At 40.3% G+C, this 115,860-nt stretch overlaps 5 protein-coding genes across 7 annotated transcripts; 3 read left to right on the forward strand and 2 right to left on the reverse strand.

Annotated features, from left to right (window-relative positions):
* Window positions 1-1,021: 1,021 nt before the first annotated feature.
* evi5l (ecotropic viral integration site 5 like) lies at window positions 1,022-50,106 on the reverse strand. Of its 3 annotated transcripts, XM_072656615.1 has the most exons (20): window positions 49,857-50,106; window positions 31,732-32,109; window positions 29,043-29,232; window positions 27,028-27,252; window positions 26,499-26,573; window positions 26,207-26,332; window positions 25,413-25,556; window positions 25,146-25,235; window positions 23,921-24,018; window positions 23,731-23,791; window positions 23,576-23,629; window positions 23,149-23,181; window positions 22,465-22,605; window positions 16,154-16,270; window positions 15,470-15,610; window positions 14,772-14,930; window positions 14,327-14,473; window positions 13,205-13,300; window positions 12,940-13,035; window positions 1,022-6,771 (listed from the first exon to the last, which is right to left on the reverse strand). In XM_072656615.1, exons 2-20 carry the CDS (start codon window positions 31,971-31,973, stop codon window positions 6,463-6,465), a joined length of 2,544 nt encoding a protein of 847 aa, XP_072512716.1. In that variant the 5' UTR covers window positions 31,974-32,109; window positions 49,857-50,106; the 3' UTR covers window positions 1,022-6,462. The 3 variants fall into 3 exon arrangements, with proteins under 3 accessions (XP_072512716.1, XP_072512717.1, XP_072512718.1); XM_072656616.1 differs by lacking the exon at window positions 23,149-23,181; XM_072656617.1 differs by lacking the exon at window positions 49,857-50,106 and having other exon boundaries at window positions 29,043-31,293; window positions 31,732-31,817.
* Window positions 50,107-51,701: 1,595 nt separating this feature from the next.
* ddx39aa (DEAD (Asp-Glu-Ala-Asp) box polypeptide 39Aa) lies at window positions 51,702-58,403 on the forward strand. Its single transcript, XM_072656619.1, has 10 exons — window positions 51,702-51,768; window positions 52,871-53,085; window positions 54,630-54,757; window positions 55,561-55,837; window positions 55,939-56,057; window positions 56,188-56,319; window positions 56,596-56,705; window positions 56,833-56,977; window positions 57,752-57,899; window positions 58,137-58,403. The coding sequence occupies exons 2-10, from the start codon at window positions 52,878-52,880 to the stop codon at window positions 58,151-58,153; spliced, it is 1,284 nt and encodes a 427-aa protein (XP_072512720.1). The 5' UTR covers window positions 51,702-51,768; window positions 52,871-52,877; the 3' UTR covers window positions 58,154-58,403.
* A 2,289-nt stretch (window positions 58,404-60,692) lies between these two features.
* On the reverse strand, window positions 60,693-71,974 carry LOC140535332 (CCN family member 1-like). The gene is made up of 5 exons (XM_072656620.1): window positions 71,924-71,974; window positions 68,849-69,062; window positions 63,181-63,543; window positions 62,288-62,466; window positions 60,693-61,098 (listed from the first exon to the last, which is right to left on the reverse strand). Exons 1-5 carry the CDS (start codon window positions 71,972-71,974, stop codon window positions 60,793-60,795), a joined length of 1,113 nt encoding a protein of 370 aa, XP_072512721.1. The 3' UTR covers window positions 60,693-60,792.
* Window positions 71,975-89,272: 17,298 nt separating this feature from the next.
* LOC140535330 (cytolytic toxin-alpha-like) lies at window positions 89,273-102,244 on the forward strand. Its single transcript, XM_072656618.1, has 8 exons — window positions 89,273-89,416; window positions 93,673-93,765; window positions 95,018-96,741; window positions 97,650-97,769; window positions 98,476-98,564; window positions 100,095-100,296; window positions 100,386-100,499; window positions 100,812-102,244. The coding sequence occupies exons 2-8, from the start codon at window positions 93,675-93,677 to the stop codon at window positions 100,875-100,877; spliced, it is 2,406 nt and encodes an 801-aa protein (XP_072512719.1). The 5' UTR covers window positions 89,273-89,416; window positions 93,673-93,674; the 3' UTR covers window positions 100,878-102,244.
* Window positions 102,245-103,665: 1,421 nt separating this feature from the next.
* Window positions 103,666-110,905, forward strand: LOC140535511 (cytolytic toxin-alpha-like). The gene is made up of 7 exons (XM_072656908.1): window positions 103,666-103,762; window positions 104,850-106,579; window positions 106,766-106,885; window positions 108,958-109,046; window positions 110,064-110,259; window positions 110,349-110,462; window positions 110,831-110,905. Exons 1-7 carry the CDS (start codon window positions 103,666-103,668, stop codon window positions 110,903-110,905), a joined length of 2,421 nt encoding a protein of 806 aa, XP_072513009.1.
* The last annotated feature ends 4,955 nt before the right edge of the window (window positions 110,906-115,860 follow it).

Raw genomic sequence — 115,860 nt, forward strand, 5'->3', positions numbered from 1 at the left:
TTGCCATTTCCATTTCTGTCATATTTTAACGGTATTGGTCATGTGCTGTTCCTTTGAACATTTTAGTGTTTCTCCTAAACCGGCACACCTGTTTCACCTACTCAGCTAATATTCACATGCTGTGGGCTGCTTGTACGATTACTGAGATCATTTTGACCTGTTTACCTGTATTTAGAACTGCTGAAAACCACTTGACTAGAAACAGAAGCCAGGCAGCGTCTGAAGCCAAATTCTCGTCTGCGGTAATCGCCTGAATGCCACAGATGCAGCAGATAGACAGAGCTTTTGGATAGTGATGGAAAACTGCCTAAACTTGTGACTGAACTGTACATAGTAAATAGTTATGCTCTTTAGTTTATAAGATATTTTCTTTGGAATTCTTGAAAAATGAAGATCAGGTATATATGAATGTTACATAAAGTGAACCATAAACACTGTTGTGTGCACCTTCCAAAGAAAATCCAGCCTAATCAAACCAGAACTGGAAAATGAGACAATTCCAAAACCCCCAGAACTGTTGCATTAGTCTTCACTCAGCATATTTACACCCCCCACATCTACATTAACCCCACCCACTAGCGAAGCTTTAATCAAAGTTGGCAACACATCAAGACAAAAGCTGCAGGTGAGCAGACGGGGATCTGTGCTAGGCTAAAAGCTACTACACTAGCTGCATGGCTTTTTACGACTCTTCCATCCATTATTGGCTCCCACAAAAACAAGCCGGACCTCAGCTGACTTCCAAACTGAAACTAAACACACATCAGAGGGGAAATAACTGCCCCCCTCTCCCCCCTCCCCCCTCCCCCCTCTTTTTCCTGGTAAGACTCAAGAAATCCAAACTTGAGAAAGTAAGAGTGGGCAAGGCTAAAAGCTACCTGGCTATGATCTTTTCAGCATGCTAACAGCACATCGTGCTGAGAGGACCCAATGAGAGGACAACCTTAAAAGTGCGTTCATTGGCTCCTGATCTCTATATTGTGAACTATATAAAAACAAACACAACATCCAGCATGTGGTCTTTGAGAATAGTGTAAATGTTTATTCATTTTTCTTGCTATCATTCATTAAGTACAGAACACAGAATCATCATTTAATAATATTTTAATTAATATTATCTTTATTACTGTCATTTATATTATACGTGACAACACATCAGTAGAACTGCGAGAGAGAGAGAGAGAGAGAGAAAGAGAGAGTTTGGAGGGCATACTGGAGGACCAAACCATTTTTTTAAATAGTGTTATAGTGAAATCAGTAAGCAGGGCAGTTAGCAAGGGACGGGACTCAGACTGGATCCGTTCCAAAGAACTCTTGACAGCCTCTGTACTGTGGCACTTTCCTAGTCGACTACTAGTGAGACACAGTAGGCAAAAAAGTGGGAAAACAAGGGTAAGAAACAAATGGCCAGAGTTGTGGGAGTGTATGGGATGCCACCATTCCTTATTGATATACCATTTTATGAAGGTAAGATAACACAAATGACATTCAGAAACAAGGGACCTAGTGAAGTGCACTAGTTTGCATTAGTTAGCACTAGTTAGTGAACAGGGACAAGGTTCTTTAAGGTTCGTCTTTCTTGCTTATATCACGTCTTCGTTAACAGCATTAGCTGCAGTCTTTGGTGGCGTTTGTGTTTGAAACATTTCAAATGATAAAAGATGGAACTTGAATGTTGTAAAATGTATGCAAATATGTAGTAAATGTGTTATAATAATAATAATAAGTCTCTTACTGACACTTGTTATGGCACCAAATCAGGGTCACTTCCAATGAAAACCCCACTTGAGTTCAACCATGATCTACTATTGATTTCATCGATCACAACGAATAAAGGCAAGTGTAAGACGATGACACCAACATAAACGTATGTAAACAACACTGGAGAGATTGTTCCGTTCCAATTTCACAGTGATGGACATAGCAGGTGAAACCAAGCTGAAGATACAGAGAAACTCCGAGCACCATGGTATTATAATAAAACTGACACTGTGAATCAAGATACAAGTACCTGGCCTCTATATGTTTACTGTTCTAAAGGGTTTTGTGGAGTAAACCAGCAGCTTTCTTGTGTAGGAACATCTCAAGAACATCCCAGCAGAGCAATTTTCTTCACTTGCACTTGCTGGACAACACCGCAGTTACGAAGTGTGACAACAGCGACCTCAGTTCAGATTAACTGAGAGTAACTGCAGTGACCAAAACGGCGCTCTTACGGCTCAGCAACAGGCATTTGCCAATTGGTCAGTGTTCTCTGGAAGTCCCAACGTCGACCACAAAGCAGTTACATATGAAGTAAGAACACCAAGGTATGAGCACAACTTCCTCTGAAAACGTCAAGATAATGCTACATTGATCCCTTACGCCAACACTGTGGGATTCAGTTGATATGTAACCTTGGCCTCAGTCCTACCATCTAAGCCCACATGTCTGGTTGGTGTGTGTGTGTGTGTGTGTTTAGTAATACTGGGATTTTTTTTGCTGTTTTTAAATCTGCTCTATTCTTTTTTGATGCTGAACAGGTTAATCTTTTCTTTTGTAGTGCAAAATACAGTCGAAGCATTCTGTCCAGCACCCACATGACTGTGAGCTATAGTTCTAGGACACAAAAGTTCACCTAGCGTTTTCTTATGATGTGAATATTAGTGTTTGATAAAGGATGTGATAAGGGTGTGAAGCAGCTGTTAGGTAAAATAACTGAAACTCCCAATCTCAACGACCCCAGCGCTGTTTAACAACTGCACATATTACCAGCACATCAAATGAAGTCACCGCAAGCTGTGGCCACCCCGTACCATTCTCAGTCAACATCCATCAGATGTGAACAGATATGCTAACATTTGACCACACACTCAACGTTTTGTCGCTGTCATAAGAAAACCCTGTAGTCAGGATGATCGATAATATTGGAATAATATTGGTATCTAGCCATCGCGGTTTGCTTCTTGTTGAAGTAGCTCAGATTCTTATACTCGCCCGGTTTTCCTGCTTTTACCAAACCACCTTGAAGAACTGACTCTTCACTTGCTGCCTAATATATCCAGCCAATTGACCGATACATGTGGACATTTTTTCTGTGACAGTGACACTGCATTTTTAACTAAAATAAATTAGATAAATACTACATCTCAAAAATACTGAAGGTGATTCTAGACTGACATCAACTGATGTAATGTCAGACATCAGGATAAGCCCAGAATTCCCATATTGGTGCATCCTACTCCTACTGTTTTTTTTTTTCAAGGGGTCCGCTGTTTGACAAGGACAGCGGACCCCTTGACATTACAGTCTACAGCAAACTGTACGTCAAAAAATGTTAAAAGGATCATCTACTGGCAAATATAAAAAAATACCCCAAAGATGCTAAAAGTATGTGACTTTATCAGCCACCCACTTCATATTTGAACAAAATCTTCACAACTTAGAAGCTCAGCAGGCTGTATCTCTTTTCTGCCTGATCAGGTCTGTGTGAGTATTATAAACCACATGGCGAGTCATAGTTTTGTAGCGTAGCTATGGCAACCTAAACAACCCTATGCAACAACACATTATGCAAACGCCTTTAGCATTCGTTGTGGTCGTCACTCTAGTAATGTTAGACTAGAAGAAACAGAACAGCGCTGTTCTGAGTACTAAACAAACGGCCAGAATCATCTGGACTCTTCAAAGTCAAATCAAAAGAAAGAGTAATCAGACAGAATGACACTGAAAATTACGTAGCCTGTCATTTACATAAACAAAAAATTGGACTGTTACAAAGACAAATGTGACGTCAGTTTACGCCCGAAAAGGTGCTAGAATCTCTCTTCATCAAAATGACCAATGTTGTTTTTACTGGAAAATAAATTCTTGCTGGGCATACAGCTATCAGCAAAAAAAATTATTAAGGGAATAAGTAGGACTGACCTAAACAGAATTTAGCATCTAAAGCTTTATAATACTGTTTCAAAAAATACAAAAAACTTCAAATTCAAAAAAAATCTCAAAACTACCCTTACAACAGGACTAGTTACTTTATTTCTTTTATTTTCATACAAAATTAGAGGATAGTCTCACTTGTGTCGGTTCAGGGACAGATTCGTTCACATTAAAGACAGGTACTTTTATTTACATTTATAAACGTGTATTGCAAGGTAACACAATCTGAGCAAATTTGAATTGATTAATGAAGCTTTAAATTTAGGAAAGTTTTAGTTTGGGCACTCCCATAGTTACTGTCTCCGAGACATGAGGTTTTCTTATGACAACGACTTCATACTTTAAATAGTATACATTAAATACATCTCTCACATTACTCTACACATAATGTACTATACATGGATATGAAAAAAATCAGGGTTTTGTTCATATAAGTCACTTTTTCATCTGTCCTTAAATATTCACCCTGTACATAAACAGCCCATAGAGAAATGGTGGACAGCTGAACGTTTGTTTCAACACCTGAAAAGTCCAAGATCTGACTCTAAAAGAGTATGGATAAGGCAGTGATAGAATGAAGGGACACGTCTTATCAAGAGTCCAAAAAATGGTATAAAAATGAAAACTTCAGGAATGCATCTAGAAGCAACAAGATGGAGAACCCAACTGCAGTGGCCTGATTTGACTTAAATAAACAAACAAAAATTATAAATACAAACAAAACAAGATATGTACTCCTGCTTTTCAATCATGGCATTTTTTACGTCAGTCAAAGAAATTTCGAATGTACACAGACTCTCCACTTTCTGCTACTGCTTATGAGATTCAGTACTGGAGAATTGACACTTGACATATGGCAGCCACTTGGTGTTAATCAGCTTACCCAAAACCCCCAATGCTGAACTGTGAATAGCTAGGACCTGTGGTTTGCATGTTTTTGAACAGCTAATAGAAACATAAATCTCACTAAAAACAATTATTCATGAGTAAATACGGAATTCAAGTAACCCTGCAGTCCTCAATATACCCCCTTTCAAGTCATATTTCTTCACAGTATGTCTTGCTTTGACCTAGTCTACAGGGAATGATGGGCTATTAGTTAATGTGCATTTAAGAAAACGTATGGGATTTCTCAAAAATGGGAAAAAAACTTATAGTAGCAGCACGGTAAAAACTTTTTAGCTCATTTTGAACATGGCATCATCTTGGAGAGCCTATGTTTTGCTGTTTTCATGGTTTGGCACAGAGGAGGAAAATTTAAAAACAATAAAAAATTTGGCTGCCGTTTTTATGAAGTATTTATATCGGTCTTAATATATATATATATAAAAATAAAAAAATATCAAAATAAATAAGAACATATAAATAACAGCAAAACAACTGAAGATTTGGCAATTTTGAGATACTGCGTTGTTTTCCTGTGATGGACCTTCACTGTCCAGCACGTTTGATCGCCTTTCCTTGTTTTTGCAAGGCATCGAGACACACACACAAACACATGGATTAGCTACTGTAAATTGTTACGATTTTGAGCTATGCATCTATTAACATCCCTATAATATCATATTTGTTAAAGTCCATGCTCTCCTTCCACCCGCCTCTCTTTTTCATCCACCCTCTTTTCCCTCCTTCTGTCTGATAAAGTGATTGTAGTGTCTTGCGGGATTTGAGATTTGTCTGGGAAGGTGCCTTCTGGAAGCAAAGAGAGAAAGAGACAAACTACTGCTACGGAACAGCAACAGCATACGGGGGCACGGGTGCCTCCTGCCCTTTCATTCTGCACTGTGTGGTGTGGATGGGCCTTCTTCCACATTCAATGGACGGAGTTCCACCATCCATCTACCAGAGCTGTGATGCTACAGATTCAGAACGGTGTCCCCCGAGGAGTCAAAAGTGAAGAGTCAAAGCCTCAGGAAGCTTTTGCCGAACCAGCGAAGGTTCTTGAGGGCGTCTCAGGCTATCCAAAGGAAAGAACGACCAGCGTCTGGACCTCCAACTCTCTAATTCATGGTGGCGATGGGAGAATGCATTTATGTGTTGAAAGCTGGACATACTTGTGCATGAGTATCTTATTGTAAGTCCCGGGTTTCAGGCTCAGTGAAAGAGAGCGCAAGGGATGACGAGAGGGAGGGAGAGGGAGGATCTCCGTCTTGCACTCTTAAAAATAAAGGTTCTGTCAGGATTCTGGACTTGGATATGTGGTTCTAACATTTAAAGACTCTTCACATTATTTGCTTTCCATGGCCAGGTTCTTAGATGTGGTTCTTCTATGGCATCCCCCCAAAAAAACATCCCGACCTCTCTTATTTTTAAGAGTGTTGTCTGTGCTTCTGTACTTCTGCCACATATCTCTATACATAAAGTCCTTCATCTGCACTCGTAGTTCATACTTACAGTTTCGTCCATTGTTTTCGCTCATACCAGTTCATTCTTCGTGGGTGTGTATAAGCGTGTGTGTGTGTATGTGTGTGTGTATGCAGTGTTTCTCTCCTCTCCCATGTTCTCTGTATGTATCTGCATCGCATCTCTGCTCCAGCAGTTCCATCAGTTCTCCAGGGCCTCGGAGCAAACCATACCAGGATAAAGCTGCTGCTGATTGGGCAGCACGTCCTGCCTCAGGTCCTGGTGCTGGTTCCTCTCTTCGCCGTCGCTGTCGGTGCTGCCCTCGCTGTCCAGCCGCGGAGATGGGTGGTGAGCGTACAGAGCAGTTGCCGGCAGGGGGCTCTGCAAGAGGTCCTCGTCCGAACTAAGATAATCCCCTTCTGCGGAAGCTGGGCTGGCCAAGCACAGGTCCTGATAGGCCCCGCTTCCAGAGTTCTGGAATTTGGAGGGCTGGCCACGTAGCTGCCTGATCTACAAGTGAAAGATGGATGATAAAGAAGTAAAAGCAGAAAAACATGAACATCACAAAATACCTACATGTATCTGATACATGAAGATAGTATGTGATACAAGGTTATTGTGTGACAGCAACAGGTCACAAATATACAGTAAAATAAACGTCTGCAAATGCATAGTCAAATACACTTTATGTCCCAATGTTTGTGGACACCTCTTCTAATGAATGCATTCTACTGCCAATATGCTGAATGCAATCAGATCCTCACACCAATGCTCCAAAAAATGTGGAAAGCCTTCTTCCCTGCACAGTACAGACAGTTGCTCCACCAAAAGCAGGATAAACTCTTTTTTAATACCCTTAATAATGAGCAGGTGTCCCTAAACGCTTGTCCATTTAGCGTATCAGTTCCATTTTTTCTAAATGTAATTATCAGCCAAGCAAGCAAAAACAAAGTGAATTTTTCAAATTATTTTTTCTCTAACTAATTTCTCTAAACACATTATTTTAACGGCCTAAACCCAGAGTAGCAACATGGAAAAGCGATACACACAAAGCAAGACGGCTATGAACTGATTTTATATAAATTTAACTACATCCAAACGATGCACACACTACAATAATGTAACAATGGTTGTTCACTGAAAATCCTTTCCCAATTTTTAATCCTCAAACTTATTACTGTAGTAATTCTCTCCTCCTAAACAGTTCAAAACTCACTTCAGTGCAAACTTAACAAAATCACTCCTGTTCAAAATCTACAACCTGCAGGTAAATTAATCTCTGAGCGGCTTAGCGCACGTATAAAGCAACCAAGCGCTTGAAAGTTCATTGAAGCGTATTACAGATTTCCTTTTCTGTACTTGTGACATTTTGTAAACCCTTTTGTTCAAGCCGGGGCTCGGGAGAGTCTGTTAGATTGCTGGCTTCAGGCTTGTGGTCTGCTGCCATAGCAACACGTGTGGTTTGATACATACGCGGTGGTCTAATACGTGACATGAAGAGGAATTTAGGTAGCACTGCCGATAAGAGTGAGGTTAGAGCAGAACACATACGTTCGTATACACTTCAATACACACGTAGACGCCGGTTATAATGGAACTGGTTGATTGGCTTCTGTGTAAATCAGGGGGACTGAGGCTGTGACGTGGATTCATTGGAAATTAAGTCACAGCTAACTGGTAGCGTGTATTCAGTGTCCGTGTCCAGTTTAAACTACATTTACTGACAGCATGATCTGAACTCAGTTTTACTCCATATTCAATACTTTTATTGTTCTGTTTGTTCAAGTTTACATTTTTTATATTTAGGTTTTTGTATCTGAATTATATAAATGTAACTATTTTTGACTGTGTTCTGTACTTTGTTTATGAAATAGTTGCATACCGTTGGTAAACAGCTTTAAATGTAGCGACTTCATTTGGGCTGAACTTAGTTTGACTCCATGTTCTGTACTTTATTTGCAACATTTTCCACATTTTCAAAGATTTTGGTTCACATTTAAACCGGTTTAAATTTAGTGACTTCCAGTGATCTGAACTCAATTTGACTCCATGTTCTGTACTTTGTTTATGAAAAATACTTGTTGGTTTCCATTTAAGCCGGTTTTAATTTGTGACTTATAATGGAAATCAATCTGACTCACTGTTGTTTTATGTTTATGAAAAATGTGATGCTTGTTGGTTTCCATTTAAGCCTGGTTTAAATATAGCAACGTTCTATGACCTGAACTCAGTTTGACCTTACATTCAACGTTATTTAATGAAATGCTTTATGTTAGCACTAAAAACACTAATTTGCATTTTATTCAGTGCCTATTGGTTTAAATTTAAAACTGGTTTAACATTTAGTGACTACATGATGTGAACCTCATTTTCTGTACTTTTCATGGAATGTTTGACGCAGCTTGTTACTCTGTAGTTCACTGTGTTACTCTGTTGTTCGGTGTTTAGGTGCGTGTGAATCCACTTAGTCAGTGGATACCCTTGCGTGACTGAAGTGGACCACATTTCTGTGTCTCATTTCAAATCTCTCACTCTGACTCAGTGAACACAGTGTGTGAGTGTGTCTGTGTTTAATTTGTAGGCATGAGAGAATGTCACAGGTAGGGTGTACAAAATCTCAGACTTGACATCATGGATTTCCCAACAAGCAAATGGGGGAGGGGCGGTGGTTAACCAATGGAAAAGCTTCCTGAGACAGTGATCGGTACAGACTCCGCCTCTCACTTCCTCTGTCTCGGGTTTCAGTGAAAACCACAAAGCAAAAGTCTCTGCGCCACCCGCACGAAACAGGCCACCACCGAGATTTACCTGCGTATCTGAGCTACAAAACGAACACCAATCAGAGACTAAATTTTAGGGCTCATTTTTTCCTCATAATAAATATGAACACATTTTAACAACCACCTATTTACTTCAGTTTTAAAATGTTGCTTAACCAATCATTTAACACATAAACTTTTAGTGCTTTAATATAATTACATTTATAAACCTAAAATAAAAAGGAAATAGATCATTATATCATTACTATATTATTAGCAGTTTGTAAACGGACACTATAAATAGAGTAAAAAAACAGCAAAACATGAATATATAATTAATTATATATTAATAACATAATTCCAACATAGAGAAATGAGTTGTTTCCGTCTTTTTAACTAAACTCTCAACTAAAATGATGTACTAGGTTTTTTTGAATTCTACATTGCTGATTACATCTGAAATAAATGTACAAGATGCAGCTGAAGCTGAGGTTGCGTTCTCTGGTACTAGCTGTAAAGATAATCTTTATCAAGATATCTGACTTTTGCTGCTGATTTTATGTTTGGGGCCTGTAGATGCCAGGCACACTATAAAAGCTCAAAAAGCTTACTGTACATTGTTTTATCAGCTTGATACTTTATGAGCACTAATAAGCATCAATTGAAGCCCTCTACGCAAAATTAGCAGCTATGAAATACTGCCAAAAGAAAACTGTACAAATTAAGGTGTGTAACGATTCACTGATTCTAGAATAAATTCAATACAATACAGTCTTCTGATACAGCAAACGAAATAAGGAGTTACTGACTTAGAAGAATATTGTTGCTGTCATGCAAAAACCTTGAATCTCCATTTTTGAAAGTTCTTCACTTTTTGGCATACTTTAAATAATTCGAATCTGGCAGTTTACGTTGTTTCCAGATTTTATAATAAATGGACCAATGGAAATGCGCCCAAAATTATTTCACATTAACTTCCACTGAAGGCTAATAAGGTTCGTTCTTGCGATATGACGATATACTATATTTATCACAATATTTAAAGTATGGCAGTGGTGGCTCAGTGGTTAGAGCACCGGGATCGATTGTGAGTTGTGGGTTTGATTCCCGGGCTCGGCAAGCTGCCACTGTTGGGTCCTTGAGCAAGGCCCTTTACCCTCTCTGCTCCCCGGGCGCTGGAGTTGGCTGACCACCACTCTGGGTGTGTGTGTACTTACTGCTCCTAACACGTGTGTGTGTGTGTGTGTGTGTGTGTGTGTGTGTGTGTGTGTGTTCACTACCAGATGGGTTAAATGCAGAGGACACATTTCGCTGTACAGTGACAAATACGTGCACCTTTACCTTTTATATTTTGTCATGTAGACAAAATGCACCAACAGCGTAATATATTTTTTAAATGACTAACTAAATACTCTCCCATATGAATACTGTGATGCTCAAAATATGCTACACTCAAATAAATAGGAATAACTGCACATTTCATCACAAAAATTATCTCAGTATTCTTTAAGCACTGAAGAAATTCACAATATACTCATAATAGGATATTGTGTACCACAACAACAAAATTTATCACAATACGATAAAATATTGTTATATTGCCCAGAGTATAAACTAATGTTGTGGAACCTTTAGTTTTTTATAGGACAATTTTGTTTTTCATAAACTGAATTATTTACATTGTATCACAATTCAACACTAGGTTAACACATGATATACTGATACAACACAATTTGCTGTATTGATACATACCTTGTACCTGTTAACAAAGTGTAAATGATTATAATTAGTTTTACACTAACAGCACTGGGGAATTTGTGAGTAAAAACAATTTCAACATAGCCTGAGAGTTAAATTATACTACAATGCCTCAGGACTTAAAGCAATAAGTTCCATAACATCCTTACAGTAAAGTGCTTTGAATGACAGAAAACATTAGTAACAAAACACTACATCAGAAAGTATAATACATAATATATAAAACAGCCACAGCCTATTTCTGGGATTATAATTATAAGCAGTGTAGATTATAAGCAAAGTTTGTTTTTTCATTAATGCCTTTTAAACTGCTGCTAACTAAACATCAGTGAAGCAGCTAACAGACGCCTGCATTGACTACCATCACAATTATGATCTTATGGACTCCCAGCAACGGCTGTGGCATAGTGTTTTTTAATAGCATGGTTTAATGCAGAATTCAACTGATCTGTGGTGTATCATGAGTGCTCACCAAACGTTTCAGTTGCTTAGACCGTGGCTCGGTCAGCCAGATTGTAAAACCAGAACTATCCATTTTATGACGTTCCATTTTTGACCACGCGTCACTGCTACATTAAGACAGAGCAGCTAAACGCTGCCAATTTCACTTTGCATAGATCTGTATGTAAACACTAGATAAGGGGCATGAGTAGGGTGAGTGAAAGAAAGAACAAGAGAGCGGTGAGTGGTAAAACCAAAAAGGAAGATGACAAGGACTCAAGACAGAGAGCAATACACAGAGAGAGTGAGAGAGAGACAGAAAATGGAGAATGTCAACATACTCTCACACCCCCATGTCACGAAAGGCTTGTCTCTGGATGAGCAAGCGCTGTTCTGATCGACAAAATGTGTCTGTGTGTGTGTGTGTGTGTGTGTGTGTGTATAAATGTCTCATCAGCATCACACAAACATCAAAAGCTCACTGTGTGCATCTAGGTGTGTGGTTCATTTGGGAAATTGGAGAAATAGGTTGTAGTGTGGTCTATACTGTGGTTTTTTGATAGCATTTTTACATCGCACAATTTTGACGTTGAGTGATGATTTCCAGTGTTAATCTTATAAAGGCTTGCGAATGCTATTTGTTTGCTGACTTGGGAATAACCGACATGCTGAATACTAGAAATGACTGCAGACTGTTTTCCGGCTCAAAAGGTAGCGTTACTGTCAGCAAAGTAAGCTGAAAAACTGATCATTTACTTTACTTCACAAACAAAAAATTCTTCAGCATAAAGAAGTAAGTCTGTAAGTAGAAAATTGCTTTTAAACTTATATAGACCAGGTTTCTTCTGGATTTACTTATTAAACTATACAGACTGAATTTCTATAGATTTACTTATTAAACTATGCAGACCGAATTACTTATTAAACTATACAGACTGAATTACTTATTAAACTATACAGACTGAATTTCGTATAGATTTACTTATTAAACTATACAGACTGAATTACTTATTAAACTATGCAGACCGATTTACTTATTAAACTATACAGACCGAATTTCGTATAGATTTACTTATTAAACTATACAGACTGAATTTCGTATAGATTTACTTATTAAACTATACAGACTGAATTACTTATTAAACTATGCAGACCGATTTACTTATTAAACTATACAGACCGAATTTCGTATAGATTTACTTATTAAACTATACAGACCGAATTTCGTATAGATTTACTTATTAAACTATGCAGACCGATTTACTTATTAAACTATACAGACCGAATTTCGTATAGATTTACTTATTAAACTATACAGACTGAATTTCGTATAGATTTACTAATTAAACTATACAGACTGAATTTCGTATAGATTTACTAATTAAACTATACAGACTGAATTTCGTATAGATTTACTTATTACACTATACAGACCGATTTACTTATTAAACTATACAGACCGAATTTCGTATAGATTTACTTATTAAACTATACAGACTGAATTTCGTATAGATTTACTTATTAAACTATACAGACCGAATTACTTAGAGATGAACTTATTAAACTATACAGACAGAATTTCATTAAGATTTACATATTACACCTAGATATACAGACCGAATTTCATTATGACCTTAACAAACTATAAACTTACTAAACAGGGAGAACTTTTGAGTGCTTATGCATATAAATATGTTGTGTGCATGAGTGTGTGTGTCACCTCATTCTTCAGCTCAGCGATCTGTTCCCTTAATTGAGTGATGTACTGCCTGGAATCAGAGTGGTTCAGCTGACCCTGTATCAACCCTTCCTCTTTCTGCAACACAGCATACAACACACATACACACACACACACACACACACAAACAATCACACATAATCACACGCATACACTCTGATTTAGAGACAGTACATCAAACCATCTCCAGTATAATAAACCTCTAAACCACATTTCCAAACCAACACACACACGACTGTGCCCTTACTTGTATTTCTAGCTCAGCTATTTTCTGTCGAAGTTCAGCCATGGCCGCCATACTGTCTGCCTCCCTCAGACGCACCGCCATCACCTCCTCCTTACTCTGAGAGACAATGAGAGAACGAGCAAGTCAGAGACAGACAGAGTGAAAGACAGAAACTGTGATTAATTAATTTCATGAATTGTTTACATTTTTCAATTACTGATGGAAATTACTGCAAAAATACTAATATAACGTGTTCTGATCATTATCTAAGTCACAACTACAAACAAAAAAACAAAACACAAACAGCTGTACTGATCATGTCTTTTACTGAGCACACTGAGTAAACAGCCACAGGGCATGACAGAAAAAGTGAACCCTTTGGAAGTACCTACGTTTCTGCATGTTTTGCTAATAAAATGTGGTCTGATCATTATCAAGTCACAGTTATAGATGAACACAATCTAATTAAATACCACACAAACAGTTGTACTGTCTTTTATTGAGCACACTGAGTAAAAAATCAGACCATATATTACTCATCATTTTCTTACAGCCTAATGTGAAAGCAAAGAAGGCCAGTCAGTTATCATAAGCATGAAGAATAAATACAATTACAAATGTAGCGGAAAAAAATACTGTAAATCATTCTTGAATTTTTCTCCCCCTAAAAAAACACAAAACTAAAAGCGCCTCGATAGTTAACACTGTAGAGTATGCCATATGCAGTCTTAAGTGTTAGAGACCGTGTATTCATTTTGTTAACAGATTAGTTTTAATCAAAAATATTTTTTTAATCAACATTAATGTAATTTGCTTAATTTAATTTAATTGTACTGATCATTTCATCAACCAAAAAAATTTAAAGTGAACTAAAAGACAAAACTGTGTTGATGTAATATTCAAGTGGAAATAAAATGAATTAAATTCAGTACATCAGTGTAGGCTTTTTATTACACCTTACTACACCGTATTTATTACACATTTTTTTAAGTCAAGTCAAGTCAAGGACCATGGTGCAACACAGACACAGTGCATACAAAACACAAGTGCAACACAAGTGAGTCTTTTGAGGCCTGGCCCTAGTATATTTCTGACCCCTAAAGAGTGTGTTTATGTGTATGGGATAAAGAAGGATTGCAGTACCTTGCAGTCAAACTCGGCCTGTTTCCGCTTCATTTCGTTGAGCTGGCTCTGTAGAGTCTTGTTGTGAGATAAGGCATTCTGTAGTCTTTCCTGCAGGGCGGCGCTCTCCTGCTCGTGACGGCCTGCCGCTTTACTGTAAATCTGATTCTACACCACATAACACACACAGAGTGTGTGATCAGTGTGGGATCACCATAATCAGTGATGCATATTCTAAGCAGTGTGTGGGTCTTTTCACATGCCCACTCATCACAGTGCCCACTCAGTAATTCACATGAACACTGAAGGCTGATATCTAATATGAGGAATATGAACTTTAAAAATAAATTGGTAAGTGTGCAATAATCTTTACACTTCATAAATGATATCAGATTGACCAATTGATACAAACAAATTGATATATTTATTTCTTTTTTTTCTGTGGTGGGCAGAGGCATTGTCTAACCTGGCTGTCCAGCTGCAGGTTTTTAAGTTTGACCTCTTTGAGCTCGGCCTGGGTCTGAGCCTCTCTCAGTCTGAGGCTCATTAACTTGTCCTGCAGCTCGTTCAGAGCGTTCTTCTTAGGAGACTCCTTCCAGTGGCCTCCTGCACGGGATGTGTGGTGCTGAGAGATAGAGAGAGAGAGAGCGGGAGACCACTTAATTTATAGGAAGAAGATAATAAATTACATACTGTTCAGTATGAATTATTAAGTATACATTTATAAAAACATTTATTCTATTCTGGTGTCTAGTTTATAATATTATTTACAACAATTATTGATCATTAATGATAAATGATTCAAATTTTGTTCAGTGTATTAATTAGTGGTTCTAAAACCCTGGGAACCCTCTGCATTACAGAGTTTGAACTACTCTTTAGCTGGACATACGCTTTTCATGAAATCCTTGATAATTACCATAAGAGTTGAATCAGGTGTTTTGAGGCAGGAAAGAATTGAAACTTGATTTATTCAAATCAGCACTATTTCAGTTCAATGTATTTTTTTATTTTCAAGTTCAATGTATTTTACATTTATTTATTTTTTTTTATTTTTTATTTTTAACAATCCATTCTGCTATCTTAACCCTCAGTGTCCCTACCATGTATTATATGGGATCTGAGGGACTGGAGTTGGTGTACTGTAAATAAATGCAGTGTTACCTGCCAGCGCTGGTTGAGTTCAGTGACTGTTTCCTGCATTTCTCTGAAGCAGCGCAGCGTCTCCAGCTCCCTCAGCTTTACCTGCTTGAGCTCCTCTTGCAGCTGCGCCACATTAGTCTCATCAGGCAGGGAACTGCTCCGCTACACACACACACACATTACATGTTAGCAGATGCCAGACAAAAAGCCCACCAACTACGCACCAGTGTATGTGAATGGCTTGTGTTTATGTTGTAACTGCAGCTACACTTTTAGAAATGAAGGTGTTACAAACAACTTTGTCACCAAGATAACAATCACTATATTCTGTCCTTTAATATTTCAATACACACTGGTTGATACAAGGTAATAAAATAATATGTATTTATTACATTAAAAAAGGGAAGATAATTGATAAAAAATAGGAAAATGAATTAATGCAGATTACTGGGAAGCTTCACCTCTACACTACAAAACTTTCATGGTTGAAGACTTTGTGAATTTCTGGTCATTTCACAGTTGAGAACCATCAGTCACATCAGTCAGTAGAATAATTAATAATTACAACTCTTTTTACAACTACAACTATTGTGACCATATCAAATAAAATTAGCTGATATTTTCAGCTTATTAAAATCAGTATTGGTGGCAAATTCCCCAGTGGTTGGGCCCAGGAGAGCACATCACATACACTGAGGTTCTCACCTTCTCAAGGTCCAGAACCTTGTCCTGCATCTCCTTCAGTGCACTGAGGAGCTCAGCCTCCTGAAGGCGAGACTGCTCCAGCTTAGTCTGCAGTCCGTGCACAAACTGCTCTGTGTACTACAGAAGAAAGAGAGAGAACAGAAGGTTAGCGAGAAAGAAACAAGCAGACACACTAATAGCAGAGCCCAGCTAATTAATGTCTTCTGATTACAGGGATAGTGCAGTATGTGTAAACAACAGCATGTGCATACCACTATCATTTAAGTGATGGGGGAAAAAAATCAGTCAACATGCTGACAAGGTAACCCAAACCAGTTCAGTGTTTCTGACCTTATTTCTGGAATATTTACAGTAGAGTCACTATATGAAACATGTGCTGTTGCTCAATGTGCCAAATTGTGTTTACATTAAAGCTAATAATTCAAGGGTTCTTGTCAACATTTTTCATTTTTATATCTCATTTCATATTCCATTTACACTGACCTACATGACATTTGCATCTAAAATATCAAACAAATAAATATTTCTTATTCAACCCTTTGTATTTTCAGGTTTATATGTGTGTTCTTGTGTGCATAGATATGCTTGGAGTTTGACAGTGTTTTAAATATGGCTGATTCAACATTTTATCTTGAGAAACAATGCACAGAACATTACAAAATCCCTGCACGATTACCAAACTCGTTTAAAAAGGGCACCCAGGGTCATCCCCGATCAGTATCTGCAATTGGCCCATCGAGCTGTAAGAACACTGGCGATGATCACCCCCCAAAACGCTGCGTCTGTAGTTCTGATATTCTTACACATAGTTTATTCATTGCTTTTTCATGTTAGAAAGGTTCTGTCAAGCTCAACGCAACATTTTAATAAACATATTACAGTATTAATGAATATATATGATATTTTAAAATGACTGGCACAGGCCCTAGGTCTGTAACTTGAAATGAAAAATTACGGCTATTTTAGGATGCAATTCACCACCGCGTGACAGACCTCCCACTCATGTTTTGGAATAAGGCTCATATGTCGGAATGAAAAGAATAATAAATATTTACGTTATGCCTTTAGATGGGAAAATATGTTTTTGGAGGATTGACATCTTTTTCACATTTTAACATTTGTCTCTTCCGATACATGCAAAGCCAGCCACCGCCTCAAACCTTTTCAAACTGTCAACACGCTCTGAGGAAAGCACTGGGTCCCCTGCTCCATTACACCAGCTAAAAGGCACCTGTGCTGAACGACATCACTTTTAAAATTAATGAGGGGAGAGAGAGCGCCCTCTACCCACTCTGACTCCAGCTGCTGATGGCAAAGCGACAGGGTTTAAACTCATGAACCCCGGGCCATAAAGACACTGCATTATACTGCTGAGCCACTCAGAGTCTGGGCCTTAACATATATTTCATGTTATGGATTTAAAAAAGTGTTAATGAATTTTTTTTATTGCATTGTGCAAAAGGCACCTGTTTCGTAGGATGACTCCGTTAGTCTTTAAGGGAAAATATGTAGATCACACTTTCAGAAACGTAACTTTTTTTTAATTAAATGTTTTTGCTTACACTTACGCAAACTTACACTAAACCATGAACCTCTCAAATCCTATCACTTTGAGCACTATCTGACTGTCTGAAGCTTTAAAGGTTTTGCTTTTGGGAAATCCACCCCTGACTGAAAACTAGTCCCTGTTGGCCCAACCCCGATTTCCCAAAAGCATCTTCGTGTGAAGTTCAACACCGCTGTCTGTGAGGGTGTTCAAAGTGATACTTGCTTCACTGCCTCACTGCGAGCTTCGCTCTGAAGGCTTTTGGGAAACCAGACCCCTTTGCTAGCAGTAGTATGATCAGCAGTGTGTTTGTGTGTGTATGTGTTCGTGCTTGCGAGTTTGTGTGTGTGGCCTGTCACACTGCGCATGTTGTAAGGCTGTGGCCTGGTGGGAAAGCTGTGGCCTAGCACTAGAGTCGTGTTCTCACGGACCTAGACTTCTCTTTCTTTACCTCCCTCCATCTTTTCCACTCACCTCGCCATCCCAATTTCAGTCATCTTTCTCTTTCTCACACACACACATACATACACGCACATGCACACACTCTGCCCTCTCTTTCTGTGTAGGCCTGCCTGTCAGCGCAGTGTCAAAAGGTTAGCACTACAATAGAGTCACTGGAATGAACGCTCCACTTGAAAGAAGAATGACAAACCCCCGCCTCCGAGCATGAGACACCAATGAAAGTCCGTATTCGCTGTCTACCAGAAGGGCTTCTATGAAAGCTTGACTCAGTATTGGGATCTGATGGGGACTAGAATTCACACATGCAACTGTATAGGTGTCATTTCATTCCAACCACCGTGGCCCCCTTTGCTCAGAGTGAAAACCCACGATGAACTGATTTAGATCAAATATACGGGTACAGAAACCTATTTACTCAGAATCAGTAGCTTTTTACTGCAATGTACATGTAAACGTATTATCTGATGCTCAGTGAACTTCAGATCTGTAGGTCAGCCCTCTAAAAAACATGCTCAGTGTTTTTGCAGCAGGTTTTCCAAATGGAGCAACCATCCTTTCTTCAAGAGCTTACGAGTTTGAACACCTAACAATGCTGCAGCCGCTCAAAACTAGAAGACAAAGAGGAAGAACTGTCTGAAAGCACAGCGTGCCGGAAAGTCCCAGAAATACCTTTTGGGAATTACAGCATTTTTTTTACACTGTCCCTCCATTTCCACACACTCAAAGGCAACTGGACAAATAAACATGATTCTATATATAAGGAATACTTTTAACTCTGGGATGTTAATCCTTTGCCGTCAATGACTGCCTGAAGTCTGGAACCCATTCACATTAATTGCCTTGAGATGCTTTGCCAGGCCTTTACCTCAGTCGTCTTCAGCTGCTGCTTGATTATGGATCTTTCTGTCTTTAGGTAAGTGACTGCTATTTAAGAAAAAGTTCTTTATCCATCTGTATTGTGCCATGCCATCAGTTTGAGCAGACAGTACAGCTCTATACACTTCAGAAATCATCCTATTATATTTACTTTTATCAGCAATATTTATTTGCATGTGCATATAATTACAGCTGTGGCTGAAATGTCATGAAATTAAAAAAAACTGCAGAGGGCTTTCCATTTGAATCGACAGATACACAAAGTCAGGAGTAAGGTAGATTAAACATTCACAATGTGACGTAAACCATGGCATCACGAGACGCTTCATGACTCCAAGTGCTGTTTACTGTTCAAACTTCTAATCAGTAGACTGTCATATTACTTTTGAGCCTGTAAAAAACACTGATGTTACGTAAATAACACAGTGTGTCTTGTTACAGTGGCAGGAAAGATCATATTTGAGCAGGTGCTGCTGCACAGTAGAACAGTGCACCACCACTCGAGAGTCTGCTACATTTTTTTGCCGTCAAACAGGTTTTTTTTTCTCCAAGCAATGCTACAGGCTACCTCTGACAGTTTTCTTGGTCCTCCATACAACAACGTGACTTCTAATGTTCTAGTTAACGCTTTGCGATCTACAATCAGTCAGTGGGCCTATGAATAGGGCTACAGGTAGTCACTGTGCTGTTTGGTGACATGGTGTGTACAACACTCAACATGGACCAGAGGAAGCAAAGGAAATAGTTGTCTCAGGAGATTAGAAAGAAAATGATATACAAGCATGTTATATGTAAAGGTTATAAGACTCTCCAAGCAGCTTGAGGTTCCTGTGACTACAGTTGCACATATTATTCTGAAATTTAAGATCCATGGGACTGTAGCCAACCTGCCTGGACGTGGCCGCAGGAGGAAAATTGATGACAAATCAAAGAGACGGATAATAGGAATGGTAACAAAAGAGCCCAGAAAAACTTAGAGAGATTAAAGGTGACTTCAAGCTCAAGGAACATCAGTGTCAGATCGCACCATCCGTTGTTGTTTGAGTCCAAGTGGACTTCATGGAAGACGACCAAGAAAATTTGTTGAAAACAAATCATAAAAAAGCCCGACTGTAATTTGCCAAACTACATGTGAAGCTTCTGGGAGAATGTCCTATGGACAGATGAGACAAAAATGGAACTTTTTGCCAAGGCACATCAGCTCTATGTTCACTGACGGAAAAATTAAACATATCAAGAAAAGAACACTGTCCCTACTGTGAAACATGGAGGAGGCTCTGTTATGTTCTGGGGCTGCTTTGCTGCATCTGGCACAGGGTGTCTTGAATCTGTGCAGGGTACAATGAAATCTCAAGACTATCAAGGGATTCTAGAGAGAATGTGCTGCCTAGTGTCAAAAAGCTTGGTCTCAGTCGCAGGTCATGGGTCTTTCAACAGGATAATGACCCAAAACACACAGCTAAAAACACCCAAGAATGGCTAAGAGGAAAACATTGGACTATTTTGAAGTGGCCTTCTATGAGCCCTGACCTAAATCCTATTGAGCATCTTTGGAAGGAGCAGAAACATGCCGTCTGGAAAAGGCACCCTTCAAACCTGAGACAACTGTAGCAGTTTGCTCATGACGAGTGGACCAAAATACCTGCTGAGAGGTGCAGAAGTCTCACTGACAGTTACAGGAATCATTTGTTTGCAGTAATTGCCTCAAAAGGCTGTGCAACAAAATATTAAGTTAAGGGAACCATCATTTCTGTCCAGGCCATGTTTCATGAGTTAATTTTTTAAAATAGTTCTGTTGAAGCATGATTGAAAAGCAATGTCTAACTTTTATTGGTTAATTTTTATAGCATTTTTATTTATTATTACTTTTGTCAGATAGTTATTTTTGTCAAGTTATTTCTGTGACCATTGTGGGTTTTTCTTTCATTAACCAAGAGGTACCAACAATTTTGTCCACTTGTGTATTCACATCTACTAAAAAAGTAATGCTTCTACAACAGACAATAACTGCTCCCAACAACTGCTGACTGGACTGAGGTCAATATATCCTGCTTACATATGCTCTCGAGGTGACGGAGAGGGTCAGGAGGTCAGTTTTTCACAGTGTAAAGCAACACCCAACTGCTGAGCCAATGTGACTGACAGAGTAATACACTCAGTCTTTCTCTCCCTCTTTCTTTCACACATCCAACCACACCTGTACAAGTGAAATCCCCCAAGCTCATAAAGTGCTAAAAAGATGCGTTAACTGAAACAAGTTATAACGAGCTGTGAACTTATGCAAAATGCAAAAAAAAAGACTGCAAAATATGAGAAAATGCCGCAATCTAGAGCTTCAACCTTGAAACTTGTTTGCAGAACTGCTCTTAGTTTGTGTGTCGTGGCCTACATTACCAGTGCCTTATCTCAAATCAAGTCTCCATGATGTGGTTTTACTGCCTACCTGCATTCAGTAATCTGCACTTTGTTTTTTGCATGGACTTTTACTCAATGTTACCACCTGATTGTACTGTGATTAAAGCAATAACGTGGGATAATACACCAAACAAAAGCCAGTTCTCTTACTTGCAATGCAACACGTGAACTGACTGTTTGATCTGGTCAGGCTTTAGAACTTGAAAACGGGTTGGAGGAACCAAGCCAGGTTTAGCATGTGGGCATAGCCTTTCACGTGAAGGAATTTACCCAATTCAGTAGCAACAAAGATGCTGTTATGAGTAACTAAAACTAAAACTAAATATTTTCTGATCTGCCGTTCTTCTGCTACATTATTTCTCTCATTATTGGCTCTCATTCACTGCTCTTGTTTGGCACATGAGATGCTAGCTGCCGCTTCATCAATGATGGCACAGCTATCCTTAGTGTTCATCTTCAGTGATTCTATGACTTTGGTTTTGGTCCCACTGAAGAGTTTGAGAATCCTTGTGTCAGTAAAATATCTTTGAGACGGTACGTTGCTGTATCAGCTGCTCTAAAGTGTGCAAGATAGCACAAAAGCTCTGGTTCTGAATACGGAAGCAAATCCATGGCAATGAAAGTATTGATTTGTTTGTAATTTGTTTCGCCCTTTCTGAGCTGGGTGGAAGCTCGGACATCACTTGCTTGATGATCCTTTGGTTGGCAGCAACGGAAAACCCCCGGCTGTTGTTGCTGCCAACCACAGCCAAAGTGCTTCCACATGCCAGCTTTTAATGCAGAGGGTGCTGGTCGGATTTCTCACTCATCCATCTTGTGTCTCTGTTATGTGCCCGCCACAGACTGTCCGGCGCTGTATTCCCGCACTTCCGGGTTTGTGAATTGATTCAGAATTCAGAATTATAATCCCACACCACTAACAGCCATAATATGGTACTGTGGATATAATGTGGATGAAGGCTGAAAAGGACAGTAGCCCAGTGCAAAAACAATGACCATTCAAGGGCCTCACCGTGTGTTGCTGAAGTTCCCGTATAGTGTCCTGTGCTTTCTCCAGGCTTTCGCTAGCTGTTGTGCACTGCTGCCGCACCACTGCTAATTCCCGTTTGATCACGTAATTCTCCTCTGCTTCCTGTGCCCGTGTTACTTGACCCTGCAATAGCAGCAAGAGAGGATTCTTTAGTGTATGTTTTTGAATGTTTCTACCATTAAAGAAAGGAAACACAGGGTGTTCTGCATGCTAATGACCTTAGGAAATGCATTTCCAAGCATTAACATCATTATCAAACAGATCATCCATTTAACAATGTACAAACCTAGGAAATATTAGTGGACCAACAATGGAAACTTGAGGCGCACCTGCACTTCCACATTCTGCATGCAAGCCTAGCCTGTAAAATGCTAGTGTTAACTTAATTATTATTTTTCCCCCCACAAGACCCATTTCTGCCATCATTCTAGCAATGTGCAATGCGTGCATCCACAGGTGTGAGGCTCGATGGATCAAATCAGACAAAGCGGCAAAATAAATGGACATTCTCTCATGCACTGGGCCCATTCTCAGGAACAATGTAAGAGGCAGTGTGAGAGGGAGATAGAAAATAAACTGAGGGTCAACGAGTAAGAGGGGAAGTGAGTTATGAGAGAAGAAGAAGGAGGTAAGTAAGCTTCTGGTTTAACAATGACAGTACGTTACCTGGATCAACCTGTCTGCCAGTGCTGCACTCTCCTACGACACACCAACAATGGAAGAAAAGGAGGAAGGAAGAAGAAAAAAAGGAAAAGAAGGAAAAGCAGAGGATAGAAGCAGAAAAACACACATGGAGAGCGAGTGGGAAGGTGGAAAACAAATGCAGAAAAAAAAATATATATATATATAGAGAGAGAGCGAGAGAGAGAGACAGAGAGAGAGAGACATAATAGAATAGGAAGAAGGGAAACAATACCCCAAAGAGAAAGTTAAGGACAGATAAAAGCAAGGAACAGGAATAAGACTTTAAAAGTCCCTGTAACACTAGATATTCTCACTGATAAAACATCCCCTTTTTGCCCACAGAATACACTGATGTACACCACATACACAAACAAGATGTACCCATGTACCCAAGCAAGAAAGATCTCACCTTCTCCAGTGTCTCAATTCTCTGTTTCAGCAGTCTGTTCTCTGTCCGAAGTCTCTATAACAGTGAGAGAGGTACAAGGATATTTTCAGCACTTTATCAGCGCTTGTGTTTGCTCTCCATTTTGTTTCACACATCCCCCACAGACATTATCATACCTTAATTTCAATCTGCTCTTCCATCTCTTTGTTCTTTATTGTGGTGTATTCCTTCTCCAGTCTGTAGGCAACAATGTGGCAGTTATAAAAACACAGCAGTAAATTACATGGCACACAGAGCAGTAATGCAGATTGTTTACTGCTTGTTGGGCTGTACTGTGTTGTTATGAATCCCCTCCAGACCACTCACTTTTTCATCTTCTTGGGGTTGTATTTAACTTGGTAGGCTCGAAGGACGAGCTTATCGGGACAGCTGTCAAACTGGTGAGGGATCACCTTCTGGAAGTGCTGCGAGACGACAGTGACACATTATGTAAATGGTGTAATTACTTTTAATTTTGTTGTGGACATTTTTTTACAATTGTACAGTGTAGTACAGTGGCTAAACACAGTGTAGTGATAAAGGCTATTGGTCTTTTCTATTGGTCTATTTTAGTACTGTAAAAAAAAAAATCCAGATCACATTAGAACAGATGCAGGTAAACATAAATACAGTAAAAAAGAACAAGAATGTCTCATTCTGAATTAAGTAGTAGAGATCTTGTAAGCTAGCTTGAAGAGGAAAGCTTCCAGGTTTCTGACACACATAACACTAAATATAAAATTATTGTGACACCTGTGCATTCATTGCTTCTTCCAATATCAAGGGTATTAAAAAAAAAAAAAAGCTTGCGTTTATCCCGCTTTTGTTGGAGTAACTGTCTCTACTGTCCAGGAAAGTCTGTGAGGATCTGATTGCATTCAGCAATCTCCATTATATGCCAAAGGTATTGGAGAGCGCACCATCATTCCACAGCTCCACAGCTCAATACTGCGGCCTTTATACCCCTCTAGCCCACACCTGGCAATAGGCCAACAGGTGCATGTGTTACCGAGAGTTCTATTTTGATGGCAATGCTTCTCTACAAAGACTAGACAATCTGAATGTGTGCATCTGCACACCCGTGTCAGCAATGAGTCCAACTTAAAGCTGAATGCATTCATTAGAAGGGGTGTCCACAAACATTGAGACATATCGTGTACAATCATTTCCTTTTGCTCCTTTCTTTACTCTTTATCTCTCCCAGTTCTGTGAGAATACTGTGAGAGACACACCACAGACCAAACCAACTACCTAGGTAGAACAGCCTGTAACTTACACAGCTATCTGTTCAACAACAATACATGGTAATCTAGGTTTTTCTTGCTTTTATCTGCTGTACTGAATTCGTTCTGAACCGTGACATTCGACTACAAGGTGAACTGAATCGTGACCTTTGTACAGCGTTACACCTGTCCTAATCACTAGTAACATACGAGAGAAGCAGACGGAAAGTGTGTGTTTGAATGTGTGTGTGGGGTTGAGTGAGAGACGATGATAAAAAGATAAAGAGAAAGAAGAAAAGAGAGACACACAGATGTTTTTTTTTTCTAACCTGCGACATGCCTTCCATGTCCAGCTGTATGAGGTCTGTCTGGTTGTACTGTAAAATGGCTATTCCCACTCGGAATATGATCTCCAAACCCTGAGAACACAACAACATTTTACTCACATTTATCCACAATCAATGGATACACACACACCCACACACCCACAGACTCCACATTTACACTCCTGCAAAACCTTCACAGTTTCATTTTAGCAACAGGCAATTACAGACTTCTACACAATCTCCTTCAGTCACACACTTGTCTGTATGTACCTCATACATGAAGATATCAAAGATGCGTGTTGCTATGGGCAGAGGCAAGAAGGTGAGGAAGAGTGTGAGGAACCACGATGAAGCATACATGGAGGTATGGAAACTCTGCGAGCGGAAATGGACGTTCAACTCCGGCAACTGCTCCTGGATTATGGGGCAGATATAAAGAGAGGGAGAGAGAAGGTGAGTAGGTCAGGAAAACAGACCAAAAGTGTCCACAACACTTTTGGTCTGTTCACAACACTAAAATACGCTCCGTCACAGAGAAATTGGTTTGATTTGGCCGTCACGGCATAGCTGCACTGAATGTCTGCTGACACCTAGTGGACAAATATCATCAATTAGTGTTCCCATGAAACACATCTACAATGAAATGGTTCTTTCTTATTATTATAACTAATCTAGGTATAAAGTGTTGTGATCAATATGCTGTGACTCAATTCAGAAAAATGCCAGGTTGGGAAAGCTGAGTATATATTCAGCTGAAAGGACATCAGTGTCACTGCAGTGCTGAGAATGACCCACCACCCAAATAATAGCTGGTCTGTGGTGGTCCTGTGGGGTCCTGACCACTGAAGAACGGGGTGAAAGGAGGCTAACAAAGTATACCTACAAAGTGCTCCTATATGGGAAATGGAGCTATATAACAGGCTGAGTTCATTTTCAAGCCAGGGGTGGTCATAATATTCTGAAAAGACTGTGTATATATAACATATATAATACAGAGCAGAACTGAACCAGGTAAAGTCCGAAATTTACACATCTGATCTGCAGTGAATGTGTGTGTGTGTTACCTGTAGCAGGTATTCAAACTGATATATGCAGAGGCCCAGCTCTGCCATGCTGGGTTTGAAGAGCTCTCTGAGCCTGTACTCCTGCATGAGCCGCACAAACACACAGAACGCCTCCTCTTCCGGCATCTGAGTACATAAGCACACACACACACAAACACACACACAAAGAAAAGGGAACAACAGTTTAAGACACACAATGGGCACATTGAGTTTTATTGAAGCAGACATTATTAAATGTTTAGTTAAAATATATATAAATGTATTGTAGATTACAGGCAATGGTTAAATTCACCTGCATTAGAAGTAGTCCAACAATGAAGGCACTGCCCTGGCAGTATCCCACCTCACGATCCACTAGAGAGTACGCCTGTGAGACACAGACACACACACATTTAGTACCAAAGCCCCATGCAGAAAGTATAACTCCTTTACTATTACTGTCCACTACTTCCACTACTGTATAAATACTGTAAAAATGGAATAACTGAATTATTGGTCTGATTATGCCAAATTAACTAATTAACTCAATTGGAAAATATACTAGTATTAGTAAATTTTGAGATTTCAAACAATTTGCTTAATAAATTGTAGACAGAGAACTCTGTACATGTTTATTGAGGATATGGTCGCTGTCCAGCAAAATCCTCAGACATGTTGGATCATGTCTATTGGTCCATTCATCATAAAATGTAAAGAAAACAATGCAAAGAACAAATGCCAGATTTAGATTATATCAAAAAGTCAAACACTACAAGGTTTTTGCATGACAGTGACGATATACCTGTTCAACCATTCATCAAATCTCTCTTCCTGTCTCCCACCTTCATGACGTTGAAGAGGACCTCCTGGCCCAGGCTGTCCTGGCCCTTAAAGAAGTCGTGCTCGGGGTAGGTGCGGGCAATGTCTCTGCGGATGAGCTTCTCACATGGCGAGGACATCTTCAGTAACTCAGAGTATTGGTTCTTCACTGGCATGTCTGTGGCATTTCCCAGCAACTGCCACACAATTGCCCGGAAATGATGCGGGATGCCCTTCCTGATCAGCTCCTGGGAGAAGAGAATGACAGCAAAAGGGAGGTTAAGGTTTTGTGATGGTTTCTGAATGTTTGTGCTCAACTATTAGATCCTACTATTATTTTGTTGTTGTTTTTTTAATGTCTTCTAAAAGCAGCCTTTAAATGATGTAATTATTATCATATACTTTAAAGAACAGTTCACCAAAAAATAATGACAAGGCTAGGAAGCTACTGGTAACCAACAAGCTCACAATTTCATGTGCATTGAGGGGCAATTTAACTATATTCATTAACATCAACACATGTAAACTGGCATTTTATTAAAAAATGCATTTATCAGCTCACCAAATATCCCCTCAAAACTGTGTTTTTTCGTAGCAACTGAGAGGAGATGTGGAGTTAGGGCAGTTGGGGTTGGGGTGGTGATCATCCAACATCCTGACCTCACTGATATAATTTTGTAGCTAAATGTAATTAAATCCTCACAGCAATGCTGTGTAAAACCTAGTAGAAAGCCTTCCCAGGTCAGTAGATACAGCTGTTTAAACCAAAACAGGCTAAACTCTTTAATACCCTCCATTTTGGAAGAACCAATAGTTAAGCAGGTGTCCCAATACATTTAAGTTTCTACTAAATTGACTAACGTGTAAATTGTCTTTTTGCGCAGCACTGGTAAATAGTCAAGTAACACAGCAGTTCATAAACCCTGCCATTAATCAATTTTACTTTCCCAATCTCCACCAACAACTGGGTTCTTCTACATCAGAGAGATGTTACTCCAACAAAAGCAACTCTTATTTTTAATACTACAGATTTCAGAAAAAAACAAAAACAATGAATGTGCAGATGTCCCAATACTTTTGTCCATATAGTGTATGTAGGTTTCTTCTGAACTGACTGACATGCCCAATAGAACAATGCACCACCTGGCTCACTCTTAACAACACAGCCATTCTCCATTAGGAAAATCATGCTCGGATTTCATCGGACCACACGGAAAGCAAGGCGTAAACACCCAGAACGCCCAGAACTACATTTAATACAAGTGTAAGCGGAATCTGTTTTCCATATCCAGATACAGCTAGGCAAGCGCAAATACGCGAGCTGGAAAAAATTAAATATGAGTAATTATTACTGTGGATATTTTCTTGCTCAGTATGGTGTGCGCACAAGTATGTGTGTGCTTGTGCGCACTCGCGCTCATGCTTATTTACTGGTAGATGATGCCAGTACCCTTGTGGTTCAAATATTCCTTCACATTTTCTTATAGATCTGTTGCAAAAACGTGAGAACCATCTGTTGTTCCACCATGTTGAAGAACCACATCTTCGCATCTTATCTGGTCACACTGGAGACACATTTAGCGAAATAGTGTAGACAGAATCCAGTCAGAGTATTTCCAGATACTATCTTCATACAAAATGCATGTTATGACAGCAGCAAGTCTATTTGTTTATATTACACACGCTCGTCTTACCTGTCCTCTAAAGCAAAAGCTGTGGAGCGATACCACTGAAGCCAGTCTGGCTGCTTTCAATTAGATACAACAGCATAGTCCTGCTCTGTAACATAGCATCTTATACTGGAAACCCAACCTAATGTAGCAGCACTATACAGAGATCACTACAACTACACATCAGGTTAAATTAGACAATTAGACAAAGATCAGTAAAGCTTGTCCAACTTGTTATGACATAATCCATTTGTAGGCTGAGTTAGGTCAATTAGGTCAACTAAAGGCAAAACCCAGCCAACAGCAAGGCTTAATCCAGGTCATGCGCCGTATATGCAGATCATAAACGACGGCCTTCATATCCTCACCTTGAGCAGTTTGTCTTTCTTGCGCCTCCACTCGTCCCACTCGTTGACAATGCGCCCCCACAGGATCCAGGTGTCCTCCTCCAGGTGGGAGAGGTTGGAGGAGGCGGAGGAGCTGGACACCAGTGAGGAGCCGCTGTTTCTGCGGGAACCGCTCATGGAGCGCATGGACTTTGAGTCGGCCTCTAATAGCCTGGAGATTGGCACAAAAAAGGCTTAGGCTTGGTGTATATGTTTGTAATTATTTTTGGTGACATTTGGGAAGAGTTATTTAATGGCAAGAATATAGAGCCCATTGTGTTGTAACAGCAATGCACCGGATCACAAAACTCACACGACCAGATCATGAATTTTGAGTCACGATTTGGATAATTTTTTCAGATCAGCAAAAAAGAAAAAAGAGAGGCAAATGTGAGACAGTCATTTTTGCTTTCAGTCTCAAAGTGTTACTGCTTTGTTTGTGTTAATGACTTTTTTGACTTTTTTTTGATGCTGTTTACTTATTTTTATTAGTGAGTTGTATTCTGACACTGTTGGTCATTTGTGACTTATTTTTAAATGCTTTGTTCATTTTTACTAGTGACTTTAATTTTGACACAGTATGTTTGTCCAACAAACTGAAAAGAAAAAACAATGAGTGGAAAACAGTTGAATTTGTTGGTCTATGTAAGGAGCTGGAGAAGGAACCAACAGAAATCAACTGACGTATCAACAAGCTGATTGTTAAGGATTTACAATTTGGTGGAAGGAAATGCTATCATTAAAACATATTAATTGCTAAACTGCCCAAAAAACCTCATCAGTATAAACCTAATTAGAATGTCTGTAAACATACAGGTTTGGCTGTAGCCCTGGTTGGGTAGCTCACATTCGATCAGCAGCTAAGAAGCTTATTTAGTGGTAAATATGAACAAAACAGAGTTTCAGTTCCCTGCTATGTCCCATAGGGTGTTAGTACTGTCAGAAGTACAGATGAACCCAGTCTGAGAAGCAAAACACACAGTACAAGCCATGGCATCATGTATGTAAACAGATACCACTGGTGAAAATAGTTCAATCTTGATGTATTTAGGACTTTAATGGCAAGTGTACTCCAGTACTGGATTGATCAGGTCAAGTTTTTTACTGCTTTCCAGCTTCCAAATGTAGCACAGAACTATGTGAGGGAAGGTAAAAGCACTAGTTTCACCAATACCAACAACATTGTTGTGTTTAGAGGATCTCAGTATTTATTTATTTATTTATTTATTTACTCACAAAATTACTGAAAACATTCTGTTTTTACAATCTCACACTCTTTAGTGTAAATAACACTAAAATATTGTCCATGGTTGGTACAGTTCTTACCTATAGTATCAATGAGGCACTAAGGCATGAACCATTCAGAATTAAGGATATTGTTATTGTGGCGTAATGCTGATTTGGTCTATTGGACCGATGTTTAGATTTGACTGATATTTGAACCTGATGATTTTTTTTTGTGAATTTGTATCTCTGTACAAATAAAGGTCCCAATTATTTTACTGGAAATGGCGCACAATATCTGCATCAGTGCATCCCTAATAATAACAAATGGCTAACACTACAAAAGCAATGCCACTGAATCACAACCCTAAGCTAAACATCGGTCATGATGCACTAATCTTAATAACAAAGTTATGCTTCACAATATAAACTATATATTGAAATCACAGGGACTGGAAATCTCTGTTATTTCTCCGTAGCATCTACTCAAAATGTGCCAATTCCTGCATCCTGGGCTGAGATTCCCAAAAAGAATCCAGTGATCATGTTGTGTCTCACATGGAGGTCTCTGTGCATTCTGCATATTTGCATAATATTCACACACATGTTCACAGAAGTATATGAGAGTGTGAAAGAATCAGATAGTTTGAGCACAAGTGAAAGCTTATTAATCTCTAAACACCATATGGTAGAAGTTGCTATTCCAGGTGCCAGTCAATACACGTACACATTCCATAAAGTTTTTATCAGGAGAATTTGAACCCCTTAAAAGCCTATGGGCTTTTTTAAAAATCTGTACATAGCTAAGCTGGCATTTATTCTTTCCTCCACCTATGCAATGTTGCTAATGCCACTGGCAGCAACACAACCTTAACACATTTTAGATCCCCTCCCTTGCTTCACAGTTGGCAATGTGTCCTTTTCATGAAATGCAGTTCATGCAGTTCTGTTTTAACTTCATCAGCCCACAGCACTCATTTCCAACACTCATCTGGCTTGTCTTGGGGTTCTGCAGCATAATTAAAACATCAAACAAAGTCACACATCAAATTTTCCTACTTGACAACAGTGCATCACCAAGTTTGACTTGTCATTTGAGTATTTGGTCCTTCTGTGATTGGTCTTTCTCACCAGCATATGAACAGTTCTCTCTGGGAGTTATCCTTTTTTCAGATCTCATCTTCGCTACCGGGCTTGTCCAGCATCGCTTGACCAATATTGCTACCATGGCATTTGCACGGCTTGGCTCGTTAGTGGAAGCTAGTATTTCATTTTGCTGATCTATAGTAAAAGTTAATGTGAACTTCGTGGTCTGGTTTTAGCGACACAGCAAATGGAAAAAGAAACCAGCATCGAAAGGTACAGAACTGCCTTAGTAACCATTTGGCCCTGCAGCTGCTACTGTGTGATGAGAACATTTGAGTTGTGCACAGTTTAACACACATACCTATTCTGCTCCTCCAGCTTAGCCAACAGCTCCAGCTCGTCCGGGCTGAGATTTTCGGAGTCAGCCGGTGAGGCTGCTGGTGCAGAGAGTGCGGCATCATGGGAACTGGAGTCCGGACTGAGCACAGGGCTGCCTACAGAGGGGGGGTCCGTCTCAAGACCTGCAGGAGAGGAGAGATTCTCCAGCTGCACTGAACCCACCTCCCCACCATCTCTCTCTGGACTACTGCCGGGGCTAGACATGGCCACCAAGCCCAAGTTAAGGCTCCAGGTTCGAGGTCAGAGGTCAGTCAGGATTGCTGGTGGCTTACACACGCTCAGTCCAGAAGCAGAAGCAGGCCAGTTTGAGGGGAGGAGTGTGTATCAAGGGCAGTTCAGTCTGTACAGGAGAGAAGAGAGTGAAATTTTAGATTAGATATAACATGAGTTAGTTGTCAAAAGATGGATTGACTACACTTGCCTTAAATTTAAGCCCTTAAACTCCAGGATAATCATTTTTTAGTTGTTCAGTTATTAGTATTAGTAGTACTTACTTATTTGTGTGATTATTAATTTATTTGCCCTCACATTTAGACTTTAGATCGGTAACTACTGTAACATAATAATATGTAAACTATGTAATTAGATCACTGTACTCAGTTGGGAGAATATTTGAATGGTAGTTTTTAAGGCATTTTGCCCGCATGTCAAAATATTGCACTAAATATTTTAACTGTCTTTAAATATTATTTTTACCATATTGCCCACCCAATCTAAAAGTATAACTATACACAATATACACAATAAATTTAATTCTGCTTCCTCTAGAAGTGGTTACATTATTAACAAACACCAGTGACCCAGTTTCACTGGCAGCCATACATGTCCTTGCCATAACAGTGCCTTCACCATGTTTGACAGATGATGTTATCAAAGGCTATAAGCCCTTCCTTTAATTCTTCACTGGCCGACAGTTTGTTTGGAGCCAAATAAATTGGCCAATTATTATTTTTAAAAAAGGTGTAAAAACAGATTAAGATTAAGAAGGAAAAATCTAAGAATTGAAGTAAATGAATATAGTAAAATAATTTTTTACTACCAGCCGTTGTTTAGATAATGCGACAACAGGGTCGTTTTAATGATACATTGCAGTTGCTCAAAAATGGCCAATTTGCTTTTTAAAAACAGGTGTAAGAAAACTGATGTGTTAAAAAGAAGGAAACTCAAAAAGGAGACTCACTGAAGACAAACACAAACACAGTTAGAAACTATTAAACCTCAGTCTTTGAAGCTGAATGAAGAAAGGCAAGAAAACTACAACACATCTTAACAGATGAACCCACACATTCAGTGTAACAAGCTCTCAGGAGAGCTTTTATTTGAGCTACTGGACCCAAATTCCCTCACCTCTTCTAACAGAGTCAAGCGACTGAGTGTAGATGTTTTATTCATTATTGGTTTGTTTTTGCTCCAGAAAGCACCTGCAATCTCACTGCTACAAAGGGAGAGAGAGGGGGAAAAGTACCCATACCTCAAACCATGAAAGCTAATTTTCTGATAAGTGAGGCACTGCAGAGATCATGTGTATGCCCAATTGCTCACTGAAATAGCACATTGAATTGAACAATTGTGCACAGACAAACATGTACTTTAAAAATATCTGATTTTTAGGCCCAATTCCCAAACCAGTGCACCCTAATGATACTGCCATGGGTTGCAATATGTAAAGTCAGGTGCACTGTAAATATAAGTATTTTTAATTCTAGGATGCAAATCCTCAAACCAGGAACCCATCGCTTCATGATACGTTTTCTCACTTGAGATGCTTTGCCAGGCCTTTACTGCGGCCACCTTCAGTTGCTGAATGTCTTTCTGCTGCTCAGCTGTCATATTGTTGTAAAATCTCAAAATAATACTGCAGTATTTGGTGTTCTTGGGTTAATTCAAATGATAAAATGTCAACCTAACAATTACAGATGTTAGACTGCTCTAATTTAGGAGAGAGAAGATCGATCGAGCGACTGCTGCCGATTGAAGTTTTTCTCCACCGAGTATCAGACAGATCAGTGCAGCTGCTGTTGACTAACTGCGTTGTTCACCAGTGTTCACCATAAAAACACGTATCTCAGAGAGAATAGTAGAGCGACTGGTGTTGGGAGTGACAGAAAGGCGAACTGAGAGACTGCTTCTGCTGTGTTTGGACTGGCAGCTGGCTATTAAGGCTTAGATAAGTTAGCTAGCAGACTACGCACCGCAGCACAAACCATGTTCTAGCTAACTCAGGCTCAAAACACACACGTCTAGAGGATAAAGCCTCATATCTAAGAGCACAAAGCTAAGTTAATGATCTTAGGAGTGATTTCAACTGTTTTCAGGAACACTGAGCAGACGGCTTATTCTTATTATCTTATTCTTATAGTGTTGAGATCAAGTGACAGACTCTGCTACTTAGGGACATTTCCTTTATTTGTCTTAAGAAGCCCTTGGGTTGCTTTTTGCATTATACATCTGTACTGTGAAGTGTCGTCCTATCAGTTTTGTGACATTTCACTAAATCTGAGCAGTAGGTAAAGCTCTATACCCTTCAAAATACATCCTGCAACATCTGTCCAGTAGTAGCAGCACCAATAAACACCAGTTCCACTGGCAGCCATTTTTGCCCATGCCATGCTTGTTATTATTTGATTATGAGCCCTATGAGCCCAGTGATTTTTGTTCCAGAAACAGGTGGGCTTCTTATCAGTGTTGTCAGTGGTTTTCATCTTGAAGTAAACTTTCTGTATTCACACTCATGAAGGCATCGCTTGATTGTACACTTTGATGATAATATGATATGCCAACCTCCTCTAGAGTGTTCTTGACTTGACTAGTTACTTGTAAAGGGTTTTTCTTCAGCAATCAAAGATTTCGACAATCATCTGCTTGTCTTCCAGGCCTTTTGTTGTTGCTGAGCTTGTCAGGGCGTTCCTTCTTTATAAGAATATACCAAATTGTTGATTTGGCCTCTCCTAAAGATCTGCTTTCTCTCTGATAGGCTTATTCATCAGCCTAATGATAAAATTAAAAAAGTCAAATACAAGCATTTACTGGCTAACGGAAATGGATTTCATATCACAATCTCAAAACAGCAGAAGTTAAATGTCCACATTGTGTTGCTTTAGGACACACACACACACACACACAGCTGCAGAGTGCTGCATTATGCATGCAGAGAGCTGTGCATGTTGAGCGTGCCTTGTCAAGGGGGACTGTTTGACTCACAGAGTGCCAACTCCAATGTGGGTTTACTCAGCACTGCACTGTACTCAGGAACCCTTAATTGAACTTTTTATTGCGGCACTTGGTTCACCTGGGAGCATTAAAAAAAGAACACTTTTCTATTCATATGCAAGAATAAGCAACGCATAAATGGGGCAGGGTAATAGTAAACACACTAGGATGGCACTATGTATGGTTTGATAAATTATTGCTAATCTGAATACTGGAATTTAATAAAATGATACTGCATGAGACTGCAGTGACCAATCACAGTTCCAAACTCACAGTGTTTAGATGAATGGAGGTATTCATGTCATTTAATAAGCGTCAATTATTCCGGCAACACCAATGCAGGCCAATTGATAACATGACATTACTGATTTAACAACAATTTAATTTAAGCATACCACAATTGTAATAAATTACATGTCTAAAAATGTCTGGATACTTCTGCTTATTAGAGAATTCAACTTTATTAAGGTACACCCACACTCTTAAAAAAAGGTTCATTGAGCAACGCCATTGAAGAACCGTTTTTGTTCTTGTAATGTGGATGTAAAGTTTAGTTACCAATTTAATGACTAGAGAAGGTAAGCACTGACACATCCCCTTTAGACAGACTGAGTGGCAAAACATTCTGCAACATGGCTGCGTTTATTAGGCAAAACAGCCAAACTAGGACTGAAACAAGCGATTATCTGCTGAAGTTAAAGGCAGTCTGACTTGACAGCAATCCATCCAAATGACTAAACAACCAAATGTCCATGGACTGCGGTGTGTAGCCAGGAATGTCCAGCTAACTGAGTTTCAAATGGATGGATGCTGTGAGCTTCTACATGTTTTGGTGCCTGGAATGCAATAGTTTCTGTGAATTGCAGCAATCCATTAGTTTCTCTTTTCTTCCATTAATTTGTGACTAACTGCCCAGCCTTAAGTCACACACACCCCTTTCTTTTACAAGAATGGTTCTTTATGAAATCAAAAATGTTCCTTCTATGGCATCGCTCAAAGAACCCTTTGTATCACCTCCATTTTTAAGAGTGTACTGCGCACACAGCTTGTATGATCTCCATGGAAAAAACATTGTCAATACAATGGGATGCTGTGGAGCCTTACGATGCCCAATGCCAAGCATTGACTAGAGGACTATAAAGCCCAGCAGCATTGGGCTGTGGAGCAGTGGAACTGGGTTCTCTACATAATTGAACTCCATCCCAATACCTCTGGAATGAGCTGGACTTGCATTTGTGATCTAGAACATCTAACCTCAATGCCTGAACTCACTGATGCTCTTGGGACTGAAAGCAATCAAATCATGAAGAAATTCCAATCAAATTCCAGAAGATAAGATAAGATAAGATAGTCCTTTATTAGTCCCGCAGTGGGGACATTCCCAGTGTAACAGCAGAAAGGGATAGCAAGACACTCAGTTACAAATATTTGGATAAATAATTTACACTATAAGAGACAGTTGCAGCAGCAAAGAAGGACTAGGAGAACTCTTTAATATGAATATAATATAACATAATCAATATTTTTCTTTTCTTTTTTTTTTTAAAACATTGGATGAGCAAAACTTTTTGGCCACAAAAAAGTATATGTAGCACAACAATAAGTACTAGTACTAGTATTGCATTCATAGGCACATTTTTTTCACTTGATATTGGGGGGTTTAACTGTAACTTAAGGTTCTTTATGATTTTAATTAAGGTCTAGACTGACTTTTGACAGCCCAAATAATCCCCAAAAATTGCAACCCCTAAGATGTACAAAGAACATCAGAAAAATGATTGATTTTGCTTTTCAATTGTGATACAGTATTGAAATATTAACATACAGGGACACAGTAGCCGTAAATAGGGCTGTATAGCTTGTGATAATGCTCACACACCTCATCTTGCACATATGGCACATTTGCGTTCTGTACCAGAGAAGGGCAGTAAGGTAATCACACAACAAAGCAGAATTCATAGAGAGCACAAAACAAAGCAAGGTAAGAATGCATGCATTTGCAAAATGTCTTGTACACAAACACACACCACAGAGACACCACCACAGAGGGAGGTCACAGTGAGCAGAACATATCTAAAAAAAAAAAAATAACCACAGGGATACAAACTGTTTGAACAGGCAAAATGCTGAACTAAGACAAGGCTTGCATTCAGCCAGAGAAGGCAGCCCAATCAAAAGAACCATTAACAAGCACATGAGTCCAATCCCTCTGGACTGAAAGGACACACACACACGCTAGCACAACCTTGGCCAAGCTGTGCACTGCAACAAGCCAGCACAATGAAATTAGCTGTAATCTCTACAGAGAATACACTCTGAGAATACAGAGAGAGTGCAAAACAGTGGCAACAATCTAACCGTGGATCCAATCCACTACCCTTCATTTTTACTTGCATGGTTAAATAAATGGCCAGGTACATATATATATATATATGTATGTCCCGATCTGATCCAGTGGCTCAGGATTTGGGGGCGATCCAGGCATTTTTAATGGATTGGAAAGGGGGTTTTAAGGTTCCGATCTACTTCTGATCCTTAGGTTTGCTGTAGCAGAGTGCCATCTGGCATCCTCTAAGTGCCATTAATAAACATGATCCTCAGCTGCTGCAGACAAACATTTCCTTTTTTTCTTTTTTACTACCCTCCATGGAGTTCATCTGTGACCTTGTTTCAGTGAGCAAAACAAAACAGAGCTTTATTTCAACTGATATGTGCAGCAACGTTACCAGTTTCGGAAGAATGATGAATGAATGAGCAGATGTCCCAATACTTTTGTCTATACACTGTGCACATATATATGTGTGGTTTAGAATGGGAGATTCTAGGCTGAGGTTGCTAGCAAACACTGGAATTAGACTGTCACCAAACTCATCTTAGTAAATACAAGTCAAAATCTTCATTTATTTGCTTCAATAATCAAGTTAAAACTTAGTAAAAACATATGGCTATACATTGTTTAAACCTTTAAGCTAAAATATAAACTACATTATCGTCTGCATAACCTACGGCTTCGTGTGACTATTCCACCTTCCACCTAGCTCATTTTTGTGTTTATGGGCAGATATTTATGGAGAGGATATTAGTGACAGTCTATGCCCAGTGCTTATTAGCAACTTTAGCTTAGCATCTCCCGTTCTAAACTAAAGAAGCTTCATATATCAACTATGTTTCAGATTGATCGACTTCATTGGGGATAAGAAATCAATCATGTAGATTAGAGTTTTCACCTGTACAGGTATTTTATTGTTGTATAAAATAAAAAATAAATAAAAAACTATTATTTACACAGCAAATACTTTCCAGCTACAATTCTGCAAGCATGACAAGCTTATCTCAAACTTTGCTGCAGGTGGTAAATGGCTTTTTGTCAGCAGACTGCGCCAGATTTTTAAGGTCAGTCTAACACCACACTATTGAATGTCATCCAAACACACCAACAAGCCTGCGAGGTATGACCTCCAGTGACTCAGCTCAAGCACCCTGAGCTTTATCTTTGGACTCTGTAGTATAATTACAGATAACAGTAATACTGATATTGGCACTACTCCTCTATTTGTAGTTGATTTTTTTCTGTCGTGGGAAGAGCATTTCAGCTGACCTTGAGCCAGCAGTGGTCTAACAATCCAGTTATGAGTCATGAGTCATGAGTAATTCCCACTGAATGCAAATGATCTGGGACGTTCTTTTTCACCGTCTCTGTGTACAGCTGGTGCAAAATCTGTTTTTCCAAGTGCTTCCTCGTTCAAGAAGCATTTAAAGCTGTCCGACAGCCATCTAGTAAATGATACAAGAGTCAGGTAATATGACCTGAATGCAAATGACTGCAGGTTTCTCTTTTTTAAAGGTAATAAAAGAAAGAAATGCTCACATGGAAAGATAATGGGGGACACAGAGAGAGAAAGAGAGGAGATGTCAGAGGCAGACTGTTGTGAGGCTGGGAGCCTAGAGCATTAGGAGATGGCACAGAGAGTGTGTATGTGTGAGTCAAAGTGTACCTCAGTTTCTAGTCACAATAATGGCATTGTGTATATGCCTGGTTGCATCTCTTCCTCTCCCTTTCTCTCTAATGTGCGCAGCTTAACAGCATAGGCACAGCTATTGCAGCTTTCAGCACACTGTCAAACACAGAAATCATCCCATTTAGCTTTTTTTGCTTAACGCTCTACATTTAGACCCCTCTATATTTAGTAGCTCTTCCTTTACTGGTATTATTATTATTATTATTATTATTAGTTTACTCTGTAGTTTCTGCTAACACTATTACTAATTAAAATTCTCATTTCATTTGTCCAAGAAAACCAAGACAATTTAAGCTCGAGTTTGACAATAGCATTGTAAATCACTCTTATATAGATAAATACATAAATAGGTAGTATGGGTGCACAGAAATGACATTTTTTGGCTAAAATTGAGCTAAACAATAACAAACACTGACGATTTTCTGCAGGTTTTCATAAATTTTGCAACTTTTTTCACCATTGCATGAATAAAAACGCCCATCCTAGGTCATTCTCAGACACTTGCTTCCACACAGCCGACATGCTTTCTGCATTTACAAAGAGCGCCTCACTCCATGCTGGTTGCATTTTGAGCGTGTCCCTAAAAATGCCACAGTTCTTTTGTGCCATTTTTGGCCAAATCATTTTGGTTGCCAAATATTCTGTGCATCTCCAATAAATACATAGACAGACAGACAGACAGGCAGACAGAGAGACAGACACAGACAGGTAAACAGACATATAAATAGACAGAAGCAGACAAAGATAGACAGACATGAAGAAAGTGGGGTCCATGCTACAAAGGGTCAGAGCTGGGAGGCCGACAGAGTATTAGGCAGGTGGTTTTAATGTTTTGACTGATCTATACATCAGAACACTAGTTTTCGAGATACTTTGAGTTATGTTCTGATTTTGGAACCTACTTTCTAAGCAAAAACAGGTTTTATATAGCACTGAAAATTGGCTGGGTATGGGCAAGAACCAGGTGATATGATATGTATCTTGATTCAGGGGTTTCAATTCCATACATTGTGATCATCTGCATAAAATCTAAAAAAGAGAGTAAAAGAAAAGTTAACTTCTTATCCAATCAAAAGAGTGGGATCTGAAAACGTACCCTGCTCTAGTGGTTGGGGTTTAAACACAACACTAAAGAAACTACTGTCTGTCACCAATCTTTACATGTAAACTATTCATGAAAATCAATACTGTGTTTGGATAATCAACAGTGCTGCAAAACACAATATCGTGATCATCTGATATATAATCTTTTCTTGAACACTTAATACATAGATACATAGACAATAATGGAGCCCTTTTTGTTGCTAAAGAGAACCTGCACCAATTAGAAGAACCCTAGTAGCTTGTGACAAAAAGGCCTATGGAAGATGGAGCCTATGAAGAATACACTGACGTGTCCCAAGACTTTGGACAAATAAAGGGAGGCCATGCTGCATCCTAAGGATCCTCTGGGTCGTTTTTAAATGAGGAATCCTTGGAGTTCACTGTGTTTTAATGCCAAAAGCCAATGACTCAACTGTTTCAGTTGTGACTTCCAAGGACACTTAAATGTGCTGCATCCATTAATGACATCTGATGACATCATGCATCTCAGCATGTCTGAGCTCATTCTCGAATGATTCACCACTGCCTCTGACTGCACAGCCTCTTCTGAACCAGACACCAACATAAAAACACTGTAGACTGAATGTACATGCTTATAAACAATTATAGAAATCACAGTTTACAGTTTGGTCATGAATTCCATGTGTACTGGGAGCGAGTTCGGGAGTGTTATCCATTCGGAAGCAAGCGTGTTATCGATGTGATGTCAAGTGAATTTGAAGCTATTTACTATTTTTATCCTCCTATAACCATGAACACAGACCATTTCCTGTGTGCTGTGTATCCACTCACACAAGCTTGTCGACAAACCTCACCCTCACACACAAACACACATTCAAATCACGGTTAATTGCTGCACTGTCCTGCCTGAACAGAATACAACCCTTACTGACTACATTAATCTATAATAGCTTCAATGAAGGCTAAGCAGATCTGAAGGCCTTCACCACTAAATGGGCTGCATTAAGCACAACACCAAAAGCCCATTGAATGGGGAAGTGTGTTTTAATAGGCTGTATTATGTGTGCAGTGTTAAGAGCATGAAAGAGCAGATAAGTGAATAATTACCAATACATTAATGATGGAAGGAAGGACCAGTCCTGCTGATAGGTTTACTCTAAGATTTGGCTGCATATCATGGGTTAATCAGTATTGTGATGCTGGCCTTTGCAATATGGCTACAATATGCCAAAGACCCTTATAACCAAACACTATATCTTTTTAACTGTGTGCTGTGAGCATCCTGTCCGATAATATCTCCAGATTAGTAAAAAAAGGTATTCAATAGTGGAGGGGGGAAAAACATTTCTTAAATGAAAAACAGATTTTCTAAATGTCAAATGATAACTAAAATTTTATTTTCTCATTTAGGTTGGACAGCGGCTTCTAAAGCCAGATCAAGTGTGCCTTCTAGCGTCCTCTCGGAGCCATTAACAGACATAGGGCCCTATTTCAGACCCTGCGAAAGGCATGTTGTGATGCTCATTGCTATCTTACACCCCACCAACAGTCCATTTCTATGCCTTCGGCCTGTGTCGTTCAAATAGCAACAGTGCTTGCGGATATATCTGTGCCGATGGCCGCGGTGGTCTCAAAATGAGGTTGTGTTCAGGTAAATTTCTGGTGTATTGCTATCTTGGCAACGGAAAACACAGGTGCACTGCTGACTGAAAACTACCTAGGCAGATGTCAACAGACGTTCATTGCAATCTTGGCAGTGAATTGTCAACACAGGTGTGTGCCCGACGCGCACAGGGGTGCTTTGCACCACTGAAACAGCAATCCACCAAAGTCAGATCTGGCACCTGGCTCTTAAAGGGAATGGCAAGCGACACGCTGATTGGTTCATTGCCTGTTATTCACAAAACACACCCATGATTAATTAAGAAACTTAGTACAGGCCTTTTGCGCAAGGCATACTTTTTCTGTCATTACGATAGCAACGACACACTGAGCCCATAATTTCTGCTACCGTCTGCCAAAAGAAAGAAACTCAAAAACTACCTTAGACATTAACCTGTTTATTTATGATCTTATTATAAAGAGCTTTATTTAAGTGCACTGAAGCAACCAGTTAGGAATAAAACAAGGCTGAAGTTGTCCTCTTACTCCAACTTTCCATTCCACCTTAAATGATGCAGCAGTTACCATTCTGCTATTGTGATGCCCACAATAAGTGCTGCACTATTAAGGTGGAATGGATAGTTAGAATTAGAAGCCTTGTTTTGGCTGGTAACTGATAGTGTCACAGCACCTATTACTTAAAATAAAGCTCTTTTTGTTTTGTTCACCAAAATAGGCTCACAGCTGCACACAGCTGCACACAGCTGAACACAGCTGAACACAGCTGAACACAGCTGAACACAGCTGAACTCTGTAATTCGCTTTACCCTTTCTGAGTTAGGTGTGATGGCTAGAAGACTGGGTCTGAACTTCTCCAAACATCAGGCAGGTCTTGTGGGGTGTTCAGGTTATGGTTTGTATTTGGAACCTACAATCTAGGCTCTAAGCCAAATGGGTTCCATTCCTTAAAGGAGTTCGTAGACTCAATAGTGCAATGGTTTCTGGTGCTATACAGAACCAGGCAAAGAACCAGTTAAACATCCAAAGTGTTATTTAAGACTGTACAGAACCATTGTCTTTACTAAAGAAGCTTGGTTTATGAGTGTGTATTTATAGCAGGGTGCTAAGAGTGTGTGAACCATGCAAGGAATTTTCAATTATACATTTAGAATTAATATATTAATAGTAACATAATATGGAATTATAAAGTATTGAATGACGCAAAAACCTCAGTGACTCAACATGCTTCCAAACTCCGCTGATACATGAAGCTCTGGGATTGGGGACTAAATTTAGCTCAAAAGGACTCAGTGAGGCCATGTTTACAGCTTAGATTTCACTTGTCTGCATGAAAGGCCAAGTGTAAACACACCCAGGACTCATTGTGATCCAAATATGATCTCTGAAACCACATTCAGAAGTGGTCAGAGACCGCATTCAATACAAGTATAAATGTGATAAAGGTTTTTTTATATACAGTTCTATATTCACATAGTCATTAGGAGTGTACAAAAATACTGATATATCAGAGTACAGTAACTACTGGTTAACTGCTGGTTATCTACCTACTTAATCACTCAGTAACTACCATGCAAACTATGCAGTAACTACTGGTTAATTGCTGGTTTGCTAGTTAATTAATTCCTCAAGAACTGCTGGCTACTGTTGGGTAGTTCTCTAGTTAATTATCTAGTAGCTATCATCCAAACTTTGCATTAACTACTGGTTAATTGCTGGTTAACTAGCTAGTTAGTTACCCAGTAACTATAATATCACCTACACCGTAACTACTATAATTGCTATAGCTAGTTACCACAACAGATTTAGCTCATGAAAAGTTCTCATCAGATACTGCTGTTCTGCTTTGTCATTCAGGAGACGGCAGCTGCATGGCCCGATGGCCAGTCCACCCTGGGCCTCCAGTCTACAACTAGGCTTAATCTTTCAGCCTTGGGTGTTACAGCCTTGAGCACGGGTAGACAACACAAATATTTTTAGACTCACACACATCCATTCAAAAACAGCTTGTGTAATGCAGTAGGCCTATATCAGCTCAAATGTGTGTCAACTACTGTACAGAACACAAAGCCACACCTAGAGATCATCACACGATAGTCCCCGATACAGCATGCTCAGCCTGCTAGGGCATTTCCCATGTGTTATGTTTCATAAAGAAGTAAGTGTAATCTCCCAGAGGAGCTCCAACTCAAGCCAAGCCTTTCTCCACCCTGTGTCTTAAATTATGGACCTGCCCTTCTCTCACATAATCACAACATGGATGAATGAGTCACTGCAGAGCAACCTGATACGTCTGAAGGTATGACACATTACCCAGTCATCTGGAAAAGACAGGTGTGCCGATACTACTCAGCTGCTACTGCTGTTAGGCTTACACAGCACTCATGCTAAATCTAAAAAGTAATTATAAAAGAGCATGATTACATATGCATAATGCTACTCTTTTACTCTTTTTGACTTTTACTCTTTTTGACTTTTACCAAATCCAATTAATCGGATCACCAAATCTGATGTTTTAGGCTGCTCACACTATTTATTTTTTTATTGTTAACTATGTCCAATATTTGCCTGAACAGTTCACACTCCTAAACTGATGCCCATGTGCTAAAAAGCAGTGCTTCCGTTTCAGTTTCATCTTTGCCAGAACGCTTTAGAAAATGTGTAGGAAAGGTTCTTCCCATTCTTACAATTACGATATTCTTCTCCTATAAGAGTCTTCAGGGAAGCAAAAATTATTCCTCACTCCAAAGAAGCCCTTTTTTCACACTATCTGGATTCGACCTGATCCTACAATTTTCTCCATAACTCTCCATAATGTCAGTGTGACAAAGAGGACAAAGACCACTCAACCGAAATTAAAATGACAACAAACTATCCCAAGAGCATAAAAAAGAAAAGCAAGACATCTGGCCTAACTGGGAACACATCTGTGGTATGCTTAAATGTGACTCAGCTCAGTAAAAATGCCAAAAATAGCAGCGGCCAGACTTTGGATGGAAAGTGGAAAACATAAGTAAGTACTTTGCAGCGGCTGGACAGAAAAAACACTGCAGCAAAAAAAAAAAAAGAGTAGTACACTGGTTTAGACAAGACTGGGGATGATGGTATGAAACCATCCTATTAAAATACCAGCCGTTTGAGTTATTGATAAATAGACTAACCATTTAAAATATTAATACACACACAAATCATATTAGTTAAATAGACATATTTGTTTTATGTCTTGTTTTTCTCTCTACAAACTAAATTAATATGATTTAAATAAACACAAAGTTATCACACACTCACACAAAAACGATATTCAGAACCTCCAACTGACTTAATCTTGCCCATGTAAGTATTTTTTTTTTATTGTTAATACTTTAAAAATTCTGTTAGTACTTTCCCCACTGTGTTCATGGACTGCCCCCTTAAAAACATACTACATCATGCGTTGTTACATGCCTCCATGAGTCAAGTCAGCAACATGGTGACCTAAACACAGAGCCAACTGAATAAATAATATAAATAAATATAATTAAATAAATAAATAAATAAAAATGCTGTCCATTGTTCATTAAAATAATTGTTAATTAAATGTAACCAAGATAAAATGTTTCATTAATTGTGATCTTGATTTTAGGTCACACACATATCCATCTAACCATGTGCAAAACTTAAAGCAACATTATGTAAAAATGATACCATAAAATAACTGCTTAAAAATAGTTGTGATTCTCCCCTGACTTTGCATAAGAAGAATAGCATTACTGTAGTTGCTACACTGGGATCTGTACGCTGCTAGCTATACTATGTAACTTTGGAGCAGGGGCAGGACAGTGCTCATGAGAACTGCGTAACACTGCGTAACCATATTTGTGTAAAATACGGCGTAACTAGCTGACTGCCTCGGTCCACATGCTTCTTTCACTTTCAGTGATAGTTCAGTATCTTTCAGCTTGTCCAGACATGCATGTTCTTTAGGGGTGAATTACACTTGACTGTACACTGACTGTAGGGGGAGCCCAGGAGCAAGAAATGTAAATTTTCCTTAGTGTTCTGAAACATGTCTTGGCTGTTCGACTACATACGGAGTCCTGGGGATTTTTTTTTCTCTTTTATTTAAAACAGCAGTTCAAACTAAATCCTTCTGACCCACTATTTAACATTACGCAAAATACATCAAGCTACAGTCTTATTTAAGTGCTGACAACCCTTTGTCAAACATTTTGTAGAAAAGTGAACATAGGTTCATAGCTACATAGATACTTTTTTTTTTTTTTTACATAGACACACTTTTTAAATGCCATTTTATTTTGCACAATTAGAGATGTTAAAGATTAACACAAGCTGTTACCATTTTATGAATGTGGACCTTCAATTTTTTATTACATTAAGTCCAGCACATACAATAAAGCATGTAAATATGAAAGTGCTGAGATTTGCTCTCAATAGAGGATTTCTTCAATTATTTAAAATTCAAGCGAATAAGGCATGAGGTGTCCAATACATTTCAAATGGTTGTATAATGAGCTACAACTTTTCTAAATCTTTGAAAACAGCTTTTCAATTTCAAGGTTTTCAAACAGGTTTCAGGGAGAGACAACAGGGGAACTCAGTAGAGCATGAGCTACAAGGTCACCCATGCAGTGCTTGCACTGTCTCACTGTCGAAATGGTAAAGTGCAGCAGTTAGCCAGAGGCGTGTGACGGTGCACTGGTGTGGATCGCACATGCACAGAAAAAGAAAGAAACACTATATCCTCTCGCTACGGGGAAGTTACAGCTTGACGTCACGAGGCCGAGGGAGAATAGAATGGGACAGCTACACAACGAACGTTAGAAAGAGAGCTGCAACGATTCTCCTTTTTCATACTGAATCCCTCAGCACTGTAGCAGTGACGGGAGCTGGCTCGAGAGTCACACACAGGGCCTTGTTTTAGCCTGACCCACTGCAGCATGCCGGTAATATCAGCGTTTATTTTACTACTCGGAGAGTTCCACTGCAGGATTACCAAACCATCAGAATTCTCTCCTTGTGTGTCTGTATAAAAGACTTTAGCTGCATATAATGGAGGTCTACTTTTGGGCCCAATGATCTTTTTATGCATTGCCCACAAACACATACTGGTATACACTTTATGGACAAAAGTATTGGGACATCTGTTCATTCATTTTTTCAAAATCAAGGATAAAAGAGTTGAACCTGCTTTTGTTGGAGCAAGTGTCTCTTTACTATAGTTCACTATATTAGAATGGGGACATTGCTGTGAGGATTTAATTGCATTCAGCGACAGGACTGTTAGAGAGTACTGGATGGACCCGCATTCCAGAGAACACAGTTCCACAGCTCCACAGCTCAATCCTGGGGGCTTTATACCCCTCTAACCCAGGCCTGGTATTAGGCATGTTGCCAATAGGTTCATGTTTATCTGCTCCAGAGAGTCCTAATCTATGGGCAATACTTCTCCACAGGGACTCAACAAGCTGTGTGTGGGCATTTGCACATCTGTGTCAGCAATTGGTGCAACTTCAAGTGGCTGAACGCATTCATTATAAGGGGTGTCCACTAGCTTCGACCTTCCTAATCTCAACCTGCCAAACTGTAACCTTCCTAGCCTCAACCTGTCTAACCATAATCTTCCTAATCTCAACCTGCCTAACCGTAACCTTCCTAATCTCAACCTGCCTAACCGTAACGTGCCTAATCTCAACCTGCCTAACCGTAACCTTCCTAATCTTAACCTGCCTAACCGTAACCTTCCTAATCTCAACCTGCCTAACCGTAACCTTCCTAATCTTAACCTGCCTAACCGTAACCTTCCTAATCTCAACCTGCCTAACCGTAACCTTCCTAATCTCAACCTGCCTAACCGTAACCTTCCTAATCTCAACCTGCCTAACCGTAACCTGCCTAATCTCAACCTGTCTAACCGTAACCTGCCTAATCTCAACCTGCCTAACCGTAACCTTCCTAATCTCAACCTGCCTAACCGTAACCTGCCTAACCGTAACGTGCGTAATCGTAACCTTCCTAATCTCATCCTGCCTAACCGTAACCTGCCTAATCTCAACCTGCCTAACCATAACCTTCCTAATCTCAACCTGCCTAACCATAACCTTCCTAATCTCAACCTGCCTAACCGTAACCTTCCTAATCTCAACCTGCCTAATCTCAACCGTGCCTAACCGTAACCTGTCTAACCGTAACCTTCCTGATCTCAACCTGCCTAACCGTAACCTGCCTAACCGTAACGCGCCTAACCGTAACGTGCCAAATCTCAACCTGCCTAACCGTAACCTGCCTAATCTCAACCGTGCCTAACCGTAACCTGCCTAATCTCAACCTGCCTAACCGTAACCTTCCTAATCTCAACCTGCCTAACCGTAACCTGCCTAACCGTAACGTGCCTAACCGTAACGTGCGTAATCGTAACCTTCCTAATCTCAACCTGCCTAACCGTAACCTGCCTAATCTCAACCTGCCTAACCATAACCTTCCTAATCCCAACCTTAACTAATAAATCTAAATTTCCAGGTTGTCTAGATTGTGATCACTTTAGTGCTTTAGTGCTTTTCTCTGTAGCTGACACACCTCTTGGTTGTGTACTGAACAGCAGACTAGGGATTTGCTTCCCTGGCCTTGTAAGCACACCACGCTACACCAATATGAGTCATTGGGCAAGACTCTGGAAGATGTCTTGGAAGATGTTAATTTAGATTACTTAACAACAGAATATCACAATCAGCTATCGTCACAATCCATTAACTATCATTCATTAGACCTTGTCCTGACACGACGTCATGGCCTACATTTAACCAGATGTCAATGTCTACCTGTGGTTGGTGTGGTGCAAAAGATAATACCACTACCAGCCAGTGAGTTATTACACCTTGTGGAAGACTGGGGTTCAATTCCCTAAGGCAAGGCAAGACTCCGAACTCCTAGCTCTGGATAAGAGCATCAGCTAAATGCCATTAATGTAAATGTCTAGGGTCATCTAGGACTATACCCCCCTCACTTACACAGACCATGGTCACAAGAGACCAACCCACAACCAAATGGTCAATGGTCTGCTTTGTGAAACATCACCCATGCAATAAAGGCAAGGCCTGCTTGGGCAAGCTGTGTTGAGCAATGGGATTTTCCTCACCTGCAGAGACAAGGAATTCCGTTTATCAGCTGCTGGCAGACAGAAAACCCAATCACAGCCTTTTCATCCCTTTTATTCAGCACTGTTGGCCCAAAACAAGGGAGGCCTCCCCACCAGCAAAGAGAGTGATTAGATTGTCTGTCAGTCTAATCGCAAGCAGAGGAGCTGGATAATTAATCCATTTAACTGGGAGCCAAAACGAGCCTTAAATATGGAGGGAGGGAAGGAAGGAAGGAGGGGGGGGGAGAAGCCCTTTAGACCAGGGCAGAGGGTCTCTTTGGGCTGATCAGCAAAAAAAGGGAAGACAGCCAATTCTCCCTCTCTCTCCCTCTCCCTCTCCCTCTCTCTGTCTATCTAAAGATGTAGACTGCAGATGAAACGGAGCACAGCAGCCATTGCTGCACATCAGCACAACAGACAGTGAAGAGAAGCCAGTCTCAACCCTCGGAGGCTGCCTTAGGAGTATTTAAGGGGGCAATTTTTGAGGGGAAGCTCCTCCTAATCACATCACAGCAGGCTAGTTTCACCCCCAAACCACAGGGGAAAGGCGTATGAGCATTAGGAGTGTGTCTAAAACCGCTGAAGGAAACGTTAACCGGGGACGGTTCCTTAGGAGGCTGCGTTAACGTCAGTGGATGATCACTTCGTTGCTCGGCCTGGGTAACGCTAGGAGAATTAGGCCGAATTCATTATGTATGGCGTGTACGCCTCCTCCTTCGTTATGTTGGAGGGCATTCCGTAGCCTGTACGTTAGTTACAGCCAAGCTATCCTATATAAAAAAAAATACCGTGACATTGTCGCCAGCTTTCGCAAATCTGTAAGCTATGTCCAAGCGAGTCCCGCCGTTGTGTGATTTTACCCCGACTGCAGCTGCTGCTGCTGCTGCTGCTGTGAACGTGGATGCGCAGGAATGTGAACGGAGGCCACATTCTCCAACATGCTGCCTTCTACAGCACCAAAACAGGTCGCTTTCAGCGTCTGCGGACACAATGTGAGGTTACAGTGATATAAGGGTCAGTAATAAGCGAATATTAACCCACCTGGAGTGAAGAAGAGGGCGCGTGGCTCGCGCCATTACCGTGACAACGGACCAGCGACCGACACCGAGAAACCCTCCTCACACGAAACCGAGCGGACCTTACGGTAGAAAACAGCATATAAAATCCATCGTGGCCATCCTGGACTTAAATAAAGAGAACAGGTGAAAATGGGAGCTGTCAAAGCGGCGAGCTTCCTCCAAGGATGGTTCTTCATGGGCGCCGCCCAAGTCCCGCCTACCGGGACCACCTCCCTGCAACTGTACGATGACCGGGCTGCTAATGTTAGCACACAGCCCACACCGCTGCCGTTGTTGTTATTAAACACAACCTATTTTTATGTCTAGAAGCTTTGTTTGTTTTAACTGAGTCGTCTAGGTGCTTTAATTCGTGATTTAGTGTAAGAAAAGCCGAAAGCAGTGTGCGCCCCCACGTACATGGCACCGCGTTGATTGACAGGAGTTTTAGCCAATGGGAGAGGAGAACTCAGAACCGCACTCAGACTGACGGTTCGGTCCTCCAGTCCCCTGCTTCAGCTGGGTCTGAGAGGTTAAAGTGGACAGGTGCTTTCGGTTGATTTCTTATCAGTCTGCTGATACGATGCTTTTTTATGAAATAATAAGGCAGATAATTCACGAGTATGCTTCGTAATGGTGCACATACGTGTAAATTGAGCCTACATGTGGTCTCAGAACTGGTTTACTCACCAAGTAAGACATAATTTATGAGACCTTGTCTTGGCCTAGGTCCTGTTATGACAATCAGAAGGAAATTCAGTCATGGAATTGATTTAAGGGCCCATGTCTTATGTTTTCATTAGATTTTATTTATGCAGTGGCATGCAAAAGCCTGGACACCCCTTGGCAAAATATCTGTTAAAAAAACTATACCAGTAAACATGACAAAATTTTCAAAAGGCAGAAATGTAAAGGTGCTGGTATTTGATTAAATCCATTCTTTCCTCTACCAGTGAAATGTTTCCCTCGCCACTGGCTGCAACACAAGCCCAAAACATGCTCGATCTACCCTTGTGCTTAACAGTTGGAGGGGTGTTCTTTTCATGAAAATCTGCACCCATTTTTTTGCTCATTGCAGATGAAATGTTGTTTCTAAAATGCACCAGACTTGTTTAGATGTTCCTATGAAAACTAGGTACTGAAGTTTGTGGCGAAAAGGTGAAAGGTTTTCTTCTGATGACCCAGAAAGCTCCTGTTTGCTGGTGTTGCTGCACAGTCGAACGGTGCACCACCACGCCAGAGTCTGCTAAATCTTCCTGAAGGCCTTTTGTAGTCAGGGGATCTGATCAGCCTTTCTAGCAATCCATGACCCTCTTGGAAAGTTTCTTTGGTTTCTTTTAGACCACAACTGGCATTTTGCTACAGCAAAGATTGTGAATAAGCCACAGCTCTAACAAGCTAATGAAGGTCTGAGATATTGGTATAAGTCTAGGTCTCTCTCTCTCTCTCTCTCTCTCTCTCTCTCTCCTTGTTTTGTCTATGTCTCTCTCTCTTTTTCTCTCGCTCAAGATTCAAAGTACCTTCATTAACATGTATATGTACAGTGACAATAATTGCAACACTAATCACATAAACGTGACAACAATAATAGTAAATAAAGATTAAAATAATTAAAAATAAAGGTCTACAGCTTGTCTATAGCGACCCCTCTCGGACAGAGATTCAAGAGCAATCGACCGGGTAACATGGGAGGGCTCACACCGCCGTGCCCGCCCTCTCATTGACTGTCATTTAAATCATCGAATCACAGTCGAGTCTGGCTTTGATTGGCGTTGAACTCGCCCAATAGCGTTGGAGAGCACTGTTGGCTTCGAACGTCCGGGAAATATCAGACGGTTTGAGGCCTAAACACGCGAAGCGCGACACAGCAAGCTCAACTCCGAGAACAGACCTGAACGGTAAAATACCAGTTTACATGACATTTATTCACGTTTAAGACGCTGTTTTAAGGGCAGACTCAAATAATATGTCTACTTTTGTCCCTCCGTCCATTAATACGAATTAATAATCCATCAATTCTGTAGAAGAGACACCACAGATTTCCAGCTAGCTAGCGCGGTTAGTTGGCATTGTGCGGCTGCTACTGAGGTTTGCTCTGTTTGTTACTCACTGTGTTGCTTGAACACGTCTGCGGCTTCTTAGCTAGCTATCTAACTGTCCTGTAGTTTACCCTTTAGATCCATATAGGGTCTATACCGCAGATATGAGCCGTTTAAGTGGAGCTAGCCGGTGTGCTAAGCTATCAAAGTTTGAATGGCGAGGCGGGTCGACCCATTCATTGTCCAGGGCAGCGGAGTTTCGGCGAGTTTGGGACTTTTGTGCCTTTTCTAGATAAACGAACAAATTCAGATAAGCTATTAACGATATTTATGGCATTTTGGCCTTTTTTAATAAGTTTACTCACTTTAAAACCTGACTTTCATGACTTATACATGTGCGGGAGGTAGAGAGCCAGCTAGCCTTACAGCTAGCTAACGTTAGCTACTCCCTTACTAGCAGCGTGAATGAACGCCGTTCAAGCCTTGGTTGTAGTTTAAGGGCTGATTATTTAAGAGGGTTTCCTCTTTGGGCAGGCATGTGCAGTACGAGGTTAGAGGACCATCCAAGTTTCTTGAGAACATCATCTTAATGGAGGAGTTTGGATGTAGTAGATAGTTAGCTAGCTAGTTCCTAGGACCTTAGACCTTCTAGTGTCAGTTTATGCTGGGTGTATGTAGCCAGTATGCTTCTGTAGGTTTAGTATATTTTAGTTCTGGTATTTTCTGTAATATTCCTGTGTATAATATACTGTCCTGCTGATTTGCTGCCCAAAGTATTTCGGGGGGGGGGGGGGGGGGGGTCTACACAGGTTCATTGGGTTCACTGGGTTCACTGTCAAGCTTGTCTTGACACTTTATGCTCCCACAGGTATGTTTGTGGTAAGGTCTAGATGTAATCTTGGCTAAAACTGGTAATGAGATGTTCACATCCTTCCTGATTTTGTCTGACTTTTGCTTTCAGAGCAAGCATGGCTGAGAACGATGTTGACAACGAGCTGCTGGACTACGAGGAGGATGAGGAGCCACAGGGAGCCCCGGAGAGCGCAGTCCCGGCGGTGAAGAAGGAGGTGAAAGGCTCGTACGTCTCCATCCACAGCTCTGGTTTCCGAGACTTCTTGCTCAAACCCGAACTGCTCCGTGCCATTGTTGACTGTGGCTTTGAGCATCCGTCTGAAGGTCAGAATCTGCACAGTTTTTAACTCTACACTAGTTTGCAGGAAATATTAGCTTATGGATCTCATTCTGGTTTGGGGTGTCTAACATTTAGACACTGAGATGAATCCAATCATGTGCTAGATTTATGTTACAATGCGAATGCTGTGTGGTCCAGGACTAGACCAGAAAAGTTCTTCCTATCGTTTAGTATTGTGTAATTTATTGAATCACTTGATTATGGAATGATTTCCTTTTAATTAGAGGTGGAGTTTTGGTGGTGTTGACTGTCAGAATCGGTTAAGATCGGACATCAGCGGGTAGAAGAAATGAATCTGATCCACTGCTCTTACAAAACTACCCAGAAAAAGCACACTTAAACTCGTTTTTGTTTCTTTTCCTGTAAGGTAGTAGTTTGAGTAGGTTGAGCATGATGAAAGTGCTTCAGTAAAAAAAATGCTTGGTGTTTGTTTGTCTTTTCAATCTGTATTTGTTGAAATTTGCAACTGTGTTTTGTGGGGGTGAGGTGTGGTATTGTACCATCTCACCCTTAGGTCTAATAGTCCTTTGTACTGGCATATCTTTAGCAGTAACGTTCAGCATTAGCGTCATTCACACTTACAGCCATTAACTGATGCTTTGCAGAGGTGATGTTTTGAAATGTATGTGATGTCTTCAGTGTGAAAGACCAACAGCTCATTCCTATCTGAATCATCCACTAAATATATAGACTTTTTTTGTTTGTTTAAAATACTAATTTTTAATAATGTCTTAATCTTTATCAGCAGTGCTGTGTCCCACTTGCACAGTAGCAACAACTCACCCAAAAAAGCTTTTGCCTCTCATCTTGGATGCTGTGCTACTAGAGTTGAGATTTTATACATATCTTTATACATGTATGCAGAAAATTTACACAACCTTCCCATCTCATGTTTGCACACAAGCCTTCCTAATAATTCTGTGCTGGTAGATTAATTCTACAGCCTTTATTTATCTGACTAACCCTGTTTTAATTAGAGAAGAGATTTTACTGTCGGCTAATTAACTGAAATAATACAAATATACTTAAAGCTCCCCCTTTTTTAAACCCTCTTCTTGCTTATCACCATGTACAAAACTGCATGTTAACCAATGCATTATTTATTTTTACAGTTTAAGGTTTCTCATGTCCTCTAACTGTTTATTTACAGTTTCTGTTTAAAAGTGCATGTGAAACGAAGGCAAGTGTTGAATGTAATGCATGTTTGCTGTATGCATAGCGTAGATAGATGGGTACTTGATTGATCCCGAAGGAAATTTAGCGTCCAGCAGCATAACGCAATTGGTACAATTAAGATTACAACGATTTTAATTCATTGCATTTTAATTCATTGTCTTTCATGAAATAATTTACACTACAGTCTACACTACAATCATTGGTGATGTCTGCAACTGCTTAGTGTTGCACTTCTCATGATTTGTGAATCTCAGCTTTCCTGAATTGTAACTGTTTTTTTTCACAGTATACAGCTGAACTAGAATAAGCACACCACACACAGTGATCCTAATTGGTTTCTTTGTTTCATCAGTCCAACACGAGTGTATTCCACAAGCCATTCTGGGCATGGACATCTTATGCCAGGCCAAATCTGGTATGGGGAAGACGGCAGTGTTTGTGCTCGCCACACTACAGCAGATTGAGCCTGTGGATGGACAGGTGAGTGACAAACAGCAGGGACAGAGCAGTTCAGAGTCTCAGATTGTGTTGTGTGGTATGTATTAATGCTTGGTAGCATTTCTGCAACTAGGGCTCAGTGCAGTGCAAAACTCTGTCTTAAGGTGTCAGAGTTTGTTTGTCCAGGGTCATGTTTTGTAAACATGCAGTTCATGCTCCTGTTAAACCAGTTTCTGTGCCTTCTGTGACCTTAAATGTAATTTTAATTATTCAAAGCAGTAACAGAGTACAGTAATCTTCAATTTTTTGAAAATCCAGCATTATGAAAGTGGCACACGGGTTTCCTAGCTTTGGCTGAAATGCAGCGATCAAGTCTGATTAATTGGTGACTTCACTTTTTAGTTTTCTGTGCACCAGACAGGTTTGTGTGTAGTTTTAGTCTTGTGAATTAGGTAGGGATATTCGGAAGACATTGTTGATGGACGATAGTTTACGTGCATATCATAGACTATATTGCCATTTCAGGGTATTAACGCCTGCTATAATGTTAACACTAAATTATCTCTATAATGAAAAATCTTGTTTCTTCATTTTTGGTGTCTTGCACACTTTGACATCTGAATCTGGCAGTTTTCAATAGAAATGTTCCAAAATGATCTTGAGGCTTTTGCGTGACGGCGACAATGTTCAAGTGCTGCTCACAGTCTGATAAATTTTTTTAAAAGCCTTTTTTTAGCGTTTATTTTTATAAATCTAAAAATATATAATGTAAAAGCTTATTTTTTTGGGTGACAAATTTTGCCTGTTGGGAAAGACCATCTTAATTGACTCACTACTGTCCTCAGGTGTCTGTGCTAGTGATGTGTCACACACGTGAGCTGGCCTTCCAGATCAGCAAAGAGTACGAGCGCTTCTCCAAGTACATGTCCACAGTGAAGTGCTCGGTGTTCTTTGGAGGCCTGTCCATTAAGAAGGACGAAGAGGTGCTGAAGAAGAGCTGTCCGCACATTGTCGTCGGCACGCCGGGCCGCATCCTCGCGCTTATCCGCAACAAGACCCTCAACCTCAAAAACATTAAGCACTTTGTCCTGGACGAGTGTGACAAGATGTTGGAGCAGCTAGGTGAGTAGTATTCCTGTGATCAGTTAATCCCTTGAAGATTCGGTAAAGCTGTCGTGGGCTTGATATCGAAACTGATTATTGATGCCCAAATTGTATTTCAGATATGAGACGAGATGTGCAAGACATATTCCGGCTGACGCCTCACGAGAAGCAGGTTATGATGTTCAGCGCCACACTCAGCAAAGAGATCCGGCCAGTCTGTCGCAAATTCATGCAAGATGTAAGTCCCCAGATGTATTTGTTTTTTGCTTATTTGCTTTTGTATATATGGTACATTTACAATATATAAATAGAGAAGCTGTCTTTACATTAGAAGATTGTATAATAATGTCTCTGTTTTGGCTCTTCAGCCAATGGAGGTGTTTGTGGATGATGAGACAAAGCTGACTCTGCACGGCCTACAGCAGTACTACTGCAAACTGAAGGACAGCGAGAAGAACCGCAAACTCTTCGACCTGCTTGATGTACTAGAGTTCAACCAGGTATGTTGTATGCTTTCTTTTGGCAGCTGATTTATGATGTTCTCAGATAAACTGAGAAATGTAGCCATTCTCACTAGACTACTATTGGAATTAAAGCTGATATGGTTTATACCTTTTGGTTTATAGTGCAAGTTTGGTCTGGTTTTCTGCATTAGAGCCGTACTGGTTACATAGTGCAACCTAGTGGTCATTTAGCAGTAGCATACACATGACATCGTTGAAACAGTTGAGAATGTAAGAGTAACATCTTTTTTTATGATTTGACTGTGTATTCAGGTGGTGATCTTTGTAAAGTCTGTACCACGCTGCGTAGCTCTGTCTCAGCTTCTGGTGGAGCAGAACTTCCCAGCTATTGCCATTCACAGGGGCATGGCCCAGGAAGAGAGGTAAGACATTTTTCTGTTTTTTTGGAAACAGGTCTGCATGGCTATCTGACACAACTGCTATTTTATGTAGTGTCCAGTGTGGTTTGGTGAGTTAGACTTGATTGAGTAAACCTCCTTTTTCAAACAGGTTGTCACGTTATCAGCAGTTTAAGGATTTCCAGAGGAGGATTCTGGTGGCTACAAACCTCTTTGGCAGGGGGATGGACATTGAGCGTGTCAACATCGTCTTCAACTACGACATGCCAGAGGACTCAGACACGTACCTGCACAGGGTAAATATATTTACAAGCACCTTTTAGATGTAGAAGATTTTAATTACTCATTGGATGTAATTGGGTAAATAGTTACCAAAATGTGGCTAAAATAGCATAATATTACTTTCTGCTAAACACTATAGTAGGATATTTTCAGTTCCAAATAGGTTTACAACAGTATAAAACTCTTCACTCATGGTACACATTTTAAAAAATAAGTTCAGCATCCTTAAACTTACTGCTGTTTGCCAGTGCACCATGAGAAAAATGGAATGTATTCAGTGATCTTATAGCTCTATGCTTTTTAGCACTTACAAATGGGGGGTGGGTGACTGGACCAGTAGCGACAGATTCCTAAAAACTGCTTTTGAAATACTCTACCATACTTAGTACAGTGAGTTCTATTCAAAATCTGCTGCAACTTCATCTAATAAAATGGCACTAATTACACTCTCTGTAATTTAATGTGCATTTGATGTGTTCTTTAAGCACTGACTGTATCCACGATATGCTTACTTATCAAAATCAAAATTTAATTTTTCAAAAGAAAATATGGTCCTTGCCCACCTCAGCTCCAAAATTGAGAACCCTTTAAGGGTTAATTTCTTTACAATATGGCAAATACTGCAATGCAGCAAAAGTAGCAGGCTGTTGGCACCCCCCCAACTCTAGACTACAATAGTGTAGAAGACTAAAACTGCCCAGATGGTGAAGGTTTCTTTTTCTAGTGAATGCTTCTCAGTGTCCCTGAGGTACGTGTTCATAATTGGTCCTTTTTCCACTTCCTTCTAGGTGGCTCGTGCTGGTCGTTTTGGGACCAAGGGTTTGGCAGTCACTTTTGTATCTGACGAGACAGATGCCAAGACCCTCAACGATGTCCAGGACAGATTCGAAGTCAATGTGGCTGAACTGCCAGATGAAATCGACATCTCTTCCTACAGTAAGGGCCCAGACATTATAATAAAATACATGTGTTCAGACTTAAATCAATTTCAACCTGTTTTGCTAACAGTGACCCTGTGTGGCCATCAGTTGGCCTGTTGGAAATTTAGCTACTACCTTTTACTAATTATTGGAAACCTCATTACATTCTTGCAGTAGAGATTTGACATGCTAAATAGTTGACACTGGCCTTAATGAGGGATTTCTAATGCCATCTTTCTACTCTCTTTTCCAGTTGAGCAGTCCAGATGAATCGTTCCAGTAATCCAGCAGTGATCGTGGTCCATTAGGCTTTTTTTGTGCGTGAGGGACAGCGGAAGAGAGCCCTGTGTATTTTATTTTGATACCTGCTCACACCCTCACTTCACCTTCCCATAGACTCCTCTTTCCGTTGACCTATACCTTGTTTATTTTATTGTGGTCTGGGGGAAATCCTTTTTTAATTTCTTGTTAATCGTGGTTGTTTATTGGTTTTGAAAATTAAAACACTTTTTTTATACAATGGATGTTTCCTGGTTTTGCTTGCTCAGCCAGACCTTATAGGTACATATGAACAAAAAACACCTGCAGCTGCTGGCTTAGTTTTGGGGACTGTGAACTTACCCAGTGTGGTCTTAACTGTACCTGTAGAGGGAGCAGTGAACAAAACGTTAATAGCTTCTGATGTTGAGCTACGCTACACTGCCAAAATCGATCATAGTAGAACATTTTAGGGGAGGATTAGTTGCATTCAGACTGCAGTGTTTCAAGCTTGTGCCAGACTCCTGTGTTCATAAGTGACACAAACTCTTTAATTCACTTGGGGCTTTAAACAAAGTGCATTAATATTGGCTCATTCACTGTAGTAAAAATCAATACAAGTTCAAATCAGATTTCATAAATATTGCTGCAATAAAACACTTTGTAAACATTGGCTGTTTCAGACTGGACGTTGCGGACCACAGCCAAACCCATTAGGAGATGTTCAATTCCATTTAAAGGTTTTATAGAGCATAAATAATACATTAGAATACCTTCAAAACTTTTATTGTCCAGTACTGCCAATGTATAACTAATACATCAGTGCAAATGATCACATGAGCAATGACTTCTCAAACTGATACAAAGCTTAAGAGCTATTCAGTATTCGAGTAATAAATGATGTGTGCAGGTCATAGGAGGCACTTTGTCTTTAGTATTAACAATGCATGCAAGGAGCACTCTTGTGAAACAGGCCTATGCTTTGCCACTAACACTTGCTCAGTTTATAGATTTCACCTCTCATATTAAACTCTGTTTACTTTGAACTGCGTTGAGAACAATTTGTCTCCTCTACCCTGCCGTGTCTCGTTTTAGTAACCTGGTATCTGAGCTAAAGGAGACTGGCTCTATCTATAACCTACGCCACATAAATCTATAGCTTCAGAGAGCTTGCGTGAATCTGCTCACACAAACACTTTCTCAGGGTTTACAAACTCCACGATTATAAAAGTACCAATGTCCAGAAAGGCCTTGAGTTTTACATATTTCTCATGATAAATATATATAAAAAAACTTATCTTGAGGTCACAAGAAAACCAAACAAGTTGTGATCCCAAGATAACAGTATAGAAAAATACAATACACTCATTTCCTTTCTGGACTTCCACATAAAAAACGTCTACATAAAACACTTCTCTTTAAAAGGGAATTTATAATAAATAACTGACCTATCTGTGCTCCACCCACAAATGTGTTCTTTCATTGCAACTCTTCTCGGGTTGGACAACTGTCGAAAAATCCCCATTTAACGTAAATTCCAAAGTCCATTTTTTTACTCAAAAAAAGTGCATAACCCACTTAATACAATACAGTATGTCAGAAACGCAGAGATGCTTTCTCAAAGGAATTTACATTAGAATTGGTGTATCCATCCTGCACCCACAATGCATTCTTTTGTTACAACTGTTGTAAGGTTGGACAAGCCTTAGAAAATGAACAAGAATCCTATTTATCCTAATAGAAAACTACAGCATGTAGTTCTTAGGAGTAATTGTGAAATGTTGTTATTATTATTTTGATAATATCTTATCTTTTTATGACTATATAAATGCAGATATGTAAGAATCCTTTGTACACTAAGATTTCACTGTGGCTTAACCCCTTGTACCCTGGTTTTCCTTTTCAACTATTAATCCTAATGCAGAAACACATTAATGCAGTGAATTATTAGGTAATCGTTTGGTTTAGCTTTTTTTTGTTTCGTTTTTTTTTGTTTTTGCTTTCATCAGCAGTCCAAATTTTCAGATCGGAACTCAATTGCTAAACAGACTTCAGCTGAGCTCACGAGGCTGAAGGGAAATTTGCAAACATCTGTCAAGCCTGTCCAGCATGGCTACAGTTGCTACGGAAGAACGCAGTTACGAGGGGAGTGTGGACAGGTCAATTGTGTCCTTTCCAGTATAGCAGGTTTGTGATTCTTTTACATTTTTGTTTCCATAGCAATCAGTGATTAGCCTGGGCTTTTTAATAGATTTGCTTGCTAATTTTGTCTTTTGCGATGTTTCTCCATGAACATTTGGCACATGGCTACAAGTCACAATATTAGAGTTACACAATATTCAGCATAACTAAAAGAGATCAAAGTGTCTGTTCATATCTGCTGTCCTCAGCAGAACTGTCAGCCAAAGCTGTGAAGCAAAGAAAGGCGACTTCCCATGCATGTCCATAGACTTCCAGATGTCCTTCAGGCCATATGGTTTTCTTGTACATCCCTACATGTTGGAGTCAGCATTGCTTCTCTTTTGGAAACATGTGAATCTCATGCTCTCAGTGCAATTGCGTTGTGCACTCTCGTCACAAAACAAACAAAAAACAAAACAGTCAACTCATGCCAACATTAAGCGGCATGTCGAAGGTCTTTGCAGCCCAAACTAGTCGATAAACTTGTGCGTGTCTCCATAGAGCCACTTCTGTGGGGGCATGGCTGCTTCGTTCAGGTGCCCGCAGTCTTGTCCGCACTTGCAGGACCGGATCAACATGACGTCTTTGTCTATGCGGCCTCCTCCAGGGCACTGGAAGGGTACAGAGATGGTGCGGGTATGCCTTGGCGCGCAACACCGCCCGTCAGTGCACACGCCACAGTAGTTTGGCTGGTAGGTGCGAATGCTACGGCAGCCAGCGTAGGTCAAGTGGATGGGTTCTGGAGACTTGTGGGTGCGTGTGCACTTCTTTCCTTTCTGTAGCGAAACACAGAACAGAACGGGCGAAGAAATGGAGAACAGTCATTAGTGAACCGTCCAGGATAAATGGCTTGAATTCCTTTTAACCCTTTCACAGACTGCTGAAGCCCAAACTTACACACATTACATGTTGTAATTAGAAGCACTAAGGGATTACAAACCCATATCCACCTGTACATTTTAGGTCATGCTATTTAACATACATCCACAAGGGGGCATCTCTACAGTTTAAACATGACTTTGTAGATGACATAAAATACAAAGGTGGACATCACTTAGAAACCGAGTTATAAGGTCAGTATGAAATAAACACACTTTGTCACAGAAATTCTTTTCTTCTCTTGATAAGGGTCCGATAACATCACCATCATCATCATCATCATCATCATCATTATCATCATCATTATCCGCGTCAATGAGTATTCTCAGTATTCCTAAAAATGTGATCCTAAATGGGCAGCTCAACCAGCTGGTAAACAAAAGAAATTCAGCACAGAAAATACACCATATGTCCAAATGTTTGTGGACACCCCTTCTAATGAATGCATTCAGCTACTTTTAAGTTGCACCCATTGCTGACACTCATGTGCAAAAGCGTACACACACATCTTGCCTAGTCCCTGTGGAGAAGTGATGCCATTAGAATAGGACTCTCTGGAGCAGGTAACCATAAACCTATTGGCACCATGCTGCCTAATGTCAGACATGGGCTACAGGGGTTTAAATCCCCCAGCACTGAGCTGTGGAGCAGTGGAACTGTGTTCTTTAGAATGAGGGTGCCTCCCTTTATCCTATACTTTTAGGATGAGTTGGGGATGAGATGGGATGTAGGTGATCATCCAGCGTTCTGACCTCCCTAACGCTCTAAATGCAATCAAAAATTCTCAGCAGTGCTCCAGAATCTAGCAGAAAGCTTTTGCTGAACAGTAGAGACAGTTACTCCAACAAAAGAAGGATACACTTTTTTTAATTCCCTTGATTTGTGGAAGAAATAATGAATGAGCAGGTGTCCCAATACTTTTCTCCATATAGAGTATTTTGTTTCTCTGTGCTTGGGTTAAAGAGACCATGTTCTACATGTTTCTTGTTTTCATTATTTGACCTTTATTATCATCGTCTGCCCTGTATTGTTTTCAATGCTATAGTCTCTTTAATTCATACATATTGTTAAGATGTTATTATATACCTTAGAAGGAAGAGCCAGTGAGGCGCAGGGACGTATGTTGCAGAGACGGCTCTCCTTTTCCAGCTTGCACTGAGCATTATTGTTGGTTATTCGGGAGGACACACCCATTCCACAGCTGCTGGAACACGGCGACCAATCAGTGGTTTGGACCACACACTGCTTCTGGACTCGGCTCCAGTCTGAGAGAGAAAGAGACGAGGTTGCAGGGTGGAAATTATATGTGGAGTCTACTTATGTGGAGTGAGAACCCTCATGGTCTTCTCGCATATCTAGGTGGGTGAGATGGATGTAACTATAGAAGTTTTTACACAAGGCAGTGATTATCATATTATTGTATATTGATGTTAGCCCACAATTCCCATATCGGTGTACTCCCATTATCATGGTGTTGAAAATATAAAGCTTTCTAAATGGTTCCTGCTCTGGACTTGTGGTTCTGTGGAAAACCTTCAACTGGTGGAGTTTCCTTAAAGTTTACAAGGGGTCTTATATCATATATCACACATATTATTCATTTCCTTTTATGGCATCGTTCTAGTAAAAGATTTATGGGATCTTAATTTTTAAAAGTGCTGACTGACCATCCTAAAAGGCAGGGAGAGAAATGTACAAAGCAAGAATTTTCAGACTTTGACCTGCAGCCAGTGGTCAAACTGGCAAACGGTCGGTTATGCACTGTAGACATGGCTGTTTGACTTTTTTTTAGCACAGGAAGGATCTCTTAAGCACATAAAAATGAACCCATATTGACATTAACTGCAAGTCCATATATTTGCAGTAGTGTATTTTATGAAATAGTGTACTTTATGATGTAATTAAAGTCAATAAAGGTCCTGGAATTAAAATGTTAATAATAGAGATACTAAGCGATCAGATTTAGACCATTCCCTTACCTGGTAAGTGCTTATAGCCCTGCTCGTCCTCCCAGCCTTTCCTTCGTTCCAACAGCCCATTCCACAGCCTGTTCTCCCCCTTATCCAGCCGTCCATTAGCTTGCTGCTTTCTTTTCCATCTTGGCTCAACTGGCCCTATCTCCCCCTTGTGGCAGTCCACGCTAAAGCAGCACTGGCCGGGGATGCGCACTAGTCGGGGATATGGGCACGAGGGTGATGCCAGGGGCAGGCTGGTGGTACAGAGAGGTGCACAACCCACTGCTCCATCAATACAAGTACAGTGGTGTTTACAGCCCACACGGAAGCTCTCGCCGTTCTGGTAGATTCTGCCGTTGTACTCGCAGGTGCGGCCTTCCAGTTTGGCTGAAGAGAGACAAAGATTAATCGAGATTAAAACCTGGTTACATGGATACTTTGCATATTAATGAGCATTTACCCTCCAACACTAGTGTGTCACAGTTATTGTGAGACTTTATCAGGCTAAAGGTAGCATTAGCTTTATTTGTAAAACATTTGTAAAAAAAAAAAAATGCTTGTTGAAAGTGGCACAGGGTGTAAACCTGCTACTGCTACTTCAATACATCAGAAGTCAGAGTACTGAAGTGGTTGTTACATTCTGGCATTGAAAAGGTATTGATCTTTGAGATCAACTCTACTCTGTCCACACCCTATGCATTACATAACGAGCTAAACAACTGCCTCCTGCCTTAACATGCCAATAGCACTGTAGGCAATGCTGCAGAACTAGCACCAGGCAGCTGCCCAGTCAAAAGTCACCCTGTTTTATCATCTTGGATGATCTTTGATAAAGGAGGGACTGCAGTGTTAGTCATTCTAGATGCATGCACATGTTAAATGACCCTGCAATTAAATGTAATTGCAAGTTTTAATGGGTGTGTTCTAGGGCTTGGCGATACGGTAAAAAAAACCCGATATCACGATATTTAAAGACATTTTCATGATACACAATATTTATCACATAAGACTTAATACATCAGTAGAGTTTTAAAAACTACAATTCAGATACTCTCCTGTACTGAGTACAGATTCTACTTAAACCAGTCTAATTACCAGTTTAATTACACTGTTGCAGTTGATCAGTATTAATTAAGCACTAATAATATATAATAATATCGTCGATATGCTTAGAAAAATCATAATCATAAAATCACTATAACAACTTTTATCACGATACGATAAAATATCATCATATTGCCCAGCTCTACTGTCTCTTCCCTGTCTCTGCAGACCCACAGGGCCTCCCCCATGGTGCCGTGTAAGTGTGTGAAAGCAACCCAGCCTGACACGGCTTAAGATATAAACAACAGACTTCCAGCTGTCCGGCTCTTTCAGGCCAGTGAGGAAAAGAAGCTATTTAGGACTTGACACCATCAAAACACCAAAGGAGGCCCTCAAGGGACAGGGAGCACGTTCCCATAATAACAAACATGTCTGAGTTTCTTTTTGCACGCAGTAAAACCAGATTTTTCTCCCCGTCGGCCTCTCACATACAGTACATGTATACACGCCAAGCCTTCCTGCTCTCAGATGTGGTCTAGAGTGTGACCGAGGGACCGCTTAACATACAACAGAACTCCTTGACAATTCCGAGTATTCCGAAACACTCCAGAACTTTCCGAAGATTCTGATCAGAACAGTTGGCTTTTGCTTTTTCCACCGGAAACATGCAAACCATGCAAGTCACAGTCACTACACTCTGAAAAGATAAAGGTTCCCAAATGGCTCCTTCACTTAGACGTACAGTTCTAGGAAAAACCTTTAGGTGGTAAAGCACAGAGCAGCCAACATCGATCTGTGAGGCCTAGAGCAGACAACTGACAGATGTTTAGGATTAGATTTAGATGTTGGTGTTTTCAAATAATTTGTTTATTGAATTTTTCCTTTTTCTCATAATTTGGTACTGCTAATTAACCCATTTGTAGATTCCCCAGCACTAGCAATGCTTCTGACACCACAATGACAATGGTCAAAAGCTTCAAGTATGGCTCGACTTGACCCGACATCCTTTAAGATCCATGGAAGACAAGCATCCAGGCTTATTTCGGTCCTGGCACTGATGGAACTAATTTCCATAGGGTGTTTGAACTGGAGTTGCTCGCTGTCTTCAAATGCCAACTGAAGACCCACCTCTTCCAAGAGTACTTGGGCGAAGTGCAGTGTCGAGTATTGTATTGTGTTTGTGGTCTCCATACTGACTTTTGTATTTAAGTAGTATTTAAGCTTAGTGGTATCTGTTGGATCCAAGTCGATCCAGACTAGCTAAGGGTATTTTCTGAGTAAACAGTGAAGCACTTTTATAAGTTGCTCTGGATAATCTGTAAATAATATTGTGTTTTCCTCAGATTTCTTTTTACTTCTATTATTTATATTGTGTATATATTGGTAATTTATCTATGTTTTGCTTCTGAGTGTCTTGCTATCCCTTTTCTGCTGTGGCACTGTGAATTTCCCCACTGTGGGACTAATAAAGGATTATCTTATCTGATCTTCTCTTATCTTAAGAATGTCTGCTAAATGATTTAAATATAAATGTAAATGTATGAGAGTAAGGACTTACACCCACTGCCTCATTTTGAACTGCCCCAATGCGGCACTGCCGGGCTCCCAGCTCCACTGCACCAGCTCTTTTAAGAGTGACGAGGGGAGAAAGCACTGCCAGTTGTGCTTTCTCTGACTCCGGCCACTGATGGCAAAGTGACCCACAGGTCACAGTAGTAGCGCATTACAACCATATTCACCATCTGTGTTGGAATTTGGCCTCCGCCTTTAACCCATTTGTGCAGTGAACATACACACAAGTGTCCTGAGGCAGCCATCACCGTGAGGACAGAAGGTTAAGGGTCTTGCTCAAGGGCCCAACAGTGGCAGCTTACCAAGCCTGGATATAAAATCCACAGCCCTGTCATCCATAGCCCCATGATCTAACCGCTGAGCCATTACTTCCCCACAAAAGCTGCATATGCGTTTGTGGACTGTACCTCCTGCTATCTCCAATCATCATGAACAGTATTTTTGAGTTGAGTCTTCTAATTCAGTCCTATGTTATTGTAATGGTGGCTGTACAATACACCTGTCAGTCATAACATTAACAGCACTGTCAGGTGAAGTGAAAAACATAGAGTATCTTCATTTACAGTGGCTCCTGTCGAGGGGTGGATGTTTTAGGCAGCAAGTGAACAGTCAGTTCAAAAGCAGGAGAAATGGGCAAGCAGATGAAGATGAAACTGTTGCTTATATGTGTAATATATAAGCAACAGTTTCATTATTGCTTTATTATGTTAACAATGCACTCTGTGTAAACAAGATTGGAGTAAAATAAACAATATTGAGGAGATAAAACCTGCCTCTGCTAGATAATTGAAAATGACACCGATGTGAATCTTCCTTTTGTATTACACATGTTGTAGCAAAGATTTGCCTCACGAGACGCTTGCCTTATTGCGCATTCACACATTGTAATACCGATGCTGAAACAATATATTGGGCAGCCCTAAGTGTAATGTTATAAAATACATTTTAATAACCCTGATTTCAAACCTACCTAATATTTATAAATCATGTCTTTTTGACCCTTGGCCCACCACATGCTCTGGCCCCTCAAGTCAAAAGTCTTGGGCATGTTTAGGTTCTTTAAAGTGTACTTTCACATCTTTAAAGAATCATCCACTGAAAGCTTCTTCAGCCAATCAAAAATGGTTCATCTGTGGGACTGTTTCAAAGACCTGTTTCTAGTAGCTGTATTTTTAAGAGTGTACAGCAACCCTGGCAAAACACAAAGCAGGCCAATAACGGGGGTCTGGGGGTTAATGAAAGGTCAAAGGCCATGGAAAACCTGGGCAGGGGTAAAGAGAGGTGATGAGAGGGAGCGATATTCTATCCACTCTGTGATGCAAAAAGCATCTATTCATAGAGCAGACTGGCATCCCCAACTTGTGTAGAATGCTGTTCCATTTCCGTCTGTCTCTGCTGGGACTCGACAAAAAAAGACCATCAGCGCCATCCAAATACCTCCCCGTGGACTAATAGACTCGTCCACAGATCTCCATGTGGGCAAACAGAGTTGCGTTTGTATCCTCTTGGACTGATTTTCCCCATTAGCAGATGCTGTTCCTTTGATCCCAGAGTTGGCATGTAGGAATAGGAACGTAATTGAGGTATTCAGGCTCCGCCCACAGACATGTCCTTTCCTAGCAACAGTTGTATGTGCTTTAAAGAGCACTGGAAAAAACAAACATTCAACCTACATCCATCAAACTGAGCTTCCAGTTTAAAATCCTAGTTTTCCGACTGACAAGGATGAATTATCCACTAAAGTTTGATTTCCAACACTCTCTAAAATAAAGGCACTACAGTCTTTAAAAGGCTCTTTGCACTCCAACATCTATATTACAAAAGTGGTTCTTTATGGAATAGAGATGTTGGAGTATGAAAAACCTTTTAATTGATAAAGAACCTTAAGGTTCTTCACACTCTAGCTGCCACTGTTGGGCCCTTGAGCAAGGCCCTTCACCCTCTCTGCTCCCTGTGCGCTGGATTGGCTGCCCACCGCTCTGATTGTGTGTGCTCACTGCCCCTAGTTCACTAGTGTGTGTGTGTGTGTGTGTGTGTGTGTTCACTACCACAGATGGATAAAATGCAGAGGACACATTTTGCTGTACAGTGACAATTACGTGCACCTTTAGCTTTTACCTTTAACATCTGTTTTACAAAAGTGGTGCTTTATGGAACAGAGATGTTGGGAGTGTGAAGATCCTTTAAATTGCTAAAGAACCTAAACATCAAGTGAAGGTTCTTTAAATATTTAAAGATTCTTGGGACTCCAACATCAGTATTACAAAAGTGGTGCTTTATGGAATACAGGTATTGAAGTGTGAAGAACCAACTGGTAAAGAACCTTAACATCGGGTGGAGGTTCTTTAAAGGTTCTTCACATTCATCACACATCTGTTCTTTTTGAAATAGAGATGTGTGACTTTGAAGAATCTATACATAAAAAACTTTCACATTAAGTGAAGGTACTGTATTTCTTAAAAGTTCAGCACACTCTAACATCTTTATTCTAAAAAACGGTTCTTTATGAAAGCGATGTGCGCGAAGAACCTTAAAACGTAAAGTACATTTTTAAAAGGTCCAACCCCAACACTTTTTATGGCCTCATTAAAAGAACCTTTTGTGGCACCTTCATTTTTGAGAGTGTAGCATTTACTGTAGATTGAACTCACTGATTTAACAACCACAGAATGGTTGAAAGACCTGCCGGAATCTGAGCACCACTACACTGTGGTGGTCACTAAATTGTGCTCTATTTTTGCAATAGGGATTTATTCAGCCCCAGAGTTTAAAGTGTTCATGCAGCGTTTCCTATGAAAGACCTATGGAGCAATGCGCTTGTGGGTTGAGCATGGACTGGTCAGTTTTCATAAGAAGTGTACTGAGCTGTGAGTATGTAGCTGAAAATAAGTCCTATTGGTGTTGCCTATTCGAAGCACGATATACTGCTGCACATAAAAATAACCCAGCTCTAAATAACGTCTCAAAGCAGCTCACTTCCTTGTCACTACACCTCATGGCCCCGGCCCAACCTGCTTCACACATGCTGGCACACACGCACACCAACCTCCACACCTTCACTCCAGCCTTCACTCACCTCGACAGACACCTGCTCCGAACATCACGTCGTTGCCATAGTTACATTCCAGTCCTTTATGGTGATCGCAGGGCTTGTGGGCGCTGCAGTCTTGGTTGAGCTGAGCTGCACACACCTTACAGCAGCCGCAGTCGTCCGCCACCAGGCTCACGCCCGCTGGGCACACCGGGTGACCTGGAGGGCACTTGCACACAGCGGGGCATGAGGCATGAACCTGGAATACACACAGAGGGGGTTTGGTTTTGGTGGACAAGTAGACAGATGGATTGATAAGAATACAGAATGAGATCTAGAATTATACTGCCATCAGCACTATGATCAGCACTGGATAATGTTTAGTTTTGGATGATATTGTAAACTGAAACGTGGTGGTGTGTTTATTATACTCTGGAAGAGCAGTGTGTTTCGGTGACTGTGGAGTACTGTGCAAAAATATCTGCATTTTTTTCTTTTGACTGGATTTGTAGCCAAACAGAACTAAATAAAGCCCAGCCTAGAATTCACATCAGTTTTGGCATATGGCCAAAATGTCAAAATCCCACCCTCTTCAGTAGGACCAGCATGTTTTTTTTATCTATTTATCTACCTATCTAGCCTATCTTGTCACTGTCCAAGATTTTTTTCAAACAATAGAAGAAATGTGGAGAAACATATTTTTCATTGGACAGTAGTGCTATCTATCTATCTATCTATCTATCTATCTATATACGTATCTATCTGTTTATCAATCTATCCATATAGGTAGCAATTTGTCTATCGATCTATCTATCTATATGTATGTCTATCTATCTATGTATCTATCTATGTATCTATCTATCTATGTATCTATCTATCTATCTATCAATATATCTACATATCTATCTATCTATGTATCTATCTATCGATATATCTAGGTATCTCTATCTATCTGTCTATATAGGTATCTATCTGCCAAGATTCAAGATTTAAAGAAGCTTTATTGGCATGACTGTAATGACAATAATATTGCCAAAACATTACAAAAATAACAATAATAACAACAAAATTACAGTAAAATAAAACAATAATTACAGAATAGGTGACAATATCTATCTATCTATCTATCTATCTATCTATATATGTATCTATCTGTCTATCAATCTATCCATATAGGTAGCAATTTGTCTATCGATCTATCTATCTATATGTATGTCTATATATCTATATATGTATCTATCTATCAATATATCTACATATCTATGTATTTATCTATCTATATGTATGTCTATCTATCTATGTATCTATCTATCTATGTATCTATCTATCTATCAATATATCTACATATCTATCTATGTATCTATCTATCTATCTATCTATATATCTATCTATCTATCTATCCATCTATCTATCTATCAATATATCTACATATCTATCTATCTATCTATCTATCTATCAATATATATCTAGGTATCTCTATCTATCTGTCTAAATAATTACAGAATAGGTGACAATATCTATCTATCTATCTATCTATCTATCTATCTATCTGTCTATATGTCTATATGTCTGTCTGTCTGTCTGTCTATCTGTCTATCTATCTATCTATCTATCTATATAGGTACCTATATAGTAATATATCTAGAAATCTACCTTCAGTGCTCCTTTAGACGCTCTGCACCCTAACCCACTGCATGTTGTGGGTTATCAAACTGTTGCTACAATTGCTGTTGCTAAGCAAACCAGTTGCAATTATCTATCACAAATATTTGCAAACAGGACTGACCTATTTCTGTAACACAGCAAAAATAAGTAAAACCGAGCAGAAATAGAACAACATCCTCATCCCTTTTTATGCCTTTCAACATTCTAAAGCCTCTCCACCATGTGAACACCTCATCAATGTTTACTCATACTGTTCACCCCTGTTGCTGACTGGCTAGAATAGTGTTGTGTTTCTCGGTCCGAGCCACTATGTTTGTTTCCAATTTACAGAGCCAAGGCTAAGAACGAAGCTGCGGACCTTTTTCCTGCCTGTAAACAGACCATGAGGAAACATTCGCTGAATTTTACCAAAAAATTAATCAGATTAAAATCATATGCAGCCCCTTTAAGTGCCATAAACTTTGTATTATGTGGAGATTATTTAAATGTCAGTAAGGTACCTCTTTAAAGAACCATGTACCTGGTTTCTTTCGTTGCACCCCCTTATGTTAACTCTTTCTGGCACCTTTAATTATCTCAGTAGTGTGCCATCAGAAATGTAAAAAGTAAAAAAGAAAGTTCATGTATTGATCTGAAACACACCACTGTGGTAATGTCCATCAGCTTCATCAAAGGTCACCAGTGCAGTCTGCAGTTTGATTCTACACCAGCTCCAGGAAGACATCAGGTAATCACAGTCTGCAGAACTATGATTAGCTGGATGAGGTGTTTTTGGAGCTCAGAATAGAAGAGAAATGTGGACAGGCTGGGGTTCCTTTACGACTGGACCGGAAACCCCTGTATAGCACATGAATCACCAAATAGGAACCCACCTGACCTGACCCACCAACAACTGCCATGAAGCAAGAAATGAAGCAGATGGATCATTTGTGCTGATGGCTGTTTTGGACGGAATGAAAGCTTGGAAACTTTTTTTCTGTGGATAAAACGAGACCTCCTTTATTTTGTCAGTCTAGATCAGATATGGTGCTGATTAGAGTTCACTGCAGTTGGCTGAAGCCTCTGTCTCTCCCTCACCCGTGATTAGAGTCACAGTACATCAGGGCGCCAGGAGCCAATTACACACTAACATTACTATCTTTGTGGGACATTTACACAGCCCTCTGTATTACTGTGGCTAAACGATGCATTGCTTAGATACCTAACCTTGACCTAACATAACAAAAACCTCAGCACTTCATTTTTTTTTTAGCATAGAAATATAATTTCAAATAGCCAAATACAATATACAATACAGAATAACAAAACATGCAACATGGGGTGCCTTCAAATATATTTAATGATTGCATATTATTACACGTACTAAATGTAAGCACTAATAAGATCATTAATAAGTACATAATGGTTGTATTAAAAATACAAAATGCTCAAAGTCAAGCCTGTAACGTTACTTACCAAACAGACGGAAGCCACAGCAAAAACAGTCAAATAGATAACTTTCTCCATAGTCGTTGGTTAAAGTTGCAAAATGAGCAAATCCAGGTGCTAAACTTCACACAGGCATTAAGAGAAATTTTAATAAAGTAAAATATTAAATTATGTAATAATACAAACGTCTGAGCTAAAAAAGCTCTCGTGCTGCTCGTCAGCTCCACACTCTTATCATTCACCAGCGCTCGAACTGTATTTATGCTAACCCCTCGTTGCTCTCGCAAGCCCCACCCACCGTCACGAATCCGGCCAATTGTCTTCAGGCGTCGTGCCAACACATTCCAAAGGGGAGGGGCGTGTCGGTCTGAAGCGGCTAAGGGGCGGGGCCAGGTATGAAAGCGGTCATTCATAAAATCAGAAGCGCTGCCGGCCCGAGCAGGAGAGCTGGAGAGCTCCGTTTATTATTCTGGTCGGAATGAAAACACTGCCACCTCTTTTAAGTGCCTTTCAGGCGCATTCCTGCCAGCACACACGGCAGGGAAACCCTGGATAAACAGGCTCAGCCGCCCAGCTTGTTTCAGGTATTTTAATAGCACGGTTCAGACACTTACAGCAAGGTAGGCCAACAGAGCGCCTGAGAACTGGAATCACTGTTGGACACAGAGAGAGAAAGAAGAAGAGCAATATTAGCTTCTTATTATTAATAAAATACCGAAACCTGCGCATTGACCCTTATATGAACAACAGTGGCGACATTAGACCCGATTTGCCTGGTAAAATGATGCTCAATGCACTACAGGACTTCATTTCCCATAATGCCCCTCTACCTTTCCAGACGCTTTCAGTCAGAGCCAGTTTCTTAATGATAGCCCATAGCTTTATGTTTTGACTAGCCACTCATAGCCTTGTAAACTATCAAAACGACTCATTACACTTAAATACATTCATTAAATTAGTTACTTTATTTGTGATAGTAATATACATATGAACTGATGATGCCACTAATGATTTATTTTACATGTATGTGTGTGACAGTAATATTAAAATGAATGTAAATAGTCAGATATTTCTCATTACAGCTTTCACAGCATAAAGCAAGAGGGAAAAGAGGTCCCGAACAGAGAGAAAGACAGAGAACAGAACACAGAGGAAAAAGGAAAGGGGTATCAGAGTACAGAGAAGCCCATCCATCCGCCTGCTTATCTGCTTCTTCCTGTTCAGGGTCATGGGGGGTCCTGAGCAGGAAGGAATACCAGCCAGTCTGTCACTGGGTACCACACCATCACAGGGTGTGATCACACCTAGAGGCAATGTGGCTAGCAAGTGTTTTTAGGAGGCAAAAGGAAATTGACCGACATACTTGGAAGAAGCCCACACAGACCACAACACCACAACACACAACACCACACACACACTACCAAGCCCAGATGACTGTTAAATCTCTCTCTCTCTCCAGTATCTCTCTCTCTCTCTCTCTCTCTCTCTCTCTATATATATATATATATATATATATATATATATGTATATATATATGTGTGTGTATATATATATATATATATATATATATATATATATATATATATATATATATATATATTAGAGCAGGTGTTCTATGATTGGGTTTGTTTTCTTGGAAGGAGTGTGGTACCCCACCCTGGAGCTGCTGGTAGACAGAGAGCTGAAGACTGTAATCCTTGTTATGGTTATCCAACCTTGAATCAAGGCAGCCACATTATAGGTTAAGCAGGGAAAATGGGAGCGAGGTGTGTAATACTGAGGAACAGGAAATGAAAATGAGGCTGAAGCTGGAACGAAGGACAGAAGAGTGATGGAGACAGCATGGTGGAGACATAATTAAGTCTAAGTGGAAGTAACTAATGGGGTAGAAGGCAGACAGACTTTGGACTTGGACCTTTTTTAAGAGTCTCAATATTAGGCAGCCTTTTTACTACTTTAGCACCACCTGCTGGTAAAACTCTCACCTACTCTTAATAAAAGGAAACTGTGTCCAGATAAGTCCAAAGATGCTTGATACGACTGAAATCTAGGGAGTCTGGAGGCCAAGGTAAAACAAGGTAATGGTACCTCAAGCTGTTCTACATACTAACAGTGACGATTACTGTGTCTCCCTCTGCTGGCCTCAGTGGGGAGCCACAGGCCTGGGCACCACCTCTCGCCTGAGGCTTGGCTCCAGGCACACAGGTTTAGTCCATTTCTGGACTGATTAGGACTCCTAAGCTCCTTTGTTTGATGTGCGAGTGTGGAGTCTCCATGATGCTATGTGAGCATGGTGTGTTTTGGTTTACTTGGTTTTGACACACTGCCTGTTTTTGCTTCTAGATTATGGATTTGCCTTTGATATACCTGCCTGCCTGTGATTTGACCCATGCCTGTCCTGATGTTGAGTTTTGCCTAAGCCCTGATAAAGTCCTTATGCACATGCAGCCTGCCTCAATCACTGCGTGACTATGCATATAGAGTTATTAATTATGTGTCATGTGTTCAATCTTTAGGCAGAAACAGACTTATAAAAACAGGACATTTATTAAAAATATCAGAAATATCAGTTTTATCTGCAAGACTTTCACTGATATGATCATCATACAGATTCAGTCCTCCTGGACTAGGAGAAAACTTTATTAAGTATCTGAATATATCTGTAGAAATCTTATTGATCTGAGCCGCAGTTATCTTTTAAAGTCTGGAAATTCTGTCGCATCAGGAGCAAAATTGCAATATAATGAGGACCCTCAGAAAACACCAGCTCTATGAATCCATTATCCAGACGTTTTGTCATTTTCCAGAGAAATTCTTGTCTTTCACACATCCACTTTGCACTTGTTGCATTTTACACTTGACAACTCATCTTTGCAGTGTACATTTCTAGTTATAGTTTGTGTAAATTTAGTATATATATATATTCTTTTTTTATGTTAGGTTATTGTATTTGACACAATTCTGCCTGATATTTTATTTCTACCAAATATTCTATCCTGTTATTTCTTTTTTTAGTATACAGGAGCATACAAATTACCAAGGTATCAACAGAGCAAGGTTGGCATATTTTATGATAGAATATATACACACACATCTGTATTTCAGCTTTGTTAAATACAAATAGGAGCAGTCCTATAGGGCATGGCTTAGGGGAAGGGCCCGTTTGATGATTCTCAGAGGGGAAACATTAATTTTAACAGATTGAATCTCCTTATATCAATGTTTCCACATACATTTTAAACATCTACGTTATTCTGATTTAAGCAAACTGTAACTGAGCAGCGGTTTGAAAAAGTACACTTTTTGAAAAGAAAAAGGCCTGCCTCCATGTGTTTGACTTTAAAGCTGATGTGAAACAGGAATTACTTACATAGATTTAGTAAGTAAATGGACCAATCTCTGTGTATATTTCAGAGCAGTTAAACATAGAGGAAACCTAAAAGCTAAAAAGCTTTAAAACGTTTTAGGAGCCGAATAAATAAAACCCAAGAGACGCTGTATTGTTGTCATTGTGTGTTAGGACTGAAACAGTGGAAGCACAACATGGAAACTGCGCTGTTTCTCTTTTTTGAATGTTTTTACTGCTCGGGTCTTCTTCATATTTGTATGTTGAGTTGATTACATTTAAAGACACAAAATACACTAGCAGGTGTGAATAAAGTACTTCTGTGCTCAATAAGGAACTTCTGTGCTTCTGTGTACTGTTATACATCCTAAAAAGAAAGTATTCTGCTGATATTTACTTGGGTGAAATTACAGTACATTTAAACGTATGTAAGCATCAAACTATAGAAAGTTACATGATATTTTAATGAATGTGTGGGGACAGGGCATACTATATGTCCACTGTTAATCAAAATCATTTAATAACTGTTGTAACTAATTGTACAAAAGTTATTTTATTTTTAAAGGAATATTTTATATTGAGTGATATATATTTCATATTCTTCATTTTGCATGTACTTAAGCATCAAACTATAAAAAATAAAAACACATATTATGTGTTCATAGTTAATCAAAATCTGATTTTTAAATTTAATTTAATAACTGCAATAACTAATTTTACCATTTTTAAAGAAATATTTTATATTAAAAGTGCTTTAACTAAGTCCAGAATTCAATTAGTCTCCCCCGATCACTTATAAATACACTGTCTTCATCTGTTTAGTTTTAAAGATCACTGTTTAAAATGTTCTGGGCAGATTTTGACCACTAGACCGTTTACTTTCCTGTTTAGAAGCTCTAATGGAACAAATGAGTTCACACTAAACCCACATCCCCCATGAGCTACCTTCAGTTTCAGACATCAGCGCAATACGGCAGAACCACATGGCAATCAAATCATATGAAAATATTTTTATTTGACTAAATCATAGTAAGTAAATCCACAAACAAATATTAGATCATTTATGTCAAAAGCTGATAAAAAAACTCTACATTTTAAGTTTAAATTTCTACAACTTCTAAATAAAAGCTTGTTTAGAGAATATGATTGGTTACCATTTAACTGAAAGAAGAAACAATGTTAAAACTTCAAGTGATGAAAAGACTTTCCATCTTCCAAAAACCTTTAAACACTGTTTAGTAAAACCACAGTTAGACAAATCCATTTAAAATGACATTGTTTTGTGACTTAAGAATGATTACTATTAAACAGGCTAGAAAATAAACAACAGTTTCACTCATATAATGATTTCTTTTTAACTGTAGTTTAGTTTAGTAAAATGACTGAAGACGCTGTTGATGGCTCTCATTGTAAGATTTGGTGGGAAGCTCTAATCTTGCAGACTGGAATCTTCATAAAACACAAGGGTCAGCAAGTCCTACAAACATATTGGTCACTAAGTTTACTGCACAGTAGTGAATGGGAAGCAGTGATCATAGGGCTCATTCATTCTTACCTTATCTTTCAGGAAATACTCTGGATCTGATAGAGCAACAACAACAACAAAATAGAAAGATATATATGTTGGTGATAAATAGGATAAATACTGTAAATACATTATTTACATTACATTTTATTTTTATAGTATTATATTTTTATTCAGGCAATAAGATCATTGTATCTTAGTACCTTTTCTGTTGATGGTTTTGAACAGAACTAGAGCAAAGAGTATGAGAATGACCACAATCCCTACTGAGTAGAGCAGATAGAGCGGCTGTACAACACCCTTCTCAGTGTCTTTGTTCTCTGCAAAAAATAAAAAGATAAACAAAAAATAGAAAAATCATTTCCTGGTTTCTGTGCAAATGTTTTACTGGTTTATTCAGCACTTCACACAGCTGTTTTACACACAGCTGAAAACAGTAAGATGGCTCATCCTGCTGCATAGTGTTAAAATCAACATATTTGATTGGTTTGCTTAGTGTTCAAACTTTTAAGAGAACTGAAATTTCTACTTTATCAGACACACAGACACTCTATAAACACCTTCCTTACTTCCCAGTTTAGCCCCAGTTCGTACCTGTTTTGTTTTCAGTGCATATGGGTATGAAGTCCATCTCAGATGCTGAAAAATGACACATATGTAATTAATATACCTGAGTTACTGCATCTGTTTGATCAGTTATGGATGATCTGGGTTTATATTACATATATTACACTTTTCATAACATAATATATACAGCACTAAGTTTACCTGTCACAGTCACATTAATGTTATGGCTTTCAGTGGATACAGGAGAATGTGTCTGACATCTGTAAAGACCAGCGTCCTGCATGGATAAGTTCCAGAAAATCAGGAAAAACATCCTTTCATTCCGAGTAATATTCATCCATCCTGTTTCAGTGCGAGTGGAGTGAATTACAGGTCTGCATTTATTTATATCCTCCTTAATTTTGCACCACAAGGCTGATAGGTTCTTCCAGCAGTGGGATTCAGCGATAATGGTACAGTTGATCTTCAGAATACTCTTCTCTGAAACTTTCCACACTGTGCTCCGAGGAACTCTTATTGATGAAAGACAGTCCAGATCTAGAAAACACAATCAGAGAGAGAGAGTCAGCTTTATTGTCAAAACTGTAATATGTACAGGACAGGATTGAAATTGTGTTACTCTCAGACCCATGGTGCAACAATAAACATCAAACATTTCAATAGACATTAAATACCATGAAGCATAGAAATGGTATTTCACTCATTTGTAGGAATGTAAGAATATAAAGTGTTTGTATAAATAAATAGAGGTCCCCGGCATTGACATCAGAAGTAAAGTGGCATATGCAGCAATACAGTGAAACGAAACAACGTTCCTCCAGGACCATGGTGCAACATAGACAGTGCATACAAAACACAAGTGCAACACAATACAAGTGCGGACAGACAACACAACACAGTACAGACAGAGAATAATAAATAAATAAATCAATAATTTATTTAAATAATAAAAATAAATAATAAATTGTATGAATAATGTATATGCAGAATAAAAATCTGGGTATGGTCAGTATAAGCAGTAGTGCAAATAGAGCTTATAGGCTCTTAAAGTAACGTGTGCATAACCAGTTATTCATACGCATACGTTCAGTACTGAGTACTGAGCTACAAGATATGTTTCAGTATTTATTGGCATGATTAAAACAAAAAGAGCATTTTCTGAATGAAATGCAAAATGAGCGCACAGCTTAACGTCCAGGCAGCTCCTAGACTGTTGCTGTGCTATCCTACACTGTTAAAAGTACAAGCTCTCTGAAGCAACTTTTGGAGATTCTTCCATTTCAAAGCATAAGGTAACTTCTAAAGGTGCCTTGAGGAACCTTCAAGATTTTCTTTAGAAGAAAAAGGTTCCTTGAAGGTTTATTGAAAGCTCCCCTAAAGCACCTTCAGAGGTTCACTTAGCAGTGTAGGTGGTTGCTACAGTTCATGCTACGCAGTTGCTATATTGGTGCTCTAGTATTGCAAGGTGGTTGCTATGGTATTGTGTAGTGGTGGATAGGTTGTTGCAGGGTAGTTGCTATGGTATCCCAGGTGGTTGAAAAGTGGTTGCTAAAACAAAATGGTTGCTATGGTGTTGTGTAGTAGTGGCTAGGGAGTTGCTGGGCAGTTGCAGTAGTATTCCAGGTGGTTGCAAAGTGGCTGCTAAAGCGAGGTGGTTGCTATTGTGTTGCATAGTGGTGGCTAGGGTGTGGTTGGGCAGTTGCTATGGTATTGCAAAAAGTGGATGCTAAATAAATTAATACATTTTAATGTAGTGCAATGTAACAGCTCTGGAGTGGCACAATAGTCTAACTCTCTGCCCAACTGTCTGTAAAAAGCCTCCTAGAGCTGGGGATATCATGGGATAGGAGAAGTTCTAACCTGGAGATGGGAACACAGACTAAACATCCTACACAATATTTAAGCAATTTCAGCTGCAGCTCATTTGCATATGTTTTTTAGGCTCAACTTGATGTGCATTATTGACCAAACTGAGACACAGAAGTGAAAATGTCAGCTAGGAGAATTTCTGGCTAAAATCACTCTGTAATCAGTTACTTTATCTTCTAAAGTTAGACTGGCTTTTGACAAACTTCACCAAACTTAACTTAAACAAAAGCAAGTTAACTCACCTTCTATGTATCCACTACATCCTAACATTGGCAGAAATAGCATCAGCACCGATCCACTGATGATCCGAAAGATACAAAACGCCATAAATAAACACTAATCTTCAACCAGAATGTTCTCTCAGAGTGATGATCGAGAAGAGTAGATGTGTGTGTGTGTATGTGTGTGTGTGCGTGTGTTAGCTCTCACTGTCGGCTAAAAGTAAGTCTTCCATTGAGTGGTTGAGGTGTGAAAAAACAATCTACTGCTTTGTGTGGGTTTGTACTTCTGAACAGAACAACACCATATATTGTTATTGTGCAGGTAGAGCACAGTCTAATATTATGGCACAGTTTTGTCTTACATACATCCTGAAGCTCCCTGACTCTTAGAGTTTGGTCATTATTGGATGGATATTAGTGATCTTATGACCGTGACCTGTTTTTGATTGATAGGTCTGCAGTATGACTGTTGTTGGTGTTTGTTGGTGAAGAAAAGAAGTATGGTTTTCAGAATCCACAGTTTATGTTCAAATAGTAAGTCAGTAAGTTTTACTCTGAGTACATTTAAAATGATCTACTTTTTACTTTAACCTGAGGAGATTTTTACAGCAGTAATTTTACTTAAGTAAAACTTGTACTTCTGACCTTTAGTTGATGTGTGGGGGTTTTGGGGGTGATTTTGTTAATCTTGCCCCCCAAAAATGTATCAATGATGTGTTTCTAATAAATCAGGAGTTTAAAGATGGAGAAAAATAATAGCGTACTATAATGTATTATAATGTAAATAATGAAAGAAACTGTTATTAATGAAACACACTGTTGTTTTAGCTGTTGTTGACAAACTGACTTATGTAAAATAATGTAAAAGCTTCACTACATGTTTCCTCATTCTGACTGTAATGTATACATGATCCCATTTCCCCTTGGTTTTCTGTGATGACGTCTCTCTGTTTTCTCCAAGAGAGGGCAGTGAAGATCATTTCCCTTTTACACTCTTATAATCACTCTTCATTTTTCTACCATACAATGTAGGCATCTATTAAACTATCAGATTATTAACAAACTATCTGAAAGAAATCCTATTTCTATAAAGATGATTATTAGAAATGTAAAGTTAGAGAGTTTACATGTACATACAGTGCATCCGGAAAGTATTCACAGCGCTTCACTTTTTCCACATTTTGTTAGGTTACAGCCTTATTCCAAATTGTATTAAATTAATCTCTTTCCTCAAAATTCTACACAAAATACCCCATTATGACCATGTGAAAAAAGTTTTCTTGAGAGTTCTGAAAATTTATTAAAATTAAAAAACAAAGAAATCATATTTACATAAGTATTCACAGCCTTTGCTTAATACTTTGTAGAACCACCCTTGGCAGCAACTACAGCCTCAAGTCTTTTTGAATATGATGCCACAAGCTTGGCACACCTCTCTTTAGGCAGTTTTGCCCATTCTTCTTTGCAGTACCTCTGAAGCTCCATCAGGTTGGATGGGAGACGTCTGTGCACAGCCATTTTCAGATCTCTCCAGAGATGTTCAATCGGATTCAAGTCTGGGCTCTGGCTGGGCCACTCCAGGACATTCACAGAGTGGTCCTGAAGCCACTCCTTTGAGATCTTGGCTGTGTGCTTCGGATCGTTGTCCTGCTGAAAAATGAACCGTCGCCCCAGTCTGAGGTCAAGAGCGCTATGGAGTAGGTTTTCATCCAGGATGTCTCTGTACATTGCTGCATTCATCTTTCCCTCTATCCTGACTAGTCTGGCAGTTCCTGCTGCTGAAAAACATCCCCATAGCATGATGCTGCCACCACCATGCTTGACTGTAGGGATGGTATTGGCCTCGTGTTGAGCAGTGCCTGGTTTCCTCCAAACATGACGCCTGGCATTCACACCAAAGAGTTCAATCTTTGTCTCATCAGACCAGAGAATTTTGTTTCTCATGGTCCTTCAGGTGCCTTTTGGCAAATTCCAGACGGGCTGCCTTGTGCCTTTTACTAAGGAGTGGCTTTCGCCTGGCCACTCTGCCATACAGGCCTGATTGGTGGATTGCTGCAGAGATGGTTGTCCTTCTGCAAGGTTCTCCTCTCTCCACGGAGGAATGCTGGAGCTCTGACAGAGTGACCATCGGGTTCTTGGTCACCTCTCTGACCAAGGCCCTTCTCCCCCGATCGCTCAATTTAGATGGCCGGCCAGCTCTAGGAAGAGTCCTGGTGGTTCCAAACTTCTTCCATTTACGGATGATAGAGGCCACTGTGCTCATTGGGACCTTCAAAGCAGCAGAAATTTTTCTGTATCCTTCCCCAGATTTGTGCCTCGAGACTATTTTGTCTCGGAGGTCTACAGACAATTCCTTTGACTTCATGCTTGGTGTTTGCGCTCTGACATGCAGTCAACTGTGGGACCTTATATAGACAGGTGTGTGCCTTTCCAAATCATGTCCAATCAACTGGATTTACCACAGGGGGACTCCATTTAAGCTGTAGAAACATCTCAAGGATGATCAGTGGAAACAGGATGCACCTGAGCTCAATTTTGAGCTTCATGGCGAAGGCTGTGAATACTTACGTAAATGTGATTTCTTAGTTTTTTATTTTTAATACATTTTCAGAACTCTCAAGAAAACTTTTTTCACATGGTCATAATGGGGTATTTTGTGTAGAATTTTGAGGAAAGAGATTAATTTAATACAATTTGGAATAAGGCTGTAACCTAACAAAATGTGGAAAAAGTGAAGCGCTGTGAATACTTTCCAGATGCACTGTATTAAGAACAACTTGTGGCAAATTCACATATACAAGATATATCTGTCATATTTTTTATTAGTTAAAGAGCTTCATTAACTTAAAGAGACTGAATGTAGCAAATGAAGTAAACACATCCACACAGGACTGAACTGCAGACTGCACATTTATTTTACAAGACTCGGTGCTGTGAGAAAGCATTGGACCTGATTTCCTCTATTTTAACATATTTGTCACAATTATTGAATTTTAAATGTATTCATATACTGCTTTTAAGTAATCCGGGTCCGAGCCTCTTTTGAGCAAGCCAAAGGCGACAGTGGCAAGGAAAAACTCCCCCCAGAGTAAGAGGAAGAAACCTTGAGAGGAACCAAGACTCAAAAGAGGAACCCATCCTCTGCTGGTCGACACCGGACAGTAACATGTCAAGTTACTTAAAAGAAGTATAGAATGAGCAAGGATGTCATCCTATGTTCGCATGTAGCCAAGGGTGTTGCTGCCTTTCCTCCTCGAGCCGAGGACATTGATGCAGGTCCATCCGCTGCTGAAGACGTCCTCATTAGCTCATGTGCAACCAAGGCTCCGTCCAGTGCTCTGGAGAATGCCTGAGCATTGGGACCTGCCATCAAGCCACTGCCCAGTGCTCAGAAGAAAACAGGAGAGTAGGGGCTGTTCTCCAGACTCTTCCAAGCACTTAAGGGCATTGAGGATGATGGAGACCCCAAAGGCTTTGAGCAGCAGTCAAGAGAATACTGGGGAATCGGAGACCATGGTTGACAGAAGCACAAGTGAGCTGACTCCCTTTCCCGAAACTCAGAGCTACTAAGGGGAAACAGGGACTTCCCCAGGGGCTCTGACCAACACTCAGAAGAGTGCTCAGGAACCAGGGTCTGCTTCCAAGGCACCTACCAGAGCTCAGGGGCAACAGAAGCAATCGAAATGTCCTCCTAGGCGCCGGCCCGCACTCATGAGAGCACTAGAATTTGGGGTCTGCCTTCATTGCTTTGACCAGTGCTCAGAGGAGCCACTTGCTCATCAATGCCTGTCCTAAACATTCTGCAGCTTCTGAGGATGTCCTCATCAGCTCAACTGCAACCAAAGCTCCATCCAGTGCTCTGGAGAATGCCTGAGCATTGGGATCTGCCAACAAGCCACTGCCCAGTGCTCGGAAGAACACAGGAGAGTCAGGAACTCTTCCCAGCACTTAAGGGCATTGAGGATGATGGAGACCCCAGAGGCTCTAAGCACCCTTCAAGAGATTACTGGGGAATCGGAGACCATTGCTGATAGGAACACAAGTCAGCAGAACCTCTCTTCCCAGACTCAGAGCCATTGAGGGGAAATGGCTATGAGAGTTCTGGGTAAGTGGGGTCTTTTTCCAGGGCTCCTACCAGGGCAATAGAGGCAATGGGGATCTCCCCAGACTCAAAGCCATTAAGGGGAAACAGGGACTTCCCTAGAGGCTCTGCTCAACACTCAGAACATTGCTGAGGAATGAGGTTATGCTTCTATGGGCTCCTGCAGGTGCTTAGGGGCATTGAGAACAAGGCTTCCTCCAAGGCTCCTCCCAGTGCTCAGAAGCATCAGGGGCAACTGATGAGCTCCGCCAAGCACTCAGGAGCGCACTGGAGCATCGGGGCGAAGGCTCTGACCGTTGCTGAGAGGAGCTCTAGTAAGCAGACTCCCTCTTCCCAGGCTCCTGGCAGGGTTCAGGGCCATCAGGGACAATGGGGACATCCCTATAGGCTCTGCCCAGCACTAAGAAGAGCACTGGGGAATCAGGGTCTGCTTCCGTAGCTCCAACTGGTGCTCAGAAGAGCACTCACTCAACATACTCCTCAACATTCTGTCCAGCACTCTGGAGAGTGATGAGAGGAGCAGTGGTCATCTGACTCCCTCTCTCCAGGCTCTGCCCGGTGCTACATGCTAGGCCACATCCATTATTTTATCCAATTAAATTTTAAGATCTTAAATTATTAAGTGTGATAAATATGTCAATTTAGAAAAAAACAGCACCGTACATGCAATGCAGTGTTTAAATTGGCCGAATTACTCTTTGCGGATGGCGGCAAACATCCTGGACAGCCGCTTGCGAGCTTTGGTGAATGGTGACACCGAAGCAGATGTTTCTCTCCCTCCAACTGCAAAAGACAAGATGAACCAGAAACTCAGTCACTAAACTGTTTTCTTACAACAATGAAGGAACTGTTTTCTACTTTATCAAAGAAAATGTGGGATTTTGAGCAACACTTGAACAGCAGGCTTAAGAAACACTGGCATTAGTGTGTGTAGCACTGTGACTAACTGTGTGCTTGGGTTCATGTACTCACTCTCCAGATGATTTGCAGAGGAGCTGGGCTGATGATCCTCAGACACTGTTTCAGCAGGACACACGTTCTTTGATTTCTTGATGAGCGAACATTTAACAAACAAAACAAAAACCAAGACAGAAAATTATCATGAAAGAGCTCAAGCAAAATGAGGGGTCTTACTATTAACACAATAATTCATAATGTAACAAATCATATGAAGTGTGTTTTTATTAAACTACTAAACTACTAGAAGTAAAACCCTCCATACCTTCAGTCCCATCCTGACTAGCAGAGATTTTTTAGACACAGGAAAACGAAATCTAAACCTCCTCTTCTTCTCCGTCACAGGAACGGGCTCTTCGGGAAGGCTGTCCTCTTCAACGTCAGGCATAGAAACATGGGACATATCCTGTTCAGGAGAGATGTTACCTACCTCCAAAGTGTCTCTTACCTCATCACCAGCATCACCAGCTACACCAGCGTCACCAGCATCACCAGCGTCACCAGAATCACTGGTGGTTGGAGAGCAGGCTTTAACGTAAGGCCTCACATCAAGTACAGCCCTTTCTCTCCAAAGCCCAGTTTGGTGATCTGTTTGAACCAGTGGCAGAGGATCCTCTTCCTCCTCATCCTCATCCTCATCCTCAGGATCAATGCCAATTGATTTAAGGGACCTCATCAGTATTTCACCAATGATGTCCTCAGGGTCCCTAGAGGAAGTTTCAAAAGGAAGCTTCATTAAATCAATAGTTGCCCCTGACTCAGCCATGGCCATGAGCAAGTCCATGTCTTCGTCAGTGGCGAGACTGCTGGGGATGTAGCTGCTCTCAATTTCCAGCTCCCCACAACTGTCCAGTAGTTCTGGGCTTTCAGCTCTGGGGGACGTCTTCTGCAGCTCTTCGTTGGACAGCTGAGCTTCTTTCTGTTTGTCTGGAACATCTTGTTCATCAGGAGATGTGGCCATGTTTTTTATTTCTTCTTTAGCAGGTAGCAGGAGATCACTGGTTTCCCTGCTGGCCTCCATGACACCTAGCACTATATTGATGTAATAATTAGAAATAAGAGAAAAGACAAAATGAAAACTGTCATTAAGACGACATTGATTTTGTTCATTTCTCAGTTCTTTTTCTCAGGTGGGCGTCATGTGCAATATGTAAATATGACCATGAGGCTCTGAAAGTGCATTATTAAATGTGGTCAGTATATCAGTTATCTATTTTATGATACTAATAAATGATATTAATAATATTATTATTGAATATTAATGATAAAGAGAGTAAAGACAGTGGGAATAGAGGAGTAGAGGGGCGGTCCTACCTGCAGGGTGGTCAATGTCATAATGAGCTTCTGTCTAAACTGTCTCAACTATTTAAGGGCAGCCAGGAGTCGCCCATTGTGATGTCACTGATTCCGTTGCTGCCATGGAAACTATATTCAGCTCATACTCAGCATAAACAGGCCAATCACAGCCCTTAGACTACATATCTACACAGTACAAGCTCTCTATCAGCCAATTATTCCAGCCAACAACCACTATATGGTTTCTTTGCTGTGTGGTTGGGAATTCCTTAAAACATCTTTTGAGCCACAGCTTTGATTTTTCTACAGTTTGTTTTGTATTTTTTGAAGTTACGTTGGATGATGATGATTTAGACCTGTGAATTGGCGATGATGTCGATAAGGGGGTGTCATATAGCAGTGTTGCCTGGCATCCGATGGGCATGCTGTGCAAGGCCAAGTGCCGAAACATTTGTGTGTTATCTGAGTCAAATAAATATATTGAATAAGAAATGAGAGCTGTCCAATTTCTCTCCTTTTTTACCAGAAGCTGTTGCAAAGGGGGGGGTGGGGGGGTGGGTGACTAGTTACTTTAACTCAAATACATTTCCTCAAAAAGATTGGTAAATTTGTAGTTTCCTGAGTCGTTTTAAATATTTAAAATTCTTCATGAAATCAGTCCACATTTTACACTGTAGGCATGTGAATTTAGTATCTATTTCCAACTGTTTCAATTATAATACTAATTTGAGAACTTTTGAAATTTCCGAAAACCCATGAAGCAAAAACAGGGGAAGTGAGTAGCTATTCTTGCCTGGCTAAAAGCTAATGCCTGCAGACCAACTACCTTACCTATCTGAACTAAACACACATTATAAGTTAAGGTACTGGCCAAACCTGAGGGAACTAGAGGATGGTAGGCTAAAAGCTAACCCTGCTACAATCTCTTTAGCTTGCTAACCTCACATTGTGCTAAGAGAACCTAACCAAAGAATAGCAATACTAACTCGTAGGTCTTGGGATTATTTGCCAAATGACAGTGTTTTTGCTACAGTTTTTTTGCCATGTGGCTTCTGTGAGACGTGTTGACAATTCCAATCAATCAATACATTTTTTGCTCACAGGCCCTCCATTATCTGCATGTTTCAGTAGAAGGCAAATTAATAGGATGATAAATAGACTTTTAAATCTGCATATGAACATTTTTCACACTAACAACTTGGTGGAGTAAAGAAATGTACTATATTTTGGAAGAAGGGCCACACCCTTAACTCCTCCTTTTCCGGGTCCTTTATCAGGCCCCTCAAATACCCCCACCTTTTCAGTCTTCCCCGCGTCTAACAAACTTCGCACCCACCTCCCCCTTGTCTCTTCCCTCTACTCATTGACCACCACTCTAACGAGGAGCCCGGCTTCCCATGCAGACCACAGGAAAGCCGCCCCGGACTACCACCCCCTAGCCTTCCTGTTCCATCTTACAGTGTGGTCTGCACTAGCACAATACTCACTAAATGCATTAACATCATGAAGGTCTTGTGGGGGTTTTCTGGTAAGCAGTGCAAAAGTGGTCCAAGAAAGGACTGCAGAGTCAGGTGCACCCAAGGCTCATTGAGGCTAGCCCGCCTGGCCTGATGCAAAAATGGTGCTGTGGATTGCTGACAAACGGCTGTCTGTGTCTTGTGGAGTTTACGGCTGTTTTAGTGGCACGACTTAGTGGTTTTAATGTTATGGCTAATCGGTGTATATCAAATACTAGGATTAGACTGTACTACTTTTAAGTACTTTCATACTTGAGAAGCAGACTTTAGGTGATGACAGGCTCTCAGGGGTTGTGTGTGTTTTCTGCTGTGCTTCATTGGTACACTGCGCATGTGTACAGGCAGGGGGCGCAGTGATGCTCCATGCAGAGCCCGGCGTTAGTTTCTGTTTCAGTTGACTCACTGCTCGCTGCATTTGTCCTGCAGACTGGTCGCTGCACTCCACCCAGATTCAGAGGTTTTATTTCTCCTATGTTTTGTATAGCTTTAACCTCCACCTCTCACAGGTTTATGGTGGACTGTGGTTTTTAGACCCCGTGAAGAGACCTTAAAAGGAAACCTACAGAAGGTGAGGCCACTTCTGCTGTAGCTATGTCAGGCGGAAGCCCGAGCGGACTTACTCGGTTTCCTCGATGACGAGATAATTATTCATTCATCATCTCCACAAATAAAAATAGATTTTTCCTTTTTGTTGGTCACACACCCTGATTCTGCAATATGGCACATTTACCCTCAGTCTGTGTCAGTAGCCTGGGTATACTATGTGTTAAGAGCATGTGTCAGTAGCCTGGGTATACTGTGTGTTAAGAGCATGTGTCAGTAGCCTGGGTATACAGTGTGTTAAGAGCCTGGGTATACAGTGTGTTAAGAGCCTGTGTCAGTAGCCTGGGTATACTGTGTGTTAAGAGCCTGTGTCAGTAGCCTGGGTATACTGTGTGTTAAGAGCCTGTGTCAGTAGCCTGGGTATACTGTGTGTTAAGAGCCTGTGTCAGTAGCCTGGGTATACTGTGTGTTAAGAGCCTGTGTCAGTAGCCTGGGTATACTGTGTGTTAAGAGCCTGTGTCAGTAGCCTGGGTATACAGTGTGTTAAGAGCCTGGGTATACTGTGTGTTAAGAGCCTGGGTATACTGTGTGTTAAGAGCCTGTGTCAGTAGCCTGGGTATACAGTGTGTTAAGAGCCTGTGTCAGTAGCCTGGGTATACAGTGTGTAAAGAGCCTGTGTCAGTAGCCTGGGTATACAGTGTGTTAAGAGCCTGTGTCAGTAGCCTGGGTATACAGTGTGTTAAGAGCCTGGGTATACTGTGTGTTAAGAGCCTGTGTCAGTAGCCTGGGTATACTGTGTGTTAAGAGCCTGTGTCAGTAGCCTGGGTATACTGTGTGTTAAGAGCCTGTGTCAGTAGCCTGGGTATACTGTGTGTTAAGAGCCTGTGTCAGTAGCCTGGGTATACAGTGTGTTAAGAGCCTGTGTCAGTAGCCTGGGTATACTGTGTGTTAAGAGCCTGTGTCAGTAGCCTGGGTATACTGTGTGTTAAGAGCCTGTGTCAGTAGCCTGGGTATACAGTGTGTTAAGAGCCTGTGTCAGTAGCCTGGGTATACAGTGTGTTAAGAGTCTGTATCAGTACTCTGAGTATACTATGTGTTAAGAGCCTGTGTCAGTAGCCGTGGACTGCTGACAAACTGCTGTCTGTGTCTTGTGGAGTTTACGGCTGTTTTAGTGGCACGACTTAGTGGTTTTAATGTTATGGCTAATCGGTGTATATCAAATACTAGGATTAGACTGTACTACTTTTAAGTACTTTCATACTTGAGAAGCAGACTTTAGGTGATGACAGGCTCTCAGGGGTTGTGTGTGTTTTCTGCTGTGCTTCATTGGTACACTGCGCATGTGTACAGGCAGGGGGCGCAGTGATGCTCCATGCAGAGCCCGGCGTTAGTTTCTGTTTCAGTTGACTCACTGCTCGCTGCATTTGTCCTGCAGACTGGTCGCTGCACTCCACCCAGATTCAGAGGTTTTATTTCTCCTATGTTTTGTATAGCTTTAACCTCCACCTCTCACAGGTTTATGGTGGACTGTGGTTTTTAGACCCCGTGAAGAGACCTTAAAAGGAAACCTACAGAAGGTGAGGCCACTTCTGCTGTAGCTATGTCAGGCGGAAGCCCGAGCGGACTTACTCGGTTTCCTCGATGACGAGATAATTATTCATTCATCATCTCCACAAATAAAAATAGATTTTTCCTTTTTGTTGGTCACACACCCTGATTCTGCAATATGGCACATTTACCCTCAGTCTGTGTCAGTAGCCTGGGTATACTGTGTGTTAAGAGCATGTGTCAGTAGCCTGGGTATACTATGTGTTAAGAGCCTGGGTATACTGTGTGTTAAGAGCCTGTGTCAGTAGCCTGGGTATACAGTGTGTTAAGAGCCTGGGTATACTGTGTGTTAAGAGCATGTGTCAGTAGCCTGGGTATACTATATGTTAAGAGCCTGTGTCAGTAGCCTGGGTATACAGTGTGTTAAGAGCCTGGGTATACTGTGTGTTAAGAGCCTGTGTCAGTAGCCTGGGTATACTGTGTGTTAAGAGCCTGTGTCAGTAGCCTGGGTATACTGTGTGTTAAGAGCCTGTGTCAGTAGCCTGGGTATACTGTGTGTTAAGAGCCTGTGTCAGTAGCCTGGGTATACAGTGTGTTAAGAGCCTGTGTCAGTAGCCTGGGTATACAGTGTGTTAAGAGCCTGGGTATACTGTGTGTTAAGAGCCTGTGTCAGTAGCCTGGGTATACTGTGTGTTAAGAGCCTGTGTCAGTAGCCTGGGTATACTGTGTGTTAAGAGCCTGTGTCAGTAGCCTGAGTATACAGTGTGTTAAGAGCCTGTGTCAGTAGCCTGGGTATACAGTGTGTTAAGAGCCTGGGTATACTGTGTGTTAAGAGCCTGTTTTAGTAGCCTGGTTATACTATGTGTTAAGAGCCTGTGTCAGTAGCCTGGGTATACTGTGTGTTAAGAGCCTGTGTCAGTAGCCTGGGTATACAGTGTGTTAAGAGCCTGGGTATACTGTGTGTTAAGAGCCTGTGTCAATGGCCTGGGTATACTGTTTGTTAAGAGTCTGTGTCGGTGGCCTGGGTATACTGTGTGTTAAGAGCCTGTGTCAGTAGCCTGGGTATACTGTGTGTTAAGAGCCTATGTCAGTAGCCTGGGTATACTGTGTGTTAAGAGCCTGGGTATACTGTGTGTTAAGAGCCTGTGTCAGTAGCCTGGGTATACTATGTGTTAAGAGCCTGTGTCAGTAGCCTGGGTATACTGTGTGTTAAGAGCCTGTGTCAGTAGCCTGGGTATACAGTGTGTTAAGAGCCTGGGTATACAGTGTGTTAAGAGCCTGTGTCAGTGGCCTGGGTATACTGTGTGTTAAGAGTCTGTGTCGGTGGCCTGGGTATACTGTGTGTTAAGAGCCTGTGTCAGTAGCCTGAGTATACAGTGTGTTAAGAGCCTGTGTCAGTAGCCTGGGTATACAGTGTGTTAAGAGCCTGGGTATACTGTGTGTTAAGAGCCTGTGTCAGTAGCCTGGGTATACTGTGTGTTAAGAGCCTGTGTCAGTAGCCTGGGTATACTGTGTGTTAAGAGCCTGTGTCAGTAGCCTGAGTATACAGTGTGTTAAGAGCCTGTGTCAGTAGCCTGGGTATACAGTGTGTTAAGAGCCTGGGTATACTGTGTGTTAAGAGCCTGTTTTAGTAGCCTGGCTATACTATGTGTTAAGAGCCTGTGTCAGTAGCCTGGGTATACTGTGTGTTAAGAGCCTGTGTCAGTAGCCTGGGTATACAGTGTGTTAAGAGCCTGGGTATACTGTGTGTTAAGAGCCTGTGTCAGTGGCCTGGGTATACTGTGTGTTAAGAGTCTGTGTTGGTGGCCTGGGTATACTGTGTGTTAAGAGCCTGTGTCAGTAGCCTGGGTATACTGTGTGTTAAGAGCCTATGTCAGTAGCCTGGGTATACTGTGTGTTAAGAGCCTGGGTATACTGTGTGTTAAGAGCCTGTGTCAGTAGCCTGGGTATACTATGTGTTAAGAGCCTGTGTCAGTAGCCTGGGTATACTGTGTGTTAAGAGCCTGTGTCAGTAGCCTGGGTATACAGTGTGTTAAGAGCCTGGGTATACTGTGTGTTAAGAGCCTGTGTCAGTGGCCTGGGTATACTGTGTGTTAAGAGTCTGTGTCGGTGGCCTGGGTATACTGTGTGTTAAGAGCCTGTGTCAGTAGCCTGGGTATACTGTGTGTTAAGAGCCTGTGTCAGTAGCCTGGGTATACTGTGTGTTAAGAGCCTGTGTCAGTAGCCTGAGTATACAGTGTGTTAAGAGCCTGTGTCAGTAGCCTGGGTATACAGTGTGTTAAGAGCCTGGGTATACTGTGTGTTAAGAGCCTGTGTCAGTAGCCTGGGTATACTATGTGTTAAGAGCCTGTGTCAGTAGCCTTGGTATGCTATGTGTTAAGAGCCTGTGTCAGTAGCCTGGGTATACTGTGTGTTAAGAGTCTGTATCAGTACTCTGGGTATACTGTGTGTTAAGAGCCTGTGTCAGTAGCCTGGGTATACTGTGTGTTAAGAGCCTGTGTCAGTGGCCTGGGTATACTGTGTGTTAAGAGTCTGTGTCAGTAGCCTGGGTATACTCTGTGTTAAGAGCCTGTGTCAGTAGCCTGGGTATACTGTGTGTTAAGAGCCTGTGTCAGTAGCCTGGGTATACTGTGTGTTAAGAGCCTGTGTCAGTAGCCTGAGTATACAGTGTGTTAAGAGCCTGTGTCAGTAGCCTGGGTATACAGTGTGTTAAGAGCCTGGGTATACTGTGTGTTAAGAGCCTGTTTTAGTAGCCTGGTTATACTATGTGTTAAGAGCCTGTGTCAGTAGCCTGGGTATACTGTGTGTTAAGAGCCTGTGTCAGTAGCCTGGCTATACTATGTGTTAAGAGCCTGTGTCAGTAGCCTGGGTATACTGTGTGTTAAGAGCCTGTGTCAGTAGCCTGGGTATACAGTGTGTTAAGAGCCTGGGTATACTGTGTGTTAAGAGCCTGTGTCAGTGTCCTGGGTATACTGTGTGTTAAGAGTCTGTGTTGGTGGCCTGGGTATACTGTGTGTTAAGAGCATGTGTCGGTAGCCTGGGTATACAGTGTGTTAGGAGCCTGTGTCAGTAGCCTGGGTATACTGTGTGTTAAGAGTCTGTATCAGTAGCCTGGGTATACTGTGTGTTAAGAGCCTGTGCCAGTAGCCTGGGTATACTGTGTGTTAAGAGCCTGTGTCAGTGGCCTGGGTATACTGTGTGTTAAGAGCCTGTGTCAGTAGCCTGGGTATACAGTGTGTTAAGAGCCTGTGTCAGTAGCCTGGGTATACTGTGTGTTAAGAGCCTGTCAGTAGCCTGGGTATACTGTGTGTTAAGAGTCTGTGTCAGTAGCCTTGGTATACAGTGTGTTAAGAGTCTGTGTCAGTAGCCTGGGTATACTGTGTGTTAAGAGCCTGTGTCAGTAGCCTTTGTATATTGTGTTATAAGAGCCTGTGTCAGTAGCCGGGGTATACTGTGTGTTATCAACCCAGTCAATCACCAGACGATGCCATCTCCACCACACTTCACCTGGCTTTCACCCATCTGGACAATAAAGACACCTACGTCAGAATGCTGTTCATAGACTTCAGTTCAACACCATCATCCCTCAGCACCTGATTGGGCCTGAACACCTCCCTCTGTAACTGGGTCCTGGATTTCTTGACTGATAGACCACAATCATCAGTACCACCATCCTGAGTACTAGTGCCCCCAGGGCTGTGTGCTAAGCTGTGCTGCAAAGTACAGCATGAATCACATTGTGAAATTTGCAGATGCATTTGCAATGCCTTAGACCACAAGATCCTGCAGCGAGTAGTGAGGACAGCTGAGAAGACCATAGGAGTCTCTCTGCACCCTTCTGGAAAAAACACAGTTTCATTCCACTGTGTTCTTGTACAGAGCTGAAATGACAATAAAAGCCTCCTGACTTGACTTGAGATCATAAATTCTGGGGGGAAAAAAAGCTGGCCTAACATTTTATTACTGAGCTACTGAGTAGACTGCTTCATTGTCAGGGTTTTTTTTTTTTTTTTTTATTAGCAAATGTTCACTGTGCTTACAAATCAATAATTTGTGATATATTGGGACATTACACATGTTTAGGTGCTTTGTGGTACTGGTTTGTCTTAAAATTAAAAACAATTCAATGCTCTGGAGACTGCAGATAAGTTCTATAGACAAGTGTAAGAAAATGATTAGACAGGAATTATTGTTATATTATTGTTATTATAGTTTTTTTATTTTCTTTCATTATAGTGTAATCTGATCTAACTGATCTAACCTATTTTCATTCCTTCTTCTTAAGTCATGGACCTAAATGTCATTGAAATGGCAGCCCTGGGAAGGTCTCTGTATCCAGGCATGCTGTACGACTGTCGCAAAGATTCTTTTATTCCAGGTAACGTTTTTTCGATCTTTGACATCCCACAGTTTAAATTGTACTGGAGATTTTGAAGTCTTAACGCAGCAAGGCTTACTACACACTATGGCCTATTTTTTGGTTACTGAAGAGCTCAGTGACAAGCAGTGTGACATTTTTATTGATATAGCCCTGCACAGCAAGCAGAACTCATCAACCCCTTGTCTCTAATCAAGTTGCATACGGATTTCTATATCTTTGCACAGTTGTTGTAAGAAAACATGAGGTATGGAACTGGACAATCACCACGGTTTTGATGTACTGTATATCCAGGCATGGATTCTTTACTATCCACTGAAGTTTAAAAGATTTTACCCACTAAAAGATACTGAAAAAGCTTAATGTCTGACACACACTGACTGATTTTGTAAAAAAAAAAAAAAAAGAAGCTACAACTCTACATATTCTACTCCAACTAAGTTATAAACGAGTGTGCGACACACCACAGTATTTAAAAATGTTGACAGAATTACAACATGTCTGATGTGTCAGATTTCTGTTGTGAATCTAGTGCATGATCAAATAAGCTCATTCCCCATGTGGCCTTTAAGAGACACACAGAGTGGGTGTGCTATGGGAGCTCACTGATTGATAATGTCAGACTCTGAAAACAGGTGGGGGAAAAAAAGCAAGCCCACCATAGTTGTGAGTTCAGTGATGGGCTCAGTTCGATTAAAAGCCAAAGCAAGCAAACTTGGATAAACCAGTCTGATATAAAGCTTTGTCCTCTAAAAATGTGTGATTTGTGCATCACTTAGCTGGAACACTGTCTGTGCTGTTGTGTTTACCCTGCAAGCACTAGCTAACTTATCTAGCTACGCCTAGCTAGCCAGCCAGGAGCCGAAACATGGCTGAACTGGTCTCATTTCACCTTTCTGCCACTCCCAACCCGTTGTCTCTCTCAGACACAAGTTTTTATCATCAATAGTCATGTTGGTACCTCAGCAGTTAGTCAACAGCGGATGCGTTCAGCAATCTGATAAATCTAAACGTCCAAAACCATAGGAAACAAACGTGAGACTCAGCTTTCTGAAAACAATCTCTTTATCCCCCATATAAAAATCATAATAGAAGTTCCTGATGGTTAAAAAAGGTCCAAGGCTACAGTCTTGCAGTTTCAGATCGGTTAGTGGTGTTGAGTGTGTTTATTCGTTTTAATGGCCTTGATGATCATTTGACTGTAAGATAGGTTTGACTATTCCATTCAGCTCCAGTCTCTCACTAATTGCAGGTGTTACTCTCTGGGATAAAGCATCATTAACCCAGGATTTGGATGTGCGTCGACAGCCCTACACAGACTTGAAGTTCTCTGCATCTGATTCCCTCTCTGACAAGGCCATTCTTCTAGACGTGAGCGCCTCGCTTAAAGCCAGCTTTCTGGGAGGTTTGGTGGAGGTTGGAGGTTCAGCAAAGTACTTGAATGACCAGAAGTCTTCAACACGTCAGTCCCGGGTTACACTGCAGTACAGCCAGAAAGTAAGATTTGAACAACTTACAATGACCCAGCTAGGCAAATTTACCTACCCTCAGGTGTTTGATGAGAAGACAGCCACTCACGTTGTTACAGCTGTGCTGTATGGAAGTCAGGTTTTTATGGTGTTTGATCGAACAAATGCAGAGAATGAAAACAAACAGGAGATTGAGGGAAATGTACATGCACTGGTCAAGAAGATCTCTTCATTTTCCATCGAGGGGCAAGGAGCTCTGAAGATGAATGAGAAGGAAAAGGAACTGGCTGAAAGTATCAGCTGTACATTTTATGGCGACTGTGTGCTTGAAGAGAATCCCACTACATACATTGAAGCCTTGCAGTTATACAAGAAGCTGCCATCTCTGCTGAAGCAGACGGAGAATGATGCTGTACCAGTGAAAGTCTGGCTTCATCCTCTTGCACAGCTGGACAGTAGAGCAGCCAAGCTGGAGAGAGAAATCAGTGCAACACTGATATCTAAAGTAGAAAATGTGTTGGAGGACCTGGGAGATGCGGAGAGAAGAGTTAAGGACATACTTAAAAACAGAACAGTTAATGCTTTCCAGGATGTGAAAAACAGGCTGAAAGCATTTCAGGATTTATTTAATGACTACAAGGTGTTGTTCCAGAAAGCCCTGGGCAGACTCCTTTCTGCTGTCCGGGGTGGGCAAATAAATATGCAGGCGCTGACAGACATCTTGCTAATTCATCAAAGGTCTCTCTTTAGGAAAAACAAGGTAATTCAGTGGTTGGAGAATGTTCAGGGTGAACTCAATCTGCTGAATTCGTACACAAGAGAACTGAGTGGTGTTCCAATAATTACATCCTTGGGTCTTGATAAGATTCTCTTTGACCCCATTGTGGATACAGTAGTATGCTTCTCCTTCACCTCTCTGCAGAATGAAGACCCATATCTTTCAACAATAACTGAGTTCCTGAGGGTAGATGAGTTTGAAAAGCTGACAGTTTCAAACTCAAGTGATCAAGACATCCAGGCCTGGTACAGAGATCCTAAAATATCAGAGATGATGAGAAGCAACATTTTCCTTTTCAGAAGTTTTTTTGAGGCCAATAAAGAAAGTGAGAACATTAGGTTTGTCGTAGCCTCAGTCTCTGACTCCTCAAATCCTGGAACCTCCATCTGCCTCTACAGAAATGGGAAAATGGTGGACAGCAAGTTTCTGCCTGTGTCTAAGCCTCCTGCACCCAGTGTGGACATCCAGGACGTGAATGTGATCCTGAGGCTCCAGAAGTCCCCGACTGGAGTGACTGTGCGGTACAGGGTAGAATACAGAGTAAAGCAGCCAGAGGATTCAGAAGCTGATGGTGACGAATGGGAATTTACTGACACCCCAGATGCTCAGGAGACCTTCACACTAACTGCACTGCAGCAAGCAAACCAGTATGAGGTCCGGTGCCGAGCGTTAAGTGATGTGGGATTAAGTGAAGCCAGTGAGTCTGTCGTGTTCTTCCTACCAGAGCAGGTAAGAGTTATGGTTGGCTTGTTAGGTGTCATTGGACACATTATTATCTTTTCAAGGATTACAAGATTTTGGGCTTTGAAGAATATGGCAAAATCTAAGCAAGACACTCTCAGTCTCATTTCTAGTCACATTTTAGTTGCAATTATGGAGGAGAGGCAGAGGTATAAGATCTATAAGATCTTTGGAGAGGTTGTCAACCAGTGGAGTCTGTGAGACACCTCAGCTACAGTCACGCATGAAATTACAAAAATAGAGTTTAGGGATTAACGTCTCTCTCTCTCTCTCTCTCTCTCTCTCTCTCTCCCTCTCTCTCTCTCTCTCTCTCTCTCTCTCTCTCTCTCTCTCTCTCTCTCTCTGGGGGATTCTCAATACAAAGTACAGCAAGTTCAGACAGGTGTACTCGGTAGAACTGACTTGACTCGACTCGCGAGTACAAACTCCTGAGGACGCTGTACGGTAATTTTGCAATTGGAACAGCAGCGTGAACTGTTCTTGGATAGATGTTAATGTTTGAATGGAGCAGTAGTTGGGCTGCAACTGATGGCTTTTTGCTTGCGGGGTGCAAAGCACTTTCTGAACACGCTACAATAATGTTGAGAAACTAAAGGCCTTCTGAGGTGAAACTGAACTTTTAAGATTTCAGAAAGAAAATCTAAAGATTTTAAAGAATAAAGCATTTTAAAGGAATGTAGTTTTGTTTATAGAAAATATTTGATATAAACTTATGTTGTTAAATATGTGTATTAGTAGGGAAATGAGCCACTGTTAATCTATAAAGACAGGCTTACTGTTTCTAACAGGATTGTAGTTTAAAAAGGAGACAAGTCCACTTTAAAGTAATTTTTACTTGCAAAAGTAATATGTATTATATAATATATATGTGTATATTATACATTTCTGCTCCACAGAATGAGACCGCTGCTTCTTTCAGTATTGAACTAAGAAATAGGATACTATCCAATCTGGGCACTTCACAGTGGAGTCTGTCAACCATCCAGTCACAGCATACAAATCGAGTCAGCAGCTTTGTGAGTATCATCATTTACAGTGTACTGACTTCAGTGAACTTACACTATATGTCTAAATGTTTGTGGACACCTTGTGAATGCATTCACTTACTTAAAGTTGCACCCATTGCTGACAGAGAGAGCTGGTGGTTGGGGGATCCTCCAACATTTTGACCTCACTAACATCAAATCGTCCCAGCAATGTTCCAAAACTTAGTAGGTCTTTGCTGGACAGTAGAGACAGTTCCTCCAACAATGGCAGGACTGATTTTTAAAAGCCTTGCTTTTGAAAGAAACAATGAGCAGGTGTCCCAGTACTTTTGTCCATATAGTGTATTTGTTATTGTCCCATGAACAATGCATTTTTTGACATTTTATGTTTGTACATTGGTATCATCTGCAATATTTTGCATGCAGTTTATGTAATATGGCTTGTCCTTTGTTAAAGATGTCATTAATGTGAGTCTAGTTATGGAACTTCTCAGTGAAAGCATGGCTATCATCTCTCTGTTTTATCTTTATATACATGTCTTAAATTTTTTCTTTAATATAAGTAATAATTATAAACCGTTAGCTGGCTCCAATAATGAGATCAACGGATAATACCACTGCCTTTTGGCCTTATTCTGGACTGTATTGACGCTGGATGCCATATCCCAAATGTAAACCTTACTCCATATGTACACATTACCCATGACTGAATGTCTTATGTTCATTTTTATCACAGGATATTCCCTACGAGGGTGCAGTTCCTGAAGGGCTGAAACCAGGAATGGCCTTGTTCTTCCGTGGACATATTTTTGAAGATGGAAATGCGTATGCAATCCTGATCCTGATACACATCACAAAATAAACATAATATATCCTGATATGTTATCCTTGATAAATAAGAAATGCAGTCCCTTCCAGAAATATTGGCACGGCTGGTGGTTGTGAGCAACAGGCTTGTAAAAACACAAAAGCTAGCAAATCTGTATGCCACAATTGTTGGCACATTTGTAAAGGTATCAGCTCTAAAGGCATCACATGCTTAATGAGACTGGAGAACGTGTTGCAACCATACCTCCAGACAGAATCTCTCCAGATCCTTCACACTCTGGGGTGCATGTTTGTAGACTGTCTTCTTGGCAGAACCTTGATTCAGTGGTCAGTGAATGATTTTTCTGGTTGATTTTAGAGGTTCTTTGAATCATTGTCTTGCTGAAAGATCCAACCACAACCCAGTTTACGCATCCTAGCTTAGACAGTCGGGTCTAATACATGCACCTTTACCTTTACCTTTACCTTCTCATTTAATATCTGCTGGTACTTGGTGGAGTCTGTGATACCATATATCTGAATAAGTTGTTTATGTCCTTTGGAAGAAAAGCAGCATTTTAACATCACCATATGTCAGTATTTGGTTTGTACACCAAAGACTAATTTGACTATTGGTAAACCATAGGTGCTCAGGTTTGTTGGTCCTTGACAGTAGCAGGAGTTTTCCTGGCAACCCTTCCAAACAGCTTGTGGTTATGTAGGTGGTATCCAATGGTAGTTTTGGAGACCTGATCTCAAGACTCCTGACCTTAACTCCTCAGCTGTGATTCTCGAACCATCCTCTTCAGTGTGAATTAGGTCAATATTGATTTACAGTACATGCCTTTTTAGGCAGATTCTTAGTATGGGCTTTTATGACATTCCATTCTAAATCTATAGGCATTAATATAGGTTTGGTACCCCTTTACAGCTGTAACAGTAGGTCTGGAATTCTGCAGTTACTGAGTCAGCAGAGTAGTGCAGTGACCCACTCTGTAACTTTACGTGGTCTAAAACATCATGGCTGGGTTGCTGTGGTTCCTAAATGCATCCACTTTAAATAATGCCACTCACAGTTGATGGTGGAATATCTAAAAGGAAAGAAAATTCACCATATGACTTGTTGCTCCAGTGGTGGCTCCTATTACAGAACCACGCTGGAATTCAGTTCACTCTTAGAACCGCCCATTCTTTCACTAATGTGTGTTAAGGGAAACTGCAGGGCTAGGGAATTGATTTTATAACAATGGGACTGCATGAAACACCTGAATTAAGTTATTAAGATGTGTCCCAATATTTTTGTCCTTATAGTGTATCAGCACTTTGTTTTTATTTACCGTTGTGCTTGTGTTTAACAAGGTGCCGATATTTGTGGAGGGTGCTATATTTACTTTACTTTCACAGAAGATGAACGCTTCTCATAAATATTTGCATAAATTATAAAACTCGGCCCTGGGAAAGTTATGATGATGCAATATCTGATTACTGTTCTAGGTTTTCATGTGTTTCAGGCCAAATCCATTATCATTCTGTTTTTGTGTTGTTCAGCTTTACCATAAATCTGAAGACGGGGTCAAGGGATGGTGAAGACATCGCTTTCCAATACAAGTTTCACTTTGAGACACATAACGTGGTCTGCAACAGCTTCAAAGGTGGACTGTGGGGAAAAGCTGAAGAGACCAGAAATGTTCCATTTAGAAAAGAAAAAGGATTCCATATATTCATGGTTATACATCCAGAAAGCTATGAGGTACAGTGTGAGGAAGTGAGATGAGTGGATCAGTCTTTTCTACAATATGTGATATATTTTACTTAATAGATCTTCTTTTATTTCTTTAGATTATTGTGAATGGACAGGTGGTCTCCAGGTTTAAGCACCGTATACCACTGGAGAGAGTGTCTGTACTGAATATCACAGGACACTTATCCGTGGACATCTTCAGCATCATTGAAGTAAGTCACTCATGATGGTAACAGCTCTGGAAAAGCCATACCATTGTTCTTTATCTTTCAGAAATAGTGTAGAATTAGCTCATCTTCTGACTATAGTGGAATTAATGCCTTTATAAATTAGCTCACAGTTTCTCTTCTTGTTCCACCAACATCCACCACTGACCAATGTTAAGACAACAACCATTTTAGAGCTGCAAGTGTGTATTTCTTCATCTACATTTAAAGATAAGACCAAAGTCTTACCGAATCTGAGAATCTGGTTTAGTAAAGATTTAATAATATAATAAAGATGTTTATTTCTTTTTTAACCAGGTAGAGAATATTGTCATGAAGGTCACCATTCCTCCACTGAATGTCACCACTGATCTTTTCTACTAACTGTGACGAGAGACTGCTGATGAGCTGTTTTTCTTGTGGGTTTGTTCAATCAGCAAAATTGGCTGCCTTATTATTGCCTGAATTGTCCGTTATATTGCTCCATTTCAAGGCTATTGTTTGTACCTCATAGCTTACAGAGCCAGCTGTAACTTAAATGTATAGTCAGTGTTCTTGTTCAACAGTTGGAACCTCTCTGATATAAAAATGGCACCAGATTTCTGGTGAGTGTAAACGTGTGTTTATGGATTTTTTTGTAGACTTTCATAATACCTAGAATTGATTGGAATTCTCTGAAGAAAGTTTCACTGAGAGTTTTGTGTGTACACCTGAAATCTCATGAACAAATACTGCCTTTCTTTTGGGGCTTGATTATAATTGTGCCTGAAAGTGTTCAATTCATTAAATAAAGAATGTTTTAGACACAGACTACAAAGATAAATGGGAAAAAATGTAAGTACATTTTTAAAATATTGAGATTTGGTTATCTTTATGTGGGTGCCATCGCCATGCTATCTAATGCTAAGACTGGATTGACTAATACCTTACATGAAGTAATCTTAATTTATTTTATTTTATTATATTTGCCTATTTTTTATTGTCTTTCATATTTTATTTTATGTATTGTTCTCTACTTTAATGTGCACCTTTAAGCTGTTCTATTTGTGCAAAATAAAACTCAGAGAGCTGGAACACAAATGTTCAATTATACAGATAGATTTAATATAAGGACAGTTAACCTGGCAATTTGTCCTTTATATTGTGTTCAAATTAAACAGACAAAACAAAATAAATGATCCAAAATATTAGTCCTAAGATATTTAGTCCTATAAATACATCAAATATCAGCTTCAAATATCAGACATGTCTAATCATCAGTCAGATCACTGTGTTCAAATGAATATGAGCTGATGTCCCTAATAAATGTATTGCATTATAATTCTGATGTCCAGACAAGACCTCCAAAGATTATACATTGCTGCCAGTTTTGAATGGAGTATTGCCAGTAAAGCACGACAGACAGTTGTTCTCCCATGCCACAGGAACACCACGCCTTCACACCTTGTTTTTATGATGGCATGTGGTTCATCGGCTCTTCACAAATATAGGATATAAAAAGCCAGTAAATTCAGCATTGTACATTTCCAGTGAATAATCCTCTGCCCCCTAACACCCCCCCCCCCAACTCAAAAATAGTACTTTTTTACTCTGCTAAAAGTTCAACAACCATGTGTTACACCATGCTGTGAATGTAACTAGACTGGTCCTAAAGGAACAGAACTCCTCTAACACACCCTGACTGGTGTAACAAGGAGTTTTACATATAGGACGCCTCTTGTTAAGCGCGTTTTCTGGACTGCTTTGTTTGTTGTGTGTTTTTATTGATCAAAAGTATTCAACAATAAAATATTTTTGTCAGAAAGTGTATGTGAACTTTCAGTAACTGGTGTGACCTCACTGAGCTGCAATAACTTCAACCAAACGTGTGTTAATTGGTGATCATTCCTGTACAACAGGATAGAGGTTGGTCCGTTCCTTCTCACAAAAGCTCTTCAGCTCAGATGTTGGTGCTTTTCCCTTAATGAACGGCATTTTTTGGTCCTTCCACAACATTTCTTTTGGGTAAGGGTCCTAAATTTGACCTGGCTTTTCCAGAATGTTGAATTAGTCCTGCTTTGGCATTTCTGTGTAGATCATTTATGGTGTGCTTAGGGTCGTTGTCCTGCTGTAAGATACACTTATGGTGAAGCGAAAAGGTATGGTAAGGTGAATGACATGGAGATGTATGGAGTTTAGATGGAGTTGTAGATCTATTCAAATGGCAAGCAGCAAAGGAGCCCCAAACCATAATACTGTCACCCTCAGGCTTAACAGCTGGGACGAGGATGTTGGAATGATGTGTTTGGTTTTCACAAAACATATTGCTTTCCATTTTAACCAAAAATATCTGTTTTGGATTGATTAGTCCATGAAATGTTCTCTCTATATGGGGTCAGCAATTCCAGTCTTGGAGGGCCAGATTCCAGCACAGTTTTGTGCTTTTTTTGCCTTGGCTGGAGGGTGAATGGCACATGCAGTCAAGCAGTTTGACTTTTATGGCAGTCAAGCTGGTCTGACAATCAATGGCAATCTTATACCTGTATCAGACCAGACAGAAGGGCAGTTCAAACTGGCAAAATAAACAGCTTGATTCAGTTTGAGTTGACTGGATAGGCCTAGCCATAACAGCCTGCTATGAAGTGAGAGCCTGAAGGGGAAAATGGCTGGTCTGCCACCAAACGTGCCATATCCTAATGTCTTACATACTTCCTGATGTAAATATCAGGAAATAAAAGCTGAAATCCAGATCTGTCGTCTCATTTCTTCAAACTCATTCAGCGCTGAACAAATACGTTTGCTGGATAATTACTTATCGCCTTAACAGAACATCAGTAAGGTCAGGAATTTAAAGACCCTATTAAAGGTGAATGTGTGTCGGTGTTAGGCTTGTTGAACGAGCTCAACGAGATACAAAGCGCGCCCGAGTGATTTCACTGTCACCTCCTTTCACTTCACTTTCTGTCGAGAGCCAGTCTCGAACCTCGCGACAAGACCTTCAACAGAAGACAGCTGACAAATTCGGACTGACACAGAAGGTAAAACACTTGATTTACCAAAAATAAAATAAAATAAATAAATACATGAATAAATAAATGAATGAATTATTAATTGACAGGTGAAAATTAAGATATAGTGGCTACTGTAATTTAATATGTATAATTTTATATCACAGTGACTTTTTTATTGAGTCATGGAGCCTAAAAAGGCTGCCCTTGAAATGGCAGCCTTAGGAAGGTCCCTGTATCCTGGCATGCTGTACGATTGTCGCAGTGATTCCTTTATTCCAGGTAAAGCTTTTCTGATCTTATACATCGCATGTTTTAAGTGTAACTTGGCGTTTTATTTAAAATGACTGGTTCTGTTTCATGGAGATCAATTAGATATAAATCATCTAAACTTTTGAGCTCAGTATTTAGTAGTATACAGTCGGTCCAGTTTCCGAGATACATTTCAATATTGATACAATAGCTAATTTCTAGCACATAAATAGACTTATTTTTACTTACTTCTTACTTGTACATGGCAAAACTACTAAAATACATGTGACACTATAATGTGGGCTACTTCCATTAAAGGAGAGTCCAATTGCTAGATTATGTTACAGATCTTTATGTGTAACTTTGCCAATCAAATGAAAAAACTACTCATTATATTCCACCCAGGACCATCTTGTATTTTAAATTCTGTGTAATACACTACATTGCGAAAAGTATGCAGACACTTCTAATCAGCAACTATAGCTATTTCAACCATACCTGGTACAGAAAAATGAAAAGATTAAAGTGAACAGTCATGCACTATCCAGAGACAGTGGTAGACAAAAGGGTTATACTGAAGAGCTCAGAGAAGTTTTATTGGATAACATTTTACTGTTACTGTGTATTAGGAGCAACTGACCTAACCTCAACCATTTGGGATTGATTGGAACGCTCACCGTAAACCTTGTTGTGTTGCTTAACATTAGTGCCTGACTTTATTGTATACACTGTCAAAAGTCATGGGACATAACCCCACTAGCCTGGCAAGTGCAACAACTTGATGTGCAACAGAATGCTCTACAAGAATACAGAATGCAAACCAATTCTGGACAACTTGGGCCCGATGCCATGGTTCATTATCCTGCTGGAATATCCCATCATTGTGGGGGTACATGAAGTCCACGAAGGGCTGCAAATGGTCACAAAGCAGTGAAACGTAGCTGGCACCAGTCAATGATGGATTACAGAAGACATTATCTTCTATATAACAGTCCTAATGAAGTTCAAGATGGTAAATAGTTGAATGTTGAGTGTTTTAATTTATTTTAAATTATGTATACATTAAATTGACTGCTAAAATGGTTTTGATCTAACATTCGTCTCTCACTAATTGCAGGTGTTACTCTCTGGGATAAAGCATCATTAACCCAGGATTTGGATGTGCGTCGACAGCCCTACACAGACTTGAAGTTCTCTGCATCTGATTCCCTCTCTGACAAGGCCAGCCTTCTAGACGTGAGCGCCTCGCTTAAAGCCAGCTTTCTGGGAGGTTTGGTGGAAGTTGGAGGGTCAGCAAAGTACTTGAATGACCAGAAGTCTTCAACACATCAGTCCAGGGTTACTCTACAGTACAGCCAGACAACAAGATTTGAGCAGCTTACTATGACCCAGCTAGGCAAATTCACCTACCCGAAGGTGTTCAAGGAAAAGACAGCCACTCATGTCGTTACAGCTGTGCTGTATGGAAGTCAGGTTTTTATGGTGTTTGATCGAACAAATGCAGAGAATGAAAACAAACAGGAGATTGAGGGAAATGTACATGCACTGGTCAAGAAGATCCCTTCATTTTCCATCGAGGGGCAAGGAGCTCTGAAGATGAATGAGAAGGAAAAGGAACTGGCTGAAAGTATCAGCTGTACATTTTATGGTGACTGTGTGCTTGAAGAGAATCCCACTACATACATTGAAGCCTTGCAGTTATACAAGAAGCTGCCATCTCTGCTGAAGCAGACGGAGAATGATGCTGTACCAGTGAGGGTCTGGCTTTATCCTCTTGCACGACTAGACAGTAAAGCAGCCAAGCTGGAGAGAGAAATCAGTGCAACACTGATATCTAAGGTGGAAAGTGTGTTGGAGGACCTGGGAGATGCGGAGAGAAGAGTGAAAGACATATTTAAAAACGGAACAGTTAATGCTTTCCAGGATGTGAAAAACAGGCTGAAAGCATTTCAGAAATCATTGGATGACTACAAGGTGTTGTTCCAGAAAGACCTGTGCAGACTCCTTCCTGCTATCCGGGGTGGGCAAATTAATGAGCAGACACTCACTGATAGCCTACTCCAGCATCACAGGTCCCTTTTTGGTGCTAACAAGCTAATGCAGTGGTTGGAGAATGTTCAGGGTGAAGTCAATCTGCTGAATTCCTACATCAGGGAACTAAATGGGGTCTCAGTAATAACATCCCCAGTCCTCTTCCACAACATTCTGTCTGATCCCAGGGTGGATACAGTAGTTTGCTTCTCCTTTACATCTTTGAAGTATGAAGACCCATATCTGTCATCCTTAACTGAGGTCCTGTCAGTGACTGAGCTGCAGAAGCTGTCTCCAGTTTTAAAGTCAAGTGATCAAGACTTCCAGGCCTGGTTCAACAATTCTGATATATTTGAAAGGATGAAAAACAACCTTTTCCTTTTCAAAAGTGTTTTTGAGGCCAATAAAGAAAGTGAGAACATTAGGTTTGTCGTAGCCTCAGTCTCAAACTCCTCAAATCCTGGAACCTCCATCTGCCTCTACAGAAATGGGAAAATGGTGGACAGCAAGTTTCTGCCTGTGTCCAAGCCTCCTGCACCCAGTGTGGACATCCAGGACAGGAATGTGATCCTGAGGCTCCAGAAGTCCCCGACTGGAGTGACCGTGCGGTACAGGGTAGAATACAGAGTAAAGCAGCCAGAGGATTCAGAAGCTGATGGTGACGAATGGGAATTTACTGACACCCCAGATGCTCAGGAGACCTTCACACTAACTGCACTGCAGCAAGCAAACCAGTATGAGGTCCGGTGTCGAGCGGTTAGTGATGTGGGATTAAGTGAAGCCAGTGAGTCTGTCGTGTTCTCCTTACCAGAGCAGGTAAGAGTTATGGTTGGCTTGTTAGGTGTCAGTGGATCTTTGTTCCAACAACCTTACAGTAAAATAGAGAAACCTCCATAGTAATGTTGGTAATCCTTTAAAGTAAAAATGCAAACCCAGCATATTTCTAGTAATAAAAGCTATTTGGTGCTGGAGAAAATATGTGATAGTTGTTTTCCCCCACAGAATAAGACAGCTGCTTCTTTCAGTATTGAACTAAGGAATAAAATACTGACCTACTTGGGCACTTCTCAGTGGAGTCTGTCAACCAGCCAGTCAAAGTCCACAAATCGAGTCAGCAACATTGTGAGTAACGTCATTTATGGTGATGCTAAAGTGTGTATGTAAAGGGGCAGAGCTACTAAAAGAGATGCCAGATATGTTTTACTTTAGCATAATGCTAAGCAGCAAAGGGTTGCCATCCCTGCTTATGTTAGAAAATATGTTATTGTCTCATTGTCATTGTATTATTTGGCATTTGGTATTTGTACATTGGCATCATCTTCAATAATCTACATTCAGTTTAAGTAATAAAACTTGATCTTTCATTATTTGTCATTTATTTCCACCATTAATCATCATCATTACCTTCATTATTTTTCTCTAGTAACCTATCATTACTACGATTATTAGATATGTTAGATTATGACTATTAGTACAACTAAGCAGAAAAACAGTCTTGTGATGTGGTACAGTGACCTTTTATTATTAATTTATAAGAGGTTTTGATTAGGGGATTAGAGGATGGGTTTCTCCCAAGGTTTCTTTCTCCTGTTCAGAGGGAGTTGCCACTGTTGCCTTTGGCTTTATGTTTTTGTTTGATTATTTAATCTCTTGTCTTTTTGAAAGTCAGTTGTAGAAAGTGCTAAACAAATACATTTGATTTGATCTGATTTGTGTGAGTGCAGTTCAGGAACTTCTCATGGAAAGCATGGCAGTTTTATCTTTAATCATCTCCAGTAGGGATGCACTGAAACCACTTTTTCCTTTCCGATACCGATACCAGATTTTCAAGTATCTGCCGATACTGAGTACCGATACCAATTCTGACTTACATACTCGATAGATGGCTATAAATCCTGATATTTCTAGTGTTCCACTTTTTATAGGTTGTATTTGTTTTTATATCTGATTCCAAATAAGATCAAATAAGCTTGAAAGAACAACATTTACTGGTTGAGTAACTGCACATTTGAAAAGTTTCAAAGCTATGAAAAAAATTTAAACAGGGGAGCATAATCTTGCTAAGCTTGACCAAAAAGATTTTGAATTGGTGTTTAAAATACACATTTCAGAGCAGTGAAATAAACGCCAGTTTAGAAACAAAAAGTTTTTATACATGGTACATGTCTCTATGTAAAAAGGTACTAAACTTTAGTGTGTGGCCTTTAAACGGGCTGCTTAAACTTAACTTTTGGTTTCTAAAAAACACCACATGGAAAGTTCATTAACAGTCTGTTTAATGGTAATAACTATTAATGACTGGCTTTTACTGGTTGTTAAAACATTTGGTTTCATAACAAAGCTTGCAAACAAAAATGTTCTATATAAAAACAAAATTGTAGGGCATCAGTAAGCTCCATGGTATCAGTGCTCTCTATTGCAGATACTGATACTGTGTGTAATACCGATACGGTTTCAGTATCGGTGCAACACCAATCTCCAGATTGGCCTTAGGTGCCATTGTTTGTGCAATCGTAAATAGAAAGGTCCTACAAAGGCTTTATTTAGCAATGCCATAGAAGAACCACTTTTGTAAATGTAAAGGTTCCTTACTAATTTAAAGGTTCTTCACACTCACATCCCTTTTACATAGAACCAAACATGGTTCTTCTGTGACATCACTCAAAGAACCCTTTCTAGCACCTTAATTTTCAAGAGTGTATGCAAGAAGTCTTTAAGAACATTTGAACAAGGTGCTTGAGGTGAAGGACAGGATATGTCCAAATATGTTCATCTCCATCCAGTGTGCCAACAGTGCATGACAGCAAATGTACATAAGCCTTATAGAAATATGTCTCTGACAGTAACTGTAGTGTTTTAGTAGGTCCAGTTGAATAGATATTTACTCTGTGGAATAATATAAATAATAATTATAAATAGTTAACCTACTTAGATAATCAGGTCAGCGGATAATGCCACTGTCTTTTGGCTGTACTCTGGACCAGAGGTGGGCAGTTCCGGTCCAGGAGGGCTAGATTCCTGCACAGTTTTGTGCTTTCCTTTCTCAAGCACACCTGATTCAACTCACCTATTAAATTGCCGGTTTCCGGCCCCCGTTGCCCACCCATGCTCTGGACTGAATTGAGACTGCATGCCATATCCCTCTATGTAAACATTACCCATGACTGGATTGCTTATGTTTATTTTTATCACAGGCCATTCCCTATGAGGGTGATATTTCTGAAGGCCTGGAACCAGGAATTGCTTTGTTCTTCCGAGGAAATGTTCACAAAGATGGAAAAGAGTATGCAGACTTGATATGCACCACACAAAATAAACATAAACATATACATCTTGATAAGTCTTCGAAAAATATCGGCACCTCTGTCGTGAGCAAAGTGGGCTTTAAACACTGTTTATTGTTCATCCTTTTCATTCACAATTTGATCACAACTGCAGAATTTCTTTCAAGTAAAATGACAAAAAAACTATGAAATCTGTGTGCCACAACTGTTGGCACCTCTTCATTGATTTCATCCCTGATTCTTCTGTTAGAATGGCTAACTAGACTGAAGAACACATTGCAACCATTCCTTAAGACAGAATCTCTCCAGATCCTTTACATCCATGCTTGTAGATGGTCCTCTTCAGCTTATCCCACAGCTTTTCTGTGGGGTTTTGGCCATGGGACTGGTACACGGGACAAGGCAGAACCTTGATTCTGTGTCAGGGTGAAGTGTAGAGTGAAGATTTTTTCTGGTTAATTTTAGAGGTCCTTTGGATCAATATCTTGTTGGAAGATCCAGCCACAACCCAGTTCACAGATCCTAGTTTAGGCAGTCAGATGCTCAAAGTGATTAAATATGGAAAAAAATGTCTGGAATTCAGTGAGCTTTTTAGAACCACCCATTCTTTCACTAATGTGTGTTAAGACAGACTGCATGGCTAGGTGCTGAATAAAACACCTAAATTTGATGAGTGTGTCCCAATACTTTTGTCAATATAGCGTATCAGGGGGTTTTGTTTGTTTGTTTTTCTCCCTTGTGCTTGTGTTTAACAGGGTGTCAATATTTGTAGAGGGCGCAATATTTACTTTACTTTCACAGAATATGTTTTTAAATGTTTTTTAAGGAAAAACATAAGTAAGAAAACTGGGCTCTTGAAAAGTAATGGTGATATAATATTCATTATTATTTACTCTAAGGTTAGCGTTTAGCCTTTGATATCGTCATTGTGATCATAACAGAAAGGCTCTTTTAGATTCTGGCACGCATAACAATCATCCATGGGGTTTGACTTTCTGTTTTTGTGTCTCTTGCAGCTTTGCCATAAATCTGAAGACAGGGATGGTGGGTGACATCGCTTTCCAATACAAGTTTCACTTTGAGACACATAACGTGGTCTGCAACAGCTTCAAAGGTGGACTGTGGGAAAAAGCAGAAGAGACCAGAAATGCTCCATTTAGAAAAGGAAAGGGATTCCATATATTCATGGTTATACATCCAGAAAGCTATGAGGTACATCGTGAGGAAGTGAGATGAGTGGATCAGTCATTTCTACAATATGTGATATATTTTACTTAATAGATCTTCTTTTATTTCTTTAGATTATTGTGAATGGACAGGTGGTCTCCAGGTTTAAGCACCGTATACCACTGGAGAGAGTGTCTGTACTGAATATCACAGGAGACGTCTCCGTGGACATCTTCAGCATCATTGAAGTAAGTCACTCATGATGGTAACAGCTCTGGAAATGGTAACCATTGTTCTTATCTTTCAGAAATAGTGTAGAATTAGCTCATCTTCTGACTATAGTGGAATTAATGCCTTTATAAATTAGCTCACAGTTTCTCTTCTTGTTCCACCAACACCCATCATTGTAATTATTCCACACTGACCAATGTTAAGACAACAACCATTTTAGAGCTGCAAGTGTGTATTTCTTCATCTACATTTAAAGATAAGACCAAAGTCTGTTCATACAGCAGAAGCCTGTTCAGTGATCTTACAGATAAAATCAGAGAGAACCGAATCTGGTTTAGTAAAGATTTAATAATATAATAAAGATGTTTATTTCTTTTTTAAACAGGTAGAGAATATTGTCATGAAGGTCACCATTCCTCCACTGAATGTCACCATTGGAGGCGCTAATCTATTCTACTAACCATGACCAGATTCTACTGAGGAGCTGTTTTTCTTGTGGGAAATGAATTGTGACTGCATTATTGGCTGCATTATTATTGCATAAATTGTCCGTTATATTGCTCCATTTCAAGGCTATTGTTTGTACCTTATAGCTTACAAAAAAGCTTCCTAATCAGTCATCTACTTTACTCCAGACAGAGACTGTGGTTGGTGTGGTGCAACAGATAAGACCACTACCTGTCAGTGAGCTACCACACCACGTAGGAGACTGGTGTTTAAGTCCCGGTCTGGGTGACTATGCTGTGCTACACCAGTAAGAGTCCTTGGGCAAGACTCCTCACACTACCTCTGTAATACGAGTAACCTTGTAAGTCGCTCTGGATAAGAGCATCAGCTAAATTCCATAAATGTAATGTAAATGAGAAGATCTCTCTCAGTCATCCACTTTACTCCATACAGTCATCCACTTTACTCCATACAGGGAAGATCCTTAATCAGTCCTCCACTTAACTCCATACAGTCATCCACTTTACTCCATACAGGGAAGATCCTTAATCAGTCCTCCACTTAACTCCATACAGTCATCCACTTTACTCCATACAGGGAAGATCCTTAATCAGTCCTCCACCTAACTCCATACAGTCATTCACTTTACTCCATACAGAGAAGATCCCTAACCAGTCATCCACTTTACTCCATACAGAGAAGATCCCTAATCAGTCATCCACTTTACTCCATACAAAGAAGATCCCTAATCAGTCATCCACTTTACTCCATACAGAGAAGATCCCTAACCAGTTGCTAATTCTGAATAGAGTCTTGCCAGTAAAGCAGGAACCACACAGTTGTTCTCTACTTGTGTTCTCCCATACCACAAGAACATCACACCTTCACAGCTTGTTTTCATGATGGCATGTGGTTCATCAGCTCTTCACAAAGACAGGATAAGAAAGCCAGTAATTCTGCATTTTATATTTCCAGTGAATAATCCTCTGATCCCTACCCCCACCCTCAAAAGAGTACTTTTGTCTTCCACCTATTTTAACCTGCTAGTTAAAGTTTGACAGCCATGTGTTACACCATGTTGTGACGGTAACTAGACGGGTCCTAAAGGAACACAACTCCTCTAACACACCCTGACTGGTTTGATGAGGAGTTTAACATACAGGATGCTTCTTGTTAAGCAAGTTTTCTGGACTGCTTTGTTTGTTGTGTCCTTAAATGAATTCACTAATGGAAAAAATCCACAGAGACTATTTTGCAGAAACTGTAGAACTGGGGCATCTGAACAGGGGCATTTCAAATTACCCTTTATTTGTCTGTATTTCTGCATTCATTTATCCTGACAGTGACACAAAATATCATAGTTTAAAGTTCATATTCATGTTTTTTTTATTTATTGATCAAAAATATTTTACATTAAAATATTTTTTTCAGAAAAAGTATGTGAATCTTTGCTGTCAGTAACTGGTGTGACCTCCTTGAGCAACAATAACTTGCTTGCCAAATATGTGAAAATTGGTCACAAAGCAGATGTTAATGATTGCAAAAAATAAGTGATTACATTTCGTCGTTCTAAAGGCCATAGTGTGAAGGAAGTAGCTGAATTTGCAGGCGTATCAAAGCTCTCTGTCTACCAGCAGTGCCAAAAATCCCAGTCTACAGGAAATTCTCATCAGAAATGCAGCTGAAAAACGAAGCTGATGGATCTTGTTCCACGGCTTGTGAATGAAAATCGCTTCGCTTCCAGGCAAGAATTGTTTCTAGAAGACAAGACAGGTCCTTCACAACCACGGAATACTCCACAGGGTACTGCATACCCTGAAGACATGGAGCAGAGTGACACCCAAGTAGGGTCAAGACTGGATTTTGGATGCTTAGTTCTCAATTACTAATGCCACTCCAACTCCAAACCCTAAAGGTATTGGATGGAGCCCATCATGTAGAGAACACAGTTCTATATTCTATAGGAGTAATTGTAGCTCTGGAAACTTACTCTGAGACTCAACTGTTTGGTTGATTTTGGGTGAGGTAGAGTAGAGGATCACTTTTGTTCTCCAGACATTCACTGTCTGAAATGAAGATGGCAAGTGGCCATGTTTACCTGTGTATACAAACATATATTAAATTATTGACTTGAAAGAAAACAAACAAACAAACAAGTACACAAATAAGCAATCTCAAGTGGAAGGGGTTTTACACTGCATTCTTCAGTCCTGTTTGCTTGAGACTTGGTTAGAGAGAGTAAAAGTGGTTCACACGTTTTAAGATACAAGGTGTGGGTTTTGTAGTCAATGGCTCTCAAGATTGAAGAACCCGCTTTTAAAGGAACGTAGTTGAATAACCAAACGTGGGTTTTCTATGGCATCACTCAAATAACCATTTGTTGCACCTTTATTTTTAAGAGTGTGGTGAGGATTTCTGGCTTGGCTGGAGGGGGAATGGCACATGCAGACAGTTTTATGGCAGTGAAGCTGGTTTGGAGGACAGGCAAATTAGTGTCAATCTTACATCTAAATCAGATCAGACAGAAGAACAGTGTGATTCAGTTTGAGCTGACTGGATACACTTTGTGAGGTTAAAGGTAGGGCAGACAGTGACTATGGCAGGCCTAGCTATAGCAGAAAGGGAGAACCTTTCTGCCACCAAACCTGCCATATCCTAAGTTGTCTGACATACTTAAATAAATATGTAAATATCAGGAAATAAAGGCATATCATATCATATTTGTTTCTTCATCTCAAACTCAAATGTCATTATAAAGGATTCTAAAGACGCTTGACATAAATAAGCTCCCTAGACAAAAAGGTGGTAGTAACTTCAGGCTCCTGCAGATGTCGTTGCATGAGGATGTTAAGGCTATAAATACCTGTGAGGTGTGTGATGGGATTCATGGATTGAGAAGAGATGGTACAATGCAGCGATTGTCTTGTTGAATGTGTGGGAAATGGGTCTTAAGGAAGATGTTATTGACTGCATTTAGGTGTGCCAATAGCCACAGTGTGCAGAAAGTAGCTTGCACCAAGTAGTACCAGCACCTTGCACATCACATTGATCGTTATGACCAGTAGGTGGGGGTATGGCTCTATTTCTTCTCTCTTGGTCTCCTGCAGACATATTTATATATAACATGAGACATTTATATAAATAAAGTCCCTATTCTGTACATCAGAGTCAGTTACTCATCTTCTCAAATCAATCCTGATGTGAACACAGTGAGGGCTCTGTGCTTTTAATGTTTACAACTGTAGTGAGCAATAAAGCATCTTAGAATGCACAACACATCAAACCTTGAGGCTACAACAGCAGAAGACCACACCAGGTTCCACGTCTCTCAGCCAGGAACAGAGAGCTGAGATACCTGGAAACTGTTGAAGTTGAAGGCTTGAAAAATGTAGCCTGGTCTGCTGAATCTTGATTTCTGCTGAGGTACATATGGTAAAGTCAAAATTGGGAGGCAACCTGCCTTGTGTCAACAGTCCAGGCTGGTGGAGGTGGTATAATAGTGTGGGAAATGTTTTCTTGGCACACTTTGGGCCTTTTAGCACCAATCAATCACTGCTTAAATGCCACAGACTATTTGAATATTGCTGCCGAACATGTGCAACACTTCAGCCCTGATTTACCTTATCTATCTAAAGCTAACATTGCCTTAAACTGGTTTCATATCAGTGTTCTTCAGTGGCCTTTTCATTCACCAGATCTGAATCCAGTGAAACACTTCTGGGATGTGTTAGAACGAGAGATTCATAGAAGAAAATAGTTCCTAAAAAATCTGCATAAATTGGATGAAATTGAGTATATCAATCATCATCAATCATATCAACATCAGAATCAGAATCAGAATCAGACTTTATTGGCCAAGTATGCTTACACATACAAGGAATTTGTTTTTGGTTACAGTAGCTCACAGTGCACGATAACTGACATTACAGAAGTAACAAACATACCCAACCTACACACACACACACACAGACACACACACACAGTGACATACACGCACAGACACACCTGTAAACTTAACATGTGCAAAGTTGTATATTTAAAGTAAAGTGCTAAGTGCAGCAGTACAGAACAGTGCAGACTGGATTAAATAGATATAAATATGGAGAACATAGAAGTCACTGGTTGAGACGGTAGTACAGATTGTTCGGAGACACTATCAGATAAAAAAAAGTGCAGTACAGAGAAAGGAGAGTGAGAGAACATCTGTATAGGATGTATGTATGTAGTAGACTGTATTCAGAAAGTAGTGTTGTAATGTTCAGCTGTTCATGAGTGTGATGGCGTGTGGGAAGAAGCTTCTCTGTAGCCTGGATGTCTTGATCCTCAACTGGCTGAAACGCAGACCCAATGGAAGATACTGGAACAGGTGATGTCCAGGGTGTGACGGATCACGGACGATGTTCTCTACACGCTTCCTGGACCAGAATTTAAAACCCATAACCTAGCTCTTGTGGAGTCTGTATGGGTAGCCCAAACTGGGCACCAGAAAGCTTTGTCCAAAGGCAACACATTTGGATGCGTTAAAAACGGACCCCATCTGGGTTGTACTCTGCATACAGGGCCTAGATGGGACCCATGTGAGAGTAAAGTGGGCTGTTATGGGGGGACCCATATGGTAAGCCCAAATGGATCCCAGTAAACAACACACATACAAATCCATTCAGAGCCCATGCCCACCTGGAACCCACTTTGCCCACACTGTAAAAAAAAAACTGCAGCAAAATTACAGTAAACATCGTCAGCTGTGGTTTCCAGAATTTTACAGTGAAATAAACCCAAAAAAATCAAACCTTAAAAACAAACTTGTGCTTTAATAGAAAATCACTGTCAATAGAATGAGACCTTGTAGAACATGAGCATATGGTCATCATGCCATGGTCTATGCCAAGGTATGGTCCAAAACCTTTGGGACACGCTGCCGTAGCATTTGTGATCCAGCGCAGAAGGTCCAACATATGTGTCTGACCT

This window comes from Salminus brasiliensis, chromosome 15 (assembly GCF_030463535.1).
Source record: "Salminus brasiliensis chromosome 15, fSalBra1.hap2, whole genome shotgun sequence".
In the NCBI taxonomy this organism is placed as follows: Eukaryota; Metazoa; Chordata; class Actinopteri; order Characiformes; family Bryconidae; genus Salminus; species Salminus brasiliensis.

What these genes read in the sequence shown, in the direction of transcription:
- evi5l (XM_072656615.1), bottom strand. Translation starts at nt 31,973, where the DNA reads ATGTCTAGCCCCGGCAGTAGTCCAGAGAGAGATGGTGGGGAGGTGGGT. An exon ending in GAATTGAGACACTGGAGAAG is followed by an intron (nt 23,182 to 23,575) that starts GTGAGATCTTTC and finishes GGTGTGTCGTAG; the next exon opens with GAGAGTGCAGCACTGGCAGA. An exon ending in TAGCTGAGCTAGAAATACAA is followed by an intron (nt 13,036 to 13,204) that starts GTAAGGGCACAG and finishes GCTGTGTTGCAG; the next exon opens with AAAGAGGAAGGGTTGATACA.
- ddx39aa (XM_072656619.1), top strand. Translation starts at nt 52,878, where the DNA reads ATGGCTGAGAACGATGTTGACAACGAGCTGCTGGACTACGAGGAGGAT. An exon ending in GTCGCAAATTCATGCAAGAT is followed by an intron (nt 56,058 to 56,187) that starts GTAAGTCCCCAG and finishes TTGGCTCTTCAG; the next exon opens with CCAATGGAGGTGTTTGTGGA. An exon ending in GGCATGGCCCAGGAAGAGAG is followed by an intron (nt 56,706 to 56,832) that starts GTAAGACATTTT and finishes TTTTTCAAACAG; the next exon opens with GTTGTCACGTTATCAGCAGT.
- LOC140535332 (XM_072656620.1), bottom strand. Translation starts at nt 71,974, where the DNA reads ATGGAGAAAGTTATCTATTTGACTGTTTTTGCTGTGGCTTCCGTCTGT. An exon ending in CGGAGCAGGTGTCTGTCGAG is followed by an intron (nt 63,544 to 68,848) that starts GTGAGTGAAGGC and finishes GTCTCTCTTCAG; the next exon opens with CCAAACTGGAAGGCCGCACC. An exon ending in CACTGGCTCTTCCTTCTAAG is followed by an intron (nt 61,099 to 62,287) that starts GTATATAATAAC and finishes GTTTCGCTACAG; the next exon opens with AAAGGAAAGAAGTGCACACG.
- LOC140535330 (XM_072656618.1), top strand. Translation starts at nt 93,675, where the DNA reads ATGGACCTAAATGTCATTGAAATGGCAGCCCTGGGAAGGTCTCTGTAT. An exon ending in ATTTTTGAAGATGGAAATGC is followed by an intron (nt 98,565 to 100,094) that starts GTATGCAATCCT and finishes TGTGTTGTTCAG; the next exon opens with CTTTACCATAAATCTGAAGA. An exon ending in TACATCCAGAAAGCTATGAG is followed by an intron (nt 100,297 to 100,385) that starts GTACAGTGTGAG and finishes TTATTTCTTTAG; the next exon opens with ATTATTGTGAATGGACAGGT.
- LOC140535511 (XM_072656908.1), top strand. Translation starts at nt 103,666, where the DNA reads ATGGAGCCTAAAAAGGCTGCCCTTGAAATGGCAGCCTTAGGAAGGTCC. An exon ending in GTTCACAAAGATGGAAAAGA is followed by an intron (nt 109,047 to 110,063) that starts GTATGCAGACTT and finishes TGTCTCTTGCAG; the next exon opens with CTTTGCCATAAATCTGAAGA. An exon ending in TACATCCAGAAAGCTATGAG is followed by an intron (nt 110,260 to 110,348) that starts GTACATCGTGAG and finishes TTATTTCTTTAG; the next exon opens with ATTATTGTGAATGGACAGGT.